Consider the following 144,179-nt stretch of genomic DNA (forward strand, 5'->3'; position numbering starts at 1 on the left):
AGTGGGTTAACGATCCGGCGTTGCCGTGAGCTGTGGTGTAGGTTGCAGACGCGGCTTGGATCCCACGTTGCTGTGGCTCTGGTGTAGGCCGGTGGCTACAGCTCCGATTGGACCCCTAGCCTGGGAACCTCCATATGCCGCGGGAGCGGCCCAAAGAAATAGCAAAAAGACAAAATAAATAAATATCCTGTGAACAGTGGGGAGCAGAGAAAGCTGATCTGCCGAGAAACAAGGGGTTTTCCTGCAGAGAGAAGAGACCACACTGTAAGAGGGAAAGACTGAAAAACAGACTGACTAAAGAGGACTTAAAAAAAAAAAAAATGAAAGGCAGTTTTGCTGGATAGAGGACTTTGAGTTGACTTTTTTTTTTTTTTTTTGGTCTTTTTAGGGCTGTGCCCGTCGCATTTGGAGTTTCCCAGGCTAGGGGTCTAATTGCAGTTGTAGCCACTGGCCTACGCCAGAGCCACAGCAACACCAGATCCGAGCCGCATCTGCAACCTACACCACAACTCACAGTAATGCCAGTCCCTTAACCCACTGAGCAAGGCCAGGGATTGAACAGGCTTACAGTTCCTAGTTGGATTTGTTAACCACTGAGCCCACAACAGGAACTCTGAGTTGACTATTTTCAATGTGAGCACTTTGAATATACTAGCCCACTGACTTGACTCCAGTTTTTTTCTATGAGTTTGTTTTTTTGAAGTGTAATTGACCAAAACCACTGCAACAGTGATATTTATCTGCATTGCAAAATGATCACAATAAGTCTGTCACATATGAAGATGTTCACATCATTAACTGTATTCCCCACACTGTACATTTCATCCCCATGACTTATTTATTTTGAAAAGTGGAAGTTTCTACCTCTTAATCTCTCTTACCTGTTTTACTCATTCCCCATCACACCCCTCTTGCAAGCACCTTTTCGTTTCTATATCAGTGATTCTATTTGTTTTATTATACTTGTACGTTTTGTTTCCTAGATTTCGTGTAAATGAAATCATACACTATTTGTCTTTGTCTGTCTGACTTATTTCACTTAGCATAGTATTGCTAACCCCAACCACATTGTTGTAAATGGCAAGGTTTTATTTATAATGACTGAGTAGTATTCCATTGTGTATATATTTCACGTTTTCTTTATATATTCATCCATTGATGGACACAAAGGTTGCCTCCATATCAGCACAAAAACAGACACATAAATCAATGCAAGAGAATACAGAGCTCAGGTGAAAATAGGAATGCATATATCTTTTTTTTGTCTTTTCTAGAGCTGCACTAGTGGCATATGGAGGTTCCCAGGGTAGGGGTCGAATTGGAGCTGTAGCCGCTGGCCTACACCACAGCAACTCCGGATCCGAGCTGAGTCTGTGACCTACACGACAGCTCAGCAAAGCCAGATCCTTAACCCACTGAGCAAGGCCAGGGATTGAACCTGCAACCTCATGGTTCTTAGTCGGATTCATTAATCACTGAGCCATGATGGGAACTCCGGCATATATCTTTTTGAATTATTATTTGTTTGTTTGTTTTTGGAAAAATAGCCAGCAGTGGAATTGCTAGATTGTATTCTTCTATTTTTAATTTTTTGAGGAACCTCCATACTGTTTTCACTAGTGGCTGCACTAGTCTACATTCCCATCAACAGTGTACAACAGGGGTTCTTTTCTTTCTACATCCTCCAGTTTGATTCTGATTATTTTGCATGTAGCTACCCAGTTTCCGAGTAGCATTTATTGAAAAAGCTGTCTTTCCCCCATTGTATATTCTTGCTTCCTTTGTCATAGATTAGTTGCCCTATAAGTGTGGGTTCACCTGAGCTCTGTATTCTCTTGCATTGATTTATGTGTCTGTTTTTGTGCTGATATTATACTGTTTTGATTACCATAGCTTTGTAGTATCGTTTAAAACCAGAGAATGTGATATGTCCAGCTCTGTTATTCTTTCTCAAGATTGTTTTTGGTATTCAGGGTCTTTTGCGTTGCCATACAAATTTCAGAATTATTTATTCTAGTTCTGTGAAAAGTGCCATTGATATTTTGATAGGGATTACCTTGAATTTGTAGATTGCCTTTAGTAGGAGTATGGTCAGTTTAACAGTATTAGTCTTGCAATCCGTGAGCACTTTATGTCTTCCCATTTGTTTTTGTTGTCTTCAATTGATTTCATCAGTGTTTTATAGTTTTCCACGTACAGATTTTACCTCCTTAGAGTTTTTCCTTGGTATTTTTCTTTTTTCATTTTATTTTATTTATTTTTGCTTTATTTAGGGATACACCCTCGGCATATGGAGGTTTCTAGGCTTGGGGTCCAATTGGAGCTACTGCTGCCGGCCTATAGCACAGCCACAGCAATGTCATATCCGAGCCACATCTGTGACCTACACCACAGGTCACGGCAATACCAGATCCTTAACCCACTGAGCAAGGCCAGGGATCAAACCCGCAACCTCATGGTTCCTAATCGGATTCATTTCCACTGTGCCATGATGGGAACTCCCTGCTCTCTTTTTTCTTCATGAATCTGGTTTATCAATTTTATCTTTTCAAACAACCAGCTTTTTTTATTGGTCTTTTTTCTTTTTTTAATATCTATTTCATTCATTTCTGCTCTGATCTTTATTACTTTTACGAATTTTGTAATTTTTTTTCTAGTTCCATTAGATGTAAGGTTAGGTTGTATGAGATTTTTCTTATTTCTTAAGGTGGGCTTTTATTGTTATAAAGTTTCCTCTTAGAAGTGCTTTTGCTGCATCCCATAGATTTTTAGATTATTTATGTGTTTCCACTTTCTATTTGTTTTCAGGTGCATTTTGATGTCTTCTTTGGTTACTTCAGTGACCAATTGGTTGTTTAGTAGCATATTGTTTAACCTCCATGAGTTTTTGTTTTTTCAGTTTTTTTCTTGTAGTTGACTTTTAGTTTCTTAGCATTGTGGTTGGAAAAGATGTTTGATATGATTCTAGTCCTTTTAAATTTATTGAGATTGGAATTCCCATTGTGGCTCAGTGGGTTACTAAATTGACTAGTATCCATGAGCATGCGAGTTCTATCCCTGGCCTCGCTCAGTGGGTTAAGGATCCAGCATTGCTGTGAGCTGTGTGTGGTGTAGGTTGTAGATGTGTCTCAGATCCTGCATTGCTGTGGCTGTGGTGTAGGCTGGCAGCTGCACCTCCGATTTGACCCCTAGCCTGGGAACTTCTATATGCCACAGGTGTGGCCCTTAAAAAAAGAAAAGCAAAAAAATTTATTGAGACGTGTTTTGTGGCCTCACATACGATCAATCCTGGACAATGTTCAGTGTGCACTTGAATGTGCATTCTGCTGCTTTTATTTTTTTACTTTTATTTTTTGTCTTTTGTCTTTATAGGGCCACACATGCAGCATATGGAGGTTCCAAGGCTAGGGGTCCAATTGGAGCTATTGCTGCCAGCCTACGCCAGAGCTTCAGCAACAGGATCCGAGCTGTGTCTGCAACCTACACCACAGCTCACAGCAATGCTGGATCCCTAACCCACTGAGCGAGGCCAGGGGTCGAACCCTCAATCTCATGGTTCCTAGTAAGATTTGTTTCCACTGCACCACAACAGAAACTCCCATTCTGCTGCTTTTAGATGGAATGTTTATGTGTGTGTGTATATGTGTGTGTGTGTGTGTGTATCTGATCTGTCTTTTGAGGTAAGTGGAGTGTTAGAGTGCCTACTATTACTGTCAGTTTCTTTGTGTTTGTTGTTATTATTTTTGTATGTAGGTATGCCTGTGCTGGGTGCATGTATATTTACAATTGTTAGATCTTATTGTGTTGATCTTTTTATCATCATGTGCTGTCCTTCTTTGCCTCTTGATGCAGTCTTCATTTTACAGCCTGTCTTGTCTATTATAACTATTATTACTCCAGCTGCTTTTTCATTTCTATTTGCATGTTACACTTCTTTCCATCCTCCCCCTTTAGTCTGTGTGTATCTTTAGACCTGGAACGAGTCTCTTGTAGGCATCATATGTACAGGTCTTTTTTTTTTTTTTTTTAATCCATTGAGCCATTCTATATCTTTTGATTGGAATGTTTAATCCATTTACATCAATAATTTTTTTTGTCTTTTTAGGGTTACACCTGTGGCATATGGAGATTCCCAGGCTGGGGTCAAGTTGGAGCTTTAGCCGCTGGCCTATACCACAGCCACAGCAACAGCAGATCCAAGCTGCACCTACAACCTACACTACAGCTCATAGCAACACTGGATCCTTAACCCACTGAGACAGGCCAGGGATTGAACCTGCATCCTCATGGATGCTAGTCAGATTCACTTTTGCTGAGCCATGACGGGATCTCCTACATAAATAATTATTGGTAGGCATGTACTTATTGCCATTTTGTTTTGGATTGTTTTTGTAGTTTTTTGTTTCTCTCTTCTTTTGCTCTATTCCCTTGTGATTTGATGACTATCTTTACTACTGTGCTTAGTAGTATACACTCTTTTTGTGTGTATGTATGTATCTACTATTGATCAAACACATTCTAACAACTCTGCATTTTTATTGCCCACCCATTTAATGTTTTTGACATCATATTTTACATTTTTGTTTTGCGTATCCCTTAAGTGTTTATGGTGGATATAGATTTTACTACTTTGTTTTTCAACCTTCCTACTAGTTTTATAAGTAGTTGATCTACTACCTTTATTATATATTTGCCTTTACCAGTGAGTTTTTTTCTCTCATATTTTCATATTCTCATTTCATTTTCTCTCTAGTTCTTTCCATTTAGAGAAGTCCCTTTAGGGAGTTCCCTGGTGATGAAGTGGTTAAGGATCTGGTGTTGTCACTGCTGTGGCACATGTCACTGCTGTGGCGCAGGTTTGATCCCTGGCCCAGGAAGTTCTGCATGCCACAGGTGCAGCCTATTTAAAAAAGAGAGAAAGAGAGAAGTATCTTTAATATTTCTTGTAAAGCTGGAGTTCCCATCGTGGCTCAGTGGTTAATGAATCCGACTAGGAACCATGAGGTTGTGGGTTTGATCCCTGGCCTTGCTCTGTGGGTTAAGGATCTGGCGTTGCTGTGAGCTATGGTGTAGGTTGCAGACGTGGTTCAGATCGCACGTTGCTGTGGCTCTGGCGTAGGCTGGCAGCTATGGCTCCAATTCAACCCCTAGCCTGGGAACCTCCATATGCTGAGGGAGTGGCCCAAGAAATGGCAAAAAGACAAAAAAAAATTCTTATAAAGCTGGATTTGTGGTGTTTGACTCTTTTAGTTTTCATTTGTCTGTAAAACTCCTTCAAATCTGAATGTTAGCTTTGCTGTGTAGAGTATCTTTCTTTCCTTCTTTCTGGCCATACCTGTGACACATGGAATTTCCCAGGCCAGGGATTGAGCTACAGCTGTAACCTACACCACAGGTGCAGCAACTCCAGATTCTTTAATTCACCACACTGGGCTGGGGATCACCTGCACCCCCACAGTGATCCAAGCTGCCACAGTCAGATTTAAAAAAATTTTTTTAAATTATACTTGATTTACAATGTTCTGCCAGTTTCTGCTATACAGCAAAGAGACCCAGTCATGCATGTATATATATTCTTTTTCTCACATTGTCCTCCATCATGTTCCATCACAAGTGATTTGATACAGTTCCCTATGTGCTACGCAGCAGGAGCTCATTGCTTATCCACTCCAAATGCAATAGTTTGCATCTACTAACCCAACTCCCAGTCCATCCCACTCCCTCCCCCTCCCCCTTGGCAACCCCTTGACTTGTGGTTGAGCCCATGAGGTTATTTCTTTCCAGTGATGTTGAGCCCATGAGGTTATTTCTTTCCTGTGATATACTTGTGCCGTATATTAGATTCCAGATATAAGTGATATCACATGGTATTTGTCTCTCTTTCTGACTTACTTCACTTAGTATAGGGAGTCTCTAGTTCCATCCCTGTTGCTGCAAACGGCATTATTTTGTTCTTTTTTATGGCCGAGTAGAATTTCACTGTGTAAATGTACCACGTCGTCTTCATCCATTCACCTGTCAGTGGACATTTAGGTTGTTTCCACGTCTTGGCTATTGTGAACAGTGCCACAGTGAACATACGAGTGCGTGGATCTTTTTCAAGGAAAGCTTCATCTGGATAGATGCCCAGGAGTGGGATTGCTGGATCATATAGTGGTTCTATATTTAGTTTACTGAAGCACCTCCATACGGTTTTCCATAGTGGTTGGTACCAATGTACATTCCCACCAACAGTGTATGTAGGAGGGTTCCCTTTTCTCCACACCCCCTCCAGCATTTGTTACTTGTGGACTTATTAATGACGGCCATTCTGACAGGTGTGAGGTGGTACCTCATAGTAGTTCTGATTTTCATTTCTCTAATAATCAGTGATGTTGAGCATTTTTTCATGTGCCTACTGGCCATCTGTATATCTTCTTTGGGAAAATGTCTATTCGTTGTTGGTTTTTTTGCTGTTGTATAAGTTGTTTGTATATTTTAGAGATTAAGCCCTTGTCAGTTGCCTCATTTGAAACTATTTTCTCCCATTCCATAGGTTGTCTTTTTTTTTTTTTTTTAAATGGTTTCCTTTGCTGTGCAAAAGCTTGTCAGTTTGATTGGGTCTCTTGGTTTATTTTTATTTCTGTTGCCTTGGGAGACTGACCTTAGGAAACATTTGATGTCAGCATTCTCTGACATCAACAATCAGAGAAATCAATTATTTCTGGGTTTGGTATTCTGTTCCATTGGTTTGTGTGTCTGTTTTTGCACCAGTACCACACTGTCTTGATTACTGTAGCTTTGTAATATTGTCTGAAGCCTGGGAGAGTTATTCCTCCTGCTTGGTTTTTTTGCTCAGGATTGCTTTGGTGATTCTGGATCTTTATGGTTCCATATAAAATTTTGGATTATTTGTTCTAGTTCTGTGAAAAATGTCATGGATAATTGATAGGGATTGCATTGAATCTGTAGACTGTTTTGTGTAGTATGGCCATTTTAATGATATTCTTCCAATCCAAGAGCATGGAATATCATTCCATTTCTTTGAATCCTCTTTAATTTCCTTAATTAAAAATTTTTTTTTCCATTATAGCTGGTTTACAGTGTTCTGTCAATTTTCTACTTTATGGGAATGTGATCCAGTCACACATACATATATACATTATTTTTCTCACATTTTTCTTCCATGATTAATGTTTTATAGTTCTCAGTGTATTTCTTTCACCTCCTCAATTGCATTTATTCCTAGGTATTTAATATTTTGGGGTGTGACTTTAAAAGGTAATGTATTTTTACATTCATTTTCTAATATTTCATTGTTAGTATACAGAAATGCAACTGATTTCTGAATGCTAATCTTATATGCTGCTACTTTGCTGAATTCATTGATTAGTTAAGTAGTTTTTGTGTGGCGTCCTTAGGGTTTTCTCTATATAGTATCATGTCATCTGCATAGAGTGAACAATTTTTACCTCTTCTCTTCCAATTTGGATACTTTTTATTTCTTTTGTCTGATGCTGTGGCTAGGACTTCCAATATTATGTTGCATAAAAGTGGTGAGAGTGCATCCTTGTCTTGTTCCAGATTTTATTGGGAAGGCTTTCAGCTTTTCTCTGTTGAGTTATATTTGCTGTGGGTTTGTCATAAATGGCTTATTATGGTAAAGTATGTTTCCTCTATACCACTTTGAAAAGAGTTTTCATCATGAATGAATGTTGGATTTTGTCAAATGCTTTTTTTGCATCTATTGAGATGACCACGTGGTTTTTGACTTTTCTTTTGTTAATATGGTGTATGATGTTGATTGATTTGCGTTGAACCATCCTTGTGAACCTGGGATGAATCCCACTTGCTCGTGTTGTATGATCTTTTTTATATGTTGTTGGATGTGGTTGGCTAGAATTTTGAGAATTTTTGCATCTATATTCATCAAAAATATTGGCCTGTAATTTTCTTTCTTGGTAGTATCTTTGGTCTGGCTTTGGTATTAGGGTGATGGTGGCTTCATAAACTGTCTTTGAGAGTGTTCTTCAATCTTCTGGAAAAATTTAAGAAGGATGGGTATAAGTTCTTTGTATGTTTGGTAGAACTTGACTGTGAAGCTATCTGCTCCTGGACTTTTATTTATAGGGAGTGTTTTTATTACATATTCATTTCTAGTAATCAGTCTGTTCAATTGATCTATTTCTTCTTGATTCAGTTTTGGTGGGCTGTACGTCTCTAGAAAGTTGTCCATTTCTTCTAGTTTGTCAAATTTGTTGGCATATAATTATTCATAGTATTTTCCTATAGTTTTTGTATTTCTGCAGTATTTATTGGGCATTCTCTTTTTTCATTTGAGTTCTTTCTGTCCTCTTATTGGTGAGTCTGGCCAGAGGTTTGTCAATTTTGCTTATCCTTTCAAAGAACCAGCTCTTAAGTTTTACTGATTTTTTTCTATTGTTTTTTGAATCTCTATTTTATTGCTTTCCTCTCTGATTTGTTTTCCTTCCTTCTGGTGATTTTAGGTTTTGGGTTTTTTTTGTTTTTTTCTTTTTCTAATTCTTTTAGGTGGTAGGTTAAATTGTTGATTTGAGATCTTTCTTTTTCCCTTTTTTTTTTTTTTTTTTTGTGTGTGTGTGTGTTTTTAGGGCCTCACCCTCGGCATGTGGAGGTTTCCAGGCTAGGGGTCTAATTGGAGCTGTTGCCACCAGCCTACACCAGAGCCACAGCAATGCCAGATCCAAGCCGCGTCTGCAACCTACACCACAGCTCATGGCAATGCCGGATTCTTAACCCACTGTGTGAGACCAGGGATTGAACCCACAACCTCATGGTTCCTAGTCGGATTTGCTTCCGCTGGGCCATGATGGGAACTCCAAGATTTTTCTTTTTTAGGAAGGCCTGTATCACTATGAACTTCCCTCTAAAACTGCTTTTGAGGCATCCCATAGATTTTGAATGGTTGTGTTTTCATTATTTGTCTCAAGATACTTTTTAATTTCCTTTTTTGATTTCCTTGTTGACCCATTGGTTATTTTAGTAGCATGTTGTTTAGTCTCCGTGTAGTCAGTGTTTTCTCATTTCCTGTGGTTGATTTCTAGTTTTATGCCATTGTGGTCAGGGAAAATACTTGAAATAAATTTTTTTTTTTGTCTTTTTGTTGTTGTTATTGTTGTTGCTATTTCTTGGGCTGCTCCTGCGGCATATGGAGGTTCCCAGGCTAGGGGTTGAATCGGAGCTGGAGCCACCAGCCTACGCCAGAGCCACAGCAACTCGGGATCCGAGCAGCATCTGCAACCTACACCACAGCTCACGGCAACGCCGGATCGTTAACCCACTGAGCAAGGGCAGGGACCGAACCCGCAACCTCATGGTTCCTAGTCGGATTCGTTAACCACTGCGCCACGACGGGAACTCCTTGAAATAAATTCTATACTCAAATTTACTGAGGTTAGTTTTTATGCCCCAGTATGTGGTCAATTCTTGAGAATGCTCCATATACACTTGAAAAGAGTGTATATTCTGATTTTTTGGATGTAATATCCTGAAAATGTCGATTAGGTCTAACTTTTTGATTGTGTCATTTAGGATCTCTGTTGCCTTATTTTCTGTCTAGAGGATCCATCAATTGATATGAGTGGGGTGTTAATGTCTTCTACTATTATTGTCTTCCCTTCAATTTCTCCTTCATAGTCAGATTCCTAACCCACTGCCCCACAGCAGGAGCTCCTGTGTATTCTTGGTTGTAGAATTTTTCTTTCCTCACTTTGAATATATCATGCCATTCTCCTCTGGCCTGCAGTTTCTGTTGAAAACTCAGCTAACAGTCTTATGGGGAGTTCCTTTGTATGTAATTATTTGTTTTTCCTTACTGTTGCTACTTTTTTTTTTGTCTTTTTGCCTTTTCTATGGCTGCTTCCCACGGCATATGGAGCTTCCCAGGCTAGGGGTCTAATCAGAGCTGTAGATGCTGGCCTAAACCACAGCCACAGCAACGAGGGATCTGAGCCACGTCTGCAGCCTACACCACAGCTCTCAGCAATGCCAATTCCTTAACCCACTGAGCAAGGCCAGGGATAGAACCCGCAACCTCATGGTTCCCAGTCGGATTTGTTAACCACTGCGCCACAACGGGGAACCACTGTTGCTACTCGTTTCTTTTCCTCCTCATCTTCCTCCTCTTTCTTCTGTGACCTGTGCCACAGCTTGCAGCAATGCTGGATCCCTAACCCACTGAGTGAGGCCAGGGATTGAACCTACATCCTCATGGACAATATGTCAGGTTCTTAACCTGCTGAGAGCCACAATGGGAACGTCTTAGTTGTACTTCTGGATTTTATCTTGTTTCTGCATTTGAAACACATTCCTTTGTTGCCTCATTTTGCCTAATTCTCTGTGGTTATTTTTTTGGTGTTAGATAGGTTGGTTATAGTTACCAGTCTTGTAGAAGTGGCCTTAGGTAGATGTCCTCATTGGGACACAATAGTACCCTGCCCTCTGGATGCCAAACCTATGTGGTCTAAGGGTGTCCTTTATATGAGCTCCACTGACCCTTCTGTTGTGTTGAGGCTGACTACTGTGGGTGGGCTGGTAAGTGGGGCCAGGTCCTGGACTGGCTTGCTGCAGGACCTGGGACTGGAGCCTGTGTGCTGGTGGGACTCCAAATTATCTCACAAAACTGCAGATAATCTTATTGATTTGTGAGGATTTGCTTTCTCTTGCTGCTTTCAATATTTGCTTTTTGACTTTTTTTTTGAAAGTATGATTATGATGTGTCATGGTGTGGGTCTCTTTGAATTAATCTTACTTGGAATTTGTGGAGCTTTATGCATGTTTACATTTGTATGTTTCACCAAACTTAGGAACTTTCCAGCCATTATGTCTTCTAATATTCTCTCTGCCTTTCTTCTGGACACTGATGATACGTATGTTGGTCTACTTGATGGTGTCCCACTGGACCCTTAGGCTCTGTTCACTTTTTTTTTTTTTGGTCTTTTCAGGGCTACACCCACCCACATGGAGGTTCCCCCTCTAGGGATTGAGTTAGAGCTGTAGCCGTTGGCCTACACCACAGCCACAGCAACTCAGGGTCCAAGCCATGTCTGTGACCTACACCACAACTCACAGCAATGCCAGATCCTTAACCCACTGATCAAGGCCAGGGATCTGACCCATGACCTCATGGAGGCTAGTGAGATTCATTTCCACTAAGCCATGATCTGAACTCCTGTGTTCTCCTCAGCCTTTATCCTTTCTGTTCAACTTGGTCCCCACCATAGTTTTCCAACCAAAACAACCTTTCTTGAAGACTATTTAAGCAAAACAGAAAACAATGGGAAACACATTTTTCTGAATTTATTTAAGGAACACCAAAAAAGTGCATCTGAATAATTTTTTTAAAAAAAAATTTGTTTTGAATTCATCATATTCTGCCTCACCATTCCAAATGCAGTCTAAGAGATGGTTCAATGATATCTGTTGATTTCTAGACAAATTGTTTAGGATTACCGAATTTGATACAAGAATAAGTGAATTTCTTTTTCTCGAGTGGTGATGGGCACCTCGTAATTATTTGCTCAGAAGCACTTGCCCACCCTTCCCTTCTCTCCTTCCCACTCTTTCTTGCCGGTTCCTGTGACCCATGACCTACCCTTGGGAGACAGTGGGCTAAGATAATCTAATTTTTGGAATAGTTTTTTTGCTTGTAACCTGCAAACTCTAACTGGCCTTTTAAGATCTAATTTCTTTCTTTCTGCCTTTTTTTTTTTTTTTTTTTTTTTGCTTTTTAGAGCCGTACCCACAGCATATGGAAGTTGCCAGGTTAGGGGTCTAATCGGAGCTGCAGCCACCGGCCTACACCACAGCCACAGCAGCACAGGATCCAAGCTGTGTCTGTGACCTACACCACAGCTCACGGCAACACTGGATCCTTAACCCCCTGAGCCAGGCCAGGGATAGAATCCATGTCCTCATGGATGCTAGTTGGGTTCACTGACCACTGAGCCACAAAGGGAACTCCAAGGATCTAATTTCAATCTTAGTCTCACTGGAGTCATGCTCTAATTAAAAGAGCTACAAATACTAAACACTTAAGCAAATAAGCAAAATCAACTTTTGCTTTTATATTTCCTAGGCAAGACTGGGGCTTTTAAAAGAAATACCTCATGAAAAAACAAACAAACATGTAAATAAGAAATTTAAATGAGAAATTAAAAAAGGACTTTAGTTATCATTAAATTTAATTCCATTTGTTCCATGGAGACAAAAACTGGTATAAAAGGAAATGATTTTATTTTTAGGTTTTAACGTGGGTCCTAACCCATCAATGAAAGCATTTTGTTAAAACCAACTGAAAAATAAAAACTAACCTAAAATATAATTGCCAGTGTTCTTTAGGATTTAAAAAAGTGAGATGTTCCAGGTTGAAGCAAATGTTTTCTTGGATTGCTAAATGCATCCCCATGAGTGTTTATTTCTTAGGCTGTGGGACTAGAAAGCCAGGCCTAATCGTGCCTACCCGTAAGGACTAAAACTCAACTACATGCACATATTTAAGACTTGCCCCAATTCAGTGCCCACATACTGGAGGTTTTAGGCTAGATGTACCTGCATGGGAAGCTGTTTTCAACTCTTCACAGCTCACACCAGAACAAAGCAGCCATCATCAGCACAGAAGAAAGCTGCTGCACATCAGACTCACAAGAGAAACTCTTAATGCAGAGAGCAACGGCATTTTTTCAACCCTATAGATTTCGTTTTTAAAAATTAAGCTACTTAGTAAAAAGTCAAAAAATACTTTTGCATGATAGAGGAGTGTAAATAAACTTCCATAAATCGGTATACATGTGTTTATGAGACAGCAATTTAAAAAAGACAACAAAAAAAGCTGCAAGGATCCTGAAAAATATGTAAATAAATTCACTCCAGGTCAAAGGTAATATAAGAACAAGTCTTAAATTCTTGATAGCAAGGGTTAGAACGGAAACAAGAAACTGAATGGTAGCAATGCAATCAGGCAGCACTGGATTCAACATTATTTCCTAAAAGGAATAGAGGGGGGAAGAAAAAGCACAATTCTGATTGTTCTCATTTCAGCCTCTCTTCATCCAAAACAGGGAAAGCTAATCCTAATTATCAGTGAAGAGTGTTTGAGGAATGACAGAATCTTCCTCTGGGGACAGGCTGGGGAGGGGCTGGGCGTGGCAGAAACCCGCTCTCGCAGGAGGCTGCTTTACTAAGGAGGGGGTTCGGGAGGTGGCTAAGTCAGGGAGTGGGTGGCCTCTGAGGTTCTGGCTTTCAAGTGATGCTGCTGTGGACCTGAGGGGGCTCCTGGTCCCTCCGCAGTGCGTGCTGTTGTTTAAAAATGCAGCAGCTTGCATTCATAGCACTTCGGTCATCTGAAAAACAAAACCTTGTCCCACCCCTCTACTGCCCAACTGAGGGCAAGAAGAAACTCCGTAAGCATTTATTTCTAGGTGTCTGCAGTGCTATTACGGTTCGATCAAATGTAAAACCTAACTGACAGCCCCGAGTTGTCAGGATTATCCCAAGGGCCCCCGAACTGGATGTTGCGAGTTGACATCAACTGAAATGAGCTGGACTTAAACTGTTGGCTCAGTCTCTCCACAGCAACAGGGCTGCTCTGTCCCGCCTGGAGTGGTCCCACGCCACCCCCTCCATGAGAGCTCTGGGCAGCAGCAGGGTGGTGGTTTGGGGGGAAGCTACTGGTTGTGCCATTTGCTTCCAGAATCACATAGACTATAACAAACTTACATTAAACACTGTTCAGTCCTGAGTTGGGTGCAAGCCCGTGGAGGAGGGGCCGAGTTCACTTAGGACTCTTCCCCCGGGCGTGGCGTCATACATGGCCTTCAGCTTTCTCCTCTTCCATGGACTGACTCTCTGTTTCTTTTTCATTGGCGACCCCTTCTAAAGACTTCTTGCTCATTGCTTTACTGGCCTCTTCCTGAGGGAGAAATTAGAAATCAAGAGGGTTAGAGAAACAAAGCAATGGAAGATCCCATTACTTCCTGGCTCCTCCACCCTGTCGGGTCTAGAACAGGAGGGTGTCACTGGGACTTCAGGTTGCCTGCCTGGGTCAGTCACTGCTCCGCTGCCAGTTGTCAGAGGGGAGCTTTTACTTTTATTTGGTTAAAATGACTAGCTTGCCACAGGGACAGCTGGTTAACAGTCAAGTGCATGTGACAAAGGGGTCTGAGTGGTTGGTGAGCACAGGACCAGAAAACACCTTTGCTGTGGAGCTCCTATTACATCTGCGAGGTTGACTCCTGAACCTCAAAAGTAAAGCGGGGGAGCTTCCCCACCAGTGCCTCTTTCCTGGGAAAGTCAGAAGTCTCAACAAGCAAGTGTTATCTGAAAACAAACAAAAACACAAAACCCCCAACCCTGATGTGTTTGATTTTTAAAAAGTAATTAAAGCTTTAGTCCATTTCCAGGGAATGGATGATTTCCCTCATCTCTTAGATGGACAAGAGAGTTGCCTGGGCCTCAAAATCACGTACCTTTGGTGAGAAGAATACAGTGGAACAGCCCTACTCTACTTCTGGATCCAAACCAGCCTCAGGAAGATCTGAAAGCATTTTCCCTATTCTTGTGCCTGTCAGGACATCTTCCTGTGTCTGGGTCCTAGGCGTTACCCTTCTTAGAACACAAGCCAAAGGGGCAAGGCCAGTTCTTGATCTATCTGAAGGCAAGTGGGTTCTGCACATACCTTTGCATCCTGCTCTGCAAACTTCTTGAACATGTTGGCATATATCCTGCGGTCCCGCTCGTTGTGCTCCTTAGCCTTTTTCTGGCACATGGAGATCTGCAGCCTCGCCGCCTTATTCTGTGGATTTACTTCCAACACCTTCTCAAAGTCGCCCCTGGCTGACTCAAACTCGTTCATGAGCAGCTGGGCTTCACCCCTCCTGTACAAGCCCTTCTCATTAGCACTGTCCAGTCCAAGGGCCTAGGGACAGATGGTCTAAGTTTTAGAAAGGATGCACATACCTTGTGGGAATTTAGAGAAAGGTCTCTGGCCAAGGGAGCTAGAAAAGGCATACTGCAAAGATCTGGCTCAAGGTAATTATATACTACTGATCAAATATCCAAATTAATTTCTGTATTTAATGCAATTTCTATAAAGAGCCCAAGGGGACTTGGGAAGGGGGCTTTTGAGAAGTTCATTTTGAAGTTCACTGGAAGAACTAAATGCCTAAGTATGGCTGAGAAAATTTTGGAAAAACAAAAACAATGAGAGGGCTCGACCTACCAGAGAAAAAGGTACACTATTAAACTACTGAAATGAAAACAGTGGATAGGAGTTCCCGCTGTGGTGCAGTACAGTGGGTTAAGAAACTGACTGCAGAGGTTCAGGTTGCCGCGGAGGTGTGAGTTTGCTCCCTGGCCTGGCACAGTGGGTTAAAGGATCCGGTGTTGCCACAGCCACAGCTTGGATTCAATCCCTGGCTTGGGAACTTCCACATGCCATAGGTGTGGCCATTAAAAAAAGTGGTTAGAACTCCATGCACAAACAGGTCAGTGGAACACAACAGCATTCAGAAACAGACTCGTGTACGTGTATAAAAAGATTTAATAATCACAAAGATGGGAATGTAAATCAGGTAGAGAAAGGATTAACTCCAGGATAAACAGGGTCCGGTGACTATCGATGTAGAAAATAAAGAGTTCAGTTCTTACCTCTTATAAACACAAAAACAAATTCTAGACTGACTATTTTTACATGCAAAAAAATCCCCCAGAAAAATGTAATAGGATTATTTACCATTATTTTTAAAAAAGCAAACCTAGTTGACTGGGTAGCTGGTTAGCTCAAGTTGGTTAGAGCATGGTGCTGACAAAGCATACCTAGTTGGAGCAGGTTTTCTTAAGTACTAAAAAGGGCTGTTTTTATCATCTTAGAGTGGGGAAATCGTTTCAATCCAGGAGGAAAGTGACAGACTTGCATAAATATCAAAATTTTCTTTTCAGAAAAAGATACCATCACCAAAGACAAACAGGGTCCCTGCTCTCAGCCAAGAGGTTAACAGTGATACCGTGCAGACTACCTCAGTCGATAGAAAGCAGACAAATCATCTATCTGCTAGAAGGATGTGAAGAGGCAATTCTCAAAAGAAATACAAATGGCTAAAATAATGAAAATAATGAAAAGATGTGCAACTTCAGCAGTAATAAAGAACACAAATGAGATGAATTTGTTGCCAATACTGAGAAAATAAACCACTGATAATATTAAATAATAAATAAAGTACTAAAAATTATTTATGTTTGTCTTTTTAGGGCTGCACCTGCAGCACATGGACGTTCCAGGCTGGGGGTCAAATCAGAGCTGCAGCTGCAGGCCTACATCACAGCCACACCAACGCTGGATCTGGGCTGTCTCTCTGACCTACACCACGGTTCATTACAATGCTGGATCCTTACCCCAGTGAGCAGGGTCAGGGATCAAACCTGCATCCTTATGGATACTAGTCGGGTTTGTAACCTGGTGAGCCAGAATGGGAACTCCAAAATAATAATGTTTTTTGACTCAGTATATCCATTTTTCTAGGAATTTTGTCCCAGAGAAATTATCCCACACATACGCAAAGAGATGCTATGTAATTTGTAATATCACAAACCTGGAAATCTACCAAAAGGGATTGGTTAAATAAACAATGATAGATGCATACATAGGCTACTATATAGACCTCAAAAAGAATGAAGTATTGTATGAACTGATACAGAAAGATGTCATTTTATAAAGCTATAAATCTATACATTGTCATTAAAAATACACATATATGTTACTCTATGGAGAAAAAAGGAATGTGTGTGAAATGAAAGACTGGTTTTGGGAGAGAGAGGCTCAATGGGAATTGTATAAATAATGTCTGTTTCTTAGGTTTCTATAATGTCTGAATTTTGGTTTTTTTGTTCTTTTTGCCTTTTCTAGGGCCGCTTCCCACGGCATATGGAGGTTCCCAGGCTAGGGGTCTAATCAGAGCTGTAGGCACTGGCCTACACCAGAGCCACAGCAATGCGGGATCCGAGCCGAGTCTGTAACCTACACTACAGCTCACGGCAATGCCAGATCCTTAACCCACTGAGGAAGGCCAGGGATCGAACCCGCATCCTCATGGTTCCTAGTCAGATTTGTTAACCAATGCACCATGATGGGAACTCCTATAATGTCTGAATTTTGAATGACTTTATACTATGCTTCCATAATAAGGCACAAAGTTTTTAAAAATATAGTATTTTTTTCCTCAGGCAGAAATTTAGTGTAACATTGCAGGGAACATGTTAACCCACAAAACTAAAAATATTTTTTGGCCACCCCTCAGCATATGGAGTTCCCAGGCCAGGGATCAGATCCGAGCCTCAGCTGTGACCTATGCACTGGATTCTTTAACCCACTCTGCCCAGCCAGGGATCTAAACTGTGTTCTGGCGCTGACCCCACTGTGCCACAGCGGGAACTCCAAAACTCAAAATCTTCAAACTCAAAAATAATTATCCAGTTATTACTTATTAGATTTTACTCATAGTATAACATACACTGTTCATTCTACCACAGTAGCACCAGCTCTACATAAAAACAACAGAAAGGTACAGGTGACAGTAAAGTTCTGGTCTTTCATAACTGAGGTGCCCTTAACAGTATTAACAATATAAGAGTAATAAGGGAGGCGGACGCTTTGTGGGTCTTTCAAGGTAGGTATGTGTGCTCTTAGTCAGTGAATAAATATGATTACAATAAAAAGGGACTTGTACATATTCCTGCACGAGCAGTCAAAGTCCTAAAAGGCTTAAGTTCAATCTGTCCTTATTAAATTGAACCTGTGGAGTTATATATCCGATCTGGTACCAAATGCTGGAGACTTAAGGTCATAGATAAAATTGTTTAATTTTATCAAAACTTTTGTTCATAGCGTATTATTATTATAAGTAATCTAGGCATCAGTAAGGTATGATGAATTTCTGAGTTTCCCAATTCTTTTTTTTTTTTTTTTTTTTTTTTTTGCTTTTTAGGGCCACAACCATGGCATATGGAGGCTCCCAGGCTAGGGGTCAAATTGGAGCTGCAGCTGCCGGCCTACACCACAGCCACAGTAATGCCAGATCCCAGCCGCGACTGCGACCTACACCACAGCTCAGGACAACGCCAGATCCTTAACCCACCCCCTGCAGGCCAGGAATTGAACCTGCATCCTCATGGATGCTAGTCAGATTCGTTAACCACCCAGCCATGATGGGAACTCAGAATTTCCCAATTCTTACTGAGAAACAAATAGTCCCCAACAAAACAAAGCAAAACAAAAATCCCAAACCTGGGAGACGAGGAAGAGCAAGCAGAAGCCGACCATGCATGAGGCAAGACCGCCTGGAATCCCTCCCCACGCAGACACTTTACCTTGTCACAGCACTCCACTGCTTTGGTGTATTCTCGAAGCTTCAGGTAGCACATGGCCAGGTTCAGGAAGGCGGCAAGGAGAAAGGATTCTGAAGCTTTAGACTCCTTTTCTGACAAGCCGTACTCCATCTCTAGCCAGGACACTATCTTCCCGTACTGAATGACGGCCTGCATGTACTTGCCTCCCTACGAGATGAAACAAAAGCTAGGAATTATGTGCTGTGCGGGCTCAAAGGAAGGGTAAGCCCAGCCCTCCCTGAGAAACGACCACCTGGTCCCACCTGAGGACCCATGGGTTCTCGGTCCTCCGGGCCCCTCCCCTTGTTTCTGAAGGCCGGTGACTCGGGCGGGGCTCAGGCCCGGCCCTGCAGTGCTCTCCTCCCCAACTGCCTGCCTCACCCTCTCAGAGGGGCCGTTCTGTCAGCAGGCTTTGGGGTCACATTCTTTGGTGCTAATATTCATCGGATTTCCAAGAGGCTGGTGAGTCTAGGCTGTGTCACTAGTTTACTGGAAAGGGAAGTTACTTTTCCCCTTTCTCCTGATGGTCGGCGCTGCACAGCAGACATCATGTCCTAGAGCAAATGCTAGTCCCAAACCCAGCAAATTGCAGTTACTGAAACCCAAGGTTGGCAACCTCTTCCTGTGAAGGAGCAGATAATATTTTACGCCTTGCAGGCCAAACAATCTCTGTTGCAACTCTGTCGTTGGTAGCACAAAAGCAGCAACAGACAGCTGATAAATAAGTGGGTGTGGCTGCGTCCCAGTAGAGCCTCACTCCCGAAAACAGGCTGTGGTCTGCTAACCACTCGTCTACAGATGACGGGAATACGCACAGATGAAGAGCAGCAGTCCCACATACAGCAGACATAAACCACATAGGTGTCAGTCAGCCAACTCCATGAGAAAAATCTGAGTCACATTTTAGCACTTGCCTAATTAGTATTCTTTTTTTTTTTTTTGTCTTTTTGTCTGTTGTTGTTGTTGCTATTTCTTGGGCTGCTCCCGAGGCATATGGAGGTTCCCAGGCTAGGGGTTGAATCGGAGCTGTAGCCACCGGCCTACGCCAGAGCCACAGCAACGCGGGATCCGAGCCGCGTCTGCAACCTACACCACAGCTCACGGCAACGCCGGATCGTTAACCCACTGAGCAAGGCCAGGGACCGAACCCGCAACCTCATGGTTCCTAGTCAGATTCATTAACCACTGCGCCACGACGGGAACTCCCTTTTTTTTTTTTTATTTTTTTTAGAATTCTAATGATTGCGACCAACAATTGTGTAGTTAATCCATGTGAATTATATATACGTGCTATACAAGAAATGACAATGTGTTTACTGCCATTTTAGGATGGATGTAAGGAGTGAGAGCCACTTAAACACACAAATAAGACGGGGGTACAGGTGAGGGGTCTCCTCGGTAGGAGGCGGCTATAAGCTGGCAGAACTGCATCCAGACCCACTGGGACATTAAATCCAGTGTCTGCCCGACGAGCATGTTACGATCCCTTCACCAGGGTTACCAGTCAAGGCAGAGCACACGCTCCCAGCACACACAGACCTCACCCAATGACTGAGAAGAGAAAAAGCGGAGCAGGTCTAAGAGAATGTTCTTGTTATGAAGGACTCTAGCTGGAGAAGGAAGCCTCGATGTCCCTTTTGGGGCAGGGCCTGGGTCTGACAGTACAGATCTTCTTCAGCTGACAGTGGGGTCACCCCCAGCACCACCATGGTGCACTGACAATGCATTTACTCACTGAACAGACTGCACAGCACAGCTTAGCCGGGCCCACCTTAAGCCTGGGCAGAACCTCATCGTTTACCACAAAGACTACTTTACCAGAAGTGTTGACTCCCCCAAGTAAGGAATCCTGTGCTGAGAGCGTCTGCCCCCCCGGTCTTAGGACCAACTGGGGGCTGCACTCACTGCTGACCAGCGTCATGAGAGGGTAGCACACACATCACTGGCCAGGAGAAGGCAAACCCCCAAATTCCAGGTGTGGGTTCTACTGAGGGGGTGCTGCTCTTGCACTTTTTTTTTTTTTTTTGCCATTTCTAGGGCCGCACCCGTGGCATATGGAGGTTCCCAGGCTAGGGGCCCAATCGGAGCTGTAGCCCCCAGCCTACGCCAGAGCCACAGCAACGCGGGATCTGAGCCGCATCTGGGACCTACACTACAGGTCACGGCAACGCCAGGGATTGAACCCAAAACCTCATGGTTCCTAGTCGGATTTGTTAACCCCTGTGCCACGACGGGAACTCCTCTCGCACCACTTTTCAGTCTGTCTGCACTTACAGTCCGTCACAGCCTGAGGCCACCGCTCAAGAACACAGCTCCCCCGGGTCAGGGTGAGGCATTTTCTGTCACTCTCTTTTCTCTTGCTGGACTGTGAGCTCTTTGAGGACAGGAACCATGTCCGACCCCTTTTGGAATATCCAGGGTTTAACACAAGGCGGCCCTTAAGGAAGGTCTGCTGAGTAAACATTAAGGTCAAAGGACTGTAACTATGGAGTGAGTCAAAAGTTTTTCAGTCACTGGGAGCAAAACGGAGGTGCGGGTGGAAATGAGAAAGGGGTCATTCCACTCAGGTCAGGCACTTCCCTGTTACGTCTTGCTTCCTCTTTCCCTCTCCTCCATCTTCCACGTACCAATTTCCTTTCTGATTATCTAATACATTGTCACAGGGAAAGAAAAGAAGTGCCAGGGAGGATAAGGCCCCAGGTGTTAAAACTTCAGTAGGTTCTGATATCAGAATGGTAGAAGGCTATAGTTTCTTACAAAAACTCCCAAAGTAAGAAGACTTCATAATACACAAATGTTCCTTTACATTTATAAAGCATTTTTTAAAAGAGCCACACCTGTGGCATATGGATGTTCCCAGGCTAGGGGTCAAACTGCAGCTGCAGCTGCCAGTCTATGCCACAGCCACAGCAATCAGGACCTCGCCTTGTCTGCGACCTACATCACAGCTCACAGCAACACTGCGAGCAACCCACTGAGCAAGGCCAGGGATTGAACCCGTATCCTCACGGATACTAGTCGGGTTTGTTAATGCTGTCATGACAGGAACTCCCTCTAGAGCATTTTAATGCTCTTTCATGTATGGCATACATAGTTTTATTTATATCTCAATGTCTAAAGCAAAAGTTTTTATGGTATTTCTGCTTCTGACATACTAAAGACAGGAGTTCTCAACCAGGGTGACTTTGCCCCCCAGGGACATTAGGCAGTGCTCAGAGATGTTTTTTAGCTGTCACAAGTGGAGAGGGTGTGTGGGTTTCTGGCATCCAGTGGTCAGGGCCAGGGATCTGCTAGGTATCCTACAACACACAGGACAGCCTCCCAGCAAACAGAAGTATACAGCCCCAAATGTCAGTTGTGCTGAGGCCGAAAAATCCTGCCCTAAAAGAACGAAGGAAAGAGGAAAGGGGGGAGATTGAGGGTTTTTCTTTAACCTAAAATCCTCACATCATGGATGATTCGTCTCTACATCATAGCACTGGTTTCTGGGTTTGGCAGTGATGGTCAAAACATAGCAAAGCCTGGTTTGTCTACAAAGGGTTCTGTGGCTTGCAAGATACAGAACTTGCTTGCTTTAGAAATGCTTCTCCCCAAGGAGCACAAGGGGGCGTAAGAGCCCCATAGCACCAAGGTGTCCTCAGCCTTCTGACCGCTGCCTCCAAGTCGGAAAAGAGAAACACTGCCCAGGTGTGAGAGTTAATGCTCCCGGCCTGGAAGAACACCGCCTGCCTGACCTGCACAGTCCCGGCAGGACGTCATTGCTATTAAATGTGCTTGATAGTTATTTTCAGAGTGAAAGGAAGAGAGTCCTTGCCTACCTTTCTTCTCTTTAGTGTTCAGAGGTTGATGGGAGTTTCTAAACACCAAAATCATTCCCATTTAAAAGCTTATTACAGTTCGGAGTTCCCGTTGTGGCGCAGTGGTTAACGAATCCGACTAGGAACCATGAGGTTGCGGGTTCGGTCCCTGCCCTTGCTCAGTGGGTTAACGATCCAGCATTGCCGTGAGCTGTGGTGTAGGTTGCAGACGCGGCTCGGATCCCGCGTTGCTGTGGCTCTGGCGTAGGCCGGTGGCTACAGCTCCGATTCAACCCCTGGCCTGGGAACCTCCATATGCCTCGGGAGCGGCCCAAGAAATAGCAACAACAAAAAAGATAAAAGACAAAAGACAAAAAAAAAAAAAAGCTTATTACAGTTCTACCCCACTAAGGGGAGAGATTTACCCACTTAGGTGTAAACCAAACTGACAGGTAAATGAAGGTGGAGCTCCAGCATGCGACGGCCGTGAGATGTGCCCCAGTTCTGTGCTCAAAGAGAGCCGGACTCTGCGTGTGCACACTGCGCCCTATGCAACACCCTGCAGAGCCCAGGCCCGGGAAGGCAGTGTAGCAGATAGAAACCTTCTGAAAAGGGAATGGGTATGGGAACCTATCTACCAACCATTTCTGAAGATGGGATCTTTTACCTATCATTATGAAGGTGCCTCCAGGGAAGTTTTGAGTAGTACAAAATGTTCAGAGACATTCTGAGAGAAAAATCTTAGGTCAGTGGTTTTGAACCTTTCATTAATTTTCCCCCAATAGACTAATGTTTTGGAAGATGTTGTCTATCAAATTGCATGTTAAAAATAATATGTTCCATATGTGTGACTGCTGATCCAGATTTTATCCGAAGATCAGTCATTGTAAGAGGGTTCATATTATGAAATACACAAATCACTACTGCAGCTGTGATGCTAAGAGGCAACAAAGTTAAGTAATTGTACAGCAACTTGAGCCCTGCTTTTTGCTGCTAATCACCAATTCCGGCCTTCTCTCTGTATCTATTCAGGATAGCTTTAGGTCATGGCTTTGCAACATTATTTCATTACCATTAGTGTTCCCCAAAGTTCTGAGTTATCAGCAACCAATCAGAGCTTCTAAACAGCTAAATTGTTTCATTAGACCAAGTTGATTTAATTCTAGTCAAATTCCAAAAGCCTTAATCCCCCACCTCCAAGTGTTAATATTCTATTTAGAAATTTTGGGAAATGTAAAAAAAAATATTTAAAGACTACATATAGTTCATATTGTCTTAAGGGATTTTACAGAAAATTTTATTCTAGTGTATTATATATTTGGGTCTACAAACAGCTCATTTGGAATCCTGAGCAGTTATAGTAACCAAGTTCTTAAGTAGAATTTTAAAAAAATCAAACATGTTCTCAAATGCACACTGGTGGTATAATGGTGAGCATGGCTGCCTTCCAAACTTGCTCTCTAGAATTTAGAAATGCACAGAATTTTAGGGCTGGAAAGAAACCTGGGAATCATATAATTTAATTCCCTCACTTTTCACATGAAAAAAAATAACCTCTTTGGATCTCAACTGACTTTAAGTCATTTGTGGCCATAGAGTCCAGTTTTCCCAATTCAGAGCTCATCCCACCCTATCTCAATGCTTTCTGGTGATGCAAACATTATCTTAGTACATACAATAGTTCTACGTAAATAATTATATATTATTTATACCCACAGTAAGAAATGTTTTAAATTATGATCTAGTATCCACTCAACACACAACTGAACAAAAGTTTTATGAAACAAAATTTGTCCTTACTACATAATGTAATACACTTCCACTAAGTTGACTTCATGACCCAACAATGGGGCTCCTCTCACAGTTGAGAAAACAATGGTATCGATGATACAGGCTTACATAATTCTCTGGTTGTTTCATGTTGGGTAACGCTGCCTCCCCTCCCTCCAGACGAGGCTGTCAACGCAAGTATATGTCTTACAGCAGCTTCTCCATAAACACTTGCTGAAGTACAATAATGCTTTGGACCATCGAAAACATCGTCTAAATTTTTTTGGTTCATGGATTGTAGTGGCAAGAAAAAAAAAAAAAAGAACCCTGGACAAAACTCCCATTCTCTCTCTCTCTTCTGCACCAAGCCCTTGGTGCTCGAGGAGGAGAAGGTACGTATTTGGGGAAGGGAACAACGGGTAGAGCACTCTGATTAGAGCAGAACAAGGTGCTTTTTTTCTTTTTTTAAAAAAAAAATCTCAAGGTTTAAAATCTAAGTGAGGAAATAACACATTCCTGGATTAGAAGAAAAGTTTTTCAAGAATCAATACATGACAAATATCATTCAGGAATTTCTGAAGATTCCTCACAAAAGCGAGTGTGGCAGGGATCCCCTTGGCTGTTAGAAGCAATTAATACTCTCCTCTTGTCAGGTCTCTCTGAAACCTGCGCACAATCTCTTTTCTTTCATCCTGTGCCTAAGTGACTTCTCCAACACAGTAGAAAGGAAAATGATATGAAATTTACCCCTTTGAATTCTTTTACTTGCTAACAATTATTCTATTCAGTCTTTGTTTCGTTCCCACTATGTACCAAGCCAGATGCCCTAGGCCCTGAGTGACAAAGTAGTGGGGGCGGGGGTGGCCAGCCAGACCTGGTCTGCCCTTACGGAGGGTTACAATTGAGAGCAGAATGTGTAAGAGGCATCTGTATTCTTTTTGTCATATTAATTCATTCTGTCTCACCATTTCTTACACTAAAAATGACAGACTTATAAACGTTCAGGCTTATTCTTATCCAGGAGGGTGTTGGCAGGATGCAGAATAGGGAACATCAGCACAATTCACTGGTACTTGAGCAAATTCGTAGAGAGGGAAAGGACCGTGCAGAGACTCACACACCTTGAAGTACACAGTCCCCTTCTCTTTGACAATGGCAGCCTGCTCCAATTTTTCTTTGGTGTCCATCTCCCAGGATTCTTTGGCCTGTTGTATAAATTTGTGACAATGGTTAGATGCACAGAGGAGGAAAAAGCTATCAGCTGATGTCCATAAGAACAAACAACAGAGGAGCCATTCTTAGAGGATACCCACACCTCGAAACACACTGACTTTTAAAACTGCATGCCCTAGGGGTCATCTTCCATGATGACAAAGCTGTAGCTCAACCCCCGTTGCTCAAGAGGGAGGCACAGGTAGTCACACCGTGAGGAATGTGAACTCTCGAAGAATGTCTAGAATTTCAAGGTGAGGCCACATGTGAAAGCTGGGGTCACTTATTTCCCTCCTGCAAACTCTGCCACTAAACTGCTATCATAATTTAGGCATGTTGTTTCTCTCAAGCCTCAGTTTTTCAACTCTAAAATGGGAACACTACTGTAGTCAAGTCACAGTTGCAGATTTATACACAATTTAAAAAATTCCAGGTCATGTAGTTGTCTCTCCGCTTGAAAACAACCAGAATACTAAAGCCTCCAACTCTAGCAACTTGCAGACGTGTATACGTGGGGAATTTCAGGCCAAACATAATTGGAGGGTAAAGCGGATGCAAAGATAGAAACAAATGAGTTCATGATCATCTGCTAATTTGTACTGTGTTTCATTACTCTCCACCCTTAGAGACATGAATCCAGGAACAACTGCACTTTCATTATGACCAGCTGGATCATAAAGAGTCAAGAGAACAATGAGGGGTCCTTCAGGGAAAATGACAATGGCTCAGTCGGTGCTATTTACTGCCTAGGAATCGTGAGGCTCCCTCGCTCCCTCGAGTGGGTAACTATAAAATCCTCTATTCACAAGACAGTGATACATTCCTGGTGTCACCACCCCCACACCCCTTTAAAGTGAATAAAGAAAGTTACTGGTATTTCTGGCAACCCTATGTTGATTTCTGACAATTTAGCTCTATTATTTAAAAACCCAGTAATAAGGGCCCTTTGCATTTTTTTATTGGGCTCAGTATGGAGTGATGGAGTGTAAACCCATTCTTTTTTTCTTTTTCTTTCTTTTCTGGCCATGCTTACTGCATGTGTAAGTTCCCAGGCCAGGGACTGAACCCACGCCACAGCAGCAACCTGAGCCACAGCAGTGACAATGCGGGATCCTTAACCCACTGAGCCACTAGGGAACTGCGTATAAATCTATTCTTAACATTACAAGGCAGCAAATTAAATCACGTTGCCTCCAACATCGCACACCTTTAGGTGGTTTCAAACACACTGAGCAGTGCTGCGTGGACAGGCCCGGGGCCGTGACCCAGCGCAGGCCACTGTGGAGAACACAGTGACAGGAGGGTGGGGGGGGGGGGAGTTACACTATTAAAGTGGAAATAAAGCCAAAGGTCTATATAACCATATGCTGAAGATTATTTTCTCTCTCTTTAAAAGTCAACACGACTTTGTGCTATGAAAGTGGCTCTGGAGGATCAGTGCTGAGCCAGCAGGGCTTCAGAAGATGCTGCCTGACAGTAAGCAATGGTTGTGACAAGAGCACATGTTGATTAGGGACCTCACCATCAGGAAAGGTCCCAAAGCAGTTCTCCCCTGACTTTCTCAGCCCTCAGTCAGAGGCCTACAGGGCAGCGATTTCCCTCCTGAGTCTAGGACATATAAACGGTCACATTTCCAGTCCAAAGCCGAGAGTATAGAACCTGGAGGTAGCACCGTGGGGATGAAAAAGGCCTATGAGATGCAGTTCCTGTGGCTCTCAGGGAAGGGGGGCGTGGTGGTGCAGGGGACGTGGCTGGGCGTGACAGCACACCTACTCAGGCACATGCTGTGTGTCTGGCCAGTGAAGCTGCTGCGAAGCCTCCAGAGGAAGGTCGGAGATGGAAATATGCTCAAGGAGGCGTGCCGTTTCTGGAACCCGAGGCAAGCGCTCTCTTTTCTCTACTTGGACAGGTATGAAAAGAAAAGGTCTAAGGTTAGCAGGTTTGTTCCTTGTGTCCCTTGTCAGAACCTGGTGGCCCACGAAACCTTGCATTTTGGACAATGACTTGGAGCCACAGTGAAGGGTACAAACCGTCCAGCCCTGGAAAACTGCACCCCACTCCCCCAAGGAGCTGCTTGGCAGAATGTGAACCTTTTTGTCTTCAACCCAGGAAAAAAAGTACAAAAAGAACACGTCTAGGAACAAATAAGGGAACAAGTCTTGGATTCTACCCAAAAAAAAAAAAAAAAAGCTGACACATAGGAACAAAGTAAGAACACTGAGCTCCTTGGTTGTGTATCAGCTGTGCTGTATCAGCTGTCCTGTGCTCTAGCAGCCACCGCAGAGACAGGAGACGAACTTGGTCATGAAAAGCAATGTACAAACAAATACCGTCGATCTACACCACCTGGTAACAAAAAATACTATTTTATTGGAAGTGGATGGAGAAGAAATCTGCCATGATTTCAGAGAAGTTGTTATTTTCTCACCTTTTCGAAGCTCTTAAGTGTAACTTCATATATAAGCTCAGCATTAGGTTCAATGCCAAATTTAGGCTTCCCTGCCTCTCCAAAACCATATCTGAAATGGAGAGTAAAAAAATAAAACTTTAAAGAATTGGTGTATTTCCAGGCACTTCCTTCGGTATTCTGAGGCATCACATTAGCATAGAGCTATCATCTGCACACTACGCACATCAGCGATCATGAAGACAAACCAGATGTTGATCAGAAGACACAGTGCCAAGTATCCCTGCTGCAGCTTTTTAAGAAACCAGGCTACATTTAGTTTTCTTCTTCACATTCATGTGCAGTGCAGCACCTGTGCTCCCTGGGACAGCTCACCTAATGCGATTTCAAGTCACTGCCTTTTTCTCTGCTTGATTTTTTACCTAATTCTTTTATAAAACACCCATTATCTGACTATAAGGACGTTTCCTGAAGCTTTATCCGGAGACCAGAGAAGACGGGCACTATAATTGTTCAGTGCTGTTTGGTAGAGGGGCTTGTTTGTTTTGTTTTTGTCTTTTTAGGCCCACACCCATGGCATATGGAAGTTCCCAGCTAGGGGTTGAATCAGAGCTATAGGAGCTGGCCTACACTACAGCCACAGCAACACGGGATCTGAGCCGCATCTGTGACCTATACCATAGCTCACGGCCACACCAGATCCTTAACCCACTGAGCAAGGCCAGGGATCAAACCTGTGTCCTCATGGATACTAGTCAAATTTGTTACCATTGAGCCACAATGGGAACTCCTGGTAGAGGTGTGTTTTAATAAGCTTCTAACTTTCAGGTGCTGTCCTCGTCCCGTCAGATAAAAGGGGGGGGGGGGGGTAAAGGCTCACACCTCAGGAAGAAGACACATTCTCACAGTATCTCTTCAAGGCATTTTAGAAAGCACACTGGAGAAAACAAATACATAAAGAAGAACAGCTCCATCAAGAGAAGCAACCTGTACTCTGTTCCATAGCTCGCTGGCTCTGACACTGTAAAACACTACACCTCTTAGCCCAAACTTACTGAAGAAAATTACTGGGGAATGTAGACATTTGTTTTTTGGACCATTTAAGATCTTTAATAACAAATCCAAGGCGTTGGAGGGAGCATACAGCTGCTCGAGGGAAACCCTGGTGGAGCCCTGTCCATCTGGTTCAGTGCTTTCCCTGCACAGAGGATGCCCAGCACACCGGGGAAACGTTCACTGGAACATATTCTGCTTATGTTCAAGCAAACTACTCTTTAGTATATGGAATAGGACTGCAGAAAACTCAGTAAAGCCAAATTCTCAGGCTATGGTCTCAAAGATGCCAAGACCAGGCAGATGTGTCAACACCTTCAGTTTTTCTCTGGGGCGAAAGGAATGGAGTGGAAACACTCACCCCTTGCTACTTGTACCACTTCTTTACTCCCTGCCTGAATTTTTCAGGAAGAAAGTGCTTATTCACATACCTCCACTGTTCTACAGGAAGAGGGAAGCTGGAGCCAGAGAGGCACAGAGACCCTGCGAGAGCTGGTAGGAATGGGGTATGGTTGGTTTAACAGCAGGGCAAAGGGTATCTCAGCAAAGAAATAAAAGAGGATGAAATTTTCAGTGGGCAATTGTGGGAAGCGGTGACTAGTGTCCTACTTTGAGCTCTTAGACCAATATATGTCCTACTTTGTTTCTGCCAGCTGATAAATAAAGAACATTCCCTAACTGCCGGGAATCAGGTAGGCAGGTGAGTCCTTCCTGAGCATGTGTTTACTGACAGCATGTTATATTTGGAGGCTTGTGCTACACAGGTACAAACCCAGCAGATGACCTGGCACTCTCAGCAGGATGATTTTAACCCCTATCCCTATCAGGGACATCTGGCAATGTCTAGAGATTTGGGGTTTGTCACAACTAGGAGGCTTTGACACCTAGTCAGTAGAAACCAGGGACACTACCAAACAACCTCCAATGCACAGGGCAGGTCCCACAACCAAGAAATACCTGGCCCCAAATGTCCACAGGGCTGAGGATGAGAAAAGCTGCCTTAGAGCTATTTATAAATAGGGGTCCCATGGCTGGGGGCTCAGTGCGGTGGTGTGGATTGAGGGAGGCACCAAACTGCGCTAGTTAAAGTTAATGGGATTAAAGATGACTAAAGAAAGATACCGTTTCTACAATCTCTCCTGGGTTCAAATGAAGGGATTCTGTGAAGATGTATGTGCAACACATAATCCTGGGGAGTGTGAGCTCACGCTGAACTACTCTGGGAGCATCTCCCCTGCCTTCCCATTACACAGAACATTGTCTGCCTTACGCTAGGTGAGGCGGGGCAAGGAAGGGCCCTGGGCACACAAATTCATCTGATGGAAAGCTGGAACAGCAGTACTGTCCAGGACCAAACTGGACAAGCTGGACTACAGTAACAGAAGGAATCCAGTACTGATGTTCTTAAATTAACCGCTGCCTGCAGAGGGCAGAGATACAAATAACAACTATTAATGAGCATTAAGCCCTTATGAGCATATAAGAAGCACTGGTATCCTAAGTTCTTATCAACTGTTCCCTTTTTACAAATGAAGAAACTGAGGCGGAGAGAAGTGCTTCCTGAGAGTCACACAACACACAGAGGCAGTGGTAGAGCCCGGATTTAAATTCAGGCTCTGTGTGTCCCCAGAAAATTCCTCCATTTTTGACTCACACTGGCTCATAATTAGATCCCGAGGCTCTCAGCAGCCTGTGTTTATGTGTGGGGTTGGTGCAGGACAGAAGATAAGGAAAGGAAGAAAAAGGGAAAAAGTTAAAACTAGCCTTACTTTACCTAAAATGAAAAGGATCAATCAGTCACAGTATTTAAAACAATATAAAAGACACTGTCCTCATGAGAAGAGAAAAAAATGGGTTCTTGGGTAGTGTTTTACGAATTTCTTATTATGAAAACATCCTGCCAAGGAGTCTATCAGAACTGAACAGAAGTTATATGTCCTGGGAATCTTTTGGGGAATGAAATACAGATGATACTAAGAGTATCACAGAATATACATCTGCAATAGCTGTATTTACATCAACACTCAGATGCAATGTGTCTCTAAGTGGGGATCTGGTGGACAAGCAAATGCATTGCACACACTTACAACATGCCTGGTGCGCGGGGATTGGCTAGACACACGGGTCCTTTCCCACAGTGCAGGGCTGGACGGTCTCCTGTGCAGACTCTGCACCTATCCTGTAACTCAACACACTAAGGCACATCCTGAAGACAAAATAACATGTTCCTTTCTAACAATGCTGTATTATTTCCATAAAACATGAAAAAACTTTTACACCTAGAAATTTACGAAAACTTATCGACTACTTTTATGTCTCAATAGATCTGAAAAATCTACCATACGTTAAAACAGGGTTTCCTTTTTCTTGGGGTGTGAGGCTAAAATGGAAGAGAAGGACACACCAATAATAGCTAGTACACTGAGGGTTTGGTTGGGTCAGGCATTTGCTATGTTCTTTGCACACATCACCTCGTAGTCCTCCATAACTTTGTGAGGCAGGTACCATTATCCCCATTTTACAGAAAGGGAAACTGAGGCTTAGGAGAGTCAAGTGCACACAGCCAGTTAAGTTGCATGGGGGGTGGTTAAACCACTAATCATACAACAAACAACTTAAATAAATCTGCAAGGAACTATTTGCATTAATAAATGTTGGGATAATTCCTGTTTCTCTTTGCCATTAAACTTGAGACATCTGTTCTCACAACTGTCTTGTCAGCTAGGCTACAATGTAATGAATGGATTCTCATACTAGTATATGCTCACAATGTATACAGAGCTTATCCTCAAGGAACTTAAACCTGAAAACAGGAGTTCCCGTGTGGCTCAGTGGTTAAAGAATCTGACTAGGAACCATGAGGTTGCGGGTTCGATCCCTGGCCTTGCTCAGTGGGTTGAGGATCCAGCATTGCTGTGAGGCGTGGTGTAGGTCGCAGACATGGCTCGGATCCTGTGTTGCTGTGGCTGTGGCACAGGCCAGTGGCTACAGCTCCAATTAGACCCTTAGCCCGGGAACCTCCATGTGCTGCGGGAGCAGCCCTAGAAAAGGCAAAAAGACCACACACACACACAGACATAAATACCACTCTCTTTCTATGAGGTTAGAGCTACTGTAGTTTTGGAAGGATGGATTAAAAATAACTGGGTATTACTTAGCTATGGAGGAGATGGTCTTCTCTATGCAATACCTGGTTTAAAAAGTTCCCTACAGAAAGAAAGAAACTGATTCACCTAAGAGTGAACTACAAATGCAGAGCAGATGTAAATAAAAGACACCGAGGTGGGAATACATTAGTGGAAAAGGAGCAGGACCGAGAAAAAGAAGGTATTAAATAAAAAGTGGCTCAGTGAGGCTCTATTGGGTTCGAGGTGCAGAGCATTTTCTGAAAATTTTCACACAGGCTGTGGCATGACTTAAACATCACTTGAGGGAGTTCCCTGGCTGTCTACAGATTAGAACTCAGCACTTTTACCACTTAGGCCTGGGTTTGATCCCTGGTCTGGGAACTGAGGCCCCACATCAAGCCACTGCACACTGCAACCAAAAAAACAGTAAAACATCACTTGAGAAAGAGGACTATGGCTCGGGCGTTAGGGCAAAGGTAAATAATGCTACTGGGTTACTCCTGGGGTGACACAAAGGCAAGAGATTGTACAAAAGGCACAACCTCATCTATTGGTAAGTGCAAGCCATTGAGATTCTCAGTAACTCAAAATCCTACTGACTGAAACCCGAGGAGCCAGAGGGGGAGGAGGCACAAGATAAGCAGATGCACTTTCACGAAAACAGAATCAAAACACCCTGGTTTCTCTCAAGGGTCCATTTCTCAAGATAGAAGGGTTGGATTCATGGTATAATTTTAGATCTAAAAATAATACCAAACATGTTTTCACAAGAGAGACTGTTAGTGTCTGATAGTTCTAAGCTTGGAAGTGCTAATGGATATCCTTATGATGGGAAAAATTTAGGCAAAAATGAGTCATCTCCGCTGCCTTTAGATCCAGGAAGAACACTCTTTTTTCAGGGACTCTGTATAAGAACAGGTGGCACAGATTCAACTGGCAATAAATCATCCAAATGTGTCCTCTGCTTGCAGCCCCCACGTTTCACTGCCTCCTGCCTAACTTAGGGAAAAGGGGAGAGGGGCAAGGAAGTCACACGAGAAGGGCCAATAGCATCCTGTCCTGGCGCTATGACCAGCAAACAAAAGCACAATCTGTCGGTCCTGTCATGAACACATCAATCAAGTGAACGGGCTTACAAACGTCTGCAATATTATCAGGTCCATTAATTCACTCCATGACTAACTGTAGCCTGATTTAATTAATTATTTCCACTGCTGGCATTAACTTTGCTGAAAACAGCAGAATGCCAACTGAGAAAGCAAGTGTATCCCAGTTCTTCGGATGACTTCACCAGGCACGGAACCGGTATGCTGCTTACCGTGGTCCAAGGTATAAAATACACTGTTCCTCACGCTGCATCTTCTCCAGGGCTTTATCAATTCCAATTGGAATGTCATGGTCTTCTCCTTCTCCAACGATGAACCCCACATCTCTGCAATCAAATACCCTTCCACCACAGCGGCCTTCCAGGTGGACTAAGAGAGAGGAGATGGGACAGTCAACAGAGCAGCTCCGCAGGGCTGGCTAATTCAGGGAGGTGGTGAGTGACTATTTCTCCTGCCTAATTTTATCTAGAGATGTGCGTGGAATGTCCTGTCAAAACTTAGTCCACCTAGACTGGAAATTTAGGAGCAATCATATCTTTTTCTGTTTTAAGTTTAAATTTATAATTACTGATAACTATCAATCAAGACAGCTTAGAGGACAAGAAAGTGGAAACACAGGTTTAACTTAAATCTACTATAGCACAGAGGTTTCCTCCACTATAACTCAAAAACAAGAAATACTAGATTATGTTCCTGATGTGGCTCAGCGGGTTAGGAATCTGACATAGTGCACGTGAGGATGCGGGTTCGACCCCTGGCCTCGCTCAGGGGGTTAAAGATGCAGCATTGCCACAAGCTGAGGCACAGGCCTGCAGTTGTGGGTCCGATTTGACTCCTAGCCTGGGAACTTCCATATGCCTCAGGTGCAGCCGTAAAAATAAAGAAAAGAAATGCTAGATGATGCAACAGGTAGTATCATGTATTAAACATTTATAATGGCATCTTGGATTCAGATGCTTTGGTTGAAAAACACCCGAACAATGGAGTTCCTGCTGTGGCACAACGAGGTCAGCAGCATCGCTGCAGCACCAAGATGCTGGATTGATCCCTGGCCCAGCACAGTGGGTTAAAGATCTGGCATTGCCACAGCTGTGGCATAGGTCATAACTTTGGCTCAGATCTGATCCCTGGCCTAGGAATGCCATATGCTGCAAGGCAGCACCCCCCCGCCAAAAAAAAAAAGGAAAGAAAAAAACCAAATGGCTATATCCCCAGTGATATTCAAGGGTTAACTGAATACAGAAGCTTTTTTTTTAAAATTTCATTCACAAATATGTTTGAATAAAAACAGAAAACCCAAAGGCAACATCATCAATAACTAACACACTGTGATCACTCAGTGGGGTAATACATGTAAAATGTGAAGGAGTCAAAGAGTCTGCTGTAACTCACCCATCAACTCTGAGACGTTAAGCGAAGAAGTCAGTTTCTCAGGGCCTACTTCCCACTCCACTCACACCCACTCGGCTCATTCCCAGGCTGGTTTCGTATTACATGAGGGGCTTTTACGTTAAGACCAAATAGGAAAGACACATATTATGCCCTTTTCTTGTGGCATAAACCACTCTCTGAAACTTTCAAACTACCTTTAATGTTAAGGATATTCATTCCTTTCCATTTAGGCCTTTGACTCAGACAGAAACATGGGTGGCTTGTATGACAAGAGAACAGTCAACAAGCAATATAATAATTTATCTTTCATAGGAAAATTCTTTATTTCCACTTCTCTAATATAATGGCTTTGATTCAAATGTAACAAATTCCTAAAATGCTTCTTTTCTAGGACTGGTTGGTCTACTTTAGATCAATAACTTGTTTTAGAGGCAAAAAAAAACCCAAAAACAAACCTACTTGTTCCATGAGACAATTATTTTCCAAATACAAATTCAATTCCAACTTACTCTACTTTTGAAATACTTGATCTCAAACGTCCTTTGAAGGTCTAAGATTCGACGATTCTCTATGACCCAGTGACACAACTCTTGACATAGGCCAGAAACCAGCTTCAAAGCTGATTCCTGCAGTTAATCATTTGATCGCGTTACCTCTAGCCCAAGCCTGGGAAAGGAGAGAAACCCTGAAGAGTAAACAGCAGTGGCACAGACACCAGGGGCCAAAATGTCCCATGGGCGTTTATGCTTTGAGGTTCTCTACCCTTTTCTAAATCACCACAATTGATAGCATCCCATTGTTCTCACTGCAGACCCAGGATGGAGTCTAAGATGCTTGGGCCAAACTGGAGCAGGCCTGACTCTCGAGTCAAACACTCTGAGCAGGCCAAGGACTAGGCTGACTGTCAGGGTGGAGCCAGCACACAGGAATTTTGTTCAGGGACCATGCTCACGAATGCAGATGACCCTATTTCATTCACTTTGGGAATGTTCTAGATAAAACACATCGGAGCTCACAGCACAATGAGAGTTCCTTTGATTGGAAATTAGTTTCAAAATAAATTCAACTTTATTATTTTCTGGAGTTCCCGTCGTGGCACAGTGGAAATGAATCCGACTAGGAACCATGAGGTTGAGGGTTCAATCCCTGGCCTCGCTCAGTGGGTTAAGGATCTGGCATTGCTGTGAGCTGTGGTGTAGCTTGCAGACGCGGCTCAGATCTGGCATTGCTGTGGCTGTGGCATAGGCTGACGGCTACAGGCTCCGATTAGACCCCTGGCCTAGGAACCTCCATATGGCACGGGTACAGCCCTAAAAAGACCAAAAAAAAAAAAATTCAACTTTATTATTTTCAAATACATGCTAGAGAGGTTCTGAGGGAATCCAAGGCTTAAGATATTTTTACTAGAGTAAATGCTCATGTTTCTGAAGAATTTTGTGAGTTATGAAAAGTTTGTGTTCTCATATATTTTAAAATCTGCCCAGGGAATTTAGATTAATATGATGACACTTTTCATGAAAAAAGATTTGCTGAGCAAAGTGAATTTCAGCCCACACATTGTAAAATATTGCAAGTATTGAGATTTATTATCCTAGTAGCTCACAACTTAGCTGACAGATCTTTTTATGTGAGGTTTATTGTTAGAAGCATTTTCCTCCCTGAAGGAGAGTACATTTAGTGGGGGAGGAAACTATCAGTACATTCGTTGTGGTTTTTGGTTGATCAAGTTTGAGTGTGTTTTCAAAACAGGAAATCCAGAGACTCTGCAAAGGATTCCTGCTTGTGTGTCAGTTTCCTAGGCTGGCTTTCAGCTTGATGCATGTACTTGATATTAAGATTACATAAATAATTTCAGAAGTTCTCTTTACATGTGATAACCCTTCATATATAGAGAAAGAACAGGTTGGCTACTAATAAACATGTTGGGAAAGATAAGTGAGGCTAGCACATGAGCAAAAAAAAAAAAAAAGTTCCCAAATTATAATGGAGTCATAATTAACAAAGCAAAAAGGTTCACTGTAGCTGGTCTAAGAGACAATAAATGACAGAACCAATGTTTGTGGCCACCTAGAAGGTAAATACGTGCAATAAGGCTATACTTACTACCTTACATAGGAACAAATCTTTTAATTTTTTTCTATTAAATCTAACTCTTTTAAGCTGGACCTGGACAAGCACCACCTACAGTACCATAAAATCTTAAATTGATGTAATGAGATGTATGTGCACATAGGTGCACAGCCGTCTATACATGTAAACCGCCCCCTGTCAATACTGACATTATCGGAGCAAGAGGAGGTATCACAGCTTAGGGCGTGGACAGTCCATCGATTCTTTACATCTCCCTACAAGCAGCAGGGGCTGTGGCTCTTTTAACGGATTTCTAAACTTGGAACACTGGTGTGACAAGTTCTACAAGACTGCTGACAAGAACTCACACCCCACCTTGGGGCTGCAGAAATGCCTGATACTGCCACTGCGACAACAGGCCCCCATCATGGTGACAGACGCAGACACGCCCAGCTCATGTAGACCTAGCTTTTTTAAAAAAACTGTCTCAACAGTTGCCACCAAAAGAAAACTGTGGCAGCTCTGGCTGTGGAAGACCTGTGGTTGCTTTTGACCTTGTATCTCTTAGTACAAATACTCACTTAATAAATATTTAACAATAACCATCATGACTCACTGGGAGCTCGGCCTCTAGGGCTCAGGAGGTCTGTTGCTAATTCCAACCAGCATGATTTACGGGAAGTAACTGATCTATGACGTGCCCGAAGAGAATAAAAGTACATACAGGATGCTTCTACTTAAGGCTTTTTGGGGACAGAAAGAAACATACAAGTTAAAAAGGGACATTTTCTCGACTTAAAGTCTACGTAACTTAAAGGGAGGAGGTCCTCCAAACCCCACCGAGTCAAACCAAACCAAATTACCCGAGTTTTGCTGCGCAATCCGAGAGTAACCACATCAAGTGAACCCGGGCTGCTGCAAAACATCACTTAAACTGGAGCTCTGACTTATTGTTCTCTTACTGCCCTAGAGCAATTTTGTTTTGAAGAGCACAGAACACCCTGTTCTGAATGTGGCTGGCACATGAACTCGATGTGCTGACAGCAATTTGTACTCCGATTAAGATGGGGGGGGGGGAGTGCACTGCAGTAAGGAAAAAAAAAAAAAAAACTGGAATGCAGGAACCAAAAAACTGTATAATGTGTATTTTAGGAAGCAAAACTGAGAAAAAAAAATTGCTGTAAATGCTCCAGCCTAAAGACGTTACTCTGGTAAGTGTCTGTTTTTCTCTTTTCTAATTATAGTAGTCTGATAGCTTTGCACTCATTTCCAAAACAATTACTGGGTCATGGGGATCTGAATGGGAATGTTGTAATGGCATTACTACTGGACAAGACTGGCCATTTAGCAGAGAAAACCAGGTTGTGACAGGTTACTCCTACTCGGCAACAGTTTTCTCTGCTGCCTGATTCATACGCCAAGGGAGAGTCTCTCTGCCTGCATCTGCTATCTAACAGAACGGAGCATCCAAGAGACAGTGAGTGGGATCCTAGTGACCCCTAGAAAAGGCAAATGAAGAGGCAGAGGTGGATTTCTAAAGTCAGAAGAGGCATATTAATCACTGATTAGAAGAGAAACTGTTCCCCTCAGCCACAGAGGTCAATCCCCCCCCACTCCCTCCCCCCGACTGTCCGCCTCTGCATTTTGTACTCTGATGAACAGATGCCACGGTGGGGCTGCTTACGGTGCCGAGGGATGGTTGCTGACTGAGAGCAGGCGTGGAACTTGGCTACTTGAGCAGAGTGGCCCTGATGCAAACGATTGTGTATCTTAGTCTAGACAGGAAGCATACACAGGACAATAGACTACACCAACACAAACCCTCACACTCTGCAGCAGGATAGCACTGCAGTCAGACCTGGATTCCAGTCCCTTCTGTCACTAAACAATTGTGGCTTTGGGCAAGGTCTTTTAAATTACCTGAAGCTCAGTTTCTTCATATACAGAATAGGGGGAGTAACTAACTTTAGCCTAACTCATAACTATTGAGAGGATTGAATTAGGTACTGAATTAATTAAAGCTTTTAGCCCAGCACCTGGCAGGCATTCATTTCTGTGTCAGGGTGGCTACTATGTGAAAGCACTGTGTTACGTGTGGCTACAGAGATGAACTCAGTGAATGTTAGCTACAATTATTTTCCTGCAATTAGTGGTAAATTATACCACATTAAGCATGTTTTAGAACTTGGTATGAGAAACCACTTCATGGCTCCACAGAGAGAGCCGTCAAAGTATGAATAAAACTCAAAGCGAGCAGAAGCAACATCTTCTGTTTCTTTTGTACCTCACAGTGCCCAACACATGGTTCAGGGCCAGAAAGTAAATATTTATTTAATGATTAATCTGAAAATAGGGCATTAAGGAAAATGGTAGTAATTTTCATTCATTTATAGGAATTTTCCTTTTTGAATACATCAGTACTCCTCTTTTTAATAAATTCCAAGAGCTCTTTAAATTCTTCACTGATACGGAACTTTCGTTTTTTAATACTATTCTAAAATAAATGGTCCACTGGCTGAATTTTTAGTAACAAATGATAAATATATATATTTATACATATTCATATTTATCAATGTTAACTAAGCAGCATTATCCCCCCTTGAATAAGAAAATCCTTTCAGAAAATTTGCTTCCCCTCCTCATATTCTGTCTCCACCACATTTTGTTAAAATGACTTGGGACCTAGTTCCATACTAGTTAAACTAGTATTATTTTTTTCCTTCAAACTAGTATTTTTAACACTATAGTTCTACCATTTCAGGGGTCCAACTTCACTGTCACATTATGGAAATTAATTTTACTTTATTTTTTTGTCTTTCGTCATTTAAGGGCTGCACCCCCAAAATGTGGAGGTTCCTGGGATATGGGTTGAATTGGAGCGGTAGCTGCCAGCCTACGCCAGAGCCACAGCAATGCCGGATCCGAGCCACGCCTGCGACCTACACCACAGCTCACAGCAACGCCATATCCTTAACCCACTGAGCAAGGGCAGGGATCGAACCCGCAACCTCATGTTCCTAGTCAGATTCGTTTCCGATGTGCCACGACAGGAACTCCTGGAAATTAATTTTATGCTCAGTAATGTTTCTTATGCCTCAAGTCTTCACTTCTTGGCTTTATCTTTTGGGATGTTTTAGTACATCCTATAGTTTTGCCTTTTTTTTTTTTTTCAAAAAGGGCACAAGTCTGCATATTCTAAACAGTTACTTTTTTTTTTCTGATACTTAAATGATAATTTGGCTGAGTACAGAATTCCAGGTTCAAAACACTCATAGACTGGAGTTCCCGTCGTGGCGCAGTGGTTAGCGAATCTTACTAGGAACCATGAGGTTGCAGGTTCGATCCCTGCCCTTGCTCAGTGGGTTAAGGATATGGCGTTGCTGTGAGCTGTGGTGTAGGTCGCAGACGCGGCTCGGATCCTGCGTTGCTGTGGCTCTGGCGTAGGCCGGGGGCTACAGGTCCGATTAGACCCCTAGCCTGGGAACCTCCATATGCTGCGGGAGTGGCCCAAGAAATGGCAAAAAGACAAAAAAAAAAACACTCATAGACAATACTCAATGCATGTCTTTAGTGTTTACTGTCACAAATAAGTCTGAGGTCATTCTGATTCTCATTTCTTTGTGTATAGTTTGCTTCTCCTTGGAAGAGTTCGAAATTTTAAGTTATGGAATTAAGAAATTTCACCAGAAATACAATGGAATATTACTCAATCATAAGAAGATTGAAATCTTGCTATTTGTGACAACATGGATTGACTTAGAGGGTATTAAGCTAAGTGAAATAAGTCAGACAGAGAAAGACAAATACTGTATGATTTCACATGTGAAATCTAAAAAACAAAACAAATGAACAGATATAACAAAACAGAAGGAAAGTTACAGATACAGAAATAAACAGAGGATTGCCAGAGGGGACAGGGACAGGGGGAATGAGTGAAATAGATTAGGGAGATAAAAGGTACCAAGTTTGCTAGAAAATAATTAAGTCATGTAATACTTATATATACACACAATGGAATATTACTCAGCCACAAAAAAAGAATTAAATAATGGCATTTGCAGCAACATGATGGACCTAGAAATTACACTAAATGAAGTTAGCCAGTGAAGGACAAACATCATATAATATGTGGAATCTAAAAAAAGGATACAACAGAACTTATCTGCAGAACAGAAACGGACTTACAGACTTTGAAAAACTATGGTTACCAAAGGGGACAGGTTGGGGGGAGGGAGGGGTAAACTAGGGGTTTGGGATGGAAATGTTCCAAAATTAGGCTGTGATGATGCTTGTACAACTATAAACATAAAAAAAAAAATCACTGAATTAAAAAAAATAAGTCAAGGGATGGAACGTACAGCATGAGGAATATAGTCAGTAATGCTGTAACAACTTTGTATGCTGCCAGATGGTAACAATACTTACTTCATAACGTATAAAAAGACTGAATTACCAGGTTGTATACCTGAAACTACTATAATATTTTAAGTCAATTATATTTCAATTGGAAGGAAGGGAAGGAGGGAGGGAGGAAAGAAGGAAGGAAGGAGGGAAAGAAGGAGGGAAGGAAGGAAGGGAAATTTCACCAGGATGTATCGAAGTGAAAAAGCACTCCTTACTCCTGTACGCCACTATCAACTGGCCCTTTCAATCTTTTTTTGTTTTTTTTGCCATTTCTTGGGCCACTCCCACGGCATATGGAAGTTCCCAGTCTAGGGGTCTAATGGGAGCTGTAGCTGCCGGCCTACGCCAGAGCCACAGCAACACGGGATCTGAGCCGTGTCTGCGACCTACACCACAGCTCACGGCAACGCCGGATTGTCAACCCACTGAGCAAGGGCAGGGACCGAACCCGCAACCTCATGGTTCCTAGTCGGATTCGTTAACCACTGCACCACAACGGGAACTCCCGGCCCTTTCAATGTTAAGATTCTTCTACTATTTCAGCAAATTTTCTTCTATTACACATTTGGTTAGATACATACTGCCTATCCTTGATTTATTATCCCAGTTTTCTAATTTTTCTTTCTTTTTTGTCTTTTCAGGGCTGTATCCACGGCATAAGGAGGTTCCCAGGCTAGGGGTCTAATCGGAGGTACATCTGCTGGCCTACACCACAGCAACTCAGGATCCGAGCTGTGTTTGCTACCTACACCACAGCTCATAGCAACAATGGATCCTTAACCCACTGAAGCGAGGCCAGGGATCGAACCTGCGTCCTCATGGATACTAGTCAGGTTCACTAACCACTGCGCCACGAGGGGGAATTCCTCCAATTTTTCTTTCACTTTTCATCTCTCTGATTTTTGTTGCTCTATGTTATGAGATATTCTTGACTATCTTTCACATCACTAATTCAGGATTCTGGGATTGTCACTGTCCATTTTGCTTTTCAGCCCTTCTTCTGAGTCCCAATTTTGATAATCATATTCTTGATTTCTAGAGACTTTCTTATCCTCTTCTCTTTCCTTTTTCAGAGAAGCTGGTTTGTTTGTTTTTTGGCGGTGCCCATAGCATGTAGAAATTCCCGGGCCAGGGATCAAACCCGCACCACAGCAGTGACAATGCTGGACCCTTAACCTGCTGAGCCACCAGAGAACTCCTGGTTTTTTGATTTATGAGTTTAACATCCTAGTAAATATCTGAAGACAGCAATTAGTTTCAAAGTTCTCCTCTATTTTTTCTTAGACCACCTCAGTGCTTCTGTTTCATGGTATTTGCTGATGATTCTATATTGTTTTGATCATATTGTAAATGACAGACTCAGAAAGATCAGATGATTTGAGTTACCTGACAGTTTTTCTAAGCAGTTTTTCCATGGTTGGCTTTTCCCCAAAAGGATGGGATGACTGTGGAGATCTCGGGGTAAAGATTCCACAAAAACATATATTGAGCAGTTATCGCGAGCTGAGCATGTGTGCACAGGAAAGCTGGGGACACCTTTTTCCACTGGTGATGTAGGAAAAAGTTTCACTCCAGGAGCAAAACACTTTAGCATATCTACTGTTGTGTGAGCTGCTTTCACTTTTCCCCCTTTTAATCTGTTTTCAAAGTTCAAAGATACATTATGTTCTCATTCTGTAGTCCAAGTCCTAACACGTGGAGGCTTCTGAGGCAGATCCCTATTTTATTTTAGAAATCTTGGCCTTACTGGCTTTAGCCTGGGAGCAAAAGCCACAGTCACGCCTTCGAGTAGTAATTCTCAATCCTTGGCTGCAAACTAGAGTCACCTGGGGAGGTTTAAAAAACATACTTGTGCCTGGAGTTCCATCCTCTGAGATTCGTACTTAACTGGTCCGGGCTGAGACCTGGGCATCAAGATTTTAAAAGCTCCCCAGGTAATTATACATTCAGCCAAAGTTGAGAACAAGGACACTAGAGGTTTACTGGCCCAGCTGTTCCATACTGTTTTATAACAACCCTGATGATTGCCCCATAGCCTGCTCTGCTCCCCTGCACCAGCTGACAGAGCTTGGAGTTCTGCCCGAGTGTGTGTGGGGAAGAACAGCGTGTACCTCCGCAGAGGTCTTCTCCACACCTGTCATGGGCTGGGACTCCTGAGTCTAGTTTCCATCAGTCCAATTTTCTCTACTTTACATATTCCAGAAATTCTTCATGGTCTCTGACCCACTTCTTGTATTCTTCCTATTTTCCACCACTAACAGGGATTTCTTCCTCTTTTTTCAAATCATTTTCCACCCCTCCTCTCAGCTCTCATTTCATTGGGGTTTGGAGAGGAAAAGGAGGTGAGAGGGAAGGTACTCCAACTCAAATCCCTGCAGATCACTCTGTTGAAATTTTCACATTTGAAAATACTGCTGAGGAGTTCCCATCGCAGCTCAGTGGTTAACGAATCCGACTAGGAACCATGAGGTAGCAGGTTCGATCCCTGGCTTTGCTCAGTGGGTTAAGGATCCCGCGTTGCTGTGGCTGTGGAGTAGGCCGGCAGCAATAGCTCCAATCAGACCCCTAGCCTGGGAATATGCAGAGGGAGTGGCCCTAGAAAAGGGAAAAAGACCAAAAAAAGAAAAAAGAAAGAAAAGAAAATACTGCTGATTGTTTGCTTTTAAATGTGGTGGAAAAGCACCACGAGGCAAGAGGCAGGGGAGTAGCACAGAGCTAGCACTTTGATGTGCCTGCTCTAAGTTCGTAAGTTAACAAATCAGAGACAGAGATGGGGAGTTGGGAGAAGAGGAGCTGGTGGCTATTCAGAGCCTCTGTCAGTCAGATTGGATTTCCTAAGAAAGCAAAGCTTAAAAGTAACAAAGTAGTGGCTACTGCTGGCAATTGAACTAAAGTATGGTGACTAAAGTACCAGTCATCATGATAATGTCAATTAAGAGTCCCTTAGGGAGTTCCTGTCGTGGCACAGTGGTTAACGAATCTGACTAGGAACCATGAGGTTGCGGGTTCGATCCCTGCCCTTGCTCAGTGGGTTAAGGATCCGGCGTTGCCGTGAGCTGTGGTGTAGGTCGCAGATGCGGCTCGGATCCTGCATTGCTGTGGCTCTGGCGAAGGCCGGCGGCTACAGGTCCGACTAGACCCCTAGTCTGGGAACCTCCATATGCCATGGGAGTGGCCCAAAAAAATGGCAAAAAGACAAAAAAAAAAAAGAGTCCCTTAGAACACAGTGACTTTTTCAATGGAAAAAGAACAACACTGAATATAAATTAGAAGACAGTCATCTTAATTGACATCAAAAAGCACAGTGGAACAGAATCTAAAAATTGATTTGCAAGCATCAGGAGCCTGACGGAGTAAAAATCACAATAACTTTGAGAAAGAATAAATTCTGTCAAACTAATGTAAATTCTTTCTTCCACACAGAAACAAATTATTAAAAGGAAGCAAAAGATCACAATTCAATAAAAGCCTTTTTTTTTTTTTGTCTTTTTGCCATTTCTTGGGCCGCTCCCGCGGCATATGGAGGTTCCCAGGCTAGGGGTTGAATCGGAGCTGTAGCCACCGGCCTAAGCCAGAGCCACAGCAACGCGGGATCCGAGCCGCGTCTGCAACCTACACCACAGCTCACGGCAATGCCGGATCGTCAACCCACTGAGCAAGGGCAGGGACCGAACCCGAATCCTGGTCGGATTCGTTAACCACTGCGCCATGACGGGAACTCCAATAAAAGCCTTTTGATTCTGTCCATAACTTTGTTCTTCAAAACACAAATCAACAAAAATCCTGGGGACCTGACACCTGTGGTCAATTAATCTTTGACAAAGGAGGCCAGAACATAAAATGGGAAAAAGTCTATTCAGCAAGAATTGCTGGGAAACCTGGACAGCTGCATGCAAATCAGTGAAACTAGAACACACCCTCACACCATGCACAAAAATAAACTCAAAATGGCTTAAAGACTTAAATGTAAGATAAGACACCATCAAACTCCTGGAAGAGAACATAGGCAAAACATCCTCTGACATCAACCTTATGAATATTTTCTCAGGTCAGTCTCCCAAAGCAATAGAAATAAAAGCAAAAATAAACCAATGGGACCTAATCAAACTGACAAGCTTTTGCACAGCAAAGAAAACCATAAAAAAAAAAAAAGACAACTTACAGAATGGGAGAAAATAGTTTCAAATGATGCAACTGACAAGGGCTTAATCTCTAGAATATACAAGCAACTTACACAACTCAACAGCAAAAAAGCCAACAACCCAATAGAAAAATGGGCAAAAGACCTGAATACACATTTCTCCAAGGAAGATATACATTTGACCAACAAGCACATGAAAAAATGCTCAACATCCCTGATTATTAGAGAAATGCAAATCAAAACTACCATGATACCACCTCATACCAGTCAAAATGGCCATCATTAATAAGTCCACAAATAACAAGTGCTGGAGGGGGTGTGGAGAAAAGGGAACCCTCCTGCACTGTTGGTGAGAATGTAAGCTGGTACAGCCACTATGGAGAACAGTATGGAGGTACCTTAGAAATCTATACATAAAAATTAAAAAAATTATTAAAAAAAAAATCCTGCTGAATAGCATTGAGAACTTTGTCTAGATACTCATGTTGCAACAGAAGAAAGGCTGGGGGAAAAAATGTAATGTATACATGTAAGGATAACCTGACCCTCTTGCTGTACAGTGGGAAAATAAAAAAAATTATTAAAAAAAAAAAGAAATCTATACATAGAACTACCATATGATCCAGCAATCCCACTCCTGGGCATATATTTGAACAAAACTTTCCTTGAAAAAGACACATGCACCCACATGTTCATTGCAGCTCTATTCACAATAGCCAAGACATGGAAAAAACCCAAATGTCCATTAACAGATGACTAGATTAAGATGTGGTATATATACACAATGGAATGCTACTCAGCCATAAAAAAGAACAAAATAATGCCATTTGCAGCAACATGGATGGAACTAGAGACTCTCATCCTTAGTGAAATAAGTCAGAAAGAGAAAGACAAATACCATATGATATCACTTGTATCTGGTATCTAATATACAGCACAAATGAACCTTTCCACAGAAAAGAAAATCATGGACTTGGAGAATAGACTTGTGGTTGCTTGGGGGAAGGGGGAGAGAGTGGGAGGGATTGGGAGCTTGAGGTTAATGGAGGCAAACTATTGCTCTTGGAATGGATAACAATGAGATCCTGCTGTGTAGCACTGAGAACTATGTCGAGATACTTAGAATGCAGCACGACAATGGGAGAAAAAATTATGTATACATGTATGTGTAACTGGGTCCCCATGCTGTACAGTGGGGAAAAAAAAGTGTGTTGGGGGAAATAACAATAAAAAATAAATTTAAAAAAATCCTGGAGAAATATGGTTTAGGTAAAACAGCTATTAAGAAGATATAAAATTATTTTGAAGACTGTTATTATTAAAGACAAACTGGTCATGGGTTCTGGGTCAACCCTGGTAGAACTGAAAGGATTTGCTGATAGACAGGATGTAGAATATAAGAGAAAAATAACTCAAGGATTTATCTCCTTAAACCTACTTATAGGAAGCAAAACAAACAATATAAACATAACATAGAAGGTAGAAAAAAGAAATGAAGTGTCTACCATGGACGAGGCACCTTTCTGCACTTAACTACCACAATATTCTGCAGGGTAAAAGATTATTATTGCTATTTTACAGATGAAAAAACCAGATGTCCAAGGTTATTAAGTAATTTGTCTAAAGTCATAAAAATATCAAGTAGTGATTCCAATATTCAAAACCCACGTCTGTCACTTCCGAAGCCTGTGTGCCCCTCCCCGCCTACTCACTTGTGACAGAAATGGCAGAAGCGACAGAAACTTGGTCGCTCATGTGTATCCATAATGACACAGTACAGTGGAAGATCACTGTCTGTAGTCCTCTTGTGCTGTAGAGTGGCTTTAGTTCTAAGATTTCTACCTATTTTGAATCAAAGCGTACAGATGATGCCACAAAAACGGCAAACCGGTAAAGACAGAAAATTTCAAAAAGAACAAGGTGATCTTAGCTTCTGACAGGGACCACTTTTAAGTCAACGTTTCGTCCTCCTCCCATACACAGCGAACTGGTTTCAAAGAGGGAGAGCAGGACACCTTAACCTTGATATGTAACAATACGATACATTTTTATAAAACTGACGTGTTCCAGAAAACCTAAAAGGGCTTTTGGGAGAAAAAGTAAAAACCCATTTACTCTAAAATTTTCCAGGAAAGTACAATCTAACAAGATGAGAGACAAAAAATTAGTCACTGCCCTTTCTTAATATATTAGGAACAGAAAAAAATAAAATTCTATGAAGGATTGGAGTTCCCGTTGTGGAGCAGTGGTTAACGAATCCGACTAGGAACCATGAGGTTGTGGGTTCGATCCCTGGCCTTGCTCAGTGGGTTAAGGATCCGGCATTGCCGTGAGCTGTGGTGTAGGTCGCAGATGTGGTTTGGATCCTGCGTTGCTGTGGCTCTGGTGTAGGCCGGCAGATTTGGCTCCGATTAGACCCCTAGCCTGGGAACCTCCATATGCTGCGGGAGCGGCCCTAGAAAATGGCAAAAAGACCAAAAAAGAAAAAATTCTATCAAGGATTATTCAAATACATTAAAATTCCACTTCATAGTATGTTATCCTTCATGAAAAAAGGAGAATATAAGAAAAAAACACACGTATCTGTTCCTTTCTACAAAAAAATACAAGAATAAACCAGGAACCAATAAGAGGCTAATTACCTAGAGGTGGTAGGAAGGAACAGCGTAGAAATAATGAGGAAATGGGAACAAGTTAGTAGGGATGAGGGGGAAACATTTCTGACTCTTTTTGTCTAGTTTATGATCATGGTAATGTTTCATGTACCCCCAAAACAAAAAATTAAAATCAACCAAAGTGTGGGATGGGACCCCAAATGGAGGGTAAACATAACAAATGAAGCAACTGCATCACAAATGAGTAATAAAATCACACTGATAGGAATGAGGATAAAAGAACTAATCTAAGTTGGAAAACAGCATTTTCCGTGTATGCTACAGCCTAATAACGAAAAGAACATACCCAAATATTCCCTACTTAGAAAATTTGCTTTTTATAGGGGTATGGGTTAGCAATTCTGAAACTACTTTCTGTATATACTATGATTGAGCAAAGAAAACAATATATTATGGATAATGAGAGCCAAGTTTCTCACTGGCAGAAGAAAGCAATTTCAAAGAAGCAAAGAGAGAAGGCTAAAACAAATCTGTGATGGACTGAAAGTGTCGCTATGTTTTCATAGTTTTTAATATATATACACAGACTGATATAGAATATAGGTTTATATGTGCATGTTGAGATACGTGTATTTCCTAGCTCTGTTAAGAGGTTCTAGAAGCAGTAACATGAGGGTGCCTAGAAACATGATCTTGGTTCTAAAAGCCATCCTCCAGGAAAAGGAATCAGAGCTCCTTGGAGAAATGGTTGATTGCAGACCCGAGGTAGGGAAATTACAAAATGAGCCTAGAACACCTTGTGGTGCCAAAACTAAGAAAGTGCTGGAGTTGCCTTGTGGCGCAGCAGATTAAGGATCCAGCATCGTCACTACTGTAGTTCAAGTCACTGCTGTGGCACAGGTTCAATCCCTGGCCCAGGAATTTACACATGCCATGGGCATGGCCAAAAATAAAAAAATAAAATGCTCAAGAAACAATGTTGAAAGGATGCAAGTAGCTGAAGGAGCTTCCAAAGTCCGAATCTAGGACAATCTGAGCAACAAAATAAATAAGAACAGTAATGAATAATAAGCTACAGAATAATTTCTATGGCTCAATACTGATATGAATAAACAACTGAATAAATACACAGGGAAGTAACACAGTGGGTTACAAATCCGACTAGTATCCATGAGGGCAAAGGTTCAATCCCTGGTCTTGCTCAGTGGGTTAAGGATCCAGCGTTGCCACGAGATGTGGTGTAGGTCGCAGACGTGGCTCGGATCCTGCGTTGCTGTGGCTCTGGCATAGGCCAGCGGCTACAGCTCCGATTAGACCCCTAGCCTGGGAACCTCCATATGCTGTAGAAGCGGGCCTAGAAAAGGTAAAAAGACAAAAAAAAAGTGGAAGGAACAGTGGAAACAGAAAAACCACCTTTAAGCAACTGCACAGTAATAATCATTGCATACAAAAATCATTCATGGATGCTAAAATTAGTGTGTAAACGTGTGATGTAAAAGAAGGTATGTGCATGGTCTCCTAGCACGCCCTTCCAATGAGACACTTGGTAATTACAACGGAGAAACACGGCAGACTTCACCCTAACCAAGTGGCCCCAGTGAACAGCACCGGTAACGAGACATCAACATCATGTAGCCCCTGATAATGACGAACTGCGAAGGGCACAACATGACTTAGGTGGTATTTTTCCAAATATGCATAGCCTCAAATCTAATCAGGGAAAACATCAGACAAGCCCAAATTGAGGGGTATTCTACAGTAATTGGCCAGTTACCTTCATAAGCACTAAAGTCATGAAAAACACTGAGAGAGACTGATAAACTGTCACAGATTGGAGGAGACTAAGGGGACGTGACAACTTAATTACAATGCTGGACCCGGATTTGATGGGGCACCAGAAAAGAAGCCTCAACGAGGCAGCTGATGAAATTCAAATAAGATCTGTAGAATGGTTAATAAATAGCACTGAATCAATGTGAATTTCCTGATTTTGATAAAAGTACTGTGGTTATGTAAGCTGCCAGCATTAGGGGAAGCTCCGTGAAGCACATAAGGAAATTCTCTGTACTAGTTTCGCAACTGTTCTGTAAGTCAAAAATTATCTCAAGGAGTTACTGTTCTGGTGCAGTGTAAACGAATCCAACTAGTATCCAGGAGGATGTGGGTTTGATCCCTGGCTGAGGATCCAGTGTTGCCGTTAGCTGGGGTGTAGGTTGCAGACTCAGCTCGGATTTGGCATTGCTGTGCCTGTATGCAGGCAGCTGTAGCTCCAATTGGACCCCTAGCCTGGGAAATTCCATAAGCCACAAAAGTGGCTCTAACAACAAAAACAAAAACAAAACAAAACAAAAAAAAACGAAAAGTTAAAAAAAAAATGACTCCCGCTGAAAATACTACCAAAAGCAAGACTTGAGTTAATTTAATTTAACCTGCTCCAAAGTTTTTTTCGTGTGTTTGTTTTTTGTCTTTTTTTTATCGCCACACCCATGGCATATGGAGGTTCCCAGGCTGGGGTCTAATCAGAGCTGTTGCTGCCGGCCTACACCACAGCCATAGCAACACCGGATCCGAGTCACTTCTGCGAACTACACCACAGCTCACGGCAACGCCGGATCCTTAAGCCACTGAGTGAGGCCAGGGATTGAACCTACAACCTCATGGTTCCTAGTCGGATTTGTTTTCAATGCACCACAGCAGACACTCCTAATCTGCTCCAAAGTTAACTCTACAGTCTACAGCGGTAGTTTTATGGTATTGCCTTATAACTGGGAAAAGTTTTTCCTTTTAATTGACAAAAACCTCCAATTTTAAAATATATACACATGGAGTTCCGTTGTGGCTCAGTGGTTAATGAATCCGACTAGGAACCATGAGGTTGCGGGTTCAATCCCTGGCCTCGCTCAGTGGGTTGGGGATCTGGCATTGCCACGAGCTGTGGTGTAGGTCGCAGACGTGGCTTAGATCCTATGTTGCTGTGGCTCTGGCATAGGCTGGAGGCTACAACTCTGATTGGACCCCTGGCCTGGGAACCTCCATATACCTCGGGAGCGGCCCTAGAAAAAGCAAAAAGACAAAAAGAATAAAATAAATACATACAAAAATATATAAATATACATAAATTATCAAATCTTGGAAGTTTCTGTAGCATAGGGGAAAAAACCCTACTTTTGCGTATGTTTGAAAATTTTCATAATAGAAATTTAAAAATAGATGTTATAGATAAGATTTTTAAGTGCTTGCTAATATACTGAGGAGAATTTTCTATCATTCCTATTATGTTCATAAACATTTAGAATGCTCTCATGGAATTTTTAGGGCTAGTAGGACCTTAGAAATCAAGAACTCTACCCCTGTGTCACTGCACAGGAAAGAAGCTAAAGACAGAGAGGAAAGGTCTAGCTAAAAGTCAGCCATAGCTGGAACTTATCTGCCAACTCCTGGTCTAGGTATTTCTCCAACATTATACATCTGTGCTCTTCATTTATTCTATTTTATTTATTTTTTTGTCTTTTTTTAGGGCCGCACCTGAGGCATATGGAGGTTCTCAGGCTAGGGGTTGAATCGGAGCTGTAGCCACAGCAACACCAGATCTGAGCCGCTTCTGCAACCTACACCACAGCTCACAGCAACGCCGGATCTTTAACCCACTGAGTGAAGCCAGGGATCGAACCTGCATTCTCATGGATACTAGTCAGATTTGTTTCTGCTGAGTCATGGTGGAAATCCCTTCATTTATTCTAAAACTTACCATGAATGACAACTATCTAAACACTCTAACTGCAAAAGAAAAGTAATACTATAACTTGTTTTCAATTACAAAAATTAAATTTGAACTAATCTGCCAGACTTGTGGAAATGAAATATGGGTTCAAAGTAGAATGTAAAATACTGTTGTGGTTCAATACACAACATTAAAGATAAAATCAAACTACCTAGTTTATGTTTTAAAAATGAACTCTTAGGGAGTTCCTGTTGTGGTGCAGTGGGTTAAGAATCCCACTGCAGTGGCTCAGGTGGCTGCAGAAGTACAGATTTTCTCCCCTGCACAGTGGGTTAAAGGATTGGACATTGCTGCAGCTACAATGTAGGTCACAGCTGCAGCCTGTTCACTCTCTGGCCCTGGAGCTTCCATATGCTGCAGGTGCAGCCATAAAATAAAAAATTTAAAAAATTAAAAAAAAAAAGAACTCTTTATGTTAGGTCTTTAATAATAGTTCATGTCACCATCCTTGTTTAGTGACTTGATTTTTTTTTTTAAATCGAAGTATTTCTACATGTTTTTTCAGTTTCTTTTTTGAAGAACTTTAGCACAATAAATGTCATTTTTCAAACATTCATTCGTCCATGCAGAAAGCATCTACTGAACGTCGAATGTGTGTAAGGCACTGCCAGTGATGTTGGAAACAAGAAGGGGAAGAGTCCAGTCCCCCAGCACTCACTGCACACTGGGGATGGGTATGTGCTGATTACAGGACCAGTGACAAGTAGTGCACACAGTGGTACAAAGTGGGCACCATGGCAGGGGAAACGGTGATCAGCTATCCCAGTCCGTAGCAGCATCCTGACCCCCAACTTAGTAAGTGAGAAAGATGGAACAGCTACAGGTCACTCGATAAACCCACATCTCCTGACACAAAAGAGAATAAACACTCTTACACAATTATGATCGAACTACAATACTGTTTTTTCTCTTGATGACAGCCAGTGAAATGGGTCTGAGAGTCCGGAAAGGCCTTAAAATCTAGGCTCTAGTTAATAACTGCAACCTCGGGCAATTTACATAACACTTCTATGAACTCACTTTTCTCACCTGGGGATAATTACTCATACCTTAAACAGAACTGATGTGTAAGGCAACTAATATAGTAGTTGACACATCAAAGAGTCCATAGACTAAGAACTCCTTGATGGATGAGATTACCTTTTACTCATTTTTTTTGAGTTTGTAGAGGCTGGTACAGTACTTGGCACATACAGGTTGAATGAATATTAAATGAGTCACTATTAAATAAATGTTGGATTCTAAAATTCTTTTTGAGATACATATTCAATATATTTATTTCTATAAACAGATTTTTATAAAAGAAACCTCCATTTCACCCACATAAATGTAACCCAACTTTTAAGGACCAATTAGTTCCCTCTCGCAGTAAGACTTACTTTCTACAGTTGCTCCTTCATTGGGATTTGAGTACCCTTCTCCTTTCCGTTTGATTCTTCGGATAATGCCTCCATCTTCAAATAAATCCTCTCCTTTGAAATCAAGGAGCTCAATCTAGAAAGGAAAAATGGACCTGGCTGAGAACTGATGGGACAAAGCTAATTTAACACACTTAAAGGCAAGGGTGACTAATTCTCTTTTCATTTTATAAAATAAAACTGTTTTTATATTTATCTGTGCATCTTAGTTATTGGAAAAGTAGGAAAAAAGAACACTGCAGTTTTCAATACCTGGAAAGAACCTTCATGTAATGATAATGTCTAGGACTACATCCTGTGGGGCTGCAGTGCAAAGACAGACAGGAAGTACTAGGAAAACTGCCTTGTGGCAGAAAGCCAGAGTGACACAGTGCTGGCCCAGAACTATTGTGTCTGACTCTAGAGGCCACCACTTTTCCACCCCAGATTCATGGAATTCCCTTCTTAAAATGTAAGAATAAATCTTATGAATCAGGACTACAACCAACCAAAGGTGTATTTTACCTAGTTACAATTTTCAGGCATTTCCCTCTTGATTTTTAAATTAAGTTTGGCCAAATATGAGTTATTCGACACAGGATGAGTAACATCTTATCACGACTTACTGCTTCCTAGTGAGGAAGTGAGATCCGTGACATTTATAACCACTGTAACGTGAAAACAGCCTTCCCACTTGGTTTAGGTGTATTGTAATGTTTATTTCCCACATTTCCATCCCGTCTTCTGTCACACTATGGACCACAACCTTTATTTCTGAGCCTGGTGTCTTTTGTTTATTTGGATATGACCATTTTGTGCCAGAGACACGTTTCTAAGAAAGCACTGGCACACATCCCTTGGGTTTGTGAGAAACAATTCAAGAAGCCAAGCTCCAAAATAAATAAGTTGGATCTGATCCTCAACAGCAAACTTAGCTCCTCGTTCCACTGCCTGCTGCTTTGGAGCCAGCACTATAGCAGAGCAGATGCTAACAAGGCAACATCACACACATACTTGCCTCAAAAAAGAGAGTTGCATTCGAGGGAATTTTGGGGAGACTGCCAGCCGAGCCGTATGCATATTCTGGTTTGCACAGTAAATGGCAGATCTCTCCTTTCTTCATGGTAGCCACCCCGATATCCCATGCCTTGATAACCTGGCCTAAGACAAAGGAAAAAGGGTTGAAACCCTCTAAGTCATATTTTAAAAAAAAGCAACTGTCATGGAACACAAGTTCCAACAATTCCATATGTTACATACTACTCAGCTAGGAAGTAGGGGCTACAAAAGAACTCAGCAAGAGCTACACACTAAGAAATTGTGATTTTTTTTCCTCAGGGCTATTGGAGAAGATTCTCTGCTGAAAAGGACGAAAGTAGTGTTACTTTCTCTTTTGAATTTTTTTTTTTAAAGAGACTTGTTTCCAAAACAAGTTTTTAAAGTTTTATTGACGTATAGGTGATTTACAATGTGATAATTTCTGCTGTATGACAAAGCAATTTAGCTATACATATACACACATCCATTCTTTTTAGTATTTCTAAACTGTTCAAGATTAAGTCTTTGAAAAGTGGCAGTAACATAATCTTTGAAATGTGGCTGGGCTGCAGTTGTTGCTTAATTTATAATTTCAACCATAATAATAAGCGTGTGTTTTCTAGGCAGAAATGGGACAAAAATAGTATGGAAAATGGAATTTGTCCTAAGGAAGCTTATAATTTAGTTGGGTAGACAAAAAATAACAAACAAGAAACAACCAGAAAAGTATAAACTGCATCATAAAAAGGCCCATGAAACAGTTTTCTTCTCAAAATTTAGAGTAAAAAAAAAAGTGAGTTTTGTATTTCTACAAACAAAAAAAACCTCCAAAACATGTGTCCTCTTTTGTCAGATCACAAGAACTACAGAAGAATTTCTTTCTTTTTTTTTTTTTTGCCTACTTCCAGAAAACTAAAAATTAACAATTTTTTTCTTTTTCTTTTTCTTTTCAGGGCCGCACCTGTGGCATATGGAAGTTCACAGGCTAGGGGTCAAACTGGAGCCAGAGCTGTAGCTGCAGGCCTATGCCACAGCCATGCCAGATCCAAGCCACATCTGCCGACTATACCACAGTTCACAGCCAACACTGGATCCTTAACCCACTGAGCAAGGCCAGGGATCGAACCCGAATCCTCCTGGATACTAGTCAGATTTGTAATCTGCTGAGAAACTCTTAAAAGTTAACTTTACTGCTCAATTCAGAACTATGGTAACCTCTATAATTGTATCTTAACAATAAGCAGTCTCAAATCCTTTGGGAAACAATAGAAGATGTACATAATTTTAAGGAATAATACACAAATTTGAAGTGCTATGTCAATAAAAAACTGAAGTATTCAAAGTGAGATCAGGTAAGCAATAAACTGCAAAGGGAGTGAATTTTGAAGAAAGCTGTTATCTTGAATTGAGAGCTGATGGTAGGATTAGAGGAAGGGATTACAATAAGGGGATCCTTATAAGGAACGTAAGTAGGGATGGACAAAGCATTTGTGACTCATGACTTTAGCCTAGTTTTAAGCATCACAACTTTTCAAAATATCAGATACATTTATTTTAGTCAAAAGTATATATAAGGTATACATGCTTATTATTAAAACACACAGAAAAGAGAAAGATATAATTGAAATATAAAAGGTCATCCATTCCCTTCTTACAAGGAGCCACTGTTATGCTTCTTTTCTAGCCTTCCACTGTGTGCTTTTAAAAAAAATTTGTAACACAAATGACAGCATACTATACATTCAGTTCTGAACTGTTTTTTTCATTATATATAACATACATATTTTCACTGTATATATTATAAATACATAAACAAAAGTATGTTTGTAGCTGAATCACTGTGCTGAACAGCAGAAATTATAACACTGTAGGTCAACTACACTTCAGTGAAACTTAAAAAAAGAACTGGGGGAATTCCTGTTGTGGCTCAGTGGTAAAGAACCCGACTAGTATTCATGAGGACGCAGGTTCAATCCCTGGCCTCATTCAAGTGGGTTAAGGATCTGGTGTTGCCGTGAGCTGTGGTGTAGGTCGCAGACATGGCTTGGATCCTGTGTTGCTGTGGCTGTGGTGTAGGCTGGCAGCTGCAGCTCCAATTTGACCCCTAGCCTGGGAACTTCCATATGGCTGGGTGAGGCCCTAAAAAGACCAAAAAAAAAAAAGAATGGAATTCTTTATAATGTTTATAATTTATTTATAAATAAAGATAGAGATATAAATACATCTTTATCAGTAGAAAGGAGGCTATATATTTTCGGGGTTAGAAGTGCAGCCTGCTTTAACTTCAGACTGCCTAAGTTAGAATACCAGGTCTGGAAAAATAAATAAATAAAAGAATATCAGGTCTGTTCTGTATTATTTGTATGATCTTGTACAAGTTCTCCTTGTCTGCAAAATGCAGATAATAATAGTACCTGCCACACAGTTGTTATAATTGTTAGATAAAATATGTCAAGTGCCTGGCATGTAATATTTATTTAATAAAGAACAGTTATCATCATAAATACACACCTACCTCATTCTCAGTGGCTTCATAATATTCCAGTCACTCTACTACTGAGAGTCATATCAGCAACAGTACTCTAAGAAGGATTTCTGCCTATTTTGTGCCCGAATATTTGGAGGGTAATTTCCTGGAAGTGCAATCGTGATGTGTACTTTCAATTTGATATTGGCCAACTGCCCTTCCAAAAGGACGCCGTCAATTTATATGCCCACACATGGTTCAACGTGAAAACAGTCTAGAATCATCAGAAGAAATTTAAAGTCTGCTGTTGATAGGATGCTTTATTGTCATGGATGCTCTTGAAAGACGGCTATGGCTTTAGTTTGAGTCATCGAGAACTTTTTTTTTTTAACTCTCAACTCTGACATTTTAAGACAATTACCATATGTATTCTTCCAGGAAATCTTTATACCATGGAGGAACTACTGTACATCTGTTCAAGACATTTGGCCAATTACTGAGGAGCAAAGGTCTGCCTAGGAACCAAAAATACAAAGGTTGCTGTTCCCTTTTTCCTTCCAAGAAATATGCAATGCAGTACTGCTAGTGGAGCAGAAAGGTACATGCACTGTTTTTTTAAAGTGTAGTGAATACTAAAATAGAGTAGAAATAGGAGCTTTTGCCTTCCAGTGGGGGATGGAGCAATCAGCAAAAGCTTAATTCAGAGATATCATCTACACTAGGCCTTAGAGGCTGGAGGTATCAGTCTATTAAATCCACAGGAGCCCCAAGCTAAATAATCATGCTCATGGCTTTGTTTTCTTCTCATTCAGGAACATTAAAGCTTCAGAGATACTGATGAAACTCACTGAGTAAAGAGCCAGGCTGATATGAACACAAGTATGTTTCTAAAATTGCCAATCTTGGAGCTCTTTTCTTAAAAAGCATTCTCCCTTGATTTAAAAAAAATAATACATACTCATTATAGAACACTTGGGAAGTATATAAAAGCATAGAGGATACAGTTTTAAAATTTTTGAAATTTCAGCATCTGGGGTAAACTGTCATTTTCCTGGTTCATTTCCTTCCAATTGTGTATGTACACTGTTTACATATATTAAATTTTCTAGAGTTCCCGTCGTGGCTCAGTGGTAATTAACCCAACTGGTATCTAAGAGGACTCTGGTTTGATCCCTGACTTTGCTCAGTGGGTTAAGGATCCACAGCCCTGAGCTGTGGTGTAAGGTCACAGACATGGCTTGGATCCTGTGTTGTTGCTATGGCTGTGGTGTAGGCTGGCAGCTGTAGCTCTCATCAGGCTCCTAGCCTGGGAACCTCCATATGCCGCGAGTATGGCTCTAAAAGAAAAAAAAAAAATTATCTATACATTCTTAAAATGTATAGATACATTTTAAATTCTGGTCAGCCATTTGGTTTTGTAGCCCTACTCTTCACATTTCACATTATATAAACATTTTTCTTCTTAAAAGATAATATCTGAAAACATGACTTTAACAGCTATATGCTATTTCATCCTTTGAATACACCTTAATTTTATTACTCCCATTAATAAACATTTAGATTGTATTTTTTTTCACTATTATAAAGTTGCAATGAGTAACTCTACACCTAAATCTTTATGTAAATTTTTTTGCATAGTAAAAACCTGATACATTCAGGACTATAGTTGCAAGTTAATTTCAAATGTTGCTTTAAGTGAGGAATCATTTCAAAAAAACCAAAAAAACCATATACATGACCTCAAATTTTTTACTTAGAACATATCAAATTATGTTAATTCACTAACCTTGTATTAGAAGGTCAAGGCCGTGTCTCTGTGTGTGACAAGTAATAAGAGTTCTGTATCATCTTTACTATATAAATCACACTTATGTACATCATTTGCAATTTACAATGCGGATTTCTTAAGCAGAGTAAGAACCAGAAGAGACACTTATAAAGCATCGGTATGAAGGATCCTTCTGGGAAAATGTGTTTTTATTTCATCTTTCTTTTACCTACCCTAATTCAATAGCCATTTAAAAATGTTTTTAAAAATTCACCTTAATAAGTCTTTCCAAAGATGTTCAACCTAATTTTCATAGAAATAATTCCCCTTTCTTATCATACTAATTTCAGTGTTTTATGTACTACCTAATGAAATTAAATAATTACAAAAGGGACAATGGATATCAACAAGTTAGACTGATTCTTAGTAAGAGTCTGAGGAAGAAAAAGGCAGGCCCTAATGTCTGGAAACTGCCTGACACTTACAGCTGGGCCTTGGTGATTCTGAAGCTGGTCCAGGGCACACAGCTAGACCTGAATATTCCCCTGTCAGATATAACCATCTCACAAAACATCACTACCAGACAAGGTCACTCTGAGACCATGAAAAAGTGAGACAAAACAAGAACATTTCAAAATGTCGTCTGACGTGGCTCAGATCCTGCACGTTGCTGTGGCTCTGGCGTAGGCTGGTAGCTACAGCTCCAACTGGACCCCTAGCCTGAGAACCTCCATATGCCACGGGTGCGGCCCTAAAAGGACAAAAATAAATAAATAAACTAGCAGAATAAAAAAAAAAAAGTCTGAGCATGAACAAAATAAAGGTCTCTTTGCAACCTACAAAGTACCAAACATCCCCCTCTCCTGGTGACATGAGTGACTGCTGCTTCTCTGCAGGTATAGAGTCAGTCCTCCTCTTGGATAAGATTTACTGAGATACCCAAAGAACCACCTGCATCCCAACAATATCCAATCCAGAGCAAATCCTTCTTCCCCCAATCACCTAACACAAGCCCAAACTCATAAAGTCCTTTGAACACTCACCCTGAGACACCCCCAGTTTCCCATGGTGTGCACTCGTCCTCCCTATGAGTAGTAAACCCAACCTGCTCACTTGTGTTCTTAGTGGTCTGTGGCTGGAGGGCAGTGATAAGGACCAAAGTGGTATCATTCAGTGTATCTATAAGCAGAATGAAGAGCTTCAGTCTGCAGTTGGTTTTAATTTCTCCACCACCTTGCTAAAACTTGTAGTTTTCTGTTTGTTTTTTTAATAGTATCTGATGGGTACAGAGTGCTATCTCATCATGGTTTTGATTGTATTACCCTAGTGATTTAGTGATGTAGAGTATCTTTTTATATGCTCGTGGGCCATTTATACATTTTCTTTGGGGAAATGTCTATTTCTATTTATTGTCCAATTATAATCAGGTTGAGTATTTTGTTGTTGGATTATAGGAGTTCTTTATATATATTCAGTGTATTATTTATTTGGTTGTCCAATTATAATCAGGTTTTTGAGGGGTTTTTTGTTGTTGGATTATAGGGTTCATTACATATATTCTGGATATTAACCCTGTCAGATATACGATTTGTAAATATTTCCCTCCCAGTCTATAGGATGCCTTTTCACTCTGTTATGATATCCTTTGATGCACAAGTTTTTAATTTTGATGTAGTCCAATTTAGGTAATAGGCATTTTTTTGCTTTTGTTGCCTGTGCTTTTGGTGTCATATCCAAGAAATCACTGTCAAATCTAATGTTATGAAGCTTTCTAAGTTTCCTTCTAAGAAAACACAGTTTTAGGTCTTCTAATATTTAGGTCTCTGATCCATTTTGAGTTAATTTTTGTATATGATGTAAAGTAAGGGTCTAACTTCATTATTTTGCACTTGAATATCCAGTACTCCCAGCATCAGTGGTTGAAAAGACTGTCCTTTCCCTAATGAATGGTCCTGGCATCCTTGATAAAAATTTACTATACAACTTTTAGATGTATGTTTGCATTTGAAATCACTGAGAATACTGACATTGTCTTTCTTCTTTTTATACTAGAGAAAGCAAAGTTTTTCCTGTATATATTTTCCTCTTATAAATTTTATTTGGTATATTTGTCTTGGAAACACCTGCAACATGTGGAACTTCAGGGGCCAGGGATCGAACTCATGTCTCAGCAGTGACCCAAGCCATAGCAGAGTGGCAATGCTGGATCCTTAACTTGCTATGCCACCAGGGAACTCCTAATTGGTCTTATTTTTATTTTTTGTGGACTTTTTTTTTTTTTTTTGTCTTTTTAGGGCTGCACCTGCTGCATATGGAGGTTCCCAGGCTAGGGGTCCAATCAGAGCCACAGCTGCAGGCCTACACCACAGCCTTAGCAATGCCGGATCCTTAACCCACTGAGCAAGGCCAGGGATCAAACTCCTGTCCTCATGGGTCTAGTTGGGTTCATTTAACCGCTGAGCCACAATGGGAACTCCTGGTCTTACTTTTAAATGTCTTATAAAAGGGCTCTGATAATCATCCCTACTCCCTATCTGATTATGGATTCAACAAATTATTATGAGATTCTTTTAAAGTGTTCATATGTCTTAAGTTACAGTCTATTTTTGCCCATTTCTCTATTTAATTACCAAGAAAATGGATCACAAGCTGATCTTTCCCCATCCTCATGGCTTATAATTTCAAAAACAGGGAGAAAAAAACAACCTGTCCTGGGACAGCCTTAATGACCAGTTCTGCCAGGCTCAACTGCTGGATACCCGAAGGCAGGGGTCATGTTTCGATTTTTTTTTTTTTTAATTTCCTAAAGAACTTAACACTGCAATATTATTCTCAATAAAAGAACATGATCCATGCTATAATATCTAATTTAAATGGAATCAGAAATTTCTTTGCTTCTTCCAGTCTACCCTTACCCCTGCCTAAATCAGCTTCTCTTTTTAACAATCACTCAGCAATGCAATGAAATTGGAAGCATTCTTCCTCTGCTGGAAGGACCAGGTAAAGCCAAAGAAAGTACTTTCTTAAAAGTTTGCTGTTGTTCTGGCTCACACTTTTGGGGAGGGCTAGAAAATTTAAATATTTCGGCATAAAAGCCTTCCTTCCAAATCCTGAATGCTCTTAAACTGCGTATTTTTTAAAAAGGCTAATTAGATGTTAAAAATATATTTATGTGGGAGCAGGAGTACCAACAGAAATTTAAAGGGAGCACATGGCTAAACCACAGACAACCCACAGGAAGTTGGCTGCATGGTTAACCACTACTAGTAAGAGTATTTCACTAGTTGTAAAATGTCACAGCTTAAAGTACATGAAAAAAAAATATACTTCAAATAAAAATAAATCTTTAAAAGTAGGAATCAGGATCTCAATACCAAGCATATAACAGCAACAACTTTGTTTTTGATAAACCTAACTATATTATTTCTGTAAGAAAAATGTCTGGTGTACAACAGGCACTCAGTAAATTCTGCTGAACCTACTTTGTTTCTGCACCTACTTTCTGAGCTAGTTTAAGCCTTAAGATTTAATATAACCTGAAAGAGACTGCCTGGCTTTGAATCCTGGCTCTGCCACTTATTTCTATACCTTAGCTTCCTCAACAAAAAAACAAACCAAGATGGTTACAGTAGGAACCTAAAACATTTAGAAAATTGATAAAGTAGACTTTATCAAAATTAAACATTTTTGTTCTTTTGGAGTTCCCATGGTGGCACAGTAGGAACGAATCTGACTAGGAACCACGAGGTTGTGGGTTTGATCCCTGACCTCGCTCAGAGGGTTAAGAGATCTAGTGTTGCCGTGAGCTGTGGCATAGGTCGCAGAGGCAGCTTGGATTTGATGTGGCTCTGCATAGGCCGGTAGCTGTAGCTCCAATTAGACCCCTAGCCTGGGAACCTCCATGTGCCATAGGGGCAGCCCTTAAAAGACAAAAAAAAAAAAATTTGTTCTTTGAAAGACTAAGAAAATGAAAAGGCAAGCTATAGACTGGAAGAACATACTTAAAAAAGACATATCTGATTAAGTGCTTGTCTTGTTGAATATAACTCAATAAAAAGATAAAGTGATTTTTTTTTGGTCTTTTTGCTATTTCTTGGGCCGCTCCCTCGGCATATGGAGATTCCCAGGCTAGGGGTCCGATCGGAGCTGTAGCCACCGGCCTACGCCAGAGCCACAGCAACGTGGGATCCGAGCCGCATCTGCAACCTACACCACAGCTCACGGCAACGCCGGATCGTTAACCCACTGAGCAAGGCCAGGGATCGAACCCGCAACCTCATGGTTCCTAGTCGGACTCGTTAACCACTGCGCCACGAAGGGAACTCCTAAAGTGATTTTTTAAAACAGGCAAAAGATTTGAATAGATAACTTCGTAAAAGAAAACATACAGGAGTTCCCGTCGTGGCGCAGTGGTTAACGAACCCGACTAGGAACCATGAGTTTGCGGGTTCGATCCTTGCCCTTGCTCAGTGGGTTAACGATCCGGCGTTGCTGTGAGCTGTGGTGTAGGTTGCAGACGAGGCTCGGATCCAACGTTGCTGTGGCTCGGCGTAGGCTGGTGGCTATAGCTCCGATTCAACCCCTAGCCTGGGAACCTCCATATGCCGTGAGAGCGGCCCAAGAAAATGGCAAAAAGACAAAAAAAAAGAAAAGAAAAGAAAAGAAAACATACAGAAGTTCCCGTCATGGTACAACAGAAACAAATCTGACTAGGAACCATGAGGTTGCGGGTTCAATTCCTGCCCTCACTCAGTGGGTTAAGGATCTGGCATTGTTTAAAGAGCCGTGGTGCAGGTCACAGACGCAGCTCGGATCTGGCGTTGCTTTGTCTCTGGCGTAGGCTGGCAGCTATAGCTCCGATTGGAGCCCCAGCCTGGGAACCTCCATATGCCGTAGGTGCGGCCCTAAAAAAAAAGTAAGCAAAAACAAACAAAAAAAGAACAAAACAAAAAAAGACTGATAATACTAATGGTTGACAAGGATGTGAAAAACAAACTGTCAAGCTCTGCTGGTGAGAATGCAAAATGGTACAGCCACTTTGAAAAAAAAAAACAGTATGGCATATGGCAGTACCTGACCAAGTTAAACTATGTCCACCATATCCAACAAGTCTACTCCCAGGTCTTTATCCCCAAATAAATCTATCTAACCAACCCACACAAAGATAGGTATGTAAATGACTGTTTATTACATTATTCATAATAGCCCCAAATTGTAAACAACCCTAATGTCCAATTGTTCGAATGGATGAAGAAACTGTGGTGTTTTCATACTGCAAAATGCTACTTGGCAATTCAACCTGCATGAATCTCAAAATCATTATGCTAAGTAACAGAAGTCAAATACAAAAGATGACATACAGCTGCATTTACATGAAGTTCTGGAAAAGGCCGAACTACAGTAACAGAAACCGTATTAGCGACTGCATGGCCCAAAGTCCAGGAAGTGACAAAAGGACATAAGAAAAGGTCTCAGGGTGGTGGTTACACAACTATTACCACCGAACTGTACCCTTAAAAGCTGAACCCTCAAAAAAAGACTCAAAGAGTTTTAGAAACAAATGTTAATATTGCCACCTAAACTATACTAAATAAATTACACAAAGAATCTAAAAAATAAAAATAGGATTGGTGTGAGAATTAAATGAGATAATGTGTATAAGGCCCTTACCCTGGCACTGCAAGTACTTAAAAAGTAATAGCTATTACCACTCAACATACACGTTTTCCCTTTTACTCTGATATGTTAATGTCTAAGTTAAAAGGTGTTTTTATTAATAATCATGGGTCATCATGCACCTAACAAGGTTAGACTAATGTTAAAGGCAGACTGCTGACTGTGACTTCATTATGGTTTAATCTCAATGGTAAGAGAAAAGTATAGGTATGCAAAAAATCCAAAATGATTGGGTTAGTTTCTTACTTCTCAAATCTGGGGGAAGAATGTAAGAGAGAGGATTTTTATCTTCATAATTTCCAACCACATTAGTCACATACCAAGAACATCGAAAACAACTGCACTGCAGTAGCCTTTAATCAGAAATTGCCAGACCTTTATAGAGGTAGGCGGGGAAGGGGTGAAGCTTTAGCGTTCTTGGATTTACCACTAAGAACAAAGGTAGATATAATCCTTTCAGCCCTCACATCTACTCCTTTCCAATTTCAGGGATGCTGGAGGAAGAGAAGAGAACCCTTATTATGGACATATACTTGGAAATACTGAATCATTCTTTTTTTTTTGTCTTTTCTAGGGCCGCAACCATGCGGCACATGGAGATTCCCAGGTCAGCAGTCTAATCGGAGCTGTAGCTGCTGGCCTACGCCACAGCAACACAGGATCCGAGCCATGTCTGCGACCTATACCACAGCTCGTGGCAACGCCAGATCCTTAACCCACTGAGCGAAGTCAGGGATCGAACCTGCAACCTCATGGTTCCTAGCTGGATTCGTTAACCACTGAGTCACGATGGGAACTCCGTGAGTCATCCGTATTTCAGCTTCTTTTAAGATGAATTATGGACACAGTTATAGGAATTCAGAACATGCAGTAAAGATTTAGTTTAAGAAAACCCAATGAGGGAAACCATCATCTCTTCATGCTATAACATCCTCTGTAGTGGTAATAACCAGTCACCTTAGATTGATTCAGTTTGTTTTTCCAGACTTCCTAGGGCTAAAAAATATGGTTAAGCATTGTTTCAAAAGGTCTATATGCAGGCAAGGTAAACAGAAGGAGTCAGGACTGAAACTGCTCCTTGCCACTCCACTGCAAAGCCAGCCAATAATCCCGATTGTGTAACAACAGTTATAAAGCATTTGAGGGCTTCCTATGTTATTAGGCTGAGTGTTAAGCAATGTCGTATAATATCTTAATTAATCCTCAACATACAACAGTATATGCTACTTATTATTGCTTCATATTTGAGGGAAATGAAGCACAGAGTTTAGAAGATGATACAAAAAGAGCCATAGACACACATACAATGTGTAGATACACCTCAAATTTATAATATGGTATGTGTAATTTTTAATGCAATTTTTACAGATAAGCTCTTAGATTTTTTTTTTTTGGCTGTGCCACGGTATGAGGAAGTTCCCAGACCAGGGATCAAACTCGTGCCACAGCTGTAACCAGAGTCACAGCAGTGACAATGTCAGATCCTTAACCTACTGAGCCACCAAGGAACTTCCAATTCTATTTTAAATACTTAAGTCACAATAGAAGACAAGAGAATTCCAAAATTAGTGTGATCTTCCATTGAAGTATTTCTATTTGTTCCCTTGGGAGAGGTATAGTACCAAGAGAGTTTACATACAATATTCATGCTACATTTTTCTTCATTATGATGAAGTAGCTACTGCCATAACATCTAAGAATAAAACTATAAACTGCCTAACCAATGTTTGTTTTATAGGCAACTGAACACACTATATTTACAGTAGTTTTACCAGAGGTGTACTGCTTTAGTCTCTTTTTGGGGGTGGGGGGGGGGAGTAGCATGCAGTGGGCTAACGTGTGATCCTAGTCCCCAGACCAGGGACCAAGCCCGAGCTGCCGACGTGAGAGCACGGAGTCCCAACCACCAGATCATCAGGGAACTCCTTTCTAGTCTCGTATTTCTAATTATTATCTTAAGAGGGCTTCTAAAGGTTCTGTTATTTAGTTTTTTACAGTTTTTGTTCCTGTTCTTTTTACAGAATATAGAAGAATGGAGTCTTAGGATCAATCTTAAAGTTCTTCTACAGACGCTTCTCTTTAATAAGGGCAGGGATCCAGGTAGCTCTCTCATGATAACATACCACAGGAAAGAACACAGGAGATGGCCTGGCTCCCCCGCACCACACTGGACACTCTGCCATGAGACCAGGCTATCTCTAGACAGGTGCCATAGGTCCCCATCAACTGAAAGCTGCCTCTTCTCTCTGCTCAAAAGTCTAGGAAACATGAAAGACTCTTTCACCCTTTCACCATAGTGTTTTCCTAAGAAAATCTGGGCAGAGAAGGTGGCTATTAAGTTCTCAGCAATTCTTAGGTCTCCTTGTAAAGATAACTGTTGGGAGAAGACCTCTTATCTTAAACCTACCAACTCTTCCAAGACAGAAATCCAAAGGGTAGAGCACAAGAGGGGGGAGGGGGGCGGCAGTGGGAACAAAGAGGTCAGATGAGGCCATTTACTCTGAGGTCATCTAAGTTAAATAATGATGCCACAGCCATGCTGTGGCCCTGGAAGCTCTCATCCCCTACATTGAAAGAAACGAACAGAAAATTTTAATTTAACCATCATCAGTATCTGCTATGTGAAAAGAAAAAAATCTGTCCTTGATTTTGATTCCTATTTTATTGAATACAAGATTAATCTCTCTCACGTGAGCCATGAGCTCATTGTGGACCCAAAGGAGAAGGGAGCAGTGGCAGAGCCAGCAGCAGAGCTTGGAGAGAGGATACGGCTGCACGGAAAGTGGAATTCACCTTGACATATGCATGCCTCTGAGTACCAGGGAGGCACAGGGGTAGTGACTTAGGGACTTGCTGCTTCCTTTCCCAGATTCATGCTTAGTTAGCAACTCAACGAGGGGATAGAGTCAGAAAAAGAAAGGAACTATGGTCAACACTGAGCTACAGTGGAGAATGGGGGCATTGCCCCTTTTCTCCTACACTTGATCTGGGAACAAACTAGAAGTTTGTTATGTCTGTGACAGATACAAATAAAAAGACATTATAATTCAGCCACTAACTTCCAACAAGCCATAAGGTCCACCAAAGTTCAACCTGATGTGTGGGCTATTATTTTTCTTCCAAGATTAAAAAAAAAATAAGAATAATAGGAGTTCCCGTCATGGCGCAGTGGTTAACGAATCTGACTAGGAACCATGAGGTTTCGGGTTCGATCCCTGCCCTTGCTCAGTGGGTTAACGATCCGGCGTTGCCGTGAGCTGTGGTGTAGGTTGCAGACGCGGCTCGGATCCCGAGTTGCTGTGGCTCTGGCGTAGGCTGGTGGCTACAGCTCCGATCGGACCCCTAGCCTGGGAACCTCCATATGCCGCGGGAGCGGCCCAAGAAATAGCAGCAACAACAACAACAACAACAACAAAGACAAAAGACACACAAAAAAAAAGAATAATAAATTAACTCAAGACATTTAGAAGCAGACGTGTTTTAAAAAAATCACATTTAAGAACTGAAAAGAGTGATGCTCAACTTTTGTTCCCTTAAGCCCCCTTAACATCTGAAAAGTTGAAGACTCTAAGGAGCTTTTGTTTTTATACGTATTAGTATTTACCATGTTTAAAATTTTTAAATATTTACCAATTCATTTAAAAATAACAACAACCTCATTATATATTAATGTATTTTATGGAAAATAACTATTTCCCAAAGCCAAAAAATCAATGAGAAGAGTGGCACTGTTTCATAATTTTGCAAGTGTAAAATGTGTCTGACTTAATTGATAAAAGCCAACCAGATTCTCATACCTACTTTTGCATTTGTCTGTTGTAATTTCTAGTTGCAATATATGGGAAAAACTCAAACCCACAAAAATATAATTAGAAAAGATAGGAGTATTTTAATATCTTTTTCATATAATTATGAATATAATCATTTGATAATATATGAAAACCAAGTGGTAATTTCATAAAGGTTAGTTGCAATGTACAGTATGAAATCATATCAATGAACTTTTCATATAACACTACACTAAAATCCACACCAAATGGATCTTTTACTCATGCATAATTTTGTAACATTGAGCATTGGTCACTGGGAAAATATTGTTCACTGAGTCGCACAATCTTCCAAATGTTAACACATTTCATCTTGTAATGTTTAAAAACCACATTCATTAATACTCACTGATATTAAGTCTTTTAAATTTTGGAAAGCTGTCATGCTCTGAGTAGCAGATACAAATTTTGCACAATTGTAATTTTCACTTGAAAACTTAGTGGTAACAAATATTGTCAGTTGTCTCCCTTGAAGGGATAGGCTCACTTGATTCATGTGCAAGAAAATTTCTGCCATATATGGAATAATCAAGTGAATAATCATAGCTTGCCCTTAAAATGAATGGTGCGTCAAGAAAAAACTGCAGCTAGTCCAGCTTTCAACTATAGCAAGTGCACAAGTGCTTTTCCTTGTGATGACCACTGTACTGGGGTAGGCAGAAGTGTCTTACATGTGCCTTCCTTTATGTCACAAAATATCAAAACAATGTGAAACTCAAAGACTAAAATTTAATAAAATTTTTAATTAAAAAAAAATTTTTTTTTGTCTTTTTGCTATTTCTTGGACCGCTCCCGTGGCATATGGAGGTTCCCAGGCTAGGGGTCGAATCGGAGCTGTAGTCTCTGGCCTACGCCAGAGCCACAGCAACGCGGGATCCGAGCCGCGTCTGCAACCTACACCACAGCTCACGGCAACGCCGGATCGTTAACCCACTGAGCAAGGCCAGGGACCGAACCCGCAACCTCATGGTTCCTAGTAAGATTCGTTAACCACTGCGCCACGACGGGAACTCCTAATTAAAAATTTTTTAAACCAAGGACATTCTTAAGTGAAACTTGCCTTTCTTTTTTTTTTAATTTATTTAAACAGTGAGTGAGGGCAATAAATAATATACCACTACTGGTATAGTTTGGTGCCATTGCCTAGGTTTGTGCTAAGGCACCAGCAATTTTTCACCACTATAGGTTGGTACTATCAGTCCAAGTGTCAACACAGTTAAAAAAAAAAAAAAAAAACTTACTATTATTATGAAAATAATTTTAACATTATGGATCCCCTAGTAGGATATCAGGGACCCTCAGGGATCCATGGACAACATTTTGAGAACTAGTGCCCTAAAATATCTTTACTTTTGCCAAGGATAGGCTCCACTAGCTCCTATATAAACAGCAATAAATCTAAGCAAAACATAACTCAAAAAAAATACCCTCTTACCTTTGCCAAGACTAAAGACAAACGGTTCATTCCTGTCATGACTGGAATCAAACTTCTTTCCATTTGACAATTTTCCTTTATAATGGACATAAACTTTGTCTCCAATCATTGGTGTTTCCTCACTATTCCCCACTCGTTTGACAATCTAGAAAAAACAAATGTCAAGAAAACGGAGAATAAAAAGGTCGCACAGTCCATCCCACATCACTCAGGCAGCTTTGCAAACAATTATCCGTCCTTTCTAAATATCAAAACAATGTGAAACTCAAAGACTAAAATTTAAAAATTTTTAATTAAAAAAAAATTTTTTTTTGTCTTTTTGCTATTTCTTGGACCGCTCCCGCGGCATATGGAGGTTCCCAGGCTAGGGGTCGAATCGGAGCCGTAGTCTCCGGCCTACTCCAGAGCCACAGCAACGCGGGATCCGAGCCGTATCTGCAACCAACACCACAGCTCACGGCAACGCCGTATCCTTAACCCACTGAGCAAGGCCAGGGATCGAACCCGCAACCTCATGGTTCCTAGTCGGATTCGTTAACCACTGGGCCACAACAGGAACTCCATCCACTCGAAATCTTTAATGCTAAATTTGATTTTCTTGCTAATCGCCCTATTCTCTCAAAATAATTAACCAATAGCTCCTGTTTCGTTGGTGTAATGCCTCATGCTTTGACACAAAAATCTCTCAAAACACAGAGCAAGCCCATGTACAAAATGAGTTAGACCAAAGACATTAATGGACTTCCAAAAACATTCACGAAAGAAGTCTAGGAGTTCCCATTGTGGCTTAGCAGTAAAGAACCCAACAAGTATCCATGAGGATGTGAGTTCCATCCCTGGCCTCACTCAGTAGGTTAAGGCCATTTAAGGCTCATGTTGCTGTGAGCTGTGGTGCAGGTCCCAGACTCGGCTCAGATCTGGCATTGCTGTGGCTGTGGCGTAGACTGGCAGCCATAGCTCTGATTCCACCCCTAGCTTGGAAACTTCCATGTACTGTCCCTGCAGTTCTAAAAAGCTTTAAAAAAAAAAAAAAAAAAGTCTGAAGCAAAATTTCAAAGCTGAGATTTTTATTTCTCTCCTTTGCTAAAATCATTAGCTTTTGACTAGATTCCACTAGTTTGGTTTAATTTCAAAAAGCCCAATTTCCTGATATAACAGGTTTTACTTCCTACTATTTGAAGAATATTCAATGTGTAAAAAAAATAGTATCACTGCAGAGCACCGATATGATACTAAATAACTGGTTTTCTAGTAAAGGAAATGAAAACGTGCCAAGTTGAAAAATATTTAACTATCATAAAATCCAGTATATTTATTTTGTTCTTGGCAGAGCAAGTCACTAATGCAGTGGGTTAGTTCTGGGAAAAGAAAATCAAATCCAGGCATGTGTGGTGTAATTTACTCTGTCAATCACTTACGCCAAATTAATCATTTTTGTTAGATAACAGAGTGTGGTAGCTAATGTCCAATAAACATCTTTTTTGAGGAAGAGTCTGATTTTTTAACTAAAGAATTCAATTCTTTGCTTCTAAATTTTTTTCAGATGTGTCTTCCTTGCCCCACCCTCATATCAGCATATAAACACCGTGAACTTGGATTCTACAATTTTCTTAGTTCAAAAGCCCAGAAATTCTAAAGGAAAAAAATATATATTACTGCAACTGTCAAAAAAGTTTTTTGAACTGATCAATGAATTCAGTAAACTTGCAGGATTACAAAATCAACATAAAGAAACCTGTTGCATTTCTACACTGACAACCAAATATACGAAAAATAAAAACACAGTCCTGGAAATGCAAACCAAGACCACAATGAGGTACCACCTCACATGTGTCGAGATGGCTATTATCAAAAAGTCAAGAAGTGGAGTTCCCATTGTGGCTCAGCAGGTTAAGAACCTGAATAGCATCCATGAGAATGTGGGTTCAATCCCTGACCTCACTCAGTGGGTTAAGGAGCCAGTGTTGCCGTAAGCTGTGGTATACACTGAAGACACTGCTCAATTCCATGTTGCTGTGGCTGTGGTGTAGGTCGGCGGCTGCGGCTCTTGATTCGATGCCTAGCTTGGGAACTTCCACATGCTGTGGGTACAGACCTAAAAAAAAAAAAAAAAAAGTCAAGAAGTAACCAGTGCTGGTGAGGATGCAGAGAAAAGGGAACCCTTGCACACTGTTGGTGGGAATGTGAACTGGCACAGCCACTATGGAAAACAGTATGGAAGGTTCTTCAAAAGATTAATGGTAGAAGGGAGTTCCTGCTATGGTTCAACGGAAAGGAATCTGACTAGTAACCATGAGGACGCAGATTTGATCCTTGGCCTTGCTCACTGCGTTAAGGAACTAGTGTTGCCGTGAGCTGCGGTGTAGGTCGCAGACTCGGCTGGGATCTGGCACTGCTGTGGTGTAGGCCGGCAGCTATACCTCTGATTTGACCCCTAGCCTGGGAACCTCCATATGCCACGGGTACAGTCTGAAAAAGACAAAAGACAGAAAGGGGGGGGCACAAAAAATGAATAGATATTTTTCCAAAAGAGACATACAATTGGCCAAACAGGTATATGAAAAGATACTCCACATGACTAATCATAATGGAAATGCAAACCCAAATCACAATGAGATATCATCGCACATGGGTCAGGATGGCTAATATCAAAAAGTCAAGAAAGGAGTTCCTGCTATGGCTTAGTGTAAAGAACCCAACTAGTATCCATGAGGATTCAGGTTCAAGCCCTGGTTTCGCTCAGTGGGTTAAGGATCTGGTGTTGCTATGAGCTGTGGTGTAGGTCAAAGACCCAGCCTAGATCGACACTGCCATGGCTGTGGTATAGGCCAACAGCTGCAACTCCAATTCGACCCCTAGCCTAGGAACTTCCCTATGCCATGGGTGCAGCCCTAAAATAAATAAATAGATAGATAAAAATGGCATTCCAAAAAAAAAAAAAAGTCAAGAAATAACTGTTGGTGAGCATGTGGAGAAAAAGGAGCCCTTGTCCCAGTATTAAACAGCCATCATGGAAAACAGTGTGAAATTTCCTCAAAAAACTTAAAACTACCATCTGATCCAGCAATCCCACTTCTGGGTATAAATCTAAAGGAAATGAAATCACCCTCTCAAGAAGATATATGCATTCCCGTGTTCATCGCAGCACTATTCCCAACAGCCAAACCATGGGAGCAACCTAAGTGTCCAATGATGGATGAATGGATAAAGATGTGGTGTACATATAAAATGGAAAAATATTCAGCCACGAGAAAGAAGGAAATCATAGCATTTGTGACAACCTGGATGTACTTTGAGAGCATTGAGGGCTAAATGAAATAAATCAGTCAAAGAAAGACAAACTGTGTGATATCACTTAGATGTGGAATCTAAAAAAAGCTCAACTCACAGAAACAGAGAGAAGGATGGCTGCCAGAGGTTTAGAGGATGGGGGAAAATGGGGAGATGTTGGTCAAAGGTACAAACTTAGGGTTTTAGGATGAATAAATTCTCAGGATCTAATATGCACAGCATGGTGACTGTAATTAATGACACTACATTATATACTTGAGAGTTGCTAAGAGGACAGATCTTAACTGTTCTCACCATGAAAAAGAAATAATAATTATCTGAAGTGATGAAGGGGTTAACAGCTAACCCTACGATGGTAATTATTTAAAAATATATCATCACACTGTATACCTTAAACTTAATTATATCTCGATGAAGCTGGGAAAAATACAGTTTAAAAAGTTAAACCAAGCTATTTAAACAAACAAACTCATAGCTGCCCTTTTAGAACTCAAAGGCGGAAAAAGAAGTTTGAGAAAAATAAATGTAAAAGAAATCGCATGTTATTCTAAAACTGCTAATGTTCGTGAACTGCGTGCAATCTTTGGGAGCCTGAGCCCCACAAAGAGGGAATCTGCATTTCTAGGCCTATAAGCCAGCAGCTGGGCATATGGAATAAATGACCACCAAGGAGTCAGAGAGCTGTTCACATCTGCAAGTGATACTGTGGTATCACATCAGATTTCCCCAACAAGATGAATTTAGTGCATAAATCTGGCATTGTCTTAAGGATACAATCTCATCTCAATTCATTTTAAAAATGTAAACTCGACAAAATTTTACCTTCCTGGGCTGGTTTCTGACTTCCCATATCTGTCTTGGTCTTTTAAAATATACATATACACATATATATCTCATAGCTAATACAAAAAAAAAAAATAGGGCCTTGCAAGTGGCAGACATGATAGCAAACCCATGAGGGTTGCTCGCAGGTTCAAGTCGTCCTTGTGGGGGTTGCTCTAATGTGCCAGGGCACTATACAAGATGGGCCCATGGTCAGTGCTTTGTCTGGGGGTGCAATGGCTCTTCTCTGGAGTGTGTGGGGTGTGCTGAGTACCCTGGAAAAGTCAGGAGTGGACCTCTGTGCAGGTTATGGAAGTTAACTGCACTCTCCCTTCAGTTTTGTGTGTGTACTAAGACGGTTTTCATCCAACTTGAATGGTTATCCAAAGACGCCTGTGACTTCATACATTCAATTTTTTAAATTGCTGAGCTATGGAAGGAACTGCTTGATTCAGAGAAAAAGATATGTGAAATGAACATGCTTACAGGGCAGACTGGCAGGCATACAAAGAGATAAACAGAATCTGAGCACAACTCACTCCAAGTCAAATGGTATCTTTGGAAAAAGAAATCATGCAGAAGCGTTTAAAAAAGGAAACATTAATTAAAAAAAAAAAAGAGAGAGTGAACAATGTTTTGGAAAACCAAAAAGACCCTGCTCAGTTTCTAACATTTTTACAGCTGAATGCTATCAAGAAGCTGAGGTACATCACAGGTAAAGCTGAAAACTGTAAGAGAAAACTGGAAAAATCTCTCTAGTTCTCAGAAGCAAGTACATATTCAACTTGCTAAAGGTGATAAAGTTCATTATCATAATGAAATGAAATATTGGGAAGAACAAATGGCTGTAGTTGAATACGAGGATCTTATATGTTGCTCAATGAAATACTCAGCAAAAACTGACCCTGAAGAGTATTAAAATAGAGACTGAGTTACGTTCATAAAGGACAGACACAAGAAGCCAATGAGGGCTCAATACCTGAGGCTACCGTAAAATCAGAAAGAATAAAGTTGGTAAACATCTTACATTCAATTCCTTTTCTTTAGATTATGGACTTGTGCCAGTTCAACACATTTTTGTCCTGGGGTCTTGCTTTGCAAAACCCAGTTAAGAGTTCAGAATTTATTTTGTATTAAGAACTACTGAGCACCAAAATAATCCATGGAATGTAGCAGTGAATCATTTTACTTTTGTCAAAGGTAAATCAGACTGTGAAGGGTTTTTTTATACTTGATGACTATGGAAAGAGTATTGTTTCCTTATCTTATGGAAGCAAGAGTTTCTCATTTAAAAGTGTCTCCCGGGAGTTTGCTGTGGCATAGTGGAAATGAATCCAACTAGTATCCGTAAGGATGTGGGTTCAATCCCTGGCCTCACTCAGTGGGTCGGGAATCTGGCGTTGCTGTGAGCTATAGCGTAGGTTAGGTCGCAGACAAGGCTTGGATCCTGTATTGCTGTGGCTGTGGGGTAGGCCAGCAGCTACAGCTCTGATTTGAACCCTAGCCTGGGAACCTCCATGTGCCACAGGTGCAGCCCTAAAAGCAAAAATAAATAAATAAAAGTGTCTCCAATTTTGTAGAAGCCATAGTGGTTTATGGTAAAATTGTGCATTTTTGTGTGTCTTTTTGCCTTTTCTAGAGCTGCTCCCTCAGCATATGGAGGTTCCCAGGCTAGGGGTCTAATCAGAGCTATAGCTTCTGGCCTATGCCACAGCCACAGCCACAGCAACCTGGGATCCGAGCCGCGTCTGCAACCTACACCACAGCTCACGGCAACGCCGGATCCTTAACCCACTGAGCAAGGCCAGGGATCGAACCCACAACCTCATGGTTCCTAGTCGGATTTGTTAACCACCGGGCCATGACAGGAACTCCAGATTGTGCATTTTTAAAAGAGCATCCAGACCTCATCTTGGTAAATTCCAAGTTCTAGGTATAATTCAAGTTGCGGTCAGAATTGATGGCTGTTCACAGAAGGGATTGCTGATGTCAGCTGCAACTTTTATAACAGGGATAGAGGAGTTCCCTGGTAGCTCGACGGGTAAGGATCTCGTGTTGTCACTGCTATGACTCGGGTTTGACCCCTGGCCTGGGAACTTCATATGCCATGCACAAGGCCAAAAAAATAAATGAGGTTTGTAAATCTTCGTTTTTTGTTTTTGTTTTTTTGGTTTTTTTTTTTGCTTTTTAGGGCCACACCTGCAGCATATGGAGGTTCCCGGGCTAGGGATCTAATCAGAGCTACAGCTGCAGGCCTACACAGCAGCCACAGCAATGCCAGATCCGAGCTGCATCTGCAACCTACACCACAGCTCACGGCAACGCTGGATCCTTAACCCACTGAGGGGGGCCAGGAATCGGATCCACATCCTTACTGTTCTTAGTCGGATTCATTTCCACTGCGCCACAACAGGAACTCCAAGGTTTATAAACCTTTTCCTCATTATCTTTTTTCCTAAGGTTAAAAACTAAAAAACTATGTACCAGATCTATGCATATTGTTTTATACTGCATTGAATAATAATTTAAGTGTGTCCTAAAAAAACAGTTAATAAGAGAATACTATAGGCATGGCACATGCTAAATACTTCATGTAATCTCAGTAACTACGAGGTAGGCAGTATCATTACTCTAATTTTACAAATGAGGACACTTCATCACAGTTGGGTTACTAAATTGCCCTAGGTCACACAGTTAATAGACCTATTTAATCTTAACTAAAAGCCCAATGGTGAAACCTGAGGCTCTAGACAGCGATAAGTAATAAGATTTAAAGAGCTTATGATCTCAAAATGTTTCTTACAAGCCTAAAAATTTTATTAGATTTACTCCCTGGAACAAAGCAGGGCCTGAGGCAAGTTGGGGGCCTGTGTTCTCTGTACCAGTGCTCTGAAAAGATAAAAGAAGAGAAGAGAAGCAAGGAGGTGCTGAGAACAGGCCCTAGAATTTCCACTGTCCCAAGAGGCATCCTGGAGTCTGAGATGAAAAGTCCTATAGCTACAAGGCTGAGAAGCCCTCTGAATGAAGATACTACGATGTATACATCTACAGCATAAAGTCCTTATTCTACAGGTGCAAGTCTTCAAAATTTGGCCTGCCGTAACGCAACCTAAGAGTAAAACATGTATATTCAGGCACAGAAAAAAAGCTTTCACACAAGCAAGATTAGCCAAAACAAACTAAAAAATTCTCATTTGCTACTGATAACACAAGGAGATATTAAAACTCAGCTGAGTGGTAATAATTTAGAATGTGTAAGAGAATCTTTTCAGCAGAAGAGAAAAAATTAATGATACAAAACTTGAATGTATATACAACAACAGTGTATGAGAAAGGCAACTTAATATGACTGAAGCCCCTTAACCTCTCTTGCTTATATGGAATAAAACACACATATATATCTTCTATATATAAAAGGAAGAATCAAAAAGTGCCCTGTGGGAGTTCCTGTTGTAGCTCAGGGGTAACAAATCCTACTAGTATCCATGAGGATGCAGTTTCGATCCCTGGCCTTACTCAGCAGGACAAGGATCTGGTGTTGCCTTGAGCTGTGGTGTAGGTCGAAGACATGGCTGGGATCCTGCATTGCTGTGGCTGTGGTATAGGCCAGCAGCTGCAGCTGTGATTCAGCTGCTAGTCTGGGAACTTCCATTTGCTGCAGGTGTGGCCCTAAAAAAAAAAAAAAAAAAAAAAGGTTCTTTGATCATCTCAATAGACCACTGTGCAATACAAAAAACTCATGTGTGAAAATAATTACAGAGTGAAAAAAGTGTTTTTAACAAGGAAAGCTAATTCAAAAATGAAATATATTCTCTGATGAAACCTCAAAAAAAATCTTTGCTGCACCCAGGAACACTGTACATAAAAAACAAAATCCTTTGAACTCAAAGTTAGCTTTTGTTTTTATTTTTAAAAAGCCTTTTGAAAACTGGTGTAACCACTGTGGAAAACAGTATGGAGATTCCTCAGAAAACTAAAAACAACTACCATTTGATCTAGCAATCCTACTCCTGGGCATCTATCCAGAGAAAACCATGACTCAAAAAAACACATGTACTCCGATGTTCATTGCAGTACTATTTGCAATAGCCAAGACATGGAAACAACCTAAATGTCCATCAACAGAGGAGTGGATCCAGAAGATGTGGTACATATACACTATGGAATATTACTCAGCCATTAAAAGGAATGAAATACCAGCATTTTTAGCAACATGGATGGACCTAGAAATTATCATGCTAAGTGACGTCAGCCATACAATGAGACACCAACATCAAATGCTTTCACTGACATGTGGAATCTAAAAAAAGGACAGACTGAACTCCTTTGCAGAACAGATGCTGACTCACAAACATTGAGAAATTTATGGTCTCCAGAGGAGATAGTTTGAGGGGTGGAGGGATGTGCTTGGGTTGTGGGATGGAAATCCTATAAAATTGGATTTTATACAACTACAGATGTGATAAATCATTTGAGTAATTAAATAAATAAATAAATAAAGCCTTTTGAGAAGAGTTCTCCTGTGGTACAGCAGAGCCTTAAGGCTCCAGTGTTGTTACTGCTGTGGCATGGATTCCATCCCTAGCCTGGGAACCTCCACATGTCATGAGCACAATCAAAAAAAAAAAAAAAAAGTCTTTTGAATCAACCATACTTTAACAAAAATTTTTAAAATTAATTTTAAAAAACAATAAAAAAAGGCAAGTTGTCAGAGTTCCTGCGTGGCACAATGATATCAGCAAAGTCTCTGTAGCACAAGGATGCAGGTTCGATCCCTAGCCAGGCAGAGTAGGTTAAAGGATCCAGCACTGCTGCAGTTGCAGCACAGGTCGCAACTGTGGCTCAGATCTGATCCCTGGCCTGGGAACTTCATATCGCTCAGGGTGGCCAAAAAAAAAAAAAAAAAAGAAGTCAAGCTGTTATCAGCTAGCTTTCACATACTTAAGTATTATATTAAAATAATAACTCATTTACACACTGAGAAAAGGGAGAGAGACAGCCTTTTGCAGTCAGCTCTAACTTGGGCCTGAACCACAGATGGGCATTTCCTAAGATATATGATTTGGGGCAAGTTAATTTACCTAGCTGGCCTTCAGTTTTACCATCTATAATCCACGATTTAAAATAAACCTCAAGTTATGAAGATGAAATGAGAATTTAGCTGTAATGTTTGGCACTTAGTAAGCCTCAATAAACATCATCCACCGCCAGTCAAAAATGCAAAAGCAAAAAAAGATTTTTATTAACAATCTTTCCAGATAGCAAATTTCCCTACATGTCATTCATCCTTGAGGCCTCACCTTTAAAACTCCTCTATCTTTTTTGGAGGTAATATCCTCTCCCTGTTCAGCAACAGCTGCTGCTGGGCTTTCTCCATTGTTCTTGGCACCTTCATCAGTAGTCATGGTCTCTTCCAAGTAGAAAACCTGCTGAGAAGAAACATGTTTCAGCTAGGAAAAATGTCACTTCTTCATGCATCTTAAAATGCCCCTAGGAACTGAGCATTACCTGACCCGAGATTTTGGGGCTGGTAAGGTTAAACAATGAAAATGAAAATAAAAACATCTGCTACGAGCATGTATTGATGTCACGAAGCATGTAAATCAAACACCATCCAATTCTCCAATTTCCCATCCAGCTTTGGGATGATTAGAGAGCAGCACAAGTCAGGTTTGGTGGTGATTATATTCCTTAGCGTGACTACACGTTGAGAACCAGTCCTTGCAGAGCTCTGAAAAGTCATATTCTTACCAGAGAATTAAGAACTTAACAGGTGATCTGATAAAAGAAGTGACAGTACATCGCAGTGGTAAACAGCACAGGCCATAGAAAATGACAGAGCCCAGACTAAGTCCTAGCTCCAGCGATATCTGTTCGACATTTGCACACTTAATCCCACTGAGCCTCAGTTTCACATCCGTGCAAGAGACATATTTTGTTCATAAAGTTACTGTGAGGCATTAATGAGATAAATGTTAAGAGACTAGCATGGAGATATAACTAAAATATAAACATTTACCATCATTACTATTGGGTCTTTTATGAAGCTACATTTTTCACTTCCTGCTCAAATTTCCTATAGAATGAGGTTGTTCCTTACCATGGCTTTCAAGACCCTCCACAACAAGATCCCAACCAACCTTTCATATCCATCTTGCACTACTTTCTAGGAGTTCCTGCTATGGCTCAGCAGAAACAAATCTGACTAGTATTCACAAGGAAGCAGGTTCGATCCCTGGCCCCGCACAGTGAGTAAAGAACTCAGCACTACCATTAGCTGTGGTGTAGGTCACAGACGTGGCTCGGATCTGGCATTGCTGCTGCTGTGGCTGTGGTGTAGGCCAGAGCTGCAGCTCTGAATTGCCTCCTAGCCTGGGAACCTCCATATGCCTCAGGTGTGGCCTCAAAAAGCCAAAAAAGGATTTCCCATCGTGGCTCAGTGGTCAACAAATCTGACTAGGAACCATGAGGTGGCAGATTCAATCCCTGGCCTTCTCAGTGGGTTAAGGATCTGGTGTTGCCATGAGCTGTGGTGTAGGTCACAGATGTGGCTCACACCCGTGTTGCTGTGGCTGTGGTGTAGGCCGGCGGCCACAGCTCCGATTAGACCCCCAGCCTGGGAACCTCCACATGCCGCAGGAGCGGCCCTAGAAAAGGCAAAGAGACCAAAAAAAGGGGAGGGGGGAATGAACTACTTTCTTCATGCAGCTCATACTCTAGCCAAACCAGACCAATTCTCCCGTAACAACCCCCAGGCTTTCCCATTTCCATGCTTTTGGCGAGTTCCTTCGTGGCTCAGCAGTAACAAACCCAACTAGTATCTATTTCCAAGCTTTTGTTCACTCTTCTTCTTCCCTATTCTTCCCACTCAAACACTCCCTCCCTGATACCAACCTCGATCTTCTGCAGTCACCTGCCCTTTTCTGCACTTCCTTAGCATGCCCCTGCATCTGTTGTCTATAATACATTCATAAGACACACTTGTTGGATTTAAAGGATCCTTGAGAGCAGAGCCATGCTTTGTCCATATTTAGATTTCTTAGAACACCTCTACCCTTTTTTTCTGTTTGGCCACGCCCATGTCATGCAGAAGTTCCTGGCCCAGAGGTCAAATCTATATCATAGCAGTAACAACACCAAATCCTCAACCGCTAGACCACCAGGGAATCCACCTCTACCTTGCATATTCTTAAGACAGGAAGCTCATGGAATCTGGAGCTCTTTGTAAGCTGTTTGATGTTGCTTACTTTTTTGGGGGAGGGGGTATCTTTTTAGGGCCGTACCTGCAGCATATGGAGGTTCCCAGGCTACGGGTTAAATTGGAGCTATAGCCACAGCAATGGATGTTGTTTAACTTCTCTAGGTTTTTTCCTCTAATAAAAATAATATCTTCTCTCTTTTTTTTTTTTTTGTCTTTTTGCCATTTCTTGGGCTGCTCCCGCAGCATATGAAGGTTCCCAGGCTAGGGGTTGAACTGGAGCCATAGCTGCCAGCCTGCGCCACAGCCGCCAGCCTGCACCACAGCCACAACAACGCAGGATCCAAGCCACACCTGCAACCTACACCACAGCTCACGGCAACACCAGTTCCTTAACCCACTGAGCAAGGCCAGGGATCGAACCCGCAACCTCATGGTTCCTAGTCGGATTCATTAACCACTGAGCTATGATGGGAACTCCTTTCTTTTTTTTTTTTTTTTTTTGGTCATATCTGCTTTCATAGAGTGATCTTCTGGATGAAACCGTATAACATGTGCGGTAAAGTATACTATTTCTTTCCTTTTTTGGTCTTTTTTTTTTTTTTTTTTAGGGCCGCACCTGTAGCATATTGAGATTCCCAGGCTAGGGGTCTAATCGGAGCTGCATGTGACCTACACCACAGCTCACGGCAACACCGGATCCTGAACCCACTGAGTGAGGCCAGGGATCGAACCTGAGTCCTCATGGATACTAGCCAGATTCGTTTCCGCTGAGCCACTACAGGAACTCCCAAGTATACTATTTCAACGTCAGCTCTTATAATTACTGTCAGTCACCTAAATGACAGACACTTTCACACAAGTAACAATAGGCTGATGCACAGACAAAACAAAACACAGGTCATTGGCTGCTGCCATGATGAATTCCATGCTGCTCTCCTGGTTGAGCAGGGAAAATAATATTATGCTAATAATGGACTAAGGCTCCCTAAGTCACCTATGGGACCTTCTTGCCTACTCAGTTAAAAAGAGCTATTTGACATTTGTGAAAAAATCTTATACTGATACAACTGATACTTAGAAAACTAAATATAGTTGATACTGTTTTAACTCATTTCCAACTGACCTAAATTCACTTCAATGTCAACAAAGATACAAATCAAATTTTGCTGTGCCCAAAAAAATCTTCAATGAGAACACAAAAACCAGGGGCTAAGCCCCTTGGCTTTATTTTTTAGAACAGTTTATGCCAAACACAAAAGATCCAAATGCTTGGCTCAGGATAAGGGAAAGGCCAGAACAAAGTGTTCTCAAACAAATAACAACAAAATTAAGTACCTCGTTGTTGTATGTGATGTTGGGCAAGATAATTAGGAAAACTAGATGGGCAGGGTTGGTTCCCAGATTCTAGCAACCTAGCACTTACAAGAGACTTCCCTGATGCATGGAAACTTGAAAAAGGCACCTAAAAAACTGGGGGCGGGGGGAGATCTTTTAAATATTTTGGAGACCATGGACTGTATCCCTGGAAAAATATATATACAAAAAAAAATTTCCTGGGGCTCTGCACATACATCGATATCCATCAGTAAACCTCTGCGGTAATTGGATTAAATCAATCAATAAAAACATCAAGTGAAAGGTTATTAGGAAACAGGATAGCCACACGGTCTCAAAGCATGAAACCTACAGATTAGTTATTTAAAAAGGATAAGAGGCTTTTCAATGGAGAGATCTGACAAACCTCCCCCAGCACAGTCATCTGCATTATGACCAAACTCTGTATCCCCTATCTTAACACAGACTGTTAATGCCATTGTGCCTCCTCACAGAATGTAATGAGAAGCATACATGTGGTATTTCTACCAAAAATGTTTAACCTGAAACTACTCATGGAGAAAAGACAACTGGCCTAAACTCACAATGTTGTTATGAAACACAAGAAAATTTTTTTAGAAAGTATAGGGGCCTGTTCTCATTTTAAAAAGACTAAAGGGACACAACAACCAAATGTAGGCTAGTGGCTACAGCTCCGATTCGACCCCTAGCCTGGGAACCTCCATATGCCGCGGGAGCGGCCCAAGAAATAGCAAAAAGACAAAAAAAAAAATTTTCTTTTGGTTCTAACCCTTGCCCTAAAATTCAAATAAATAGGGAACCTGTAACAAGCTTAATAATTTGCAAGCTTAATAAATCTCACTTAATGAAGGAATCTGTTCCTCACTTTTGGTTCTAACACTTGTAAAGATACACATAATCTCTGCAATCGCAGAATGACTCTGTGTAGTATCGAGTCCATGTGAAAACGAGTAGCATAAAAAATCAAAACACAAAGATAAAAACAACACTAAAACTCTGTTGAATTTTCAAAGGCAGATAAATCAGGAAGAATGAAGAAACAAACTGAGCCTTCCAATTATTTCCTCTTAATTCCAGTTATGCCATTTGGGGGTATAATTTTTATAAGCAAATAATACAAATAAATCAAGGAAAAACTTCGTCCCTGATCTAGTGTTACATGAAAAAAGGCCATAAGAACAGATAATTCCTAAAGACGTATTAAGACACACTGAGAAAGTTTTCACTTTTTCATGAGAGAGTATTTTCTTCTTTCCCCTACCCCAGGTTTATTTTGAATTTAAAATCACTATGTAGCTATGGATATTAATCTATGATAAAGCTCACTGTTCTGAACTGTCCAAAGGGGGAAACTACTGCCTAGTGCCTCTGAGAGGGAACACAGTTCGTTCTGTTATGGACATGCCAGACAAGAGTGCACTCTCCAAAGAGCTAGCCGGCAAACACCTGAGACACGAGAGAAAAATGAGATTAGGCTTCAAATGTCACCAATAGGGTACTGAAAACTTCAGTCGACATAACTAAATTGTCATATTCCCCCAAATGAAAAATTATTGTAAAACTTTATTCCCTAATTAACTATGTATATTACTCACTGTTCTCTTTGTTAAAACAGAGATCTTGTATCACAGATTTAAACAGAAGAGTTTTCAGAAAGACGACAAAAAAGAATATAGGAACTGGCTCCTTTGTTAGAAGTACAGAAAATTACAGCAGCAGCAGCCTCTCTAAGTACTATAGATGTCTGGGCCATAAAGGCTTTCAGCCTCCTAAAACTAAAACACAAAAGACAGACAGAGAACACAAGGAAGTAGGTCTACATCAGGGTTGTAAATGAATGCAGTATAAGCGTATCTTAATTGTGAAAATATTCATGTAAGGATCAACTGGAAAGTCCTCGTTTACTTTCAGCCCCAGGCCCCTCTCAAACATTCAAGTCCAATAACACAGGAGTTTCAGCAGGAGTTATCTAACTGTAGACAACATATGTACAAAAGAGAGATAAAGATGCATGCAGAAGAAACAAGATCACATATACAGACTACACGTCTATATGAAACTGCATGCTATATTTATTCACCCACTTTCTCCCAGTTAATCTGCTTCCTCCACATTGGGGAGGTGGGGGGAGTGGGAAGATGACCAACAGTACTCATATATATGCTCATCTACCTTCCTCTTTTAAGAGAGACCTACAAGAAGATACGCAAATAGCCAATAAGCACATGAAAAGGTGTTCAACATGATCATTCCTAAGGTGAATGCAAATCAGTCACAATGACTGTACTACTTCATACCCATGAGAATGGCTATCACCAAAAAAGGAAAAATGACAAGTGTTGGTGAAGATGTAGAGAAACTGGACCCCTCATGCATTGCTGGTGGTCCTCTATGGAAAAGTCTGATGGTCCTTTAAAATACTCAACATAGAATTACCATATGATTCAGCTATTCCACTCCCAGGGACGTACCTAAAAGAAGTAAACGCAGAGACTCAAATGCAGTAGTCCTCACAAAGCCAAAGAGTGGCAAGAAATCCAAGTGTCCATAAACAAAATATGGTATGGTATGGTATGTACTACTACATAATATTCTTCAGCATATATTGTGTGCATATATGTATTATATAATATAGACTATTATTCATCTATAATAGGAAATTCTCATACATGGATGACCTTGAAAACATTATGCCAGGTGAGCTAAGCAAGATACAAAAGGACAACTATTATACAATTCTACTTATATGAGGTACTTGGAATAGGCAAATTTATTAAAACACTGTGACCTCTGGAGAATAAGATTTGGGAGGATAAGAAGGAATTTTCACTTTTAAAATTCTGTATCACTTAAATACTTTAACACTAAGCATATATTACTTTCATGATTTTTTTTTTAGTTTAGGAGAAAAAGATGAAAAGACTTCATGGTTGCACTCAACAGAACTTTTTATTCTTTCTGTCCAATTTAATTCAAACATTCTGGAGTGCCTCTACATAAAGGAAGCAAACCTGGTTAACCAGGGGTGCTTGTGAGATATCCAGAAGGCGTCAAAGACGAGGCCTGCCCTCTGGAGAGAAGTGTGGGTGACAGTCTATACCACTGAGTTATCAGATTCTACAAGGTAATTAGGATAGAAGTATAGCTACAGTTACTACTAAGTAAAATGGTGGTCCTCAAACTTTTAACATTCCCGCCTCCCTTCTGATTACTAGGTCTTGTAGTACAGATAAATAATTTCTAACTCCATAGAACTTACACTCTGGTAAGGGTAAATACAGTAGGAGTGAGCCTCTACTCACGTTTTGATAGAAAAATTAAATTTATACCTACGCTACAGTGATAGATTATTAACTTGAGATGGTTCTTTAGGACCAGTTTGATTCCAAGCCTGCTGATGATTTCTTTTTTTTTTTCTTTTTTTTTTTTTTTGCTATTTCTTGGGCCGCTCCTGCGGCATATGGAGGTTCCCAGGCTAGGGGTCCAATCGCAGCTGTAGACTCCGGCCTATGCCAGAGCCACAGCAACGCAAGATCCAAGCCGTGTCTGCAACCTACACCACAGCTCACGGCAACGCCGGATCCTTAACCCACTGAGCAAGGCCAGGGATCGAACCCGCAACCTCATGGTTCCTAGTCGGATTCATTAACCACTGCGCCACGACGGGAACTCCTGATGATTTCTAAGAACAGGCAGAGGTTAACATATGGCAAAAGGTCTATAGATACTACATAGGCACAGAATGTGTCCTATTCTTTTTCATTTTTTTGGCTGAACTCGTGGCATGTGGAAGTTCCTGGGCCAGGGGTCAAACCCATGTCACAACAGTAACCAGCATTAATTCTGAGGTTTATCCCCTTATATACTGTATTAGTTTTCTACAGCTGCCAAAACAATATCACCAACTTGATGGCTTAAACTATATACACTTATTATCTTAAAGTTCTGGAGGGCAGAAGTCATCTGGGCCCAAAGTCTTCTTTGTGAGAACTGAATTTAATAGATATAAGATTATTCATACTATTCATTTCTTGAGTGGACTTTGGTATTTTGCATCTTTCAAGGAATTTGCCCATTTCATCTAAGTGTCTAATGTACTGACATGAAGTAAATCATATTGTTCTTTTACTTATCCTTTTAAAAACTAGGAGTTCCTGTCGTGGCGCAGTGGTTAATGAATCCGACTAGGAACCATGAGGTTGCGGGTTCGATCCCTGCCCTTGCTCAGTGGGTTAAGGATCTGGCGTTGCTGTGAGCTGTGGTGTAGGTTGCAGACGCGGCTCGGATCCCGCGTTGCTGTGGCTGTGGTGGAGGCCAGTGGCTATAGCTCCGATTCGACCCCTAGCCTGGGAACCTCCATATGCCGCGGGAGCAGCCCAAAGAAATAGCAAAAAGACAAAAAAAAAAACAAAACTATACTATCTGCAGCTTTGCTGACCCTTTCATTCCAGATGTTGATAACTTGTCTCTTTTTTCTGATCCAACAGGGTAGAGGTTTATGAGTTTTATCGCTCTTCTCAAAGAGTCAGCTTTTGATTTCACTTTCTCTACTGTCTTTCTGTTTCACTGTTTTTGGCTTTTAACTCATTTCTTCTGCTTAATTTTCTCTTCTTTTTTTCTAGTTTCTTAAGGTAGAAGCTGAGAACAGTGATTTGCAACCTTACTTTTTCCCTAATATAGGCATTTACTGAATTTCCCCCTAAACATTACTTTATCTACATCCCACAAACTATGTTGTGTTTTGATTCAGTACAAAATATTTTCTAAATTTATCTTTGATTGTCTTCCTTTGACCCATGAGTTTCTTAAAAATATGTTCCTAATATTTAGGGGTTTTCCAGATATCTTTGTTATGATTTTAAATTTAATTCCTTTTTGGTTAGGGGACATACTTTTTTTTTTTCCTGCCTTTTCTAGGGCAGCACCCATGGAATATGGAGGTTCCCAGGCTAAGGGTCTAATCTGAGCTACAGCTGTCAGCCTATGCCACAGCCACAGCAACACCAGATCTGAGCCACATCTGCGACCTACACCACAGCTCATGGCAACGCCAGATCCTTAACCCACTGAGCAAGGCCAGGGATCCATTCGTTAACCACTGAGCCATGATGGGAACTCCTAGACGACATACTTTTTGTGAATTTTTTTTTTCGTCTTTTTTGTCTTTTTAGGGCTGCACCCACGGCATATGGAGGTTCCCAGGCTAGGGGTCCAATTGGAGCTGTAGCCTCTGGCCTACGCCACAGCCATGTGGGCTCTGAGCCATGTCTGTGACCTACACCACAGCTCCCAACAACGCCGGATCCTTAACCCCCTGAGCGAGGCCAGGGACCGAACCCACATCCTCATGGATGCTAGTCAGGTTCGTGAACCACTGAGCCACGACGAGAACTCCCGTCTTAATTTTTTTATTTTTGTCTTTTTTGTACTTTTTATGACTTAATTTAAAATTTATTGATATTGCTTTATGGAACAAAATGTGATCTACATTAGTAAATGCCCTGTGTGCAACTGAACAAAATGTATGTTCTGCTGTACCAGGTAGAATGTCATATAAACGTCAATTAGGTCAACTGGTCGATAATGTTGTTTAAATCATCGCTAATTTTTTGTCTACTTGTTCTATCAGATATTGAGAGGTAAGGGAGTGAAACCTCCAGCTATAATTATGGATTTTTCATTTCAGTTCTATCAATTTCTGATTCATGTATTTTGAGGTTCTGTAATTAGGTGTGTTTTTAGAATTATTAAATTCAACTTGATAAACTGACCACTCTACTGTATGAAATAACCCTCTTTTTTTTTTTTTTTGTCTTTTTGCTATTTCTTGGGCCGCTCTCGTGGCACATGGAGGTTCCCAGGCTAGGGGTCTAATCGGAGTTGTAGCTGCCGGCCTACACCAGAGCCACAGCAACGCGGGGTCCGAGTGACATCTGCAACCTACACCACAGCTCACGGCAACGCCAGATCCTTAACCCACTGAGCAAGAGCAGGGATCGAACCTGCAACCTCATGGTTCCTAGTCGGATTCGCTAACCACTGCGCCACGACGGGAACTCCAGCCCTCTTTATTTCTAAAATCTAGTTTGTCTGAAATTAATATAGTTATTTCAACTTTCCAGATTAGCATTAGCATGGAATCTCCCTTTCCAATCTTTTACTTTTAACCTATTTGTATCTTACTATGTATCAGACATTTCTTATAGGCAACATGTAGTTGAATCCTGCTTTTTTACCAAATCTATTAAGCTCCCTCTTTTAACTAGATCATTTAGATGATTTATATCAATGTAACAATTTATATAGTATGATGTAAATCTTACATCTTGCTATTTGTTTTCTATTTGCCACCTCTCTTTGTCCTGTTTTGTGTTCCCTTTTGGGAGGAGAAAACCCTTAAGTCTATAGTTTTTGTCAAATTTGGTAAATTCTGACCATTATTTCTTCAAAAAATTTTTTCTGAACCCCCCCAACTACAATTATATGTATGTTAGACCACCTAGAGTTGTCTCACAGCTCACTGATGCTCTATTCATTTTTTTCTAATCTTTATTTCCTGAGTTTTATTTTGGGGTGTTTGTACTGCTATGGCTTCAAGTTTACTAATCTTTTCTCCTGAACTGTCTAATTTGCAGTAAATCCCATGTAACTCACACATTGAAGTTTTCACCTCTATACGTTCAATTTGGGTCTTTTAAATATATTTTATAACTGCATTTAACATTCTTAATCTTTCCTCTACTTCCTTGAACATACGGAATATAGTCATAACTGTTTTAATACTTTTGTCTAACCAATTCTATCATCTGTGTCATTTCTGGGACTATTTTTTAATTTTCCTCCTCATGGACTGCATCACTGTTAAGTCCGATGTTTTTGACTAGAAGCCAAATATGAATTTGACCTTTGTGAGTGCTAGATATTGTTTTTCCTCCAGTTTTATTGAGATGTAACTGATGTACAACACTGTATAAGCTTAAGGTATGTAGCATAATGATCTGAGTTACCTCATGAGATGATCATCACAGTAAGTTCAGTGAACACCCACCATCTCGTGTAGACACAAAATTAAAGGAATCAGGAAAAAAAAATCTTCCTTGTGATGAGAACGCTTAGAATTTACTCTCTCAATAACTTTCCTATATAACATACAGCAGTGTTAATTATATTTATCATGTTGTACATTACAGCCCTAGTACTTATTTATAACTGGAAGTTCATACCTTTTTTGTTTTTTTGTCTTTTTGTTTTTTTAGGGCCACACCTGTGGCATATGGAGGTCCCCGGGCTAAGGGTCCAATCGGAGCTGTAGCTGCCGGCCTATGCCACAGCCACACTGATCCAAGCCTCCAAGCCACATCTAAGACCTACACCACAGCTCACAGCAACACGGGATCCTTAACCTACTCAGCGAGGCCAGGGATCGAACCTGTTCCTCATGGATGCTAGTCGGGTTTGCTAACCGCTGAGCCACAACAGGAACTCCTGGGAGTTTATACCTTTTGACCCTCTTCATCCAACTCCCCCCACCCAGCCCTCCACCTCTGATAACCATAAATCTGGTCTCTTTTTCTATGAGTCTATTGGTTTGTTTCTGAAGTATAATTGACCTACAACTCTTATGTTAGTTCCTGTTAAACAAAATAGGGATACAACATTTCTCTAAGTCTAGTTAGGACAGGTCACCAAACAAAGATATTTCATAGTTACTGACTATATTCCCCACACTGTACGTCACACCATTGACTCAGTTTTTTTTTTTTTTGCAACTGGAGGTTTGTATCTCACTCTCTCTCATCTATTTCTTTCCTCCTCCCTCTTCTCCCCCCTGGCAACCACCAGTTTGTTCTCTATATCTGTAATTCTATTTCTGTTTTGTTATGTCTGTTCATTTGTTTTTAGATTCCACATGTAAGTGAAATGATATAGTAGTTATCTTTCTCTTATTTCGCTTAGCACAATAAGCAAATCGTCACAAATGGAAAGGTTTAGATCTTTTTTTATGGCTAATATTCCATTGTATAAAAATACCACCATTTTCCTTATCCATTCATCTACTGATGGTTAACTAGGTTGCTCCCATATCTTGGCTATTGTAAATAATGCTGGAATAAACGTATTGGTACATATATTGTTTTTAATTAGTGTTTTTGTTTTCTTTGGATCAACATCCAGGAGTGGAACTGCTGGATCATACAACAGTTCTATTTTTAATTTTTCGAAGACTCTCCATACTGTTTCTATAGTGACTGTACCAACTTCCCTTCCCACCAACAGTGCCCATGGGTTCCCTTTTCTTCAGAGCCTCACCCGCACTTGTTTTTTGTCATCTTTTTGATGACAGAGTGCTAGATATTTTTGTATAACTATACCTATTAGCTTTGTTCTGGGATGCTGCTGAATTACCTAGAAACAGTTTTATCCTTTTGAACCCTATTTTTAAGCTTTGTTAGAAGGAATCAGTGTGGTCTATAGTTTAGGGGATACAATTGCACCACTGCTGGGACAATACCCCTCTGAGTATTCTACCCAATGTCCTGTGAGTTATGAGGTTTTTTCCTCTCTGGTTGAGAGGAAACTACTCTTTCTTTCTGCTGTGCCTGTGGCATACAAAAATCCCCAGGGTAGGGATCAAACCCATGCCACAGCAGTGATAACACCCGATCCTTAACCTGCTGCGTCACAAGAAAACTTCACAAACCATTCTTCAAAAATCTGGGAATGTCCCTTCTAATGCTTTTAGGCAGTTCTTGGCTTTGGGCAGTTTCCACACAACACATGTGCTATTCAGTACTCATCTGAAAACCTAAGGAGGACTCCTTGTACGCCTCTGGAGTCCCCTTCTCATGCAGCTCTCTATTCTCCAAACCGTAGCCTCCCTGGACTCGAGCTCTCTCTGCTCAGCTCAGGGAGACTGCTGGGCTCTGCCTGGGCCCTGCCCCTACGCTGCAGCCTGGATACTCTCCAGGCAGGAAGCCAGGATGATTGTAGGGCTCATCTGTTTGTTTCTGCTTTCTTGGGAATCACTGTCCTGTGCTGCCAGTTATTCAGTGTTTAAAACTTCATATATTTTTTTGAGGTTTTTGTTTGTTTGTTATGTGATTACAGCCAAGAGAGTAAATCCAATCTTGGTTATTCCATCTTGGCCAGAAGCACAAGCCCACAAGTATATTTTTAAGCCAGAAGAAGGGAGACATGCAGTAAAAGGACATAAGTAGTATGAATGGAGATTCAAGTGGTGAGGAAGTATCTTATAAACTAAACATTATTTAGAACTAATTTTGACAGTCTGAAATTTGAAGGATATAGTTTGTCCACGACAATACAAAAGTCAAAGCCTATAAATGACGGTAACACATCTCTCTCCTAAAATGGCAGATACTTGATTTTAAAACAGCAGTCAAAACTATGGTTTTGTGTGTATTTTGGAAATCTGAATGGCTGTGGTATCTCGTTTTTTTCTTTATGTAAGACAATGATAAGTTTAAACCTTACAAGAATGGAAAAATTATGATTTTACATTTCTAAATCCATTAATATACCACAATTTTTAAAAATCTGAGTTAAAAAAATTTTCCCCTTCTTTTAATTCAACTAAAAATTACAGTGGAAATCATCTTAATACTTGAGAGTCATTAATACTACAAAAAGTTGGCTTGTGGTTGACACTGGCATTACTCATCTTTAGCAGATCTATAAATCTTGCTTTTACAGATTTTGGAATAAACCTCAAAATGGATACCTATCATATGCAAAACCTATAAAGCATTTCAATATACTGAGATTTTAACAGTGCTTCAACTGGAAAGAAAGAGCCTAAACTATTTAGAGCATTCACGCTCTGCAGAGGCATTTACAAACAATGTAGGAACAGCAGTCTGTCAAGAGTCACATGGCTGTGTCTCTGTGCCTGTTTAAACTTTTATTTATTTATTTATTTTTTGGTCTTTTTGCCTTTTCTAGGGCCGCTCCTGCAGCATATGGAGGTTCCCAGGCCAGGGGTCCAATCAGAGCTGTAGCCACCGGCCTACGCCAGAGCCACAGCAACGCAGGATCCGAGCTGAGTCTGCAACCTACACCACAGCTCACGGCAATGCCGGGTCCCCAACCCACTGGGCAAGGCCAGGGATCGAACTCGCAACCTCATGGTTCCTAGTCAGATTCATTAACCACTGCACCACGGGAACTCCCTGTTTAAACTTTTAATGAGCCCTAGCGCTACCTGCAGATCTCTGCCCTCCGCATACAATCTGATAAGAAAACACCACATACAGATGCAAAGAAACTCACAGAACACAAGGGCAGAGAAGGCAGAGATGACTCTGCTTGGATGGCTTTTCCCCCTCTCAGAACCTCTCCATCAAAGTGACTTCTGTAGCTCAGACTACATTATCTAGCTCCTTGCCCTCATGCTACTCAATCACCATTTATCAATGGCAATTATACAAATTAGACAGATGCCCAAATTTTCACCTACAGGTTCTAAGGAAAGTCTTATTAGATAGGGTGTGAAGGGGGCTTCTAACGGAGAATGAAAAGAAGAAGAAGAAACAAAAGAAACTGACTGAAGACAGAATTCATGGAGCTGAGTGTTAAATCTGAGACTGGCTCATTCTAACCATAACCTTATGTCCCAGCTCTTCACTTTCATACATCCTTCCTGGAAAGTGAGATAACTGGTTTATATCTACAGTGCTGAGTTGTCTTTTTTTTTTTGGCCTTTTTTTTAGGGCCGCACTCGCGACATGTGGACACTCCCAGGCTAGGGGTCAAATAGGAGCTGCAGCTGCTGGCCTACGCCACAGCCACAGCAACACCGCCAGATTGGAGCCGCATATGTGACCTACACCACAGCTCCTGGCAACACCAGATCCTTAATCCACTGAGGACAGGGATCAAACCCATGTCTTCATGGATACTAGTTGGGTTCATTACCGCTGGACCATGAAAGGAACGCTTGAGTTGCCTCTTTAGTTACTCTATTAGCCAAAACTTAAATTTTTAAAATTGTAAATAGTTACATACTACACAAAGTTTGAGAAATAAAACAGAAAAAAATTCAACATAATCCCAATACTATAATTTAGGAGTCCTTTAAAAAAAAAAAAGGCTTTTTTTTTTTTGAGCTATTATATTAAAACTGAGTAAAATAGCCAAGAAAAGAACACAGTTGGGAGGACTCACAGGTCTTGGTTCCAAAACCTATTACAAAGTGACAGTAATGGACACTGTGTGGTACTCAGATAAGGACAGACACATGAAATCAATGAAATAGAACTGAGAGCTGAGAAATAAACTTACATTTATGGTCAATTGATACTCCACAAAGGTGCCAAGACAATTCAGTGGCCAATTCACTTTCAACAAATGCTGTTGTGTGACAACTGGATTGCCACATGCAAAAGATTACAAAGTTGGACACCCTACCTCACACCATATACAAAAAAGTAACTGAAAATGGGCCAAAGACCTCAGTGTAAGAGCTAAAACTATCAAACTCTTAGAAGAAAACAGAGAGATAAATCTTCACTGACCTTGAATTAGGCAATATTTTCTCATGTGAAACTGAAAGCACAAGCAATAAAAAAAAAGATAATTAGATTTAGATTTCATGAAAATTAAAAACTTTTGTGCTGCAAATGACACCATCAAGAAAGTGAAAACCCAACACAATAGGCTGGGAGAGAAATTGTGCAAATCATATATCTAATAATGTGATTGTATCTAGAATATTTTAAGAACTCCTTTAGCTCAATAATAGAAAATAACCCAGTTTAAATAGGGGCAAGGGCAAATATTTCCTGGTGGTCTAAGGATCTGGCACTGTCACTGTTGTGGCACAGGTTTGATCCCTGGCCAGGAACTTCTGCATACTGCAAGCGTGGCCAAAAAAAATAGGGAGGGGGAGGCCAATGGATTCAAACAGATATTTGTCCAAATAAGATTTACGAATGGCCAATAAGCACACGAAAAGATGCTCAACATCATTAGCCATTAGGGAAAGGCAAGTTGAAGCCACAGTAAAATACCACTTCATACTCACCAGAATGGCTATTAGCAAAGAGACAAGTAATAAAAACTATTGACAAAGATGCTGAGCAAGTGGAACCTTCACTCATTGCTAGTGCAAATGTAAAATGTTGTAGCTGCTTTGGAAAACAGTCTGGCAGTTCCTCTAAAAGTTGAACAATTATCATTTGATCAACAAGGAAAACATGTTCACATAAAAGCCTGTACATGAAGAAATTCCCATCGTGGCTCAGCAGAAACGAATCCAACTAGGAACCATGAGGTTGCAGGTTCAATCCCCGGCCTCACTCATTGGGTTAAGGATCCGGCATTGCTGAGGCTGTGGTATAGGCTGGCAGCTGTAGCTCCGATTGGACCGCTAGCCTGGGAAGCTCCATATGCCACAGGTGGGGGTCCTAAAAAGCAAACAAACAAACAAACAAACAAACTTGTACATGAATGTTCATAACAGCATTACTCAGCCAAAAAGTAGAAACAACCCAGATGTCCATTAATTACTGGATAGATAAGCAAAATGTAGTATACCCATACAATGGAATATTATTCACTATTGAAAAGCAGTGAGGTACTGATAACATGCTACAACATGGAACCCTGAAACATTATGCTAAATGAAAGCCAGACACAAAAGCCATATTTGGTATATGACAACACTTACGTGACATGTCCATTACAGGCAAATCTATAGATAGGAGTTTCCGTGTGACTCAGTGGATTAAGGATCCAGCATTGTCACTGCCATGCCTCAGGTTCAATCCCTGGCCCAGGAATTCCACATGCCACAGATGTGGTTAAAAAAAAAAAAAAATCTATAGAGACAGAAAATACACTGGTGATTCTTTAGGGCAATAGAAGTAGGGAGTGAATGCTAATGGGTATGAGTTTTTTTGGGGGGGTGATAAAGTGTTCTGAAGCAGGACAACCATGTTCTGAAGCAGGATAATGGTAACAGTTGTACAACTCTGAATTTACTGGAAACCACTGACTTATATACTTTAAAGAGGGTGAACATTATGCTAAGTGAATTTTATTTCAATAAAGTTATAAAGATTATTCTATTGACTGGATGGGACCATAATTCATGATATACATTGCTTCCAACTTATCTATTCTATATAAACACTGCTGTGAACAGTTTTGTGCCTAGACTTTTGTCATTATCATATAATTAGGGGTATGAATTCTGTTACTAAGAATCCTGGCTTGACAACATAGCAGTTGTATGATCTTGGCCAAATCAGTTAACTTCTTATGTGTCTCAATTTCTGCATATATGACATTAACGGTATTCGTACCTCTTGGGATTCTGATGATTAAGTAAGTAATGCATGTAAAGGGCTTTGCATGGTATCTGTCACATAATAAACTTTCTACATAAGTAGCTGAGGGAACTATTATAATTGTCATTCGAATTTGTATTATCTTCTTAGGATGACTTACAGAAATGATAACAACAGCTCAAAAACTGTGGATATTTATGTGTCTGCCAAACTACTTTTTTTTTTTTTTTTGCTTTTTAGGGCCACACCCACAGCATATGGAGGTTCTCAGGCTAGGGGGTCCAATCGGAGCTATAACTGCTAGCCTACACCACAGTCACAGCAACACAGGATCTGAGCCACATCTGCAACCTACACCACAGCTCATGGCAACGCCAGATCCTTAACCCACTGAGCAAGGCCAGGGATCGAACCTGCAACCCCATGGTTCCTAGTCGGATTCGTTTCTGCTGTGCCATGACAGGAACTCCCAAACTACATTTCAAAAGGGGCGCACTAATTTTTGGCACTAGTAGTAAATATGTGAGAAAACCAGAATAATCATGCTATCTTCATTATTTTATAATAAACTTTGTTAATTTAATAGGTATCACTTTAATTGTTCATTTCTGCTGCTTCTGGTCCTTAGCAGCATGAGACCCAATAGTTTCTAATTCTGATGTAAATCCTGCGTACCATGAATAGTGAATGTGAAATCAGTGCAAGAGCCTATTTTGGGGGCTACAATGGAAACTGAAAATGAGTAAGGCCAAGGACTTTGTGTGAGGTCAAACAAAGAATTTTTTTGATTCAATTCATTTTGATTCAAGATAACTATGATTAAGTATAAGAGAGCTATAAAATATGTATGAGGGTAGGAGAAAGACAGCAGATTATAAAGATTTATAAAGCAAAGATGGCAGTGTTTGAGCTGGTTCTTGAAGGATGGGCATAACTGGCAAGGGCGTAGCAAGAGAAAAATCAAGGCCAGTACAAGAGCACAGCCCATTCCAAGACTGTGTGGCTTGAACACAAAGTAGCTCAGGGAGGGAATGGTGAGGGAGCAAGGTACAGGGTGCTCTGGGAGCACAAAGAGGACCCTCTAAAACAGAGCCAATGACCTGGTGAGCTGAAAAGGAGTTTCTCCCAGGACAAACAGTGTCCAGAAAAACACGAAGACACAAATCATCATGATCCATGCTGGGAACTGCACATAATCCAATTTGGCTAAAGTGAAGGGTACATGTGGGAAGGAGGCAGATGATGCTAAATAAATAGGCAGAGGCCTGACTGGGAAGGACCTTGTGTGCCCGAACAAAGCATTGGAACTTTATGCCAAAGGAAATAGAGAACTGAAGCATTTTTAAGAAAAGAAGTGACAATCAGATTGGCTTAAATTCTTTTTACTCTGGCAATACTCCAACAGCTTCTCATCTCACACAGAATAAAGCCCAGTCCTTCTTATGCTTAAAACCCCACATGCTGGTCACTGATCCCCCTCACTAACTCTGCTTCTGTGGCTCTGGCCTTCCTGCTGGACTCTCAACATGCTCCTGCTCAGGGCTTCTGCACTTGCTGTTCCCTCTGCCTGGAACTCTTGCCCCAGAAAGCCACAGTTTGTTCCCTTGCTTCCGTCAGATTTCTGTTCAAACACTTTCTTATCAGAGGCCTTCCCTATTACCCAATATGAAGAGCAAGAAAGAACAGCAATCAATCCTACTTTTTCCCTACACTTACCACCTGGCACATGTATTGGTTTGAAAATTTCCTGTCTCTATTTACTAGAATGTTACGTTCCCGGATGGTCCTCTTAATAGCCCTGCCATAGGAACTGTTATTCCCATTTCCAGGTGGTGAAGTTAAGGGGAATAATAACGCTAGTGAACTAGGCAGAAAGACTCCTGAGCCTGCTCTCTAACCTCTGCACAGACTCTCTAGCAAAGACACAGGTCCCTGATTTTGAACCTAGATTATCTCCTCTGAATAGGCTCCATCCTGACAAGCATTAAGACAGTTTGCTCTAAATTCACACAGTGTTCTAAAAAGATATGCATTCTTATCTTTTGTTATTAGCCAAGTTTCAAAAGCCAGGGAACATTTTTTAAATGATCAATTAAAACAGACAAGCTATCTGGACGTTTACCTATTCAACAATATGCTGTACTTTTTCTTATTTTAGACCCACAGATACTAAAACAAGATGAAAAGATTTTATAAAACAGCATATGACACCAGAACTACTTTTCTAATACCTTTTTTTCAAGTATAATAGTCAACTTCAAGGAGAAAACTAACTCCATCTTTAAAATACACACCAAAAGAGCTCCCGCTGTGGTGCAACGGGATCAGCGGCGGCGTCTTGGGAACCCTGGGACGCAGGTTCGATCCCCAGCCCAGCACAGTGGGTTAAGGATCTGGCGTTGCTGCAGCTGTGGCTTAGTTCTTGGCTACAGCTCAGATCTGATCCCTGACCCGGGAGCTCCATATGTTGTGGGACAGCCAAAATATAATACAACACACACCAGAATTTTCTGAGGTGTTACTACCAAAGGAAGAACATGGTAGCTGCCTGTAAAACATCCAGTAAATACAGCATCATATGCAGAGAAAAAGAAGGAAGGTGAGATCCCTGGAATGTTTCTCCTGGTTCTTTTCCTACTCCTCAGATTATTTACTCCTTTCCTTGATTACTCTCTTTCACCCCATCTCCTGTTATTGCAAGTACCTCTTTTCAAAATGTAGTTTTCAACCAACAGCTTTGTCCCTTTCATACCAGAACTCATCCACTCTTTAATTATTACCTCTATTGAAATAACTTCCAGATGTAGTTAAAATGTTTCCCTCTCCCTAACTGTCTGACTATAGATACTTCAGGACTCATTTAGATCCCTGCATTTTTTAAAGAAAATCAAACTTTTCAAAACAGGGCCCTTCTCTGTTTACTTACCTGTATCATCTGGCTATCCTCCTAGGTTTACAACTTTATCATTTTTTCTCCATTTAATCAACAGGACCTGACAACAATTCACTTGTTTCCTACTATCTTATGTCCTAATTCCCTAGGTACTTCACTCACTATCTGCGTTTTCTTCCTTTTCTTCCTGAGCCACCACAGCTCTCCAGCTGACCTGTCCACTTCCAGCCTCCCCACTCACTCCTATTCATTCTGGACATACCGCCAGTAAATCTCTCTTACAGTACAGGCCCCAGTTCAAGGACTTATATAGTTCGCCAGCACAACAAAACCAGACTTCTCAAACCAGCACTCAGAGCCTTCTACTCCCTCAGACTGTCACTTGTAAATGTTTATCCTAAACATCCTAAAGGAGACAAAACCCTAGAAAATGAGTATCCTGACCTTCCACATCTGGATCAGTGCAATGCATACTATGGGCCTGTAGAGAGCACAGCCCACCATCTTCCACTTGACTTCAACCACTTACATCAGGCAATGGGGTCTATGACTTTTAATCATCTCTGAACAACTCAAATCCATAAGAAGGATTCGTTTTTCAAAAGCTGAACCCTTCTAATCCACAAAATAAAAGTATGTATCAGGAAATAATACCTCATATCCTTAGAGTGAAAAGTAGTACACTATTTTTAAGGATGAATTTTCTAGTCTCTATAAAAAGATTAAGGACAAATATCATTTAGCCTAGCAAGAACACTTCCAGGGAATTACCTATAGATATTCTCATAGAAGCAAGCAAAATTACATGTGGAAGGATATTAAACACAACACTGTTGTAACAGTAAAAAAAAAAAGGGGGGGGGGCACAATTCAAACTTCCATAATCAACTATTATTACGTGGCTCCACAATGGAATATTATGCAGCAACTAAGAATGAAGAAGTTGTATATGAAGTGATATGGAAAGATGTTTAAGAGTGTCATGAAGAGGGAGAAAATTACAAAACAGTGTAAGTTACTATTCTATTTGTATAAAGAAAATGCATACACATGTGTAAAGGCAAGAAAATATCTAGAAAAAAACATTCCAACCATTAATAGTAGCTAATTCCAGAGAATGGGATTCAGGAAAGAAACAAGGGATGTACATGTACATATACATTTTAAAAAAAATAATCAGTTTATTCAATTTTCATTAAAAAAAAAAAAGGCTGAGCACACCAAAGGCTCATCTTTGGATGAATATAATTGATTCTGATTATGCAGGGTACAGGAAATAGGAGCTACTTAAAGCGCTTAATAAGAAACTCATCCACTCATTCAACACTATTTATGGAACACTTACTATGTGTCAGGAATTATGCCTGATGATACCAACACAATGGTGAACAAGGAAGACCTAGTCCCTGCTCCATTTTTCCTGTTTCCCGGGTAAGAACCACTCTGACTTCCAGGTCTGTGTTCTCATTATGGCTACTGGGTCTATGGTTTTCCTTAAAATAGATACAAATTAAGAGAATAATTATAATAAACAAAAACAAAGGCTTTTAAATGTTAATTCATATTTCCTTCAGAATGGATTTTTAAAGTTATTAGAAACACAATGTGTGGAAAGTTCAACAAGCACTATTTCAAATAAAATTTAAAAAGTAACTTAGATATTTAATGAAATTTAAAGGAAAAGTGCTAAGAAAATTCAAAAGAAAAAATACAGGAAATTTTAATTTCTTCATTGATTTATATATATTTACTAAATTCTATAATAATGTGCGACACAATAAGAAGTAAAAGTTATCCTTGAAAAGAACCCTCTGTTGCAACTAGATAGGCCACTGACTGAAGTCCAATGCCTGATCCCTTTACAGGAGGCCCTTTATGGTCAGCCCAGGGCCCATTCTGTCTTCGGCTGCAAACAGCATGCTGGGGCTTTCCACTGGAACCAGGGCTCCTTACCCGCTGCAGTGAGCCCAGTTCCCAGTCTCTGCAGGTGGGCGCTTCCTGTCCCCCTGGCACCCCCAACTCAAAGGTACACATGACCCTAACAGATCCAAGCCCCAGTCAATCCTAAAAGGAGTCTAATTTCAATGAGACTATTAAAATGATTATAATTGTTGACATAAAATACAGCTAATTTCCTAAAAGAACTCTGTAATAAATGGAATTCTCATTTAAGGTGGCCCCTGAATATTTTGTGACTCTAACTGCAAATCACAAAACTGGCAGTGAAATAGTCATAACTGACCTCTTTTGCTGAAGGAGAACAGAAACAAAAATACAATATGAGAAAATTCCCACTTCAGAAGCTATTATAACTTCATGCTGTCTAGAATAGGAATGTTGAATCCACATAAACTACATCCTATTAGAACAGCTAAGTACAGAAACAGCAATAAAATAAGGTCACACAGCATATATGTTAATCGCATGTCCTCTTTTAAATAACTTCAAAAAGAAAGACTCCTAGAGGTAGCATTTCATGAGGCACCTAAACTGCCATGATACCTAAAACACACACACACACACACAAAAAAACAAAACCCAAACATCTGAGATAGTTAACTTTTTAAATAATTTTGATCAGTTAACCACGTTCTTTTCAAAACTATGAAAACTACAGGAGGTACATTAATAAATTACAGGGAAACAAAGTTCAATGCAATATAAGAAAATAAAACTTAACCATTAGACTTCCTAAGGGTGAAATGAACTATCTTGTAAAACAGGGACCTCTCCTTCCCTGGAACTAAAACTAAAACCAAAACTCTGTAATTCTCTAAAAATAAGACATCCTTGAAAAATTCAACTGATGTGCCAGCTGTTCTATTTCTTGAGAGTATAGCTGAACACATATAATAATCCGCTGCATTTTTTTCCAGCATTGCACAATTTTCCTGGCACACAATGTGCATACTGTATTTATTATCATATTTAAGCATCTGACAGCATTGTTAAAAGAACCCATGATATTATTCTCTAACTAAACACATACATAAATTTTTCAGTCTTCAAACAGCCATGAATTTCAGTAGTTAAGTATCATATACATTTTTTCCACAGTCTAAATACAATACATTTCCTGAACTTTTAGCTTTTGGTTTCCTGTTCGTCAATGGCTACAATTCTAGAGGCAATACATAAACACACCCTAGCCATGGTATTTCCACTTTTGACAACAGTGCATGTGAACTTAATATGACCAAATATAACTACAGTGCATATAAATGATATACGGCAGCTAACATAGCAATAGCAGGAATTAATCAAGTTACAAAATGGAAATATAAATTACATTCCTTACATAAGAATTCACCTAACAATCTCCTTTCATAACTTAGAAAAAGTTTCCATCATGAAAACCTGATAAGGTTTCTTTATCAGACAATAACTATGAAATTCATCCTGTTTCCTTTTTTCCTTTGCTTGCCAGGAAGCTCAGAGCTAAATTTAATGTTCAAATAGAGAAAATATCTTGCCTCAGATTATTGGTATAAAGATTTCTTTCCACCCTCTCAACCTGCTCATTATTTCTCAAGTGACCTATGCTTGATTTCTGACTTTGTTTTTAATGGTTCTTGCTTTTTCTAATTATAAACTCCAATCTTTTCAATGAATAGATTAATATAGATTATAAAGAAATTTGAAAGTTCTTCACAGCACCAAGTAATCTGTTAATCCAATTGATTATAAAATGTAGGTCCTAAAATGCATCTTTATTTCCCCCTTTAAAGTTAACTATTTCACACAATTCATAACTCACTTTTAGAAAAGCCACTGGCAAGTTTTTAAAATGAAAAGAATAATAAAATGACACGAAGATCAAAATGAATTACTAAATTTGGGACACTAGATTAGGAGGATTAGCAATTGTCTATTTTTGATTTACTAACAAAATTGACCCACCAAAGCTAGACAGCTGTCATAAAAATTTTTTAATTTAGTACACTTAAAGTAAACTAAAATCTCATAGTATTATCAGTATTTAGGATGCAAAATAGACAATAGCTATAAAAATATTTAAAGTCCAGAAAACTTTTAAAGAGAGAAACTAAGTCACACTTGTTTAGAAACTACAGACACAGAAAACTACTCATTATTAATACCGAAAAGTTTTTTTTAAGTGTAGATAAAAGAAGATATTAACAAAATGAACAAAAACAATTAAGAAGATGAAAAGAAATTACACACCAAATTGACAAATCTAGCCAAAAGCTAAACAAAAATACACCAAAAGAACTAAACGGTCATATTAAAACTGGAAAAGAGGAGTTCCTGTCGTGGCGCAGTGGTTAACGAATCCGACTAGGAACCATGAGGTTGAGGGTTCGGTCCCTGTCCTTGTTCAGTGGGTTAACGATCCCGCGTTGCCATGAGCTGTGGTGTAGGTTGCAGACTTGGCTCGGATCCTGCGTTGCTGTGGCTCTGGCGTAGGCCGGTGGCTACAGCTCCGATTCGACCCCTAGCCTGGGAACCTCCATATGCCACTGGAGCGGCCCAAAGAAATAGCAAAAAGACAAAAAAAAAAAAAAAACTGGAAAAGAGAAATGAACACATTGGGTAACAAACGCTGCAGTCCATAAGAACACATGACATAATATTAAGGCTCTCCACTTTTAGAAGCCATAAATAAAAAAAACAAGATAATAAATGGAAGAAGCAATATAGCCAAATAATTTATGTAAAAGTTATGAAAACCAATTATTCCTTTATTTCTCAACATGAGAGTTGCAAAGCTTGTACCCAAAGTTGAATTACAAAAAACTTAATATAACATGATGAAGTTAACAGAAAAAGTATTACTAATAAATTACTATAATTTATACATTATTAGATACTATAGTATATAGTATTAAGATATACTAAATGTTATTTATGTAAAATATATTATATATAGTATATGATCATATATAACTTATCTAGTACTATTACTATATAAATTTAGAAGGAAAGGCCAGTAACCACTCAAATATATATTAATATTTCTTTCAAATAATAAAACAGTTCAACATAAGAAAACATTTTAAAAACAGAAACAAAATTCTATGTATTATTTAAAGAAAGGGGTTAAGAGAAACCTACACACACACACATCCAGCCCTCAAAAAAAAAATCCAAAATCTATTTTTGAAGTATTTCTCTTCCCTCCAAATAGCATAAACAGAAGTTAAAATTTGTTATAAAGATTAATCATCCAAATACAAGACAAGTCGGAGATCATAAGAGAAAAATCCCCCTTCTCCCTTCAGAAAAATGAAGACAGGAAAAAGAAACCAAACCATGGGAAATACAAATCAGTCATCTTACACAAAGCACCGAGGACATGGAAAAATTCTTTTGTATAAACATCTGTATATTATACAATTCAACTTCACAATGTTTGAAAATGATTAAGAAAAATCAGTATTCCAGTAAAAATGAATCTAGTGAGAAGCCTATTCTCTTTGAAGGGATTCGACATGATGAGCAGAGAGGTCTGGAGCATCTCTGTGTAACCCGGGCCACTTTTTCTTTCTTTAATCATGGGAAAGAATATAGAACATGAAAAGATTACCAGTTGCAAAATAACTTTATGGTAAAATTTATGATTAAAGTGGCTAAAAAGTATTTGTACATCACACAAATTTTCAAAATGCACGGAGAGCATCTTGCTAAAGTTAAAAGTGGTGTGACAGTGACTTAGAGATTAGGACCTAATATTCTTTATACACGAGAAAAAACTACATGCTCTGTAAAGAGAGAAGGGAGTATTTATTGAGCAACAGGAGAATCCAGACACTAAGCTTAGAGCTTCATAAAAGTTTTTTGTTTTGGTTTGGTTTTTTTTGGTCTTTTCTAGGGCCACAGGTGCGGCACATGGAAGTTCCCAGGCTAGGGGTCGAATCAGAGCTGTAGCCGCTGGCCTACACCAAGCCACAGCAACGAGGCATCTGAGCCGCATCTGCAACCTACACCACAGCTCACAGCAACGCCAGTTCCTTAACCCACTGAGCGAGGCCAGGGATCGAACCCGCAACCTCATGGTTCCTAGTCGGATTCATTAACCACTGAACCACAACAGGAACTCCCATAAAAAGATATTCTATCACATTGCATCTAGGTAGGAAAATACCGCTTAAATAAGTTTTTCACCATTACGTGTCGCATATGGTAAAATGTGAGCGACCAAAGATGTCAACTTAGAGACTATTGTAACAGTAGAAGTACAGGGTTGGGGGCTATGCTGAGGTAGTACAAGAGTTCCCGTTTTTGTGCTAATCTTACTTTACTATCAATCAGTCTGTAAAAGAACCTGTGTTCCACCATGATACAAACAAAAAGTCTACTTTTTCTGAGAATGCATGTTTTACAGCACTATTTGCAATTAACAGCTCTAAAAATTAAAGAAACTCTTTTTTTTTTTTTTTCTTCCACACCCGCAGCATGTGCAGGTACCCAGGCCAGGGGTCGAACCTGTGCCACAGCAATGACCCAAACCACAGCAGTAACACCACCAGGTCCTTAACCCACTGGGCCACCAGGAACTCTGAAATCCTTTTCTTCTTTTTTAGGGCTGCACCTGTGGCACATGGAAGTGTCCAGGCTAGGGGTAAAATCAGAGCTACAGCTGCCAGCCTACACCACAGCAATGTGGCAGCCGAGCCATGTCTGTGACCTACACCACAGCTCCCGGCTACACCAGCTCCTTTAACGCACTGAGCAAGGCCAGGGATCGAACCCACATCCTCATGGGTACTAGTAGGATTCGCTTCTGCTGCACCACAAAGGGAATTCTAAAGTCCTTTTCTTCTTAAAGCAGATTTTGTAGCCTTGGTTTTAAATATTAAGAATAGGAATGCTTGTCCAATAATGTAATCATAGGCTTCTCATTAAGAATAGAGTGAACTATTATCACATTTTTTTCTGGTAGTAAAATTATTTCTTACCTTGGTGTTTAACAGCTATTAGTAGAAAGATTATTGGTAATACTACTGTAATTCCCACCCAGACAGTTGAGAATCACACTAGGATGACAATAAAAAATAGCTCTTGTTTAGCTCTGAAAGGTACAGGCCTGCTAATTAATGAGCTGTGGATCTTGAGCTCAGGACTTCTCTCCCTCTGATCTCAACGTCCTCATCTGTAAAAGATCCCTGGACGAGAGGATACTTCCCTACCTTCCTCCCCCTTTCTCCCTCTCCATGGCCCTTTCTACTTTATGATTTTGGTGATTTAGGATCCAGATCAGGATATCTGAGGACAGAGAGGAAAACAGAAACCCATTCAACTTTGGAGAAAACCAATAAGGATTATGTGAACAATGAGAATATGCAAGGAACAAGAGAAAGCTCAAAATGCATGTTTACAAAAAGAAGTGGACAAATTAAAGAGGCACAATGGTTCAAAATAGAGGCTCAAGAGCTTTGCTGTCAAAATTAGTATGAATAGTAGTTTCAGGTATATTGAAATCTGGAAAGATAGTGAGAAATGCCAGAGATGCTGACTTAGACATGTTGTCTATATGCAAGAAACAAAATCCTATATATTATTTGAAGGGGCTTCACAAATAACCCAAGAAATCCTCCCAAGTTCCCCCAATACTAATGGTAAAGATGCCATACTCCCATAATCATTCATAATTCTGTCCCAACATAATCACCCACTACTTTCCAATAGGTTATTCCCTTTAGTCAATTTGGTTTCATCATTTCAAACAAACCTACGACATCTCCCCTTCACTGTCACTCAATGTTCAATCTGAAATGCATTCTCCCTTCCCTCAATTTACAGTAACAATTTATCATGCTCTGACCATGTCTGAGGCACCGTTCGAAGGGCTTGACTTGTATGAGCTCCAATTCTCTCAACAACTCTAGGAAGGAGGTTAAGTAACTTGCTTAAAATTACACAGTAGCAGAGCCAGGATTCCAACACAGGCAGTCTGTTTCAAAGACTTTGTCCTCTTAACTTGCTAACTAGTCCTACAAAGCTCACCTTGAGTTCTGTCACCTTCCTGAAGTTCTCATCTGCTTAGGAATTATTCCTGGCTCTTAGTCCTTAAATAAACCATTCATCTGTCACTTACCCCAGGACCTAGTTGCTTATTTATCTTCATGTACGTATTCTATCCTAAGAGCAGGATCTTGTCTTATTTATTCTGTAACAACACTACTGAGAACCTAACAGAACTTAACATCTGGAACACAAAAGTGCTTATTAATAACACTATAATAGCATTCATTATTTATTGAAGGCATATACCAGGCTCTTGGCTAAGCACCTTGTCTCATTTAATCCTCATGACCTCTAGGTAGATATTAATACTGCCTGCAGTATTATAAAGTATTTTAGATGAAGAAAACTGAAGCTCAGAGAGAAGTGGCCTATCTTGTCCCACATCACAAAGTGGTGGTGACAGTCTTACTTAAGGGTCAGTAGACTCTTATCTCCATCTTACCACAGAACACCTTGAAGAAAGATTTAGTCCTAACAACAACTCAACTCCGCTTTCACTTACTCTGCAGCCCTTGGCAGACACCAAGGATTCAGAATTAGAGGCAGAGCTACTGCCCTCAAGACACTAAGACCAAGCTTTGATATCACTGGCAGAGCCGCCATCCACAAAACTTAAGACAGATTTTTCACTTATATTCTAAATCAAAATAATCCTTGGAAACCACACCATTCCTTTTCCCTTCAGGCTCCCCTCTACTCTAGGACTCATCTCTCCAGATTTTGTATTATAGAACAGAAGGGTCCCGTTAATTCTAGCAACTATTAGTACGTCTAAATGTACTTAGTGATAGCTGAGATTCAATGTCCGTAATGAAATATGGGGAATGGACAGCTAGGAAAAAACAGCATTAAGGAGAAGCAGTAAAAAGAGGGGCATGAAAGTCACAGTGTAAAGGAGATGAGAAAAAGCAAGAAAGGTAGGAGAGTGGATACAAACAGAAGGTGAATCTAAGAGTCCAGAGTAAGTCCAGTGGAGAGATGCAGATAAATGAAAATACTAAAATCTAAGTCACTTTATGAATGCTAAGTCCTTTAATTATGTATTTCCTAACTTCTAATGGAAACAGAAAAGCATCTACGTGAAACAATCACTGGAAAAAAAAATCATTAACTAGGAAGAACAGGATATAAATTAGGTTTTTTTTCCCTGGGGGGGGGGCTCATTTTAGAATTTCAGAGCTGTCAAAAGACTTTAAAACACTATCTGATCCAACCCATTCATTTTATAATTAAAGCTCAGAAAGGTTAAGTGATTTTAACTTGCCCAAGATCACGTAGCTTTAGCAGCAACGCACCTGAATCTCGTGCCAATGTCTACTCCTTACCATATCAGGCTTCCTAGAAATGGTGTTATTTTCTGCTCTCCTCCACTTTCCACTCTTAATAACCATTAAATTAATTTCTACAAAAGCATCTCAGAATCCCCATGTTATTTCTACTTCCCACAAAATAATCAGAGACTCTGGATCATATAAAATACAGAATTTCATTCTCTTATCTCCATAGTCAGTAATCTTAAATTGGGTCTTGGTTTCTACCAGGAGGAAATTCAAACATTCCCTAGAAGAGCAGAGAGAAGAAAGCTCTCCATAAGCTGAATAAAAGCAACCCAAGTTGATAAACTACAATCCATCTGGAAAGGACTTAGGTGCAAGACCACTGGATGCTGGGCAACTCCTAGTGGGAAGAAGAACGGATGTCACTTATTTTCCCATGTCCATTTTATATCCTCCCAACTACCTTGAGGCTCCTTTCTGACAAACATGAATTCTAGGAGCCTATAAAGAGAAGGGAAAGTGATGAAAGAGTGTCATGTCCCTTTTGGCATAATGGCCTTTTGATGAGAACTATCTTGGCCAGGAAATACACCACAAGGAACAGGAGAGATTTCAGGTAAACCCATAGATCTTTATTTTTACCATAAAAACACAAGAAGTCTTTAAAATGTGTTATATACACTCAGTATTTCCCTCACTGCAAAGCACTTACAGATATTCTGAGCTGGAAGGAACTCATCCTGGGCCATTTTTGTGGTCCAAGAAAGTCTACTGCTTATACCCCCTAATAAACTGTGGGCCCCATGGGCCACCATGCACCAATTATTTGAGCTGAATGATTTGGAAATCATCTATATCAACCTTGGTTTAAATATAATGATTGCCTAGGCCTTAAAAATTATGTTTGTTTATAAGATTTTTTCCAGAGGGAAGAAAAATGCCTTAACTTTACTTTAGAACATACCTTGATTATTTATGAAGTTCATTATAACCCTCGTATAACTTTCCGCTTTAACATGTTACCCAAATTAGGACAACTGGAGTGGAAACAAAAAGGACAAAAAGATAAAAAGAATTATAAATTTAGAAACAAAGTGGTTTAGTGGCTCACTGAGCTTAAGAAGTAAAAGAAGAATGAGAAATGACCAACAAGAATAATGGTGTCACAAACAGGTAAAGAGAAAAGTCAGGAAGAGAAGCATTTTGACTGGGGGTGGAGAGAGGGGGTATTGGGGTGCAGTTTCTAAAGAGATGGTATTTAAACATATTTCGTTTCAAGACCTAGGCTGAAATTTTGAGCATCAGTTTCTGAAAGGCCTTAAGTTTAGACAGAAGATAAGAGATGTGAGGCCTGAAAAAGCACAGCAGTGATTGAGTTTTTAGAGAAAGAGAAGCTAACAGGAAAACATTTAGACAACAGCATTCCTCAGCTACTATACCTTGAAGATAAACTAACTTTCAGGGTGAACAGTATTCTATAGATTAGAATATTTTGGACATTTATTAGAAATGAAAAGCTAAAAATTAATCATTCTTTTCCAGCCTATAAATTGACAGAAAAGAACTAAGGATAAAAATAGTTTCATAAGTACCAACTATCTAAAGTTAAGTCTCTGAGCCAAAACACACTGCTTTTCAGGTTTCTCTACTGACAACAAAACTTTTGGAAAAAAACTGAGAAAAAAAGAGTCATTTTGTACTAATACTACTAATTTACAATATCTGTGAGAATTTAACAGTTTTAAAGACACATTAACCAAAATGTGTACATTAAAAAACATGGAGGGAATTCCCACTGTGGTACAGTAGAAATGTATCCGACTAGGAACTGTGAGGTTTCAGGTTCGATCCCTGGCCTCGCTCAGTGGGTTAAGGATCCGGTGTTGCCATGAGCTGAGCAGGAAAAAAAAAAAAAAAACCTAGAGAATAGCTATATGGAGGTTCACTATACTGTTCTCTCCAGTTCTACGTCTGTTTCAAACTTTCATCATAAAAGGTTTTTAAAGGCTACATATAGGTATTTTAAAAATTCTATTTGCAGTTAAGGCTTGACGACTCAAAATTCTGGCAGACAAAAGCTTCAAATAATGTTTTACTCATGCTCAAGAGACCAATGAAATTTAGTGTATATGAAAGGGAGAAAGGGCCCTGCCATTTCAGAAGAACATGAATATGTTCATTAAATGGAGAAATTTAGTCCTTTTATCCTTGTTGACTGAGCTGGACACTTGTCATTTTTCTCTTCAAATAACTTATTTTTGTTATAGAAAAGTATATAAACAATATAAATGTACAGTTTTGGTTAGTAAAAGCATCATGTTTATCCCCAGTTATTACCAATTAATTTGTTAAACCTGTTAGTCCTGTTACTTCAAAACATCTTCCACTCTAGTAAATAACCAAATTTCTTATGTAGATGAAAAAAAACTGATTAAAAATACCTATTAATTATTTCAGATTATATAAAGTTTAATAAGAAAAAGAGTTGAATGTTTTAAACAAATAACATGTTTTTGTTTTTTTGTCTTTTTAGGGTCGCATCTGCGGCATATGGAAGTTCCAGGCTAGGGGTCGAATAGGAACTGCAGCTGCCAGCCTACACCACAGCCACAGCAATGTGGGTTCCAAGCCATGCCTGCAACCTACGCCACAGCTCAGGGCAATGCCAGATCCTTAACCCACTGAGCAAGGCCAGGGATGGAAACTGCATCCTTATGCATACTAGTCAGGTTCTTAATCTGCTGAGCCATGACGGGAACTCCCAAACAGATGACATAATTTAAGCTATGATTTAAACAGGTTTAATTTAAATCAAATCACTCTATGGCAAAACTAAAACTAACAGAGAACACCAAATTCATCACTTAGATTTACCACTAACCTATGGTCAAGATTAATTTATATAGTTTATAGCACCAATCTGTCCTCCCTACTATAAATACTACCCAAAAATGACAACCAGATCTGTTTGCCTTTCTTTGTGAGTTCCAAGACAGGAAAGACTGCACACGTCTGTGCAAAACCTAGCACACTACAGGTTTGCAACTCCCCTAACAGGGACTACCATTACCTTCAATTCCCAGGAAGCTATCACTAGGCACCAGTCTTATGCCCTAGCTAACTTACACAGGACAACAAAACACAGTTTCCTTGCTGGCAGTTCTGCTCTGAATCACTTTCAAAGGATTCTGTTTCTTCTAACAGAAATATGTTGTCATGAAACTTCAGGGAGCAGCAGCATACATATACATGTAAGTGTAGAGACAAAAGACTATCAGTGATTCTCTTTTTCTATACCAGTATAAAAGCGCTGCTTAATTTCAATTGGAGGTATTTCACCTTTTGCAGCTAACAAGATCATTCTCATCTTCAACCAATTTTTATAGCTTTTTTCTTTATGAAAGTAAAAGTTACATACCATAAAATGCACAGATCTTAAGTATTCAGCTCAGTGGATCTGAACAAACGTTTACACCAACAATCGGTGAATCCTGAAGTTCCTCGTTCTAGTACTGCAGATGCTCTTTAAGTTAAAAATAATATGAAAATTATGAGTTACCCCAAAAGTGTACACTTTAATTCCATCACCCAAATCAAGCTACAAATATTCCCATCATCCTGAAAAAGTTCCCTTTTGCTCCTTTCTAGTCAACCACAGCCCTTACCCAGAAATCACTGTCCTGATTTCTATCACCATATCTTAAGTTTTGCCCATTCTTGTATATTTAATAAGTGGCATGTTATGATACATTATGTAAGATGTAATACATAATGTGTATTGGCTTCCCTTGCTCTGAATAATATTTCTGAGACTTATCTACATCATGGTATGAATCATTAATTCATTACTATTGTGAAAAAGCACCTATGAACATTTTTATCAATCTTTTTGTGGATGCATATTTTATTCCTCTTGGTGCAGCAAGATTTGTGTGTATATTTATGTGTATGTGCAAATATATGTGTAGGGGGTGTACACAAATAGATTCTGAGAAGTCCACCTAGAACCAACAAAGAAATTTTAAAAGAACTTATAAAGTTCACAGTGAAAATAATTTAAGACAGCATTTCAATTTTTCTAAGCATTACTAAGAACAATTCAAAAGAGAAACAAATTCCTCTCCATGTAAGTTACCCTGCTCTGCTTCGATGAAGTACCTTCTTTTCATAACAAACTTGAATTTTAAAACATTAAACATTACCATCCACCATATAATAATTTTTCTGCTACCGGTAAAATCCAAAATATGTGTTAAGATTACAAGATTTTGTTTTATTGTCTTATTTTTGTAAAGAGTTAAATATGGAAATAGTTCCACTAGTTAATGTTTAACATGGGTGAAAATCATTTCATTCTCATTTAGAATACTGCATATCTCGAAAAAGATGAGGATGTTTTCTCCATTCCAAAAAGTAACTTACTGGAGTTTCCCTTGTGGCACAGCGGAAACGAATCTAACTAGGAACCATGAGGTTGCGGGTTCAATCCCTGGCCTCGCTCAGTGGGTTAAGGATCTGGCGTTGCTGTGGCTGTGGCCTAGGCCAGCAGCTGTAGCTCAGATTTGACCCCAGCTTAGGAACTTCCATATGCCGCAAGTGCGGCCCTAAAAAGCAAAAAAAAAAAAAAAGTAACTTACTGCAGTGTTAAGCCTGTAACAGAGGCAGTATGACCTTCAAACTCCATGTGTAATTTTCAGCAGAGAGAAGAAGAGGATCTTTAATTTCCAGAGATAGGAACATTGAGAAATATACACACAAATCTGATTTCTGATGAATCAGAAATCAAAATTCCCAGCCCTATTTTTGATAAATAGGGCTGAAATTCCCAGCCCTATTTTTGATAATCAGATGATTGTTTTCAGGGGGCTAGAAATGGCTCCCATTGAACATCACCTATAAACTGCCAAGACTGAGGCTGAACACTGCAAATGGTTCCAGAAATTTACCATCGCCTGCTTTAGGAAGGGTTTGCAACTACAAAAGAAAAAATACCCTCTTTTAGTCTTCGATCTTTCTCCGTCTTTTATTCCTCCTTCCCCCAAATGAGCATTTTCAAAACCATACAATTCAGATGTACAACATTTTTAATCTTAAAAAAACATTCTTAGCATTTGGATATTCCCAACTCTCACAGATACGTAATCGTTTACTTATAAACTCATTATTTCACTCTGAAAATTTTCATTTTTCTGATAATTGTACTTTTCTAAAAAGAAAAAAAAAAAAAAACTGATTAACTAAATGTTACAAAAACGACAGCAGCTCCAAACAACTACAATCCCCCACTTTCACTATCTTTTGTCTGATTGTTTTAGAGAACTAAAATTTTGTTCTTATTTTTTAAAATGTTTTTCTTCCTAGGAAAAGAGGTATCCCAAATGGGTAGACCCCATACTCCCTCTGGTGGTCCTACACTCTCATTAACCAGATGTTTTCCAAAAGATCAGAATACAAAACAAGCATAAAATGAATATGCCCCATTTAAGAATAATAGTCTTATTTGTTTTTTGTTGTTGTTTGTTTTACTTTTTTCAACTGATTATGGATGATTTTTACTTTTTCTCCCCTGTGTTTTTCATACCCCAAATTTGGAAAACTGAGGGACATTCTTAAGGCTCTCACAGATGAAAGCATGCAACCATTTGAGCCAGGCAGTTAAAGTATTGCCAGGTGGAACTCCTTAAGGAACCAGCTTTAATGAACAGCTAAAATTGATTGCTAATTAGCAGATCAGCAGTTTATTCGGAAAAAAAGATGTTTCTACCAAGTAGATGGAAATAGTTTCTACTTAGGTTAAATTACAACTTTTATCTTTTCTAACTGTAAAAGTAAAGTATAATCATTATAAAGCACTTTGAAAAAATAAGACTATAAAGAATAAAAATTACCTATAATTCTATCACCTAGAGATTATAGTAGGTTAAGTCTTTCTTGGGGGGGAGGGTTAGGAATTATAGTCATATGTTTGAGTTTCAGCTGAATCAGGTCAAGTCTCATCATGACAAACTATGAGATATAAATTACTTCGAGTACTTGAATTTTAGTGTCTCAAATACTACTGAAATATCCTTACTAACTTGTTAGCTACATATACACAAGGCCCTACTATAAATTATTTTAACCTGTCTCATTTGGCAGACCTGTCTTTTACACAATAAACAAACATCTTAGTCGCAAAAAAAAAAAAAAACCGCACTTCAGGGGCTATTGCTTTTAAGTCAATTATCATGTGATGTACCTACCGATGGCCGCCTAATCCCTGATGAATGTACATTTAATGTCCCTTACACTTTTGGGGACATAATTTCAGTAGTTAAAAAACACTGTAAAAAAAATTCAGAATGTAAAATGAAAAAAAAATCTAATTTCTAATCGGCTAGGTTAAAAGTTCAAATAGTTTCAGAATTATAAAATGTATAGAACATGTAACTGTTCAGCATAAAATAATTACAAATTTAGTGTGCCAAATTACGTAACTATAGGCTTTTATTAGGAATTGTGAAAAATTATATTAAAGGCCTACAGAGACTATTAATGAGAGATACAGCAAGCATATTACTGTTAAATAAAACAGTATTAATATCTGAATTGTGAGATTTATCCTCAAGTTTAGTTGGTTTAATGTGTTCCGGTTTTTTTGTGGCTTTACTCGTTAAAAAATATTTTCCCAGCCTCAAACTCAAAAGGAGCCACACCTGAGGGTTAATGACAAAAACATTCCCAACGTAAACTGTGTAGATGCGGTAATTCAACTTATGCTTAAATTTGAAACTGTAATGTGGCTGATAATTTTATGATATGGTCTACCACAAGTTAAGTAAACAAAGTTAAAGGAGACAAAAATCAGTAATTAAAGTGTGTAAAAACTGAATCTGAAAGCAATCTTTTAATTAAAAGACACTTTTATAGTTAAAGTTCCCAAAATATGCTTTTGTGTAAATGAAACTATGAAATGTAGCTTTATGATATGTGGTATATTTAAGCATCATCACAGGACAAAGATTTTATAACTAATTACACACAGTAGTTAAACTAATATTCCTATACACTTTAAAGAACAGTTAATTACATAAATCGCTCAGAACCATGAGAGCCCGGGTCTCATAAGAGTCTTCAGGTCTATTTATATAGAATCAAATCCACTATGGACAAGTCACTGTTCAACCATTCAACCTTCACTAAGCATCAAAAAGGCAACTCAGCTTTCAATAGAAATTACTTCTACAGCTATATATACAAGGATGGTCTTCCTTTCCTAAACCGATTCATTCTAAGCTAAGAAGCCTTGAGGAAACTAAACAACCTATTCAATCCAAGAAAAAACAGAAAATTGAAGATTTCATTAGTTGTCTAATCTAATATTTTAAAATATTCACATTGAACTGGTTAAAATTGTTTTAAAAAAGAAATTCACCCCAAATTCCCATCACTAAAAAATTAAAGATTCAGAAACATACTTGTTTTGTTAAATGTTTGAAAGACAAGGACCTCTCAGCATATAAGCCTGTTGTTCTAAAGAAAACATTTTATAAAGACCACTTTGTTTTGCCTTTTTTTTAAATCCCCAATAGTCACAATTAGCTTATTGGTTAGAGTTCACCTTTAAAAGGTGTCACTAATTATCTAAATAACTAAAATTACTATTCAACGAAACACTAATAAAGTAGCATATTAAATCAGAAGTATAACTTTATCACTAAGTTAAACTTACATCTAAGTATAAACCATACCTAGCACAGATATCAAAAAGACATATTAGCAAAGAAAATCTAAATCAACTGTTTATCCAATACGTCATTAGTAACCTTCATATTTTTAAATAATTACTGCATATTATTTTAAAACTTTTTTTTCCCTATAGGTGCCCTAAATTGTTCAGGGCCATAACTGTAGAGTGTTAAGCAGAGGTCAGATGGGAGAGGCAGAAACAGAAAATGTTAAGTATGACAAACAAAAACGTCCCACAAGAATAAGAAGTTTTCACATCCATCTTTGAATTTGGACTCAAACGCCCAAGAGGAAAAGTTACTCTAATTCTCTCGAGACCTCTTCTGAGGGGCAGGGGTGGAACGGTGGGGGAAGGAGGATTCCCAGAGACAATTAAAAACACTCAACCAAAATAGGCCTTAACTTTGCCCTGGTCCACAATCTAACAAAATGGGAAGACAATGAACATAAACACTCCTGAGTGCCCTCAGAGAGGCAAAGAAAGCTCCCATTCAATGCTCAGCCTTATTCCACTCCTGTAAAGTAAATCCAAAACCACGAGCTCAAACTGCTTCATGCAGAATTTACTGAATGGCGGCCAAAGGCTGTACACGCTGTCCTGAACCACACAGAGGGATATCTAGAGTTCTGCATTCTCCATTTACAACTTGTACCTTACCATGCTTTCGCCACCGCTGCAGAAGCCCATTTTCAAACTGAGACTACGATGTTCCTCCCCGCCCGTCCGAGTGAAGCAGGTTCTCTCCCGGCGGGAGAGAAACTTCGCCTTTGCTCCCCCGGCCCCCGCCCAGTTTTTAAAAAATTGAACTAGTTTTGACTCCTCTACTGCAACCAGCACCCCTTTTCAGAAGTCATTAAGGGTAGATGTGTTCTAACGCCCCGGAGTGAACTGAATACGGAGCCCTAAAACTCCTCAATGGCCTTCACCTGGCACTAAAATAATCACCTGTTCGAACTGAGCGGCCCTGGCACCCTCTAAGCGCGGCCGAGAGCGGGAATGCTGTTCCAGTCACTGGTCCCGGGTCTGCAGGTGAAGGCGGCGAACACACATCCACACCCACCGCCCGGGGAGCGCAAACCGAAAGCCAGCACCGCGGCGGCCGGACGCTCCGTTATCCTCGCCCTGCGCGGGCCCCGCCAGGTGATCGAGGCTCCATCGCGCCCGCGGCGTCCCGACGCTCGGCTCACCCCAGCTCCACTTCTCCCGCCGCCCGGGCCCCGGAAGGCGAAGTTTCTCTCCCTCCCGCGGCGGCTACTGCTCACGCGCCGCCCGGCTCTCCCGCCGGTCCCGCCGCCTGCTCCGGGCGGCTGCAGTCACCGGCGCCGGGCCTCGGACGAGCCGGAGCCCGGGACCTGTCACCCCGGGCGGGAAACAAAAGCCGGGTGAGGACCAGCGGGCGCGACTGGCCTCGCCTCCGCGAGGGGGAGCGCGGCGGGGGCGGGGAGCGGCTCTCGCGGCCGCCCGGCTCCGCGCCTCCAGGAGGGAACCCCGGCCCCGCGGCCTGGCGGGACGCAAAAGAGCCCCGCGGCAGGCTGGGGACCTCCGGCGCGTCCGCCACGAGGCTTCCCCGGCCCCTCTCTCTCCCGACGCGCCGCTCCCGGGCTGGGGAGCCGCATGAGGAGGCGAGGAGGCGGAGCGGGAAGGCGGCGGGACCGCAAAGGAGGAATTCGGCTCCCGGAGCTCCACGACCACCCGCCCCATCCTTGCGGCCATGGCGCCGGTACCTGTCGCCGGGGTTGCTCTTCTGCTCTGTCTCTCCCCGCCTCACCCGCACGCAGCTGGCCCCTCAGCCCGCCCAGCAGGCCGCCCGCGCGCCGGACGCCGCCGCCTCCAGAGACTGGCAGCGCCCGCGAACCGGCCCGAATCCCCCGGGCAGCTCCCGGCGCCGTCCCGCCCCCGCCGGCCGTAGGACCCGCCTTCCATAGAGCCCCGGGGCCGTCAGTCTGCCCCCAAAAGGCGCGCGGGCTGTCGCTCTGCCTGTTCGGATTGGCGGCCTCGCGCTGTCCATGCAAATAAGGCCCCGCCCCCGTCCATTTGCACCTCCGCCTTGGTGTAACCTCCGCCTCTCCACGCCAGCCCACGTGTCTGGCCCTTGCCCTTTGTGGGGGCTGGAGGCAAGGGATGAAGGAAACTGACCCACACCCCCTCACACCGTTCCTTGCCTCCAGGGAAATTAATGCCTAAATAAGCTTGTTGACTTAACAACGGGGTCTCTCCCTGAAAATTCTGTCCCCCTCCCTGCCCACCCAACCTGCCCCGTGGATGGAGAGGGGCAGGCCAGGCTGTTTGTGTCAGGTAAGCAAGCCAGGTTAGCCCCAGGAAGCACCACCAGGAACTCAAAGTTGTCTCTCAGAAGTGGGAAAATCCCATCCGGAGAACCGTCGCACATAGCACTTTTCTCTGGACTCGCAGTCACTGTGAAGATTATGCTTTCCCCGCGGCTTTCTACCTTTCCAACATGAGATTCCAGGGGATTGAGACAGCAGAGGGCCTTAGAAGATGTTCGTGTTCTCTGCCCCCTGCCAAAGGGTAGGCCTACTGAGCAAACTCAGCTTCAGCAGGGACTCTGGGCCCTCCAGCGAGATAGCGATCTGGGGATTCAGGTGAGGGTCGGAACTAGCTGCACCTGGGCCTTAGGGAGATTCGCGCTCAATACCCCTCGTTTTTGAGGAAACAGAAACCTAGTCCCGTAGCTCTGGAACTTAAGAATTACATATGGCAACCTAACATCTAGCCAGATTAAAAGCCACAGCTTCTAGTTCCACATCTGCTCACTATACTCTATCACCTCGGTCATTTAGGTATTTATGAAGAGCTGCTTCTACAAATGAGCATTTCTGCCTTCCGGAGTTGGTGCCTGCAGAAATGACCAGGAGAGCCAACACTGAAACCTCCTCAAGGGCAAGGGCCCTGTCTCCGTGCCTAGGAACTCTCTTTTTACCAGATGCCAGGGAGAGTCAATGAAACAGTTTATTTGTGCAGTAACTAGCCAAGACAAAGGTGATTAAAACTACTCTGCATACAGCGTTGATTAAGCACCCATTATGCTCTTTAACAGACAGTATTCATCCTTGCGCTATGTACGGGGTATACAAAGGTGAGAGGATATTGTTCCAGACCTTAAGGACTTCAGCTTAAGAGATAGTGACATCCACACTCCATGTCAGTGCTCCTCATGTAACAGAGACAGTGACAGATGTCTGCAGAGGGAATGGCTATGCATAGGTCAGTGGAGGACTCCAGTTAGTGGGGAATCAGCTCTTCCTGGGAGAGTCAGGGAAGCCTCCTTGAAGAGATGAGGCTAGAACTGAGTATTAAAAGTGGTGCTTGCCAGACAGAGGATGTGCAAGAGGAAGGAAAGGAACTTCCAGGACAGAGTAGGGGTGAGGTGGGGCTGGGGGAGGAATCTCAGGAGCAAAAAAATGCAAAGCTGGAAAAGCCTAGTAACTGAGGGAACAGCAAGGAGCAGTGTGGGCAAATCAGGGCTGTGTGGCCATGTCACATGCTCTGGGACCAGGCTCTTCTAGGAGGAAGACAGAAAGACCCGGGAGGCTGCCAGGCAGTGTTGTAACACACCGCAGCAAACAACAACAGGCCCTGTAGATACAGCTGCAGGCTTTTTTTTTTTTTCTAGGCGTCTGTGGGGAACAGTCAGTTCCACAGTTGCAGTGGCAGTCTGGCTGGCCCCACCCACTCTCTCAGAAAACCACTTCGGTCACTGCACTTGCTCTCCTCAGCATTTGGAAACACAAGTGCTTGCAATTTCCCTAAACATTGCTGCCTTTCAGAATTCAAAGATAACATGGGCTATGGCTGCAGACACCTGGGTGTGGGATGAGCCACCCTCTCCTCACATATAGAACAGTTCTTTGCAAGGCCTGTCACCAAGGCTGGCCTCATGGGCTTGTGACCTGTGCTTGGATTCATGCTCTGCTATCACTGTCTTCAAATTCTTAGTTGTTTTTGTTTTTTTTTAAACAAGGGGCCCCACGTTTTCATTTTGGCATGGGACTTGCGAATTACTTGCCAGTCCTATCTGTCACTGTTAATGACCCTGGGAAAATGCTGGTGCTACTGCTCAAACTGTATCTCATTTAAAAGCACTTGGCATTCACTTGGTTTGGCCACATGCATTGTATCACCTTTTTTTTTTTTTTTTGGTCTTTTAGGGCTACACCTGCAGCATATGGAAATTCCTAACCTAGGGGTCCAATCGGAGCTACAGCCGCCAGCCTACACCACAGACACAGCAACACCAGAATCCTCATGGATACTAGTCAAGTTCATTATGACTGAGCCACAACGGACACTCCTGCACTGGGAAGTAGGAGTAGGTCCCATCTATCAGGTGAGAAATCTGAAGTTGGTAATCTTCTCCAGGTGGCACAGCTAGGAGGTGCAGAGTTTGTACTTGAATCAGCCCACCTGAGTCCTATTTTATCCCCAGAGAGCTACCTTTAGTTAGTTTCAGAATCCTTTTAAAGGCAAATTTGTGCATGAAGGATTTTAAGAGTCAGGACACCTGCTGGAATGGATATCTGTCGTTTCACGGCTATCACCTTTTATTTTTTTATTTTTTTTATAATTTTTTTATTTTCCCACTGTACAGCAAGGGGGTCAGGTTATCCTTACAAGTATACATTACAATTACATTTTTTCCCCCACCATTTGTTCTGTTGCAGGCTATCACCTTTTAAATAGTTTTTCATCCATTTTGAAAAACTCTCAGCTGTTGTATGTTTAAATACTGTTTCTGTACCTTTTCCTCTTTCCTTCTGTGCCCCCAGTTGAAATACATTTTAGACCTTCTTGCTACATCCATTTCTTCTGTATTTTCTATCTTTTTTTCTTTTTCAACCGCACCCATGGCATATAGAAGTTCCCCGGGGCCAGGGATCAAATACAAGCCACAGCTGCAACCTATACCACAGTTGCAGCAATGCCGGATTCTTAACCCGCTGTGCCAGGCCAGGGATCAAACCTGTGCCTCTGCAGTGCCCTGAGATGCTGCAGTTGGATTCTTAACTCACTGTGCCACAGCAGGAACTCCTGAATTTTCTATCCTTTGTCCTTCCATACTTTGTTCTAAAATTTTCTTCTGACTCTTTCACTTCACTAATTCTCTCTTCAGCTTTTTAAAAAATTCTCTTAAACCCATCCAGTGAGCTCTTAAATTTGGTGCCTTTTTTTTTTCAGTTGTATGTAAATTTCTATTTAGTTCTTTTTCAGATCTTCTCTGTCACTTCTTATATCTCTTAGTGCCCTGCTATAATTTTCAAGCTTCATTTTTCTTTCCTTGTTCTTCCTCATGCTGTTTTATCTCCTCGTGTACCTGATTATGTTTTGGACATTGTATTTGAAAAATCATTTGAAGCAACGATAATATCTTCCTCTAGAAAGGAAGGTATTTGTTTCCGGAGGCATCCTGGGACAGTAGCAAGCTAGGATCCCCTTAACCCATCAGGGCTTCTGATTTTCCAAGCCTCTCTAATGACTTGAAGCTAGACTAGAGTTTGTGGGAGTGTTTATTTATGGTTCCCCCTTATTCAATGTAGGTCTTTGAGGTCCTGGTTGAAGATGGGGGAGGGGGGTTGGGGGGGGAATCAGGGATTTTTTAACCCACTGTGCCAGGCCGGGGTTATATATTGTTTCATAGAAAACTGTCCCAAAATTTAGCAACTTTTTGTTTGTTTGTTTTGTCTTTTTGCCATTTCTTGGGCCGCTCCTGCGGCATATGGAGGTTCCCAGGCTAGGGGTCTAATCGGAGCTGTAGCCACCAGCCTACGCCAGAGCCACAGCAACTCGGGATCCGAGCCGCATCTGCAACCTACACCACAGCTCACGGCAACGCCAGATCTTTAACCCACTGAGCAAGGGCAGGGATCGAACCCGCAGCCTCATGGTTCCTAGTCGGATTCGTTAACCACTGTGCCACCATGGGAACTCCTGTTTGTTTATTTTTTTGTCTTTTTGCCACTTCTAGGGCCACTCCCGCGGCATATGGAGGTTCCCAGGCTAAGGTTGAATCAGAGCTGTAGCCACCGGCCTACGCCAGAGCCACAGCAACTCGGGATCCGAGCCAAGTCTGTGACCTACACCACAGCTCACGGCAACGCCGGATCACATCAGTTGTTCAAAAAGGACTACGATATCCTTAACCCACTGAGCAAGGCCGGGGATCAAACCTCATGGTTCCTAGTCGGATTCATTTCCACTGAGCCACGATGGGAACTCTTCCTGTCTTTTGTCTTTTTAGGGCCATACCTGCAGCATGTGGAGGTTCTCAGGCTAGGGGTCTAATCAATTGGAGCTACAGCTGCTGGCCTACACCACAGCCACAGCAACACCAGAGCTGAGCCTCATCTGTGACTTACACCACAGCTCATGGCAATGCCAGATCCTTAACCTACTGAGTGAGGCCAGCGATCGAACCCAAAACCTCATAGTTCCTAGTCAGATTCGTTTCCACTGAGCCACGATGGGAACTCCCAAAATTTAGCTGTTTGAAACAGATGTCAGCAGACTTTTTCATAAAAGTCCAGATGGTAAATATTTTAAGTTTGCAGGCCATATGGTCTCTGTCATAACAACTCAACTCTGTCATTATAGTACAAAACAGCCACAGACCATGCATAAATAAATGGCCTGGCTATTAACAATAAAACTTTACTTATAAAGATACGCAGGCATCCGCAACCTGATAAAGGGCATCTACCAAAAACCCACAACTAAGATCATACCTAATGATGAGAGACCGAATACTTTCCCCAGGAAACAAGACAAAGAACAAGACAAGGATATCCACTCTCGCCACTTCTATTTAATATTGTGCTGCAGGTCCTAACGAGGGCAGTTAGTTAAGACATAGAAATGAAAAAGTATCCATGGTGCAGCCACTATGGAAAACAGTATGGTGGTTCCTCAAAACACTAAAAATAGAACTACTGTATGATCCAGCAGTTCCACTCCTGGGTATATATCTGAAGAATATGAAGACACGAATCCAAAAAGATGCATGCCTCCCAATGTTCATAGCAGCCAAGATACAGAAGCAACCTAAACGTCCATCAACCCAAGTATCCAGATGAATAAAGAAAATGTGCCATATATATAAAATGGGATATTACCCAGCCATGAAAAGACTGAAATTCTACCATTTATAACACCATAGATGGACCTAGAGACAATCATGGAATCTAAAAATAAAACAAGGAAATGTATGCAACAAAACAGAAACAGACTCACAGAAGTTCCCTTGTGACTCATTGGGTTAAGGGTTCTGTGTTATCACTGCTGTGGCCCAGGTTCGATCCCTGGCAGGGGAAATTCCACATGTTGCAGATACGGCCAACAAAAACAAAACAAAACAACACACACACAGAAACAGACTCACAGATACAGAGAACAAACTAGTGGTTAACCCTTAGGGGAGGGAAGGAAGAGGGCAAGACAGGGGTCTAGGATTAAGAGTTACAAATGACTCTATATAAAATAGGTAAGCAACAAGGATATATTTCACAGCACAGGAAAATATAGATATCATTTCGTAATAATTTTAAAGGGAGTATAATCAATAAAAATATTGAATCAGTGTGTCATATGCCTAAAACTAATATATTTCTAGAAATCAATTATACTTCAATAAAAGACATATGCCATGTATGCACGCGCGTGCGTGTGCACACACACACACAGGCATCCAGATTGGAAAGGAAAAAGTGAAACTATCTCTATTCACAGATGATGGGATCTTGTTTATAAACTAAGCTAAGGAATCTACCAAAAACTTATTAGAACTAATGAACGAATTCAGCAAGTTTGCAGGATACATGATCGCAATAAACTGTAAGAGTTCCCTGGTGGCCTAGAAGTTAAGGATTCAGCACTGTCACTGCTGTGGCTCAGGTCACTGCCGTGTTGTGTGGGTTTGACCCCTGGCTAGGGTGTGACCAAAATAAACCAACCAAACAACAACAATGAAGAACCTGAAATACAAATAGCAACTGAACAATCTAAAACAAATTAATGGAAAAAAATCAATTTATAATAGCATCAAAAAAATAAAATACTAGGAATAAATTTAACAAAAAAAGTGCCAAACTTATACTATGAAAACTATCAAATGTTGATGAAAGAAGTTAAAGACCTAGATAACTGGAAAAACAGCTTATGCATCCACAGGCTTAACGTTATTAAGATGGCAATACTCCCCAGATTGATCTATAAATTCAATTCAATCCTATCAGAGTCCCAGCTGACTTCTTTATAGAAATTGGCAAGCAAGGAGTTCCCGTCGTGGCTCAGAGGTTAACAAATCTGACTATGAACCATGAGGTTGTGGGTTCGATCCCTGGCCTCCCTCAATGGATTAAGAATCTGGCATTGCCATGAGCTGTGGTGTAGGTTGCAGATGCTGCTCAGATCCTGCGTTGCTGTGGCTTTGGTGTAGGCTGGCGTAAGCTCCAATTAGACCCCTAGCCTGGGAACCTCCATATGCTGCAGGTGTGGCCCTAGAAAAGACAAAAAGAAAAAAAAATTGGCAAGCTGGTTCTAAAATTCATATGGAGGAGGCCATGAAAAGAAAAAAAAAATCGTATGGAATGGCAAGGGACTCGGAATAGCCAAAACAATATTTAAAAAGAAAAACAAAGTAGGAAGACTCACATTTCCTGATTTCAAAACTTACTACAAAGCAATAGTAGTAGGAGTTCCTGTCATGGCTCAGTGGAAATGAATCCAACTAGTATCCATGAGGATACATGTTCAATCCCTGGCCCCACTCAGTGGGTTAAGGATCCTGTGCTGCCGAGAGCTGTGGTGTAGGTCGAGACATGGCTGGGATCAGCATTGCTTGGTTGTGGTGTAGGCCGGAAGCTGCAGTTCCTATTTGACCCCGAGCCTGGGAATTTCCATATGCCAAAGATGTGGCCCTAAAAAGAAAAAAAAAAAAAAAAAGGAGTCAACACTTGGAACTGGCACAAGGATAGATGTATCCTTGACAATGAAATATATTAGATCAATGAAATAGAATTGAGAGTCCAGAAGTAAACCCATATATCTGTAATCAACTGATTTTCCACAAGGGTACTCATGTTTGTTTGTTTAGGGCCGCACCCTAGGCTTAAGGATGTTCCCAGGCTTGGGGTTGCATCAGAGCTGCAGCTACCAGCCTACACCACAGCCATAGCACCCCAAATCTGCGACCTACATCACAGCTCACAGCAACGCCTGTTCCCTAACCCACTGAGCGAGGCCAAGGATTGAAACCACATCCTCATGGATTCTATTCCGTTTTGTTAACTGCTGAGCCATGAAGAGAACTCCAAGGGTACTAGTGTTGGTAAGTATGTGGAGAAATTTAAACCATTGTGCACAGCTGGTGGGAATGTAAAATAGTATGACCTCTGTGGAAAGTAGTTTGGCACTTCCTTAAATGTTAAGCAAAGAATTATCATATGACCCAGCAATTCCACTCCCAAGTATATACTCAGAAGAACTGAGTGGTTCCCGTTGTGGCTCAGTGGGTTATGAACCTAACTGGTATCCATGAGGATGCAGGTTTGACCCCTGGCCCCACTCAGTGGGTTAAGTATCCGGCATTGCTGTGAGCTGTGGTGTAGATTGCAGACCCAGATTGGGTCCCGAGTTGCTGTGGCTGTGGTGTAGGCTGGCAGCTGCAGCTCTGATGTGACTCCTAACTTGGGAACTTCCATGTGTCGTGGGTACAGCCTAAAAAGCAAAAAAAAAAAAAAAAAAGAAAGAAAGAAAGAAAGCAAGAATTGAAAACAAGAACTGAAACGGATACTTGTATACCACGATGTACATCAGCATTATTCATAATAGCCAAAAGGTAAAAACAACCCAAATGTCCATCTACTGATGGGCAGATAAACAAAATGTGGTATAGCCATACAATGGAACATTATTTGGCCATAAAAAAGAATGAAGTACAGTTAAATGTTACAACATGGATGAACCTTGAAAACATGATACTGAGGAAAGAAGCCAGTAGCAAAAGACTGCATACTATATGATTCCATTCATATGAAATGTTCAGAACAGGAAAGACAGCATCTAGGAAACAGATGAGTGATTGCTCCCAACTGGGAGCATAGGGGAAGAAAAGATCAGAAGACAATAGGTAAAGGGTATAGGGTTTCTTTTTGAGGTGATGAAAACGTTCTAAAGTTGACTGCAGTGATAATTGCACAGATCTGTGAATACATTAAAACCACAGGGTTGCATAATTGGGTTTCTAACCATGGTGGCTGGCTTCTTCCAAAGGGCAAATGTGGAAGCTGCCAGGCCTTCTTAATGTTCAGGTCTTAAACTGATGGTGTTATTTCCACCATGTTCTGTTGGTTAAAGCAGGTCACAGGCCAGTTCAGCCTCAAGGGGCGGGAACGAATAATACAGTGAATACTGAGACAGGTGGTTCATGGGGGGCCTCCAACATAATAACCCGTCATGATCTGTCACCAAGTGATATACCTCCTCCCACATGCAAAGTACATTCACCACCCCTTAAGAAATCCCTCCCATCTCACCCCATTCCTGCACCAGGATTGAGCTCTATGTCCATCATTTCATCATCTAAACCATGTCCAGGTATGGATGAGTTTTCTCAGCGGCTGCTCCTCTGAATCTGACAACTTTTGAATCACAGAGATAAGTTATCAACTCCCCACAGGAAATGATGGAGAGACAGAGAAAGGGAAATCTCAATAGATCCTTTCATTCAAAAAGGAGAAAATGGCAGACACATAGCAGCCTACGGTCTATAGCAACTCAGCAGTCCAGTTGGGCACAGGTCACCAATTCCTTGGTTAGGTCCTACTTCTTTTTTTTTGGCCATACCCATGGCTTGTGGAAGTTCCTGGGCCAAGGATCAAACCCAAATCACAGCAGTGACAACACTGGATTTTAACCCACTGAACCTGCTGTGGCTTCCCGCAAAGCCAAAATATGGACGCTGCCTTGTTCAGGCTTGAACCAGGCCTGGCACTCAACATAAGTTCCACCACATTCAATTGGTCAAAAAGGATCACAGGGCCAGTCCAGAATCAAGACACAGGACATGGATACCCACAGCCATGGCTCACTGGGGCTCATCAAAGAAGTGGCCTACCACCAGGGTGGTTCATCAGGGTCCCCAACATTGGTACCCCTAGCCCTAAGAAACCTTCAATAGCGCATCTCAGCCTCTCTAATGACTCAGATGAGCAAAGGCCCTTGGGAAAACCAGCCCCAAAAGTTCTAGACTCACCTCCCTGTTAGGGTTGCCATAAATTAACAAATAAAATACAGGACATCAAGTTAAATTTGAATTTTAAATATATGACAGATTTTTTCTTTAGTATCACTATGACCTAAATATTGCATGGACAATGCTAAAAAATAATTTGTTTATTTGAAATTCAGATTTAATTGGAAGTCCTATATTTTATCTGGTAACTCTATTGTCTCTAGATTCTTTTTTTTTTTTTTCTTCTCCCACCACACCCCAGGTATACGGAAGTTCCCAGGCCAGTGATCAAATCCAAGCTGGCCCTGAGACCGACGCCACAGCTGCAGCAGGCCGGAGGGATTAAACCAGCGCCTCCACAGAGATAAGCTGGATCATTAACCCACTTGGCCACAGTAGGAACTCCCTAAATTCTTATCTTTTCATGGACTCTTGGTCCAGTGATTCCTAACTACTTTGTAAGGTTTTTGATGCCTCTAAGATTCAAAAATATTTGTCAAGGAGATGCCATCGTGGCGCAGCAGAAACGAATCTGACTGGGAACCATGAGGTTGTGGGTTCAGTCCCTGGCCTCACTCAGTGGGTTAAGGATCCAGCGTTGCTGTGAGCTGTGGTGTAGGTTACAGACGCGGCTTGGATCTGGCATTGCTGTGGCTCTGGCACAGGCTGGCAGCTACAGCTCCGGTTAGACCCCTAGCCTGGGATCCTCCATATGCCATGGGTACAACCCTAAAAAGACAAAAAGACAAAAAAAAAATTTGTCTAATATATATAGTTGTCTTTGATAAAAGGAATGGTTCAAATCCTAAATGGCTTTTCTGTATTTTGGGGAGATCGCCCTATAATGAATTCTGCCTCTCAACCTAGAAGTCAGGACTCAAATTCCCAGCCTCCCTTGCAGCTAGATCATAGACACATGACCTCGTTCTTACAATCATATACCCAAGGGAGACTTCAATTTGGAAGTGCAGAACAGGAGTCCTGGCAGGTGGCTCCCACTTTTCATAGGATAGTTGGCTTAAAATTTTTTCATTTTGGGAGAGTTCCCATTGTGGCTCAGTGGTAACGAACCTGACTAGCATCCAGGAGGATGCAGGTTTGATCCCTGGCCTTGCTCAGTGAGTTGCTGTGGTGAGCTGTGTTGTAGGTCACAGGCAAAATTCAGATCTGGCATTGATGTGGCTGTGGTGTAGGCCAGCAGCTGCAGCTCCGATTAGACCCCTAGCCTGGGAACTTCCAAATGCCAAGGGTGTGTGTGGCCCTAAAAAGAAGAAAAAAAGAAAAGTAAAAAAAAGAAGAAATTCTTCATTTTTTAAAATGAGGCAAATCTATGTATACCATAGCAGAGATTGTTAGTCATCTCTCAATATTCATTCTCCTCATCTCCTCTGATTTTTGAACTGGGTACATGGCTACCTAGAACAAAGAATATGTTTCCCAGCCTCCTTTGAAATTAAGTGTGTCCCTGTGTTCTGACTAATGGGAGCAGAGTGGATAGGTCATAGGGAGTGTTCTTAATGGGAGGAAGTCTATCCTTCTCTCTCTGTGTTTTTTTTTTAACCTTTTCTGCTAGATGCAGATGTAATGTCTGGAGGTCAGACAGCCATATTGGATCATGAGGTAGAAGGCCCATGTTGGGGTTGGCATAGAAGACCAGGAGGAGTTCCCTTGTGGCTCAACACGTTACCCATCTGGTGTTGTCGCTGCAGCAGTTTGTGTTGCTGCTGTGGCCTGGGTTCGATCCCTGGCCTGGCCTGACCTGGGAATTTCCAAAGGCCATGGGCACAGCCAAAAAAAAAAAAAAAAGAAAGTACATTGCAAAGTAATGTATATAGTATGGTACTATTTTGGATAAAAATTCAGATAGGTAGATATAGCCATGTCTGTATATGAGTAGCCTTTTCCAGAAGAATATACTGTTTGAATTTTTTTTTCCATGTTGAAATACTATTTAATATTAACTTTAAAAAATCAAAATTTTGGGAGTTCCTGTCGTGGTGCAGTGGTTAACTAATCTGACTAGGAACCATGAGGTGGCAGGTTCGGACCCTGGCCTTGCTCAGTGGGTTAAGGATCTGGCATTGCCATGAGCTGTGGTGTAGGTCATAGACCTGGCTCAGATCCCGCGTTGCTATGGCTCTGGCGTAGGCCCGTGGATATAGCTCTGTTTCAACCCCTAGCTTGGGAACCTCCATATGCAGCAGGAGCGGCCCTAGAAAAGGGGAAAAAAAAGGACAAAAATAAATAAATAAATAAAAATTAAAAATAAAATTTTTTACCTAGTTAATAATTTTAAGTGAGGTACATTTTAAAACCACAATTATTTGGGAGAACTCTGGGTTTTTTGTTTGTTTGTTTGTTTTGCTTTTGAGTTTCCACCTGCAGCATATGGAAGTTCCCAGGCTAGGGGTCAAATATGAGCTGCAGCTGCCAGCCTACACCACAGCCACAGCAACACGGGATTCAAACTGCATGTGCCACCCATACCACAGCTCATGGCAACGCCAGATCCTTAATGCACTGAGCGAGGCCAGGGATGAAACCCACATCCTCATGGCTACCAGTCGGATTTGTTTCTACTGTGCCATGATGCGAACACCCTGATTTTCCTCCTCTTTCTACTTTTCTATATTTTTAGGTTTCTAAGCATATTCATATGCAAAATCAAATTGCTCCAGGCTTTAAATCTTTTTAAAAAGATTTAGGCTTTAAATCTTTTTTCTTTGTTGATGTACATACCAGGACCACACTCAGGACCTCAAAGACCAATGTACCGAACATCCACTTTGGACTCCAAATCTATTCAACTGTGTATATTGAACACCTACGATCTCTTGGGCACTGTTTTAGGTAAACAAAAGAGACAAAATGCCTCAGTCCTGGAGCTGATGTTCTTATGGGCCAGAGGGTTAACAAGTAGACAAAACAAGATTCTTTCAGATGGGACTCACTGCTGCAGAAGAATATGATACAAAGCATTGAGGACAATAATAGGGTGGTGAGAGAAGACCTCTGAGGAGGTGACACTTGTGCTGAGAACTGAATCATGAGAATCATGAGAAGGAACCAGTTATGGAAATTGTGAGAGGATGAGAATTCCAGGAAAGAAGCCCAGAACATGGGGAGAAACAGAAAGATGGTCAGAGCGGCTCGGGAGCCGTGTGGGGGTGGGGGGGTGGGCGTGGCTCCAGAAGAGGTTGGCGAGCTGGCCGTGCGTGTGCTTCAATGAGAGACCACCGCACACCTAACCAGAACTGCTCAGATTACAAAGACCAATAATACCAAGAGCTGCAAAGCTGTGGAACAACTGGCACGCTCATCATTTCCTGGTGGGGACTCACAGCCACTTTGGAATACGGTTTGGCAGCTTCTCTCGAAGTTAAACATACACTCACCATATAACTCAGCAATTCTGCTCCCAAGGGAAACAAAACCTCGTGTTCACAGAAAGAGTTATATGATAGTCTTTATAGCAAATTTTTCATAATAGCCTCAAACTCCCACCAACAATAATCTCTATCAGCAAGAGAAGGGGGATAAACCCATAGAGTTACGGCCCTGTGATGGAATACAATACAGCCATCAAAGGGGACAAACAACCAGTAGAGGCAAAAACCTGGGCAAATCTCAAAATCATGAAGCTGAGCCCAAGAAGCCGGATGCAAAAGAGTGCATGCTGTGTGGTTCCATGTATTTGAAATTCTAGGAAGTACCAATTTAATCCAAAGTGACAGAAAGCAGATTAGGGGCGGATGAGGCCAGATGGGGATTGACTGCTCAAGGGAACAAGGAAGCTTTTAGCGTGAAGGAAATGATCTGTGTAGTGACAGAGATTCCAAAGGCAAACACATTTGTCAAAACTCGTCAAACCGTACTCTTGAGTGGATGTGTTGTATTGTTATGTAAATGATGCCTCGGTGAGGTTGATAGAAAACACTCTTGATGTGTGTGCCTATTTGCTAGTCTGCTACATCCTCTGTCTGCTTCTCTGTGTATTTTCTAGGAGGCAGCTTGCAAATTATCGCTGTGAACCTGCTCACTTGGTTTCCTCCCTCTACTCCTAACCCCACAGTGAATTAAGCCTGTGACCCAGAATTTCTAACTTTTTTCAAACTTTTTTTCCTAACTTTTTTTTTTATCTTTTTAGGGCCACACCCACGGCATATAGAAGTCTCACAGCAACGTGGAACCTGAGCTGCGTCTGCGACCCACACCACAGCTCACGGCAACGCCGGATCCTTTACCCACTGAGCCAGGCCAGGGTCCAAACCCTCATCCTTACGGATACTAGTCAGGTTCATTTCCGCTCCACCACAGGGGAACTCACAGAATTTCTAACTTGTGAGGCTGACTCCATCACCTCAACCCTCCATACAGAAAGGCTTTTCTCTATGTCACAGAGAACAGCGGTCCCATGTGGTTAAGTCAGCAGGAGTGCTTTCCTTGGGGGCCACCTTGTTGGGGTTGGGTGTCCTTCCAGCCCCCAGAGAATCACTTTCCTCTGCGGCTGGTGCTTGAAATTCATGGGGCCAAGTGTCATCCTTTCAGCACCGGGCTTCAGGAGCCTGGGAAGGGAGATGGCACCAGTCTCGCTGACTCAGTGAATGAAGAGAAACCCTTGCAGCTGAGTGTTCCGTTCAACCACCAGGCCTTGCAGGGACTAGGGACACAGACAGGAGTGACGCCCAGAACCTGCAGTTGGAGCATGATGGTCCCCACAGAGTGGTCTCCCTTCAGTTGTTCTAAGACTGAGCCAGGAACTTGTTCAAAACACAGACTCCCAGGCTTCTGGGAGATTCTTCTTCGCATGGGGCACTGGTCACAGACTCCCAGGTGGTCCCAGCAGGTCATCTTTGAGACACAGTTGTTGGGATAGAAGGATACTGAAACCCTTTAGAATAAGTAATAGCGGAGTTCCTGTCGTGCTTCAATGGTAATGAACCTGACTAGTGTCCATGAGGACACAGGTTCGATCCCTGACCTTGCTCAGTGGGTTAAGGATTCTGCATTGCTGTAGCTGTGGTGTTCCACCCCTAGCCTGGGAACTTCCATATGATGAGAGTGTGGCCCTAAAAAGACCCTCCCCAAAAGGCAATAAATAAATAAAAATAAATAAAATTGTCCAAAGGTGATGAATGAACCCCAACCCAAGTGAAACTTCACCAAGGCACATCATTATCAAACTGTTTTTTTTGGGGGAAAAAAAAGGTAATAAAAGAGAAACTCTGCTTTCAGGGATTTAAGAGAAAGATTTACAGGACGGGGGGTGGGCGGTAGGAGAAAAAAGGCCCAGAAGTGGGTAAGAAGAGCAGGACAAGGGGAAGGTGACCCTGATAGTTTAGAGAATTGTCAAGCCCTGAGGGTTTGCTAAGGAGTCATCTGTGGACCTGGCACTGGAAAAGGGCCCCAGGCTCTGTTCTATAAACTAATCCCCTCTCCACCTACCCCTGTGCACTGAGGAGCCAAATTTGTATCTCATCCCAGCCTGGTTCTCAGGATCTTTGGGCTGTCATCTCACAGCTGGATGCCGCTCTCACCCAGCCAAGAAGCAGCAGGTATTTCCCAAGCCTGGCTACCTGCAGGGCTGGGAGGTGGCCATCACCCTGGGAGACGCCAAGGCACCAGTGCCTACTCTCGGGGGACTTAGCTCTGATGTCTGGAACCTGGCTGACCCTGGAACTGAAATTGGCCATGTGCCCTGTGCACTCCCAGAAGGTATTTTCTCAGGTTTCTTCCCAGCTTTGCTTTCCTGTCCAGGCCCTGTGGGCACAAAGCAACATTAATCTTATTCCAAGAAGCCAGTGTCTCAGCACAGTGGGCTTAAGTGGGCTGGGAAAAAACAGGGGAGGGACCGACTCGGGGCATCTGGTGGGTGACGAGGACCCTGGGACTGGAAAGACGTGGCAGCAAAGGCCTGATCCTGGGGCCTGGAAGAGGACAGCCCAGTGACATTCTGCTTCATTATGAAGACCTCTGGCTACAAGGACCATATTAGCTGAGGTCTACCAGGTGCTTGTTGGGAGCTGGATGCTTCCAATATTCCAGTTGATTTAAGTGCTTCAACACCAACCTAAGGAGATGGTGGCCCAGAGAGGTTAAATGACCTTCCAAGCAAGCAAGCAGCAGAGTCATGGTTTACCCTCCAGGCCACACCACTTTTCATTCCTCTTTTCTTTCTTTCTTTTTTTTTAGGGCCGCACCGTGGTATATGGAAGTTCTATTGAATCGGAGCTACAGCTGGAGCCTATACCACAGCCACAGCCACGCCAGATCCGAGCCAACCATCTATGACTTATATCACAGCTTGTGGCAACACTGGATACTTACCTCACTGAGAGAGGCCAGGGATCCAACCCACATCCTCATGGATACTAGTCAGGCCCTTAACCCACTGAGCCACAATGGGAACTCCGCCACACCACCTTTCAGAAGTGAGCAGAAAGGGCCTGGAGCTGCTGGCTGGTTGGGTAGCAGGCCAAGTATGTCAGATGGGAGCAGCAGCAATCTCTCTTGACCTCGGGATGCTCCTTTGAGCTTTTTCCCCAGGACTTAAATGCTCAGTTTGCACATAGGATAGCAGAAAAATTTTAAATCTGCCCCTTGTCCAAAACTGTACAGCCACCCAGGGTGGAAGTGAAGGCAATTTCACACCTGCATCTCCACTGTGTGGTTATCACCGGCCTAGTCTCACCTTTCATCACATTCTGCCTCTCTTTCCGGTCTTCCGGCCCTGCCCTTCCTACCACCAAAACCTGGGGTCCAAACACCCCCTGGACTTCCCTCCCCTTCCCCCTTCTCTCCAATTATCACAATCTTTGAAGACTCAGCCCAAAGCTCACCTTTCTAGAAAGCCCCCACTGACATCCTTGGTGGGGAAAACTCTGTCCCACGTCTGGGCGATGAGAAGGGATGTTCTTTTAGTATCGGCCACAATTCCCTTTGCATTCCGTCACTTCTTGGTGGGTCTGTCTCTCTGGTGCCAGCAGGTCACAGTAATTAAGTCATCAGAGGGTCCTGAGGACATTGCTTCTCACTGACCTGAAAAACAAAAAAATTTAGGCTTGGAGACCCATGTCAATTTTATATGAAAAGCAAGAAGATAGGTGAAAACATGATGTATGAGATTTTACTCGTCTGCAACCTCCACCACAGCTCGTGGCAATGCCGGATCCTTAACCCGCTGAGCGGGGTCAGGGATCGAACCTGAGTCCTCCTGGATACAAGTCAGATTCATTTCTGCTGAGCCACGACAGGGACTCCCAAAATCTATTTTCTTTAAAGTAGTCTCTGTTCTACAAGAATAAAATAGCTTTAGCTTCATCTTATCAGTGAAGACAAGCCCTACCCTGCGTCTTCATTCCATTCAATGTTAATGAGTCACTCATTCATTCATTCCTCAGACATTAACTGACTACGATCACTCAAAAGCTACATAAGTTGGCAAATACAAATGTGAGCGAGGCAGTGAAGTGTAGGGTTTAACTGCGTAGGCTCTGCAGCTCACTGGCTGTGTGTCAGTTCCACTCCAGCACTTATTAGGCATGTCATGTTAGGTAAATAAATCACTTAAATTCAGAGTTCCCGTTGTGGCTCAGCAGATTAAGAACCTGACTAGTATCCATGAGGATGTGGTTTCGATCCCTGACTTCACTCAGTGGGCTAAGGATCCTGTGTTGCCACAAGCTGCTGCGTCGGTTGCAGATGCAGCTTGGATCCCACGTGGCTGTGGCTGTGGGCAGGCCAGCAGCTGCAGCTCCAATTTGACCTGAGACTTCTGTATGTCGCAGTTGTGGCTCTAGAAAGAAAGAAAAAATCTGTGTATCAATTTTCCCGTCTATAAAACTGGAGATGATAATGACAGCACCTATCAAGGTTGTTATGAGGGTTAAATGAGCTTTCGTATATATCTGTAAAATATAGATATGTAATTTTTTTTTCCTTTTAGGGCCGCACCCATGGCATATGGAAGTTTCCACGTGAGAGGTCAAATCGGAGCTGCAGCTGCCAGCCTACACCACAGCTCATGGCCACACTGGCTCCTTAATCCACTGAAAGAGGACAGGGATCAAACCCGCATCCTCATGGATACTAATCAGGTTCATAACCTGCTGAGACACAATGGGAACTCCTGGCAAGTGACTTTTAAATCATTTTGCCAGCCCTCTTATAAAATGTGTTTTTTGGTTTTTTTTGTTTTTTGGCCGTGCCTATAGCTTATGGAAGTTCCTAGGCCAGGAATCAAACCCACACCGCAGCAGTGACCCAAGCACAGCAGTGACAATGCTGGGTCCTTAACCTGATGAGCCTCCAGGGGAATCCTAGAATGCTTTCTCATAGAGACTAAGAAGGAGCTCCTCAGTCTGGACAGGTGAGGAAGTGCTCGCTAGGTCAAGGAGGGGCTGGGCATTCCAGGCAACAGGAATGGCACATACAGAGGCTCAGAGGTGTACAGTTGCACAGCCCACTGGGGGAACCTAGAGGCCAGGACCTAGTGTGCAGTTGGGGGCAGGCTGCAAAGTGCTGGGGTGCCATGTGCTTTGCACAGGGGCACAGCTATGCCACGTCAGGCATCTTGGCTTTTGTTCTGGTGGCGAGGCGGGCCAGCGAAGGGCTTGAAGTCACAGAGCACCTGTGTGTGGGAGGCAGATGGCTTGGGCGGCAGTATGGAGGATGGTGTAGGCCTGGAGGTGGGACCCATCCCCCACTAGAAGTCCAGGAGGGAGGTGGTGAGCGATGCCTAGGCAGCGAGCTCTGAACAGAGAGAGTGGATGGGAGAGATGGGACCAGAAAACCCAGGGGATGAGGGGCTGATTGGATGCAGTGGGAGAGGGCAGAGCCAAGGTACTGCCCTGGGCCACTATGCGGCCTTAGTGAATCAAAATAGGAAATATGGCAGGAGGATCGGGCAATGGTGGTGTCTGCGATGCTCTGGGGATGGGTGGGCAGAGGCGATGGCTTCAGCGTGGAGCACACATTGTGTTTAAGTTCTACTCCCAGGGGTTGTTCTGCCTGTGTGGTATTTCCTGGGCCCCCACTCACCATGCATGTGTGCGCGCGCACTCTCTTAGAAGACAGTTACTGTGTCTTACTCATTTCTGTATCCGCCCCCTCACCCTCCCCACCCACCCAACACCACGCCAGGCACAAACTCTGTGTTCAGTGACTGCAGCTAAATTGAGTTTAATGGAATGCAAGCTCGCTCCCTGCCCAACACTTGATCAAGTAACTATGTCACAAACACAACCATATTCCACCTCCTTTTCTCTGGGAGTTCCCGTTGGCACAGTGGAAATGAATCCAACTAGTAACCAAGAGGTGGCGGGTTCGATCCCTGGCCTCACTCAGAGGGTGGGGGATCTGGCATTGCCATGAGCTGTGGTATAGGTTGCAGACGAAGCTCAGATCTGGAGTGGCTGTGGCTGTGGCTGTGGCTGTAGCTCTGATTTGACCCCCAGCCTGGGAACCTCCATATGCCGCAGGTTCGGCCCTTAAAAAAGCAAAAACAAAACAAAACCTCCCTTTCTCTGGATCACTGCTGTGCTGCCCTGGATGAGTCCAAGAGAAGCCCCCACCTGCTCCATTTGAGGAGGCCAGCCTTCTTAGGACCCGGCTGTCAGCCCCAGAGTAGCCATATCAACCTTGGGACTGAGCCCTCTTCAAAGCCTTGCCACCCCCCTACGGGGCCTGAGGCCCAAGAAAGAATGGACTGGCATGAAGAAGGTGACAGTGAAAACCAAAAGAACATCCTCACATTTACTGGCCCCATAAACAATGACTCCTTGTCCCCTCACCACCCTCTGCCCTGCCCCCATCCCTGTCAGTTCCCCCCCAACACACACATACAAACAGGTGCAGCCTTGGAGGGAGCCCGAAGCTCCTGGGGCGTTCTCTGCCTTCCATTGGGACATCAGTAGGGAAAATTAAGATGAAAGGCCAGGAGTTCTCTTGCAGCTCAGTGGGTTAAGGATTCAGCATTGTCACCGCTGTGGCTCAGGTTGCTGCTGTCCTGCGGTTTCAAACCCAGGTCCAGGAACTTCTGCATGCCTCAGGCACGGCCAAAACAAACAAACAAAAAGACAAGACTGCAGGTTGATATAAATCCAGAGGCAGGGAGACCCCAACAACAGAGCCCTCTCCTCATTCCAAGTGTGACCTGAGAGCTGACGGTGAAGAGTGTATATTGAGGTGTACCCTTGTGTGCAATCAGGCGTGCCTGCATGCATGGGTGTAAGTGTGCCCCCCAGGTGCATGAGGGCACAACTGCTGCCCACGAGGCACCCATGTGTATGTACTCGTGTCCATGTGTGTGTGTTGCCTGTGTGTGCCCACGTGTAGTCCTGTAACGAGCGTGTTTGTGTGTGCAGTGCCTGCCTGAGGGAGGGGCAGGGGAGGAAGGCGGGGTGCGTGTTCACAAAGTTGCTGGTCTGTTTGTGGGCAGGCGGGTGGGCGTGTTTGGGTGTGGCTGTGGGAGCAGCTGCCCTGTGTTTACTGTTCGAGAAGATTTCTGCCCAGGGGTTTGTGAATGAGGCTGGGACAGGTGAGGCGGGGCGGCCGGCATTCTGGCTGAGAGCCTGCCTGTCCTTCTCATCCTTCCCGGGCTCACCTCCCAGGGCAGCCACCTTTTTTTTTTTTTTTGGTCTTTTGAGGACCACACCCACGGCATATGGAGGTTCCCAGACTAGGGGTCAAATTGGAGCTGTAGCCACTGGCCTACACCACAGTTCACAGCAATGACGGATCCTTTATCCACTGGGTGGGGCCAGGGATCGAACCTGTGTCCTCATGGATACTAGTCAGATTTGTTTCTGCTGAGCCACAACAGGAACTCCCTGGGCGGTCAGCTTTTGATGCCCGGGTTGGCTGGCCTGCCCAACAGGAAGGCCTGATCTCTGGGCGGCCCTGAGGAAGGATGAGCTCTTACTCTGCAGGTTGAGAGGAGGCAGAGGGAAATGTGGGATGGGAGCAAACATTCACTTCAATTCCTCCAGTGTGGCTGACAAAACAGATACCTCCCCCATGGGGGGCCCTGCCCTAGAATGGGACGGGTGCAAAGTCAGGGAGCCTCTATTCTGGTGGCGGAGACTGAGGGGACATCATTCAACAGATCCCCAGAGACCATGGAGGCCACAGGGGCAGCGTTGGAATTAGGGAGGCTGTCGGAGGAAGGAAGCAGGAGGGAAAGGGGGCCCCCAGTGAGAGAAAACCTGAGGCAGGAAAAGGCTCAGTTGGTCTGAGAGTTAGAGCTAAAGGAACCTTCCAGCTGCCTCCCTCTCAACCGAGGCCCAGAAAAAGGAAGTGCTTCTGGGACCCAGCCACTTCCAGGTCAGCGCTCTTTCTGCTGCTCCAGAGAGCCTGCAAGGAGACAGCGGGCGAGTCTGCCTGGTTTGGCTTCCTTTCTTTCGCATCCCCAGCCAGGGAAGCTGAGGCAAGGGTCCCCGCTCCCTGCCTCCCTCTGCCAGCAGCTAACTGTGTGATATTGAACAAGTCACCTTACCTCTCTGAGCCTCTCCATTATGTAGGGGGTATAAGGCCTTGCCTCACCTTTGACTCCCTAGTGAGCTAAAATTTATAGTCGTCATCGCCTATCCCCAGCACTAGCAGAAGCTACAGCACGCTGTAGGTGTTCAAGTAAGTGTTCTTTATTAATTAACAAATTAATTTTGGCAGTGCCTGTGGTACATAGAAGTTCCCAGGCTAGGGACTGAACTCGCACCACAGCAGCAACCCGAGCTGCTGCAGTGACAACACTGGATCCTTAACCATTAGGCCACCAGGGAACTCCCAAATAAGTGTTGTTGTTGTTGTTAACTTTTACTTATTTTATTTTTTGGCTGCAGCCATGACATGCAGAAGTTCTCAGGCCAGGGACTGAACCCAGACCATAGCAGTAACCAGAGCCACCAGAGCCACAGCATTGACAACGCCGGATCATTAACCTGCTGAGCCACCAGGGAACTCTCAAATAAATGGGGTTTGCTAGGGGTGGAATCAGAGCTGCAGCTGCCGGCCTACACCACAGCCACAGCAAGGCAGGATCCAAGCTGCATCTGTGTCCTACGCCGCAGCTCACAGCAATGCCAGATCCTTAACCCACTCGGTGAGGCCAGGGATTGAACTTGCATCCTCATGGATTCTAGTTGGGTTCATTACTGCTGAGCCACAGCAGGAACTCCCCAAATAAGTGTTTGTAAATGAGGGAGAGAAGGAATGATGGACTCTGTAACTCTTTTTCTTCCACCTCCTCTGACAGCCTCAGTCTCTCCCCTCCCCAGGCAGGACTTAGGGTGAAGGAGGCCCAGAATCATAAAGAGCATGAAAGGGAAGGCAGGAGAGATGAATAACCTAACTGCACAGAGGCCCTGGCTTCTCCCTGTCTCTGGGCTGATGCTCTTCAGAGTGCCCCTCCTTGTAGCCTTGGCCTTGCTGGAAACTGCTGAGGTGAGGGGGCTGGAGGAAGGGCCTGGATCTCCAGCAGCACATGGGGTCAGCAGGACTCAGGAGGCACCCAGGGAGGCCCCTCCCCACTTGCTGCCTCTCCCTGCTCCCTGCAGAGAAGGATCTCAAGCCCCCTGGTGGTTTTTCAAATTCCAATTATCCTTCTTTTTTGAGGCTCTGTTTCACGTTAAATTTTTTATTGCCCATTTCCTTCTTCTATGATAGCAGCTGTATTTCTTAACTTCGTAATACACACACACACACACACACACACACACACACACACGTGCATGCATGTGTAAAACTAATCTATGGGTGATAGAAATCAGATTTTGGGGAGTTCCCATTGTGGCTCAGCGGGTTATGAACCCAACTAGTATCCATGAGGATGTGGATTTGACCCCTGGGCTTGCTCAGCGGATTAAGGGTCGGACCTTGCCACAAGCTGCGACACAGGTTGCAGATGCAGCTCGGATCTGGCATTGCTGTGGCTGTGGTGTAGGTGGCATCTGCAGCTCTGATTCAACTGCTAGCTTGGGAACTTCTGTATGCCACGGGCATGGCCCTAAAAAGCAAAAAAAAAAAAGACAGGAAAAGAAATCAGATCTTGGTCACTTCTGGGGTGTGGACTGACTGGGAGGGGGCAGGAGGGAATGTAGGGGTGCCGAAAACATTCAAAGCTTTTATCTAGGTGATGGCTACACGGGTATGTGTATTTGTCAAAATCCATCACGTTGTACAGTTAAGATGTGTTCATTTTACTGTACGTAGATTATACCTTAATAAAGTACCGCCAGCATAAAAGACACATTCACAGAAGTACACAGAACAGACACGGTCAGTTTAATGAATTATAAAGCAAGTACTGGCATAAATACCACCCAGAATGCCTGGTGCCTGCGTGTGGTCCACAGGGCTGTCAACGATCAGCTCTCCTTGGACCCCAATACCCACGCACTGGGCCTCACGATTCCAGGCACCTCCTGCTCCCCAGATTTATGGGGACACAGAGACCAGGGAAGAGGGTAGCTTGTGAACTTTGGAGCCTAGAACTTCCCATCAGTGTAACCCCAAGCTTGACTCTGCAACTCCTGTTCTGGTGAGTTGAAGGAACAGAAAACACACCCGTTTCCCCTTTCTGGGAGGGGGTTTTCCGTGCCGGCCTCCCCAGGCCGTGTCTAGCCTGGGGTTGAGATGTCCCCAGTGAAAGTCCAGGACCAATGTGCCTTCCCTGCATCCCTGCTAAAAATAACCCCTGTGTACTGTGCCGGCGGAGCAGCAGGAAGAGGACGGGAATCATGGTGTTTTGCTTTAAACCTAGAAGCTGCTCAGCAGCTGGGGGCGAGGCAGCGGTGGGAGAAAGAGGCTGGATCTGAGCACCCTGGCAGCACTCTCCCCACCCCCACCCCCAGCTGCAGCTGGTCCTCTCAGGGGTGCCTGGGAGGGAGGGCTGAGTGTGTGTGTGTGTGTGTGTGTGTGTGCGCGCGCGCGCGCGCGCGCGCGAGTGCGGTGACAGGGCCTCCCGGCAGAGCAGGAAGCCTGGGAAGATTGGGGATGGGTGGGGAGGGGTCCCTGTCCTGCTAACTGGAAGGGCAGGAGTCACGTACTCCACGGGTCCCCGCCTCCTCTGAGAAGAGCTCTGTCCCCAGCAAGCCCACACCAGGCTTCCTCTGCAGCCCTCGGGGGGCTCCCGGCACACACAGGGCTGAGGATTGTCACTTCACAGTCCCCAGCTCCGTCTGGCTTCCTCTCTGCCCAAAGACATCAGGGAGGTCCTCAAGGGCGGGTGCGGTCCGGTGGCAAGGAATTTCCCTGGAAACGGGAAGTACAAGACGTGTCAGTGTGAGATCCCAGCACGAGGAGCCAGCGGCTGCGTGAAGGGAAGGGGCCCTCCTGGCCTCACACTTCTGCTCTCTTCTCCCACAGCTCCCCTGCCTGCCTCAAGCCTCAGAGGCCTCACCTGGTGGCAGGACCACTCTGCAGCTGCGGCAGAACCACCATGGGCTGCTGCATGTGTGCCCCGTTCCAGGCACTGTACTGACCCTCCACGGATTACCTCATTGAATACTCTCAGCAAGCCCATGACACTGGAATTATTATTCTCCCTGTTTACAGATGATGAAACTGAGGCTTATGGTGATGAAATACTCATCCTGGGATGCCACTGTGAATACGACAGAGACAGGGCTTGGAGTCACAATCTGGGACACAGAGAACGTCCAGGTCCAGGCTGAATGGCCAGAGAGCAATGAGACAATTTTGGAAAAACTGGACCTTCCTAAATAATTTAGGACACAGGCTTGCTGTATAGGATACTTTGGTAGGAAAAAGAGCAGCGGACTTAGGGCCCAAAGTTGTACTACTAGTTATGATACGGGCCAAGGAACTTAACCATTCTGAGCCTCAGTTTCCACCTCTGCAAAATGGGTACAATAATCCTCGCATAGAATTGCTGGGGAATAATGAATTCGAACCCAGCATTTTGGGGGCCACACCTGTAGCATGCAGAAATTCCAGGGCTAGGGATTGAACCAGCACCATAGCAGCAACCCAAGCCACAGCAGTGACACCACCAGATCCTTAACGTACTAGGCCGCCAGCGACTTCTCCAGCATTTTTTTTTGTCTTTTGTCTTTTTTTTTTTTGCTATTTCTTGGGCCGCTCCCGCGGCATATGGAGGTTCCCAGGCTAGGGGTCGAATCGGAGCTGTAGCTGCCGGCCCACGCCAGAGCCACAGCAACACGGGATCCGAGCTGCGTCTGCGACCTACACCACAGCTCACGGCAACGCCGGATCGTTAACCCACTGAGCAAGGGCAGGGACCGAACCCGCAACCTCATGGTTCCCAGTCGGATTCGTTAACCACTGCGCCACCACGGGAACTCCTCCAGCATTTTTTCTAAACCTGAAAAACACCAAGATTTGTCCTGCCTCAGGGCCTTTACACATGTTTTTTCCTATGCCTAGAAGCCAAGGTCCTCAGATGTTCACACATGGGTTTGTTCTTGTCAACAAGGTCTCAGCTCAAACATAAATGTCCTTAGGGCAGCCTTCACTGACTACTCAGCCCATCCCATCTCTTGCAGTTGCATCACTGTTTTATTTTTCTTTGCACTTAGCACAATCTGAAATTATCTTTTTTATTTTATTTGTTTTGTTTGTTTGTTTATGGCCTGGCCCACCCTCTCTCCCCAATGGCGAAGGATGTAGTTTCTTGAGAGCTGGAACCTCTGTGAGGTTCAATGACCCATCCCTGGTGCTCAGAGCAGCACCTGGCGAACATCAGAGCTTGCTAAGCATTTATGAATGAATGAATGATTATGCTTTGGAAACAGCATTATATTTAAGTGTCTGACTCTCCCTCAGGCATTGCTGAGCCAAAGGGCAGTAAATGTGGGTTAATGGGGACTCGAGAGAATGTTTTGGGCCTGGCCCAGCCCCCGCCCCCAGGGCTCCTAGGCTGCAGGGAGCCATCAGGCTGCTTGGATTTCTGGCTGCTCCAGGATAAAGGTCAACTCTTTTGCTGGAACATGAGGTTCTGTACCATCGGGGCCCGCCTGCCTCTGGCCACATCTACTGAGGTTCCCCAACCTGCACTGCAAGTCCAGGCCAGACCAAATAACCCAAAGTGCCCACCAGAGAACCCAGGGCTGCTTCACGCCTCTGTGCCTTTATACACAGTTCCTTCCACCTGGCACGCTCTGCAGCCTTGCTCTGCCTGGCCAGCTCCTCTCAGAAGCGAAGACTGGCCTTGGAAGAGCCCCCCCTGAGCCCTCCAGCCACACCCAGTCCCTAACTTCCCAGGACATTGTCATGATCTGTTTTTGTGCATCTTCCCAAGTAGCCCAGCAGTCTCTTGAGGACAATGACCAGCTTTGGAAGCTTTCTTGAACGACGACTTTTTGAGAAGCACAGCAGCTCATACACACAGTAGGTACTTAATCGATGCTTCAGCCCAGCTTTTGGACTTTGGATTTCCAGGTATTAACACAATTCCTGGGACACACAGCAGGCACCCATTAAGTGCACACGGAACACGTGAACGGGAGCCACCTGGCACCGGTAGAAGTTGGGGGTGAGGTGGGGAGTGGGGGTGGGGGCAGGGATGGAAGATGCTTCCCTGAAAACAAGACGGTGTCCGCGGGCAGAAGGCAGAGGGGACCTTAGGAAACCTCCCAGGAGAACGAACACACAAAAAGCAAAGGTAAAAAGCAAACATGGATAGATGGAGGTATACAAGCAGGGCCCTCAGTGAACAAGGAGAGAAAAAGAGAGAAGCAAGGATAAAAGAGGAAGAAAGAACTGGGCTCAGAGGGGACAAAATGTGCCCGTGAGAGCCGCAGAGGACAGGAAGCCAGAGGCCGGCCAGGCAGACCAACTACAGGATGTCTGGTGCCTTGCTTCAGCGCCTGGGGGTAGATAAGGGTGGTATGGGCAGTGCCATGCTGTGGCCCTTCCCAGGGTGACAGGGCTGGATGAAAGGGCACATGTCACCAGCTTTGGGGACATCTTGGGAAACTCTTCCTCTCTTAGCTCAGGAGAGGCCCTGTGTGATGAGACCAAGCACCCTGCATATCACAGTCACCAATCTAGTTTCTTCCCCTTGGATGAGCCACTTAGTGGCTCTTGCCTCAGTTTTCCCATCAGGAGAGTGGGTGCTATTCTCCTTACTTTAGAGGCACATGACAATCACACCAAGTGAGTTCACATAGGTGAAATGTATACGCCCTGGCCATCCATGCACTGACATAGTGGTGGTGATTTCTCCCAGAGCCCTACTGTGAATAGGTCCTAAGAGAGGCCATGCCACCCCGCTTCCAGGTGCCACAGAGAGAACTGAGTTCAGAGCCCTGGAGCCCAGGTTCAGTGCCAGAGGGGTACACTATGGCAAAGTTTATTCCCAGGTAAGAGAGAGCAGCAACAGGCATACCTGCCGGCCAAGAGACAGGTGAGGCTGCTCACAGCCACTGGGCCTCCCCTCTGCAGAAGTGGCCTCAGGGGCCTCCACATTGCAGCCTGTTAAATGGGCTGAACATGGTTTTCTAGCTGTCATATTAGACCTCAAGGCATGCCTGGGCTCTAAGGAGGCAGAGGTCCAGAGTCATTTGAAGGGAAGAAGGGACGAGATGCTGAGGCTTGACAGATGGAGGGTGTGTGATTTAGGTGCATGATCTAAATCACATTTAGAGGTATTGGCTTTGCTGTCAGACAGACCTAAATGCCAAGCCTGGCTCTGTCACTTCTCTGAGCCTCAGTTTCCTTAACTGGCAAGGGGGCTAACAACAGCACCCATCTCCTAGAGTCGCCGGGAAGAGTCAGTGAGCTCATGCACATGAAGCCCTGAGCCCAGGGCTTGGTCCTAGGAGGCAATCGATACTAGCTGTTATTGAGAATAATAATATCATGTGCTCCTGGGGGAAGAAGGCCAGGTCAGAAATGTATTGATCTCTGAATATCAAAGCCACTTTGGGATTAATTTTGGGATTAAACTGGTCACAACTCAAAAATCATGATGTCACTAAGGGTCAAATTTCATTTTGCACCTTCTACTAGAACATGTGAGGGGGGGGATCTCCCTCCCCAGCTCCCACAGCTGCCTTGTTCTCTGTGTCTGTGGGGGCGGATCGTGGATTAACAGGTCTGCCAAGCTTTGGGGGTGGAGGGGACATTGAAACAGAGCCTTCAGCTTACTCGTCGAGCGGGGCTCAAGAATACTGTGCTCAGGAAACAAGGGTGGCGAGGAGTAGGGGG

At 42.1% G+C, this 144,179-nt stretch overlaps 1 protein-coding gene and 1 pseudogene across 10 annotated transcripts; one reads left to right on the forward strand and one right to left on the reverse strand.

The window, feature by feature from the left end:
* Positions 1-11,301: 11,301 nt before the first annotated feature.
* On the reverse strand, positions 11,302-116,623 carry FKBP5 (FKBP prolyl isomerase 5). Of its 10 annotated transcripts, none has more exons than XM_047794414.1 (12): positions 116,473-116,622; positions 110,438-110,542; positions 78,294-78,419; positions 68,881-69,025; positions 53,688-53,830; positions 52,652-52,766; positions 33,082-33,238; positions 27,604-27,694; positions 25,085-25,168; positions 18,379-18,564; positions 14,693-14,932; positions 11,302-13,927 (listed from the first exon to the last, which is right to left on the reverse strand). In XM_047794414.1, exons 2-12 carry the CDS (start codon positions 110,438-110,440, stop codon positions 13,820-13,822), a joined length of 1,398 nt encoding a protein of 465 aa, XP_047650370.1. In that variant the 5' UTR covers positions 110,441-110,542; positions 116,473-116,622; the 3' UTR covers positions 11,302-13,819. The 10 variants fall into 10 exon arrangements, with proteins under 10 accessions (XP_047650370.1, XP_047650367.1, XP_047650372.1 ...); XM_047794411.1 differs by having other exon boundaries at positions 78,294-78,422; XM_047794416.1 differs by lacking the exon at positions 116,473-116,622 and adding an exon at positions 115,694-115,827.
* LOC125134896 (transcription factor A, mitochondrial-like) lies at positions 73,094-74,019 on the forward strand (annotated as a pseudogene).
* Positions 116,624-144,179: the final 27,556 nt, after the last annotated feature.

The sequence above is a fragment of the Phacochoerus africanus genome, chromosome 9, assembly GCF_016906955.1.
Source record: "Phacochoerus africanus isolate WHEZ1 chromosome 9, ROS_Pafr_v1, whole genome shotgun sequence".
Classification (NCBI taxonomy): domain Eukaryota; kingdom Metazoa; phylum Chordata; class Mammalia; order Artiodactyla; family Suidae; genus Phacochoerus; species Phacochoerus africanus.

Bases quoted from the DNA above. Each gene is read 5' to 3' on its own strand.
- FKBP5 (XM_047794411.1), bottom strand. The intron at 52,767-53,687 runs GCAAGTATGTGT...TTTCCTTTCTAG, and splicing joins ATGCAACTCTCTTTTTTGAG to ATTGAGCTCCTTGATTTCAA. The intron at 33,239-52,651 runs GTAAGTCTTACT...CCTCTCTCTTAG, and splicing joins TGAAGGAGCAACTGTAGAAA to TCCACCTGGAAGGCCGCTGT.